Raw genomic sequence first — 142,968 nt, forward strand, 5'->3', positions numbered from 1 at the left:
GTTTTATCGAAAAGCTGAATTATAGAACAAGAATTCGAGTGGCACATTTTTAAATTTCACATAAATCTAATTCCCTGACACAAAATATTAAATTATGTATTTAAATTTCTTTAGATCTGCATGAAACTTCAATTGTTAGTAATTCATTCTGACTGGGACAGACCCATTAAACAATGTATATAACATATATTTCTTGCTGTGTGTAGCTATTTTGGATCAATTAGAAGAGGCTTATTTTAGCTCGTATAATAAAGTAAATAACAGAAATAATTCCCCAAAAGACACCTTGGGTTGATGTAAACAGTTAATATAATGATTTTATCTCACAGTGTAGACTATATTATTATGAAACTAGATCTTTTGATAATTAAAAGGTGATTGTTTGCATTAGTTTATACATCTAATGTTTCAGTTGAAACATACATAATATTTTGAAGAAAAAACACACAAGAGTTAATTTAAGGTAAACTGTATAATTGATTTATATCTGTATGAGTTGATTGTTACAAAATGTTAAATGCGTAGTTAGCTTCACATCGTTCAAACCTGTTATCAAAGCGTTCACTCCTGTTACCAAATCGGTCACTCCTGTTACCAATTTTCCCTCCTGTTAGCTATGATAACATTTAAGAAAAAGAAGGTCAAAGCTATGTATTTGAATTGTTACAACCAGTTGAGTTTTATAGGATATATGCCCTTGTCTAATTTAAGTTTGGAAACATACATCCAGATAATATTTAAAAGTTTATATCAAACATTTTATTGTCAAGTCATTAACTTTTGTAAAAAAAGTGTCTGTTTAAGTGTAACATTTTGAAGAAATTTTGAAAAATTTGAAACAATGATATTCTGAAATGTATTTCAGTACCTTTTATTCAATTTAGTACATGTTAAATGAGTAATACTCATGTAATTTAGTAACACTGCTGCAAAAACAATTGGTAACAGATGTGACAATCTATTTTTGCAAGCTACATGTTTTACTATCGGATTACAAGAATCAAACTATTTAGGTAAAATGATTAACAGTTTTACGATTTTCAATTGTTAGAAGTTATGATTCATTCATTAAAATACGAATTCCAGCACACAACATTAGTCATTTTTCCTAACCTGAAAATCATATTATTTTTTTTAAATGAACCTCAAAGTCCAAGGCCCATAACTTCGCAAAATATCAATGGACCGGAACGAAAGTCAAACTTAATCCGAAAGTCTTGTAGGTAGACTCACACACCAAATATCAGGTCAATATCTTAAAGCGTTTTGAAAAAAGTCTGGATAATAATATGCCGGACAGACGGACGGACAGTCCAACTAATAAATGCCATCCTTCCGGGTGCATAATAATCTTAATATCTGAAAGAGTTGCGAAAAAACCCTCAGGAAAACAGTTATTTTAGTAACTTCGCCAAATATTAATGGGCTGTAACGAATTTCACACTTTATCTTTCGGTCATATAGGTAGACTCGCGTACCAAAAATCTGCTCAATATCTCATATATTTCCATAAAATACCTACGGAAAGCGTTTGTTATAGACAAAGTTTCAAGGTCCAATCTAATGTCACAGTTTTTGAAAAATTTTATGGTTTTTCTGTGTTGATGGTGGTGTAAGTAAAACTGTGTGGTAGATGATAAACATTTTATTAGGAATTTACTTTTAAACTTTAGAGGAGGCTTGAATTCAAAGAGAAAATGGTATTATGGTTATGTGTCAGTCACAATTCTTTATAAAGGTTTTGATTTTCAAAGTTTGCTTTCCTTATTCATCAAATATCATACATTTCTTAAATGTTTACACCAATATTTAAAGCTTTATACTTCAGAAAGGTGCTGATTTACTTGTTATATTCCGTACATTTATATAACAAAATAAATTTTGTTAAGCATTAAAACTCACCTTGAAAAGTGCAAAATTAAAAAAAAATAGGGAAGGAAGACCCCGCCCGCACGGGAAGACCCCTCCCTGGTTGGGCCTCCCAGTCAAAAATTCCTGTGTACGGCCCTGAATAAAATCACTGACGTTCAACCATATTTTCGTTCTGCGATACTATCGTTGATGGCATAGAATTTTGAGAAATCGTGAATACAGACGGGCGCTCAATGGTCACAACTCGTGTCGCTTAACAGTTTCTAACTTAAACTTAACATAATTAGAAATAGCTCTTAAAACCAGTCGTTAACATATGTAATGTGGATATTCTTATTTTTTTAACAAAACGTGAATCGATAAGAAAATAATTGTTTGACTCACGGTGAAGTCGCGCAACATAAGCAGGGAAACAACTGATGTTAGAATCTGTGCATAACTTGTCGGGGTTGTGCAGCTTGTGTCTCTTGAAAAGGTCAGTAAATTGTCATTAAAAATAGATTGTGCACGGCTATGTTAATATTAAAGGGATCTTTTCACGCTTTGGTAAATTGACAAAATTGAAAAAAGTTGTTTCAAATTCGCAAATTTTCGTTTTAGTTATGATAATTGTGAGGAAACAGTAATACTGAACATTTACCATGCTCTAATATAGCCATTATATGCATCTTTTGACGATTTTAAAACCTAAAAATTATAAAGCGTTGCAACGCGAAACGATTGAATAATTTGGAGAGTTCTGTTTTTGTCGTTAAATTTTGTGAAACTACGAAGATTGCTTATATAAGGTATAAAATACGACTAGTACGTGTACTCGGCGGAATAGCTCAGTAGGCTAGAGCGTTTTTACTTCAGGACTCTGGCAGGACTCCAGGGGTCACTGGTTCGAAACCTGTTCCGGGCAATGTTCTTTTCCTTTTTTTAATTTTATTCTTGATTTTTTACTGGAGCTTTTACGATCCAATGTTTACATTTATCGATATAAAGCATTTAATGAACAAGTTAAAAAATGCCAAAATCTGTGAAAAGGCCCCTTTAAGTGGAAACAACATTGTGATGGCAAATAATCGAGAATTACGTAAAAACCCTATGAGGGAAAAGACTTGTTCCGAACACTTCAGCCGGTGTTGGCATCGAAAGCAACTCGTTGCACATTTTAAAGGGGTCGTCCAACAGATTTTGGCATGTATTGAAGCATGTCATTAAATGCTTTATATTGATAAATTTAAACATTGACAATTGACCTAAAATTCTCCAGTAAAAAAAAACAAGAATACAATTTAAAAAAAAGAAAAAGAAGTAACCCTCAACAGGGCTCGAACCACTGTCCCCTGGAGTAAAACGTTTCCCGCCTAGACCACTCGACCATCCATGCTAATGCTTAGATCGGATGTATTTTTTACCCATATAAGCAATCCTATGTTTCCCAAAATATAACTACAACAACAGAACTTTCCAAATTATTCAATCGGTTCGCGTCGCACGACGCTTTATAATTTTCAGGTTTTCAAATCGTTAATAAATGCATATAGTGGATATTTAAGAGCATGGTAAATGGTCAGTATTACTATTTCCTCGAAAAAAATCATAACGAAAACGAAAATTTGCGATTCTGAAACAACTTTTTTTTTATTTTGTCAATTTACCAATCTGTTTGACGGCCCCTTTAAATCTGCAACAAAAAGTCGGTTTCTTGGAAACCTAATAGGACACTCGGTCAGTACGGGAGAGCTCGCGAGACATGTTCTTCGATTGGTTTATAATAAAAACAAAAAAGGTAAAACTAGATTGCGAAGACCTAAGAATAAGGCAGTTGACACGGTCTCCGCGGTATCCGGACATAGTATTTGGATATTTTCTTCAACGCAAAGAATGACTTAGTATGACACAAAGGATATTGATTACATTGCTTTAGAGGTAACCGCGGCACAGTGGCATCTTTAAAATTTCAAACAAAAGAGCAATATGGCGTTTTTAACATGCTGGCTTGCTGAATAGATGTACTAATGGATGGATGGCTTAATAAAGCTTGATTGGTTATTGTCGGCTCGGGTACTACTTAAATGTACCCTGTGTACTCTTAGGTATACTTATATAAGTGTACCTCGAGTAACTTCTAAGGAAAATATATTAGAACGTACCCGGAAATTCTTACGTGTCATTGGGCTTGATTGGTCAATGTCCTCTCGGGTACTACTTAAATGTTCTCCGAGTACTCTTAAATTTACCCCGGCTACGGTAAGGGGATGCATGCATTGATTGAGATGCTATAAGAACTGTAAGAACGTGTGATTACATACTGAATGATCGACTGTATTAATAAAAACGAACGCATGAAAAAATACCCAAGCGAATTTATTGAAATTATAATTGATGAAGTCCCTTAAAAAGGCGCAGTTTTTATCTAATCAAAAAGCATGGTTACTCGATCGTAGATCTGAGAAAAAATTATAACAATAAGAGTGATTTCGCACAGTGAGCCGCATATTGCACCGCTTGTCGGTGCGTTCCCGCTTAGTCATCAACCAATCAAATCGGTAAATTTACTGACGTAGAATCCAAAATGGTGATCGTTTCTTTTCTGTGAGTCGTAAACTCAACAAAAGCAGATCGTTATACATTGATACGAAGCCAGTATTTCAATGAGACTTGGTTTGTTGTTTTCCTGCTGGTAAAGAATTTTTGGTACGTTTATAATGTTTATCATTTCAGAATGATTCCAACATAAAAGTTTATAATAAACAAGATGTGGGGAATTTATAACAACTTGCTTTGTGTAGTGGGTGGGGAAGTGTGTAAAATGTGTGTTTGTCGCGTTAATTGTTGCATTTATGAGTGTCTTTCTGGTGTTGGCATGGAGCTTTTTAACAATCTGAGTACGTTTCTTTAAGTGCATTGGTGGCATTTACCATGTCTTGGACAAAAGTTAAACTAAATATTGGGTTATCAGTCTTATCTAGTCCATGTAAATGTCTTCCAAGCCTTTGATAATTTTTGCTTTGGCGGCTCTGGGAGTCCACAACCCTTCATGAACACAATCGCAGTTCTACGCTAAGATTCCGTGTACATCACTAAACAGTTGTCAATAGTTACCAATAAAGCGAAGAGATGAATAAACTTCAAAAACACATAAAATTTACCGAATGGCAGCATTAGGTCGATATCCTTTGCATTCAACCTAAAAAAACATGAAGATGTTTCAACACCTTTCTCTCTGGTATTTTTATTTTGAAGTTTGGAACAGTATAAATATACTACTCAGTTCAACATCGTTATTGGCTTAGGCTGCATCAAATATCATGAATCACAAAAGATTTGGCCATCCTTAAAAAATTGTTTGTTTGGCATAACCCGACCCAGGTAAATTTGTGTGGGTCGGTAGGTAGGGATTTTATTTTTTTAGTGATTTTTTTCTGACATTGAACTCTGACATATACCAAACTGAAAGGTAATTATCAAATAAAGCTCCAAGTCTTCTGCCTCATGAACGGAAATTGGTAAAGATTTGTCTGCACAGTCCGTATCACCGCAAGTGTATTCTTAAGTCTATTTTTTCTATAAAGAACTTCGAAAATATAATATAATTGACGAAAATTACTTTATCCGAAAACGACAGTCCGAAAAATTGTACGCATTTTGCACATGAAATAAAATGTGCATATCGTTTGACTACAGAAAATGAAAACAAGTAACAGGGCAAATACGTAATTAATATACTATGTGGTTGACATATTACTTTACAATAGCATTGTTTGTGAGTAAAGAACAACACAGTAATTATAACATTTTAATTTCAACCAAGAACATAAAAGGTGCAACATCTTCGACAGGTAACTAATTATTTTATTTAATTATCATCCTTTAATTCAGATCGATAGTCAGTAGACAGTTTGTAAAGTGATCAGCTTACAAATAATTTATTGAGTGTTACGCTTCTTTTCATTTGCTTTTTTTTATACGACTTTTGCCATCAGCCGTTATATTGTAGGCAGATGACAATATCAACTGTCTATTCCATTATCTGCGCATGAATGACCCAATATTACCTGATAGCGAACTCAATGTTGATTGGCCAGCTACCATATGCGCTTCAAATTGTGCATGGAAACAAAGAGAAAAATAGTTTAAAAAACAATTCCGGATTAAAATGGCAGATGTTTTCAATGAAATTAAACAAGATTTAAGCGTATTCGCAAATTATATTTTTCTTGAGCCAAATTCGCTATACTTTCGCAAATGGCGAACGACAGCACGAGCCGTGTAATAGTGAGCATTTATTCCAATAATAACACGTTCACAATGCTTGCGCTGTCGTTCGCCATTTGAGTCATTTGTAAAACTATTGAGAATTTGGCTCAAGAAAAATCTAAATTGTGAAAATGCGAAAATCTAGTAAAGTTTCGTTGAAAACATCCCCCATTTTAATCCGGACTGGATTTCTATATATATCAATGAAAGTGTTCGCAATTCGAACAGTGAATGAAACCCGGTCTGTACCCGATTAGACATTGCTTGACCTTGTTGTTAATGAAGTGCACATGGTAGCTGGCCAATCAGCATTGAGTTCGCTTACACATGACATGACGGTGTCAACTGAAACGAGGATAATATTAGGTCATTCATGGGCAGATGTTGTATAATTTGAATACACATTTAATATCGCCGTCTGCCTCCAAAATAGCGACCAGCAGAAAGTCGTATAAAGAGATAAGCAAATGAAACAAAAACGTGACAATACCCGTCAATAAATGTTTCTAAGCTGACCACTTTTTATCTTAATACCGAATATTAACCGATCTGAATTAAAGAGTGATAATTAAATAATTAGTTATATGGCGATAATATTACACATCTCTGCCGATTGCCGAATTGAATTGGACGGTGATAATTAATTAATTTGTCTCCTTGAAAGAGCATTCAATTAAATGACGCAAATAACCGGATAGGATAAAAAGCGGAAAGGAAAAATTTAGTGGAAAAAAGTTTCGGCGAGCAAAAAAAAAATTTTGGAAAGTAACAAGAAAAATTCAGTCGGGCCGATTTTAGTGGGTCGGTCGGGTTATGCCAAACAAAAGAATTTTTAAGGATGGCCTTGGTGGAATGCGAACTAACCTATACAAACACTTTAAGTCAGCAACATTCTGATGTAGATGTGGCTAAGAGAATAAATAAATTACTAAAATCATCTGTAATGCAATGACTCATTACACAGGGTAAACTTAACATTTTTCACTAGCCCGAACCAAAGTTTACTACTAGCGCGAACTGTTGATCACATGTTTGTAAAAGAAGTTTATATTTTCAATTTTTGGACATTTCTGGATAGTTTTTATTGCAGGTAGGGTGTAATTGTTAAGGATCGTAAATAACAACAGGTCATCCCAATTTATTCAGGTCCCGCTCTGCCCTTTGTTATCGTTTATATCATGTATAATAATGTTGAGAGTCAACATGAACCATAAGCTTGCAATATTTAAAATAATCTTTACCACTTACTTTGTATTAAGTTGACACTTTGCTGTCCGGTGTCAGGGTTTTCCACAGGCCATTTAACGGTCCCTGGCCGGAGCGCTTGAATTTCGAAATCAGAGTCCCGGGGGCGCTTGAAATTTTCCGATCAGTGTATTTTTAAAGTAAAAGAAAAGAGAATGTCAAAAAAATCAAGGTTTCTTTATCAGTGTATCAATATTCTCTGTTTTAAAAGAGCACTTGGTACCTACTTTCGCATGGTATCGCCATAAACACCACATGGGGTCATAGATAATCCTCTGATAGGAGATAGCATGACGCGCGTATCGATTATTCTAGCCACATTACACAGTCATTTATGCTGGCAAGGATGTATCACAGGAAACTCTCAGGTAACTTTCCAGTCGTCAAACTGTGATGTTCATCGTCCAATCGGTTACGCGAATGCTTATGAGGGCGGGGTTAACTATCGACAATTATTTTTGATTGACGTTGGGCACAAAGTAAGAGTTTATCTCAGCTTGATTAGCAAGGAGTTGTACCATTCACGTAATATAAAACCGGTAACTAGAACAGTACATTAAAGACGGTTTCGGGCATCATCATCACACCTTTTTACTGTAAACAAGTGTTACTCATGACACATAATTAATACAAGAAATTAATTGCAAGTGGTAAGCAATTACTTACTTGTAGCGAGTAAGCTGTGTAAATAACCCCCGGTAACAATTATGCAATAACAATTTAATTCCAGTACATGTTTATTTCATCATGTCCATTTATAGAACTGATTAACTTCGTTTTTCTGACATTTATTAGACACGTTATGCGCTTTATCGTTGAATTAATTACGCACAACTGTAAATGTTTTGTTCGATTTTCAAATGAGCATTATCAATTTGTAATCCGAAACACGCTTCGAAATTTTAATGCTAACCCGACATTAACATATTGTAACGTCAAATAACCAGTGTATTATCCTTTGTCTCAATAAAAAGCACGAAAAATATGCAGAGATGTAGAACGTCGCATGGAAAGTGTGGATGTATTTTGTGCTGTATAAAAACATGAACATCATGTCAGGCGATTTACGCGTGTTCTGTGGGAAAAAAAACGCCCTGATTGGATGACATTTCATCACATCTTTAATAGTAACACATGCCAAAATTTATTTGATATTTAAGAAAATATGGTGATTTTTTTTTTAATTCTTGAGCACTTTTATCATAAATATTTACCAGAATTTGCTTTAAAACTGGAATATACGGGATTATCGGGTAATGAGTAGCAACTGGAAAAGTAGTAAGTATGCAGTAATAGATAGAAGGTATGGTTGATACGGATATATTAAGGAATTGATGGAGACACGATTATGCATATCTTTGCGGGAAAGGGTAAAATATAAAGAAAGGATAAAATATAAATAGTCACATAAAATTTATTTGATACAATAGAAAAACGGCAAGGTTTGTGTTAAAGAATTAATTGAGAGCTTTTATATTCAGTATTTACCAGAAAGTGATTTATAAAATCGGAATAAACGGGATTATCGGGTAATAAATAGAAACTTTAAAAGTAGTTAGTATACAGTAATAGTCGGGTTGAAACGGATGTATTGGGGACTCGTTCGAGTCGGGATTTTACTATCTTTGCAGAAAAGTTTTAAAACAATTAAACAATATATTATATATTTTTAAATGACTGGGGGATTTTCTTGAAAAATCATAGCGCACCAAATGGCGTCTTTTTATGCTGTTTTTATTTGAGTTATAACGCACAACAGAACGTCAATTGACATGTTAAATATAAAAAACGTCGGGAGGGGTGTACCCCTATCAACTCCGGGGCGCCTAACAAAAAACCTGTGGAAAGCACTGGGTGAAGAAACTTAATACTTTCTTCTGTCTAGTTGCACTGGCTGAACCACAAGAATTATGTAGTCGTTTCTAAATAATAACGAAACAACTTACATATGTCAGGACTTGAAATAAACACTCGCACACTCGCAAAATGCGAGTGAAAAATACTGATAGCAAGTTAAATTTTAAGATACTAGTACTTTTTTGCGAGTAAAGAAATAGTGGGAAAAAACGAGTAATATTGCTTTGTGTGCTAGACGTCCTAAACGCTCAACCGTAGGTAAATTTATAGAACGTCTGAATACGCGTATACCAAAGCACCCACCTAGTTTGTAGACTGGTATACTTATAGTACTGGTACGCGGATGGTATAAGTGCAAAGAACGCGAAACAGCCAACTATTCACACATGTTCATTATACCCCCACAAACAAAGTTTAGGGGTTGGGGTATATAGGAGTGAATTTGTCTGTTGGTCGGTCTGTCTGTCGGTCGGTGTGTCTGTCGGTCGGTCCGTATTAAGTGTCCGCTCTCTAATTATGCCCCAGAAGGAGGGCATATAGTGATCAAACTGTCTGTCTGTCCGTCTTTCCGTCACACTTTGCGTTAAGGTTTCGAAAAATGCTCATAACTTTTATGTCGCTGCAGATAGCAACTTGGCATGCATGTGTATCTCATGGAGCTGCACATTTTGAGTGGTGAAAGGTCAAGGTCATACTTCAAAGGTAAAAAAAACACAAATCCAATGGAAGAAATAAGCTTTAAAGGGAGATAACTATCTGTACCTGCCAAATGATAAAAAAAAATCAAGGCAGCGCAGTAGGGGACATTGTGTTATTGACAAACACATCTCTTGTTCAAGTTGTTTTCATCCGATCTTCACCAAACTTGGTCAGATGTTGTATCTAGATGATGTCTAGGTCAATTTCCAATATGGGTCATGCCGGGTCAAAAACTAGGTCAAGGGTCACTAATTGCGTTTTAAACATTTAGCATGGTGTCCGCTCTCTAATTCAAGTAGTTTTCATCCGAGCTTCATCAAACTTGGTCAGAAGGTGTATCTTGATGTTGTCTTGGCCAAGTTGGAACACGAGTCATGGCAGGTCAAAACTAGAAACTAGGTCACAGGGTCACTTGGTCAGAAGTTGTATCTAGATGATGTCAAGTTTGAATATGGGTCATGTCGGATCAAAAACTAGGTCAGGGGGTCACTAAGTGCGTTTAAAACATTCAGCATGTTTTCCGCTCTCTAATTCAAGTAGTTTTCATCCAATATATGATCACCAAACTTGGTCAGAAGTTTTATCTAGATGATCTCTACGCCAAGTTCGAACATGAGCCATGCCAGATCAAAAACAAGGTCACGGGGTCACTTAGTACATTTACACATTCAGCATGGTGTCCGCTCTCTAATTCAAGTAGTTTTCATCCGATCTTCATCGAGATGATGTCTAGGTCAAGTCCAAACATGGGCCATGCTGGGTCAAAAACTAGGTCAGGGGTCACTAAGTGCGTTTTAAACATTGAGCATGGTGTCCGCTTTTTTGTGTGAAGACAACATGCAAAATATTCTGTGTCAATGCAGCATGTGGGGGTATTCGTCACGTCTGTGAAACAGCGCTTCCGTTAGTGGACGTCCGGGCGTAAATTACGCCCGAAAACGGCAGTCGTACGTCCATTATGCAAATGGTGGAAGTCCCTTGGACGTCCGATAATCCACATGTACGCTGTTTGCGAATACACAACACGCACAATTTCAACAGTAAATCGGGTTATTTAGACGGTTAACTCCGCCCAAAGACCTATAGGTCTTTGCTCCGCCTAAGAGCTACAGTTTTCAATGAATTTCTCAGCGAGTGGTCAATATTGATTTTTCCAGCTGTCAATCACATGCTTCTTGGTAAGCGTATCAGCCAATCAGCGCTTAGGCAGCAGAATACATGCTGACCCCACGTGAAGCTGTATACAATAATATTAGCGACCTCTGCGCTACGAAGTTTTTATTTAGCAATCAAATTTAATTAAGTCAACGCTTTCCTCGAGGAAGGATGGCGTGACGTTGTACATGAAGTCTAATTTTTGCATGATTTTCATGTGTGCACGAAAAACACGGGAAATGTTTATTTGTTGCTAGAATGTTCTTAACTTTCCGTGAATAATAAAATCTGGAAATGATTTCGGATTACACGTTTGATTTATAAGCATTTGAATACTTAAATTGAATAACGTTAATTGTATACCGATTGTCATAACGCATAATGCAACAAGTAGTTAAATAACGTGTGTTGAAATTGCCAAACTAAGCATATTGGTCTACATGCATGAATGACCTGACAATATATATTACGATTCGGAATTAAGTGTACTCGGTATAATTAAAAGAAAGACACTTTTTTACACTCCAAAATTCGCTTTCACTTACGCAAACTTTTCTGAAAGGAGGTACATGAAACATTTTAGTTAATAGAGCTGCAACGATTCACCAACAGCTCGATTTCGATTTCAGACACTCCGATATCGATTTTTTCGATTCGATTCATCTTCAAACCTTGTTTTATAATAAATTCACTCTTATGCCTCAAAACTAACATTTCTGTTCAAATGTGATTTCAATAAAACACATAAAAAACAAAACAAATTAGGAATTTTAATATAAAAACTCCTGACTAGAAGATTGTGTTGATTACACAATAATATTAAAAAAAAAAAAATAATCATAAGAACATATCTGGAATCAGTTGAATGGTAGTACTATCACTATTATACTTTTACCCAAAACCGCAATAAGCATGTCTACCATTGTGACATGACAGCATCACCTGTTACCTGTAGGACAAATCACATTCTCTAAAAACAACTTAACAAAATTCCAACAGAAATAGAACTACTTTTCCGGCTCGCGACTTCAGTAGTTGCACTTATGCGACCTCTTAGTCTTGCTAAATCTTGACGTTATGTTTGCGTTTGACATGTTGCATTAGATTAGTGGTTGAGCCGGACTTTGCGTACGCCACATCCTTGAAGCACAGTTTACACTTTGCTTAATCGGTAGGGCTACCATCCCGAAACCCAAAATACTGCCACACTTTTGATTTCAGCTTCTTAGGCGCATCTGATAATTTCAATTTGTCGGCAACAACTTGCTCAGCCATTTTGACGCTTTTTCCGAAAGTAGACCGTAACGCGCTTATTGATTGGATGACTAAAGTAATAAGCAACCAATCGCGCGGGTCGTAATTACAGGTAAAGATAAAACCTTCACCTTCCCGTATCAATAGTCAGAATACAGCGTGCTTTACGTATCTATGTATATATATGTTAAAGAATCGAATCGAATTTGGTAGGTTTGGTATCATAATCGAAACGAAGCATTTCGAATCGATTTTCGATGAATCGGATCGAATCGTTGCAGCTCTATTAGTTAAGTCGTTGATTTGTTGTAATCACTAAATATGAACGTGCTCTATGCTCTCAAATCACGTCACGTGATTAACGCATGTTCAATGGGAATTCCCCCATCCCACAATTCAATTTGTATATGCAAAAATGGCGGACGTTGCAGACGTCAATATTGGTCGTATTTTGGTTTTCAAAATATAAATCGTAATAATACTGGATTATCGGGTAATGGATAGAGTTGGAACATGTACGTATATTAAAATTCTGAAATAAAAGTGGGACTTCAAAATTTATGTTTGGGACGTCCAAAATTTTAGGCTTGGAAGTCAGGACTTCCAACTTTTAAAAGCTAACGGAAGCGCTGTGTGAAACGCTCTTGTTAAGGAAAAGCTTGTGAACACTCTTAAGGTCGCAATCTCTTTATTTCACAATCTTAATGAAATTTTGTAAGAACTTTTGCCCTAATGATATATATGGTCATATTGAAACTGGGTCTTTTAGCTTCAAACACTAGGTCATTCTGGTGCTTATCGTCAAAAACTAGATTGCTAGTCAAATTTTATGGAAAAAACTCTGAAGATCACTTTTTCCCATTATTCAAAAAACTTAGTGAAAACAATAATCCTAATGGTATCTCAGATATAGTAAAAGTTAAAAACTAGTGCATGTTGAATCAAGAATTTGGTCATTGAGTCAAGTTTAAGAAAAAAGTTGTGAACACTCGTTATGATTATTTTCACAATCTTCATGAAACTTGACAAATCAGATATGGTGTCTATTGAAAAGCATGACCGCTATGCAGTTGGGCAGTGTTTTTGTTTCCTGTATTGACAATAAAGGTCACAGTTTTCATCCAATCTTTATGAAATTTGATCAGAATGTTTATCTTGATGAAATCTGGGTTGGGATTGTATTTGGGTCATCTGGGGTTAAAAACTTGGTCACTAGGTCAAATAAAAGAAAAACCTTGTGTAGACAATAGAGGTCACAGTTTTCATCGAATCTTTATGAAATTTGGTCAGAATGTTTATCTTGATAAAATCTGGATTGAGATTGTATTTGGGTCATCTGGGGTCAGAAACTAGGTCACTAGGTCAAATCATAGAAAACCCTTGTGTAGACAATAGAGGTCAAAGTTTTCATCAGATCTTAATTAAATATTGTCAGAATGTTTGTCTTGTTAAAATCTGTGTTGGGATTGAATTTGGGTCATCTAGGGTCAAAAACTAGTCACTAGGTAAAATTAAAAAAACAACTTTTGTAGACAGTCAGGTTTTTTTCCACTTTTTGGGAAGATAGCCCATGGCTTTGGAATTGGGAATTTTATCGGCATTTTCATGAAATTGGGAAAATAAATTCATTAGCCTTTTTTTCCACATGAAAAGTCCACTGATTAGGGAAATACTAAATTTGATATTACTCTTTATAATCATTCAAATTAAAAGAAAGAACAAAATCATATAATACCTTGTTAGATGTAATTGAATTGAAATTGAGATAAAATACGCATTAGACTTCTTTAAAAAAAAAAAATAATAATAAAATAAAATTTGAAATTGGGAATTTTTTGTCACATTTTGGGAAAAAGTATACTTTTTGGGATTGGGCGTTACAAAAATAATTGTTTGTTTCCGGTGGCCCGACCCAACCTAATTTTTTGCCGCCGGTCCTAATCTTTTTTGAGCCCAAAATTCGAAAAAATCGGACCGCGTATTTTCGGCGACAGTCAATAAACTTGTCTACGTTATCAGTGTATCATTTTTATTGTTATTGAAGCGCACGTGGTAGCTGGCCAATCAGCAATGAGTTTGCACACACATCATATTGGGTCATTCAGGCGCAGACACTGTACACTTGGAATACACAGTCAGTTGATCTTGCCGTCTGCCAAAAATATAGCGGCTGATGGCAAACTTCGTATTTAAAGATTAGCAAATCCAAAGAAGCGTACCAATAAATAAATTATTTCTAAGCTGATTACTTAACACCTTTCTCCCGACTATCGATCTGAATTAAAGGATGATAATTAAATAATTAGTTCTATTTCGACGATGTTACACCTTTTTGCCGATTATCGTTTGAAATTAAAAGGTGATAATTAAGTTGTTTTTTACCCACAAAAAATGCTATTGTAAAGCAATATGTCAACCAAATTGTATATTTGCTAGGTTTTGCAATGTCTGCAGTCAAACGAAATGCACATTTTATTTAATGTGGCAAACGCGTACAATTTTTCGGACTGTCGTTTTCGGATACATTATTTTTCGTTGATTATAATTTATTTTCGAAGTTCTTTATAGAAGAAATAGAATGACGAATGCGCATGAGGTGATACGTACGGTGAAAGCCTATACAAAAGAACAATTAGTAAAGGCTCTGGATGGGGTGGGGTTTCTGCCCTTTATTCCTGTTGGATTCCTGCGGCTGCGGTTCCAAGACCCCCTGCCTAATTTTCAGGATTTCAAATTTGGAACAATCGACACCCCTATTAAATGTTCATCTATAAAATAACTTATGTTTGTACTTTGACATGTACCATACTAATTATTTCTATATTGAAAAATGTATGTTACATTATGATATGTGATATGCCCTTGTTGTCATTAAAAGAATATAAACAAGTTGATAGTAAATGTATATATAATTATTTCAAAACCACTTTTCGCGCATCGAAAAACAAAAACCTGGTCGGCTCAAAGAAATTTTGGGACAGCACTAGCCCTGGTAGATAGACCCCACGACACCAGTACATAATATAATCTGAAAATGTGGTCCTTTGGAAGCATAAACTGCATCCAAGAAATATAATAGCACACCCAGTTTGATTGGGTCTGTTCATGGTGATAATGTTACATGCAACACCACTCGCGTCCCCCAAGCATGGCTTTTTGGCTATTTAATATATTATAAATTATAAATAATATAGTATATACTCCATGATTCCAAAGGAACGGAAAGTATAACAGCACTGAGGGTCAAGCTTACTGCGACTTTAGTTATGCCTTTTATTGGTAATAAAATGGACTATTAAAGCCGCTGTCAGAAGTCAACATTAAACTTGGAAATAAGGAAAGCAGCTAATGCAAAATTAATGAACAGCAAGTTTTTATTTCATTAAATCATTTAAATAAAGCCATATTGCATTACATACATCATCAAATTTATTGTACATACAGTTGTACACAAAAAAAATGAGAAGAAGATGCACCATGTACGACATTAAAAAAAAAAATAAAAAAAAAATTATTTGCCTACCTACCTACCCTAATTTTTTAGGCCATGTCAGTGGAAACAAACATATTTTTTTGTTAGGCCTTGGGAACATAGCCGAATTTCGGCTATAAAATCGGGCCACAAAAAAAACCTGACAGTAGAGGTCACAGTTTTCATCCAAACTTAATTTAATTTGGCCAGAATGTTAATCTTGATGAAATCTGGGTTGGGATTGTATTTGGGTCTGTGGTTAAAAACTAGGTCACTAGGTAAATAATAGAAAAACCTTGTGTAGACAATAGAGGTCATAGTTTTCATCTGATCTTAATGAAGTATGGTCAGAATGTTTATCTTGATAATTTCTGATTTTTGATCGTATATGGGTCATCTGGGGTCAAAAATTAGGTCACCGGGCCAGTTCTAGTAAAACCTTGTGTAGATGAAAGAGGTCACAGTTTTCATCACGTCTTAATGACATTTTGTCAGAATGTATTAATTAATGAAATCTTTCTTGGGATTGTATATGGGTCTGATAGAATTTAAGTTGATGTAGCAAGGTGTGTAAGGTGAGCGATTCAGGGCCATCATGGCCCTCTTGTTTAAAGAATGCTTCAGCTGATTTTTATGTCCCCCACTATAGTAGTGGGGGACATATTGTTTTTGCCCTGTCTGTTGGTCTGTCTGTCTGTCTGTTTGCGCCAACTTTAACATTTTGCAATAACTTTTGCTATATTGAAGATAGCAACTTCATATTTGGCATGCATGTGTATCTCATGAAGCTGCACATTTTGAGTGGTGAAAGGTCAAGGTCATCCTTCAAGGTCAGAGGTCAAATATATGTGGCCAAAATCGCTCATTTTATGAATACTTTTGCAATATTGAAGATAGCAACTTGATATTTGGCATGCATGTGTATCTCATGGAGCTGCACATTTTGAGTGGTGAAAGGTCAAGGTCATCATTCAAGGTCAGAGGTCAATTATATGTGGCCAAAATCGCTCGTTTTATGAATACTTTTGCAATATTGAAGATAGCAACTTGATATTTGGCATGCATGTGCATCTCATGGAGCTGCTCATTTTGAGTGGTGAAAGGTCAAGGTCATCCTTCAAGGTCAGAGGTCAAATATATGTGGCCCAAATCGCTTATTTTATGAATACTTTTGCAATATTGAAGATAGCAACTTGATATTTGGCATGCATGTGTATCTCATGGAGCTGCACATTTTGAGTGGTGAAAGGTCAAGGTCATCCTTCACAAGGTCAAGGTCATCCTACAATGTCAAACATCATATAGGGGGACATTGTGTTTCACAAACGCATCTTGTTGGTATGTGAGTCTATCTACATGACCTGCAGTACAGCCAACGCGGAACAAACATTATCCTCTGTCACCCCACTGTCAGAAAATAAGTACTAGGCCGCCGCGTCATGTGTTCACGCAGCGTATCACTGAGGCACGCGGTATCGATCGGCACAACGACGCCAAGTCTGTATTAGCCTTGCATACTTTTGCGGCATAAATCCACCACACAGTACGCGGCAGATCGAGTACAAAGATATACACCTACACGTACATTTGTGCAGCGTGGAAGCCTAGACTTAAGCTACTTTCATAGTTATTATTTTCACGTTTTAATAAGCTGATATGATTTTTATATGATGCTTTATAGACTATTTATATAATATCACGTCCTCAAATATATTCGACATGTAATGTGCAGTAACAAATTATCGTTGAATTAATTACTGTAAATGTTTCATTCGATTCTCAAATGAGCATTATTCAATTTGTAATCTGAAACACGCTTCCGAATTTTAATGCTAACGCAACATTAACAATTTAATTCTAGCCTCAAATAGACAGTGCTTTATCCTTTGTCTCAATAAAAAGCGCGCGAAAATTATGCAGACATGTAGACCGTCGCATGGAAAGTGTGGGTGTATTTTGTGTTGTATAAAAACATGAACATCACGTCAGGCGATTTATGCGTGTTCAGTGGGAAAAAAACTGCCCCGATTAGAAGTTATTTCATCACATCTTTAAATAGAAACAAATGCCAAAATGTATTTGACACTTTAGAAAAATGGCGTATGTTTGTATTTCTTGGAATTCATGAGAACTTTTATCGTAAATATTTGCCAGAATTTGCTTTTAAACTGGAATATACGGGACTATCTGGTAATGAGTAGCAATGCCAAAAATATTAAGTATGCAGTAATAGATTAAATTAATTATTATTTTAGATTTTTATGCCCCCCTTGGAAGAAGAGGGGGTATATTGCTTTGCTCATGTCGGTCGGTCGGTCCGTCCACCAGGTGGTTTCCGGATGATAACTCAAGAACGCTCGGGCCTAGGATCATGAAACTTCATAGGTACATTGATCATGACTCGCAGATGACCCCTATTGATTTTGAGGTCACTAGGTCAAAGGTCAAGGTCACAGGTGAAGGTCACAGTTACTGGAAATAGGCATTTCAAGGATTTAGCATGGTTCAAACAAGGGAAACAACTACCGTTTTTGCATGTTCTTTTTGTTACAGCATTTGCATCCCTTGTAATATATTTAAATTTTACCAAATGTAAGAATAACTGCATTTTTGTAATGCATACTACTACTACTGCTGCTGCTGCTGCTGCTGCTACTGCTTCTACTACTATTACTACTACGACTACTACTTCTACTACTACTACTACTACTACTACTACTACTACTACTACTACTACTACTACTACTTCTAGTACTACTACACCGCCGCCACCACCACCGCCACCACCACAGTGACAAAAAACGTATTCTTACAATGGCTGCTACTACAACTTATAGCCCATATAGGGGGGCATGCATGTTTTACAAACAGCCCTTGTTTATTTTATAATTGTTCTTTTAAACTTTATTGACTCACTTATCATTTTTAAAAGATTTTATTTTATAATGCGCATCGACTCAGTGTCATGTCGTGGAGCGCTTCTTGCCTCGGCGGACAGATGCGAAGCATCGCGGTGAAATGTGACGTGCTGCCGCATACTGACGCGGCTTCAACGGCCAACTCGGCATCAACTCGTTGCGCCTTGACAGCGTGGATCGCGAAATATGTTTGTTCCGCATTGGCTGTACTGTACATACAAGAGTGTGGGGGTGTAGTTAATCCGTTGCCCACGAAACCTCTCGACATATACACTGGTAGATTCTGCTTAAGCGTTATATAAACGAGTTCTGTAATTGGCTGTCATTTTCCAATCTTCCAGTTAAAATTGATCTTTTAAAATGTGTGTCATATTTCTTTGTTGATTTGTTTGCAAATAGCGCTTTGTAAAGTAAAAACGAAGATTATTGAACAAACAAACGAATCTCAAAAATCGTGGTAAATTGTCATTAGTTGAATGCTGTAACATTGTTGACCTTTTTCCAAATTGAATGCCATTGAGCTCAAACGAAAGATTGCTGTCATTGTTCACAGGGATCGGTACACACATTGATTTTGATCACAGTTACTACTGGTGACTTTGCATTATATGTTAAATGTGAATTTAAAAAGGTTTCTATAAATAAATATTGTAAATAAGTTTAAGATGGTGTTTATTTGAATGTTTGTTTTAAGGTTTGTCAAAGCGTTATGCACACGATTTGCGTAGTCAAAATCAGTCTACAGAATTTTCCTACCCTCAGACGTCACCTCATTTACACCCCTGTACATATGAAGTGTGATTTTGGTTCCAATCCATTGATATTTAGCGAAGTTATGCGACTTGGACATTTTCTCTAGTACACCTAAAACATTTCAGTAGATTGTATGTTTGTAAAAAGGATCTAAGTTATGGGCCTTATTTTCTGTTAAATAGCTGCTTTGGGACTTCAAAGCCCAGTAAAGGGCATTGTTCTTTACTAACGCAGCTCTTGTTAGTCCCCTACTGGTGAAACCGGAGGGGATTTATGGTTTGCGCTCTGTGCGTCTGTGACTCTGTTTGTCACACTTTTCTGGATCCTGCGATAACTTATAAAGTTCTTCATATTTTTTCATGAAATTTGAAACATGGACAAATGGCAATATGGAGATTATGCACGTCATTTCATTTTGTTCCTACATCAAGAATTCAGGTTGCTATGGCAACAATTAGACTAGAAATATTTCTGGAAATGGTGGATCCTGCGATAACTTAAAAAGTTTTTTTTTCATGAAACTTGAAACATGGATAGATGGCAATGTGGAGATTATGCACGTCATTTCATTTTGTTCCTTTGTCAAGAATTCTGGTTGCTATGGAAACAAATAGACTAGAAATATTGCTGAAAATGGTGAAGTTTCACCGGAAGGGAACTTAATTGCTTGGCAATAGTCTTGGGGGTTTTTACAGCCCATTTTCAGATAAATGGTACATTTGGATAACCACTTTTGCCAGACTTTCAGTAACAGAGAATATTTAAATGTTTCATTCAATCAAAATTTTTAAGTATCTTGTTTATTGTCCAAATGCCTTACCTGTTATAAAATAATCACCCCATCACATGAGTTACAGGATTTACATATTTTTGATGCATTTACGTCTTTATTAGAAAGATATGCTGTTAAACTTTAAGAAGCTTGTGTTTATTGTGCATTACAAAACGAAGTAATATTCAGTTTTTTTCATATTACCATAAGGTCAGTGATTTTTTTGCTCAAATTTACAGCCGAATTTCGGCTGCTTCCCAATCGCAAAAAAACACGTTTTTTCCCAAAAATCTGACACAAATTTCCCAAAAAAAAGCCCAACTTCCAAAAAAAAAAAAAAAAAAAAAAATTTTTTTTTTTATTTTTTTTTTTTAGGAAGAAGTCTCATATAACTTAATTATGATTTCTTAAATCTAGGTCTCAACTTTATTTTTAAAACATCGCACAAAATATATAACTTGAATTTAGTCATTTTTGTCCATAAATCATTCCCAAACTTGCCACTTTTATTGATTAAAAAAAACAACAATTTGACCAGACTCCTTTTCTAGAAAACTCCCTGAACATGCACTTAAAAACAATATCACTTCTGTTACTTATAATCCTATTTATAATGCATAATTTTTCCCAATTTCATGGTTTATCGCGCTATTTTTCCCAATTTCACGGTTTATCGCGCTAATTTTCCCAATTCAAATGGCACGGGCTGTAACAAATTAAAGCAAAAAAAATCACTGAAGGTCAAAGTCCCCACAATTTTCATGAATTCCCCACTTTTTACCTTGACAATTGTGGCATATGCTTGTCTAAGGAGCCTCATTAATTGAAAATATTCAACTTAACCATAGTTTGGTTTCTTTGGGTCTCAGGTGAGCAGCCTTGGGCCTTTTGGTCATCTTGTGACAAATAAGCACAATAACTATATTAAAAATATTATGATGTTAGACCAAGTTCCTGTAGCCGACTATAATTTGGCATTATCCTATGATACGCTGAAGAGCAAGCTTTGTTTTATAGTTATAAGTTGCAGTTTTCTGCTCTAGTTCTGTTTGCATTACATATCCAGTTTTATCATAACAGACTGCTGGTAGCTTCAGACCATCTACATGTGATCATTTGTACCTATGCATAATTGATTTTTCCATATATCTGTCTTGTTGGTTTTTGTTTGTGGATAAGGGAACAAAGTAAATATCACTTTATCGCTTTACTATTTATCAGGCAAGCAAATCATCTTATGGCAAGCTTTATGTACATACGCCACTGATCCACAGTAGTATATCCATTGAACTATAACACTGGTTTAAGCGTATTATTTTGTAAGGTCACAGCGAAGTTGATTTAAATTTGAGTGTGTTTTATTTAAACCATCACATTAGCTTCTGTTTAAGTTTATTGAAGGTCATTCCTTTCAAGATACTGACCAGTCACACCATTTAACTGGTTTTTATTGTCAATAGTATTTTATGGTTGAAGTAAACTGCTGTGAAATCTGTGTTTGCCTTTATATCCTGTGTGGTGCCTCAAAACTATTGGAGCAAGGTTATTTATAGAAAATTATATTATATGTAGTTCAAGATTTAGTTTATGTGGGACAATGGAATTTGGGGACTGCATGAAGGGAAATTTAACAATTGTCAGCATTTAATTCAATGAGTGAGAAATCAGGAGTGGATTAAAAGCTGAGGAATATAATATATAAATGTGTGTTACATTATTTTGTTTTGTTTTTGTATGTAAACTAATAGCAGCAGAACATGGATTTAAAATAAGTATATATTTTTATGTGACCTTATTACAATGCAAAAAGTCTGGAATTGAATCAAATTATCATTTAGAATAATTAAGGATTTTTAGCTCATCTATTTTTTGAAAAAAAATTATGAGCTATTGTCATCACCTTGGCGTCGGCGTTGGCGTTGGCGTTGGCGTTGGCGTTGGCGTTGGCGTCGGCGTCCGGTTAAGTTTTGCGTTTAGGTCCACTTTTCTCAGAAAGTATCAATGCTATTGCATTCAAACTTGGTACACTTACTTACTATCATGAGGGGACTAGGCAGGCAAAGTTAGATAACTCTGGCGTGCATTTTGACAGAATTATGTGCCCTTTTTGTACTTAAAAAATTGCAAATTTTGGTTAAGTTTTGCGTTTAGTTCCACTTTTCTCAGTAAGTATCAATGCTATTGCATTCAAACTTGGTACACTTACTTACTATCATGAGGGGACTGGGCAGGCAAAGTTAGATAACTCTGGCATGCATTTTGACAGAATTATGTGCCCTTTTTATACTTAGAAAATTGACAATTTTGGTTAAGTTTTGTGTTTAGGTCCATTTTATTCCTTAAGCATCAAAGCTATTGCTTTCATACTTGCAACACTTACTAACTATCATAAGGGGACTGTGCAGGCAAAGTAATGTAACTCTGACTGGCATTTTGACAGAATTATGTGCCCTTTTTATACTTAGAAAATTGAAAATTTGATTAAGTTTTGTGTTTAGGTCCACTTTATTCCTACAGTATCAAAGCTATTGCTTTCATACTTGCAAGATTTATGAACTATCATAAGGGGACGGTGCAGGCAAAGTTATGTAACTCTGACTGGCATTTGGACGGAATTATGGGCCCTTTATACTTAGAAAATTGAAAATTTGGTTAAGATTTATGTTTTGGTCACTTTACCCCTAAAGTATCATAGATATTGCTTTCATACTTGGAACACTCACAAACTATCATAAGGGTACAGTAAAAGGACAAGTTGCATAACTCTGGTTGTCATTGTTACGGAATTATGGCCCTTTTTTGACTTAGTAACTTTTAATATATGGTTAAATTTTGTGTTTCGATCCACTCGAAGTATCAAGGCTATTGCTTTCAAACTTCAAATACTTACATGCTATCATGAGGTTACTGTACCTGGCAACTTGAATTTTACTTTGACCTTTGAATGACCTTGACTCTCAAGGTCAAATTATTAAATTTTGCTAAAATTGCCATAACTTCTTTATTTATGATTAGATTTGATTGATACTTTGATGAAACTACTCTTACCTGACATACCACAATAGACTTCACCCAAACCATCCCCCGTGCCCTCCCCCCCCTCCCCCCCCTCCCCCCCCCCCCCCCTAATTTTTTTTTTTTTTTTTTTTTTTTATAAGATCATCTCACAAATGACCACCACACCCTCACACTATACCCCCACCCCACCCCCCCACCCCCCCCCCCAAATTTTTTTTTGATTTTTTTTTTTTTTTTTTTTTTTTTTTTAAGATCATCTCACAAATTATCACCACACCCTCACACTATACCCCCCCCCCCCCCGATTTTTTTTTTTTTTTTTTTTTTTTTCGCTTTTTTGGAAGATAATGTAATAAATGTCCACAACCCCACACTATACACCCCTCTTCACTCCACTCCTCCCTCCTTTGTGATTGAAAATGAGAGTCCCTTCACCTTTAAAAAGAAAATAGATGAGCGGTCTGCACCCGCAAGGCGGTGCTCTTGTTTATTCAGGTTATTAGTTGGTTGAGATTATAATAAAAAGTTGCACAGATTGAAAGCAGAAATTGATTTGTACAGTGAAAAAGATTTTGTACAAACCGATGTGTGTTTAAATTGAAAAGCAGACGAAATTTGTAAAGTGTATATGATTATGTTTGGTACAGTGTTAAATCCAAGTAACTGGTTTGTTATAAGAGCCATTATAAGAGTATTGAAAATTCAGCAGTGTGATCAGTGTGCAGTGTTAAAAGTAAAGCTGATAGGAGTGTGGCCTGGTAAGTCACTGAGTACATGTGCGTTTTATTGTTGGAGATAATAGACTGAAGAGTGTTTTCCCTACAATATAGATGTTTGTGAAGCAGTTCAATCAATGGTCTGTTGGCTGTTATGGTTAAGTGTATTTTTTTTTAGATATCTAGCACTGAATTATCTGCTATAGCTGATAGTAAATAAAGTTCTCTCAGTGAGATAGTTGTATGAACAACACAAGTGTGACATCAGGTATAATTCCCCATATACTGTGAACCATTATTATTAGTCTGGCATTAATTTTCGTCTATTTCTTCAGTGAAACGATTGACAAATTTAAGATCCTAACGAATAATTCTGTCCAAAGTATTGTCGTAGCCAGCTCGTCGTGTCGTCCGCCATCCGCGTCATGCTAAAACCTTAACATTTTGTTAAGGTTTTGAACATTGGCTCTTAAAGCCACACACCTTGAAATGAAATACATGTTAATCAATACATATAGATGCAATTTGAAAGTGTGCAAAATTGTCATTAAATATATGGCCTAGTTAGCGAGAAATTTATTTGTCATGCCCCTGGATCGAAAGATCGGGGGTATATTGTTTTTGGCCTGTCTGTCTGTCATTGTATGTGTGTGTCCCAAAACTTTAACTTGGTTAAAGTTTGATAACTTTTGCATTATTGAAGAAAGCAACTTCATATTTGGCATGCATATGTATCCCACAGAGCTGCACATTTTGAGTGGTGAAAAGTCAAGGTAAAATATCATTGTATTTTTCTTTCCTAAAACTTAAACCTTCGTTAAAGTTTGGTCATAACTTTTTTAATATTGAAGATAGCAACTTGATATGTGGCATGCATCAGTATCTCATGGAGCTGCACGTTTTTAGTGGTGAAAGGTCAAGGTCATCCTTCAAGGTCAAAGGTCAAATTTATGGCTTCAAAGCGGCGCAATAGGAGGCATTGTGTTTTTGACAAACACATCTCTTGTCAGGCCTTGAAGAATCCACTCGACTGCTGGCATATGCGAGTGAAGTTGACGGTCGGGTGAGTAAAGTTTGTTAAATACTTGACCGACCGGGCGAGTGCTGTTTTTCAAGTTGAGAAATATAAATTCAGTTCCAGAACAACCGCCACATCGATACAAATTGCGAACAATTTTTCGAATGAACAAAAAAAAAGGTTTAGTACACAAAGAAACTGCACTTTCGTTTTGACAATGAAAAATGACGTCACGGGCACAGTAAAAATAATTCTCGAAATCGGCTGCGCTCTTTTCGTAGGTGTCAGTGCTCTTAGCTAATCGATTAAAAATGAAAAAAAAAACAGTTCAATATATTGGTCATTCTGTGAGGAATAAAATTTCATTTTAATGTAAATATCAATACAAAAATAAACAGAAAAAATAATTATTTATAAACAGAATAATTCGTGATCAGAAGCCTTAGTCATAATTTACCATATTGTAACCATTTGTCAATCAAGCCTTTCTTTCAGTAAAAGTTCGTATTAATTGTATTTTTTTGCAAAATAAATTCAACTATAGGATTGACTTATAGATGGTTTGTTTAATGCAATGAGACAAAGTCACATGATAGGATAAGTTTACCATAAGGTTCTGGTTGATCATAACTATAAATATAGATATATTTTTTTTTATGCAGGGCGAGTAGATTAAAGTTGAGGGCAAGTGGATTGTCAGGCCTACTTGCCCTGCAGGGCGAGTCGCTCTGGAAAAATGCTTCAAGGCCTGCTTGTTTTCTTTAATTTTAAAACCAAAAGTAGGATTTATATACGGATACGTATATTTTGACAAACGCGATTATGTTTAAGTTTTAAAGTGCAAAATAGATGGATTTCTACCTTGTAACCACCAGCTATATTCTAATTGGCATAGATAAAATTAAATCTATAGCCTAGTTACCAAGTTATTTATTATTTTCCAAAGGGTACCTCTTTTAAAACCAAAAGTAGAATTTCTAGACATATGCGTTCATTTTGAAAAACACGGTTATTTTTAAGTTTAAACGCACAAAAAGACGGATTTCTACCTTGTAGCTACCAGATATATTCTAATTTGCATAGATAAAATATGTTTCTTATTTAAACCTAAATTTACTATGCCAAGTTGTTCATTGCAACAGTGCTCCAGCTAGGATTTTAAAATGTCAGGGGGGGCTTTTTTGTCAAAAAGGCACTTTGGACGCGCAGTTTTTTGTATTTTGTCAAAAGGGCACTTTCGAGCGCGCTGGCGTTTCTAGAATGCTTCCTCTTGCATGTTAATTAATATGTTATTAATAGTTGTTAGAATATATTATTCCCATTATTATTAAACGATTCAAATATAATGTCTACAATGAGGAATAAATCAATTACAATCTATTGTAATAAGAGATTTATTAATCATCATAATTATGTAAAAAAAATATTTAAAAAAATATTTTATATATTATTTTTTTTTAAGGGAAGGGGGGCCCTAGGAAGGGCAGGGCGGAGGTTCGGGAGGGCAGGACAGGGCGCCTTTCAATATAGGCCTAGCTGGAGCACTGATTGCAAGGTGTGTGGCTTTAAATCAAATTGCTTCCACCTACAACTTTGAAACTTCATATGTAGATGCACCTTTATGAGTTCTACACGCCACACCCATTTTTGATTCACTAGGTCAAAGGTCAAGGTCACTGTTACCTTTAAAAAAAAAATCTGACAAACTTTCATTTATTCAAAACTGCACCGGTAGCTGAGCGTGGCACCCGTTATGCGGTGATCTTGTTAAACAAAATTGCAACTGAATTACAGTAGGCACGAGACATCAAAATCCAACGTAATCCACGCATACATACTTCAGCTGTTTCGTACTCAAGATAAATCAGGTTTTGACACCAAGGAATTTACATTTTACAGTGAACTTAAAGGGGCCTTTTCACAGATTTTGAATATTTTGAAGTTTGTCATTAAATGATTTATATTGATAAATGTACACATTGGATCTTAAAAGCTCCAGTCAAAAATCAAGAATAAAATTAAAAAAAGGAAAAAAAAGTTGTCAGAACCAGGGCTCGAACCAGTGACCCCCGGAGTCCTGGAGTAAAAACGCATTAGCCCTCTTGGCTATTCCGCCGGGTATACACAGTTTAATTAGTTTATACCTTATATAAGCAATCTTCGTAGTTTTGTAAATTTAAACGACAACAACAGAACTCTCCAAATTATTCAATCGTTTCGCGTTGCCACGCTTTATAACTTTCAAGTTTTCAAAATGTCAAAAGATACATCTAATGGCTATATTGGACTATGGTTAATGTTCAGTAATAATGTTTCCTCACAAATATCATAACTAAAACGAAAAATTGCGAATCTGAAACAACTTTTTTCAATTTTGTCAATTTACCAAACTGTGAAAAGATCCCTTTAAATGACACATGACATTGGCGTAAAACGCGAATTCAGTAAAGCTGTATCGAATGTGTTGACTTCGTTTAGGTAGAATAGTTATGATTAGCGCTAATTGTTAACAACACAGTGCGTGTATAAACAGTATTGTGTTTTTAGCTAACCTGAGCACAACGTGCTCATGGTGAGCTTTTGTGATCGCCTTTTGTCTGTCGTCTGTTGTTTGTCGTGCGTTGTCCATTGTGCAACGTCAACATTTGCCTTGTTCACTCTCTAGAGGCCACATTTATTGTCCAATCTTCATGAAATTTGGTCAGAAGATTGGTTTCAATGATATCTTGGATGAGTTCGAAAATGGTTACATTTGCTTGAAAAACATGGCTGCCAAGGGGCGGGGCGTTTTTTCGTATATGGCTATATATGGCTATAGTAAAATCTTGTTAACACTCTAGAGGCTACATTTACTGTCCAATCTTCATGAACTTGGTCAGATGATTTATCCCGATAATATCTTGGACGAGTTCAAAAATGATGCCGGTTGGTTTAAAAACATGGCTGCCAGGGGGCGGGGCATTTTTCCTTATATGGCTATAGTAAAACCTTGTTAACACTCTAGTTCAGAGTTGTTGCAGATGATGCAGCCATCACACAGTGGATCCTGATCAAAGACAATAAACGAAATTAAAAGATGACTATTATTTCACATGTATCAATTTAAATTTGTTAAATTCATTGACATGATTGTCTAAACTTGCTGTAGAGATTTGTATGCTAACATAGATGTAACAACAATACCTTTCCTTTTTAATAGCAAACACACATAGAGTTTATAATTTTAAAATTAATGTTTATCAATAAAAGCAGCGTATCATTTTATTTAGAAAAAATGAAACAAACAACAGCATACAGTGTGCTTTTTTTAACGAGTCGTGCTTTTCTAAAGCCAGCAGTGATCAAATCAGCGCAATTGGCAATTGGCTTTGTTTTTTCAAACACTTGTTGACTGTTGTGCGGTCTAACTATTCCGCCAATCATAACAATAATCTTGTCTATGGCAAACAATAATAAGGGCCCATTACTATCACCTGATAACAGAAGACTTGTTTTATTTGCATGCGACAAACAGGCCCCAACTCATGCAAGTGACTCCCAGGTGTGCTCCCCCTTTCACCACCACTATTTGTAGCAACTGTGATTTATCGCATATATGTATAACAAACATATCGGATATTGACTGACGCCATTTAAAACAAAACTCAGAATCAGAAATTGGCGAATTGAAGTGCCAACAAAATAGTCATTTATTTTTTTTATGACGAAATTTCGTGCTGACGAAAATTAATGGTTTTACATTATACTGTTATTGTGTACAACTTATTTTGCGCTGAGGAAAGTGTTATGATCTCTAATGTGACATGATTTGTAAGCCTAGTTTAACATATAAGTTTGCTCATAGTATTTATAAAATCTTAATTAGAATTTGCAGTTTCATTAAACAAAAATATTTGTGTCAGGAAACTTTATAATTGGGCAATAGTTATTTATGCTTTTTAACTTCTTCAGCAAACTCTCTGACTTCATTCATTTTGATGCACCTTTGAGAAATTGTTCTTCTTGTTAACTAAATACTTGGTTCTTGGCAAGAAGGCAGTCAGTACCATTTGATTAAACTAGAACTTGGCTATACATCTGGCCATTTAAGAACAAGTACTGTGTAAGGCTAGTATTCCATCTGTGCATATCCGCATCTGCATATTCGCATCCGCAAAAAAATAGATGAAGTTGAAATGCACTGTGCTTATTCCATTCATCTGCACATCTGCATGCGCAAATGGCGTCTGCAAAAGAACGCTAAAGTGGGCATTCTTATGCGGACAAGATACGGACGGCATTTAGCACGATCAGGGGAAAGCTGTCATCTCAAAAATCAACTGAAAAACTAATAAAATTCAAATCCAATTTGTTGTTTGTTTAGTCTAAAGTAACCTTTTAACTCCTCATCATTAAGTTCAAGTTCTAACTAAATGGTTGTAAGTTCCAAATGTTTGGTGATTTCTTTCTATTGCACGTGCCCACCATCTGTGCTTTCGTCTACGTTTACACTTCTTCGCATGCACAGCAGCAGCACCAATTACCGGTAACAAAAAATGGGAAAATTCTTCTTCTGCATATATGTTTTCAATTTAAAAGTTTTTCAAATAAGAAAGATACGTTTGACATATGCGGATAAATGGAATATAGTGTCCGTAATATGTTTTAACGGACGCGGATACGGATGCAGATACATTTAGATGGAATACTAGCCTAAAGCTCAAACCATGGGCATTGTGCTTTGTCGAATGTTGTCTTATTATTAAGGATATGAAGATAGTTGTCTCTTTTAATAGCCCATTTTTTGTATCGAGCATTGAAGTATTTTGCTCATGGATGAAGTACCAGATGTAGGGCAGTTCCAAATGTGTGCCAATAGTTAGTCAACATTAATTGGCTATCAATTTTTTTTTTTCAATAACTGAATGCCAGTCTTGAAATTAATATTAAAAATTGAGCTCATGCAATGCAGTTGATACAATTTGTTGATTGACCTGACAATATCACAAGCCTTCAGTGTTATGTAGGACAATGAAGCTGATTGGTGCCGAAATGTTGTTTGAACACAGTGTAATTGTGATGCATGACAAGATTTTTAAAGCAGCAATGAACCATAAGATTGGGGTTTGTTTTTGCTTTGTGCCATTCTACTCCTATAACACTGTACAGCTGACTGATTTCTAGCAGATGACTTGTCAACACTTGACATATCAGTAACTGTTCTTGTCTTAGGCCAATAACACCTAAATAGACATTAGACAGGGGCATTCAATAAAGAACATGTTGCTCCATTTTGTTTTCATATATTTTTAATCAAATGAAGCTATATGATTGTTATGTTAGTTTACTTGACAAACATGAAAGCCTTCTAGTGATTCCTTGGATGTAAATCATAAAAGTGTGTTTACCCAAAATCTAGCCCTTACTGAGTATGTCTAGAATACAAATCGTGTAATTCCCTTGGGCGTTGGATATTCTGCATGTACTCTGTTTTTAAATACACGCCAGGTACAAATCTAAAAAAGTAAATCTGATAATTCAACCATTTACTCCGCCTACCAGCTAGTGTATTCCATGAATTTTCAAGTGAGTGGCCAATATTGATTTTTATGCCCACGAAGGCAGGCATATAGTGATCGGACCGTCCGTCCGTCTGTCTGTCTTTCCGTAAGGCCACAATTAAAATATTGTTGGTTTGCCCTTTACCGACCCTAAATTTTACAGGTGGGTAGGTAGGTAGGAAAATTATTTTATTTTATTTGAGAAATTATATTTTTAATACACTAATAGTCTATGAATATTTAAAACACTTTTATTAAAGAACTGTTGCAGTGTACGAAGCCCTATGTAGCTTAACATTATCTTGTTTGCTGTTTCTTGCATATATTAATATCAAATGCATGCTTGTGTGTTATTACATCAAATATTTGTTCATTATATGATTTTAATTGCTCAAATGCATTTGTAATTATTTAACAGCCAGACAGCTTTTATTTTTAACTTAAACCTTTCCCTTAAATTTGGCTTAATTAGCATGCAACAAGCATTGAAGGAGTGTAGAAAGACAGCCCAAAGCCTTTAATGGAAAAATTCAGACGTGGCGAAAGACCATCACATTTTACAGGCCAGACTTGCCTACCAGGAGAAACAATTCACAGGCCTGTTGAAGTTTTTACAGGCCTCAATTTTAAGTGTTTGACCGGTTAGTGCATAGTCTCAGCATGGAAAAGTGAATTCATAAAAGGGCAAACTGAACATTATTATAAAGCATTATTTCTTCTTGAATGCTCTGAGCTTTTATGAGTACATACGTACAGCTCAGAGGGTCAATAGCTGGGAGTTGTATTATTGCAACTAACATAAGCATGAAAACTTGATTTGGGGAAATAAATTAAGGGTGTTAGTTTCAGTTTGTGGATATACTAACGCTTTAAACATATATACTTGAGTGTTGTCGATGTATTTAGCTAAGAGACATTAATAAATTAAATAAGTTTACCTTTACATATCCATTTCACTAACATGCCATTACAGTAAACTATTCAGTGTGGCAAACATAATAAAGCAGAATATGCACATGAATCTGATTAAACACAGATCCACTTGCATATAAATCAAATCATGTTTGTCTTTTATTTTGCATTTTCGACAAAAAAAATCCTGTAACTGTTAGATGTATTTTTCTTTGCGAGTAGACTGCATTCCAATTTTCAAACACTTCATCACTTGTTCTGTGACATTCAGTTCATACATTTGCAAAAAAAAGAGAGTTTTATTTGTATCTAAAACCTATGCTCCATCGTAGAATGACACGCTCTTTTCATTAATCGATACTAATTATATGATGTCCGTCGTAAATTCGATAGTTATTTGTTCTCGCTGAGCATCGTTATTTCTTTTAATTGTCCGCCATCTTGGATCACGTTAACAACATGTGTACAACGAACGTAAAGTCGTATATGTCCAACTACTTTCGCGAACCAATGGTTAAGTATGATGTCGTTCGGCCATTTTCACGGAACACAGCCGATCGCGATGCTGGTTATAGACGCTTGCATTACTGTCTATTCTGGGGCGTATGAAATTCCAACCATCGGAGCGACCTAGATCGGTCAGGGGCGATAATAATAGACAGGGATATAAATACGCGCATGAATAAATATTGCTTTCGGCTCTTTTATCATCGTCGAAAAAAACGAAAATAAAAAAAATACGTTTTCAGAAATCGCAATAAAAATTTTTGGGTCGGGGGGTAAAAAGTGGGTCGGTCGGTAAAGGGCAAACAAACTCAATTTTAATTTAGGCCTAACACTTTGCATTTAGGTTTCGCATTTAGGTTTCGAAAAATGCTCATAACTTCTATGTCGCTTCAGAAAGCAACTTGGTGTTTGGCATGCATATATATGGCTTCAAAACGGCACAGAAGGGGGCATTGTGTTTCGGACAAACACATTTCTTGTTCAAGCTGTCAATCAATTCTTCTTGGTAATGGCATCAGCCAATCAGAGCTCAAGCAGCCAAATACATGCCGTCCTAATGTGTGAATGTGTATACAATAACTTAACATGTCACAGATCAACTCTGACTTATCTCTTAGAATGTAGGGCTGTAGCTACAGTGTAAAAAACTTAATTATAGCTAGAAAAAAGTTTGCACTTTTTAAAAAAGCACTATGACTTGTTTAATCAAAAGTAAAGATCTTAGCATTCTCTGTGCTACACATTTTTTTATTCAGCAATCAATATTTTATTCCAAAGTTTCACTGAGGAAGAACGACGGATGTTGTTCATGAAGTCTAATGTTGGCATGCCTTTAAGCACCACAAAGGATTTTTGTTATACCAATATATATAATATGAAACAACAGCGATATTTTGCCAACAGTACGCGTATCAGCCCAATAGGGGAAAAATTGGATGAAAACCCTGAAATTGGGAAAATTCCTGGCGTGAAGTCTTCACGTTGTAAAATTGGTGTATTTGAAGTTGCCATTTTTACGAGTGAAACAGAAATATCATGCCATGTTTAAATAGAACCAATACATGTAAAATATTTAATAACAAATGTATTTCCTATATTTACACCTATTTTTCTAAAAACAATCGATACCTACCTTTTTGAGTCAATCAAGTTAATGGAAGAATGTTAAGTCTCCATAAGAAAACGTGCACTTGTGAAGTTAAGTTCAAGCAAAACTGTGACCTAAATTGTCTATGGGAATTCATAATGTTTGGTAGTAAACTATTCAATTAAAGTCTTGGAACTTTTGTATTAAAGTTTTTCATGATAACTTTGACTGGTACCATGTCTAAGAGTATTATTTAGGCTCATATAAAAGTATACAGAAACTTTGCGATTATCTGAATTGTTTAAGATATACTTGCAAACTGTGAACACCAGGGCATGTGGAATGCAGGTTCCCTGGTTCTGGGTTTGGCACTGACATTGTAATAATAATGATTAGTTTGGCACACAAAAATGCGCAACCAGTGAATTGTATTTATAAGATGGTGGAATGCTGTGTGACTCCAGCACAGCTGTATAACAGTATATGTGGCACTGTTATTTTATTATGAAAAATCACTAAAGATTGGGTAACTGGTTCATTTAATGCTGATTAATTTAGGTGTTTTAATGTCCCCCACTATAGTAGTGGGGGACATATTGTTTTTGCCCTGTCTGTTGGTTTGTCTGTTGGTTGGTTGGTTGGTTTGCGCCAACTTTAACATTTGCAATAACTTTTGCAATATTGAAGATAGCAACTTGATATTTGGCATGCATATGTATCTCATGGAGCTGCACATTTTGAGTGGTGAAAGGTCAAGGTCATCCTTCAAGGTCAAAGGTCAAATATATGGGTCGAAATCGCTCATTTAATGTACACTTTTGCAGTATTTCAATATTCAAGATAGCAACTTGATATTTGGCATGCATGTGTATCTCATGGAGCTGCACATTTTGAGTGGTGAAAGGTCAAGGTCATCCTTCAAGGTCAGAGGTCAAAATTATGTGGACAAAATCGCTCATTTTATGAGTACTTTTACAATATTGAAGATAGCAACTTGATATTTGGCATTAGTGTTTTTCCCAGGCCATTTTAGCGTGGCAAAAAGCCACGCCGCCCTCCCGGATCGCCACGCTGCCCTTTTCAAAGGCAAATTTCGCCATGCGCCCTTTTTTTCAAAGGCAAATTTCGCCACGCGCCCTTATCGATAACATCTTTATTGCCTTACAATCTAACTTGGTCTGCAAAATCAGCTTCCTTGATTGTCTGTGACGCTCCGACTGTGCTTGATTTACTCGAGAGACGTCACGTCTAATGGACTATATTAATTGAGCAGATTTAATCTATAACAGTGCTCGATTTATAGGTAGGTCTTACTGACTGCTCCAAAGCTGTGAATTAGTCATGCGTGAATAACCCCGTGTCAGTATCAATCGATAATGCCGGAGGGTATGTTATACAAGCGCACTTTTCGCTCGGCAATGTGTACTCCTTTACAATAAAATCATTATTTCGGAGACTTTTGATGAAAAACTCGATGTTATTCTCGTGGCAATTGTGCATTGCATGCTTTATTCAGTTATATCAAAACATATATTTTTACTAGGGATGTCAACGAAAATCCGAATATCCGAATATTCGGTACTGGACCAAATATTCGGATACTGTTTTCCAAATCGAATATTCGGAAGAAAAAATAAAAAATCGAGTAATTTCAAAGACTTTGTATTCGTAAAATTTGCTTCAAACATTGTCAAAAAAGTTGTTCTTTGTGTCATAAAGTGTATTCCGGTAGGCGCGTTAATGCGTCGCTATGGTGATGACAGTATACCGGTCATAAATCCCGCTAACAAAGCCAGACACTTTGTGTCAAAATTATGATAGGTGCAAATCGCGTCGTCAATCAAAACACCGACCTGCACTTGATCCAATGACTCGAATTACATTTAAAATTATCAAAGATTAAATGAGTAAAGGAAAAGCCAACTTTGTGTAAAAACAAATAAGACCTTATGGCAATTAAAATACCGACTCGTATTGATCTAATAACTCGAATTACATTTAAAATGATCAAAGATTAAATGAGTAAAGAAAGAGCCGACTTGGTGTGAAAAACAAAACAGATCGTATGGTTTAAATCACGTTGTCCAATCAAAAAAGCTTTTAGAAAATAATTTACTCAACCTCTAATGAGTATTTGCGTATCGAATGGTCCAAACATTAATTAATTTCTCAATATTCAATCAGGTATTATACTTAAAGACATGTTTTTGGTATTTCACCCTCATTTAATTGAAAATATTATAATTGCTACACGCATAAAGTAAATATCTGTCCAGGAAAAATGCCACCTACGCCTTCCGCTGCTTGGAAGTATTTCACAACATCATCCGATAAAAAGTCGCCGATCCAAGTGTCTTTTAAACGTGGCAACTTTAAAAGACTGACTGTTTAGTCTGTTAAACAGGTTCAAAGTGTGTTGTGGCTATGTACATACTAAGTAATTCGTTTAAGTTCAGCTTTAATTATATGTAGATCTAACTGTTTTGTCATGTAATTATTTTGTCGTCATGTAATATTATGTTTCTCGTTCTATTGTTGATGTACGAAATAATAGTTTAATAACAGTTTTTGTCATTCAATTTTAACAATAAAAAGTAATCAACAACATCAGCTTCGAATTAACGACGGCAACGCTGTGTCAATATTTAAACACTTCCGGTGAACTTCCGGTAAAAACGAAAGTAGAATTCATGAAGTAATGGTACGGTAAACAAAGTTGACTTTTTTCCAACAGATGTTGACCGAATATCCGAATATTCGTTCGGAAGGGTGACCGAATATTCGAATACCGAAATCGGTATTCGTTGCCATCCCTAATTTTTACGCATTATTACATTTAAAATCACAAACAAATTTATTCTTTATCGTTTTCGTCTTTAAGATAATTAAATCTAATTATTGAAATAATTACTGAGACGTATACTAATTTAACAAAATGCGAATCGCGTATACGATTTAACGTTGCTATGCGCACCTGTCGCTTACATCATTTGACATTTTATCAACATGGCGGACTATAGTCTAAACAGAATTAAATTGTGACTCGGCAAAAATGGCAAATAACGTCGTAAACGATCGAATTTACGATGGAGATTATACATTAAGAAGGAATTAATAAAATGTCTGTGATAATCAACGATACATAAAAATGTTTAAGATAGCAACAATATTATTTATTTATTTGTAATCTACTCGGTGGATGTATGTCACAGAAACGAGTGTTTGCATATTGTTAGCGATCAATTTACTCGCAATGTTATTTTAAACATATGTCGAGATTATTGTTAGAAAATGGGATAAGACAAACATGGTTTCATTTATATGTTAGTGGATCTGTTTATTATGTTTGTCGTGCTGTACAGTTTATTGAAACAGCATGAAACTGAAATGTACATTGCAAGGTAAATATATTAATATAAATCATAGTAAGTTAAATACATCTATTACCATTAAATGTGCTTGTTTATATGTTATTTTTTCCACGACTGCTTCAGATGCGATTACATGTTTCCCAGTAATTCAGGCATTCAGGGAAATTTTTTGCCCTTTTTTGCATAAACTGCGCGCTAAAATGCCCTTTTTGAAAATAATGCGCCATGCCCCTTTGCCCTCCTGGGAAACACACTAGGCATGCATGTGTATCTCATAGAGCTGCACATTTTGAGTGGTGAAAGGTCAAGGTCATCCTTCAAGGTCAGAGGTCAAATATATGTGGCCCAAATCGCTTATTTTATGAAAACTTTTGCAATATTGAAGATAGCAACTTGATATTTGGCATGCATGTGTATCTCATGGAGCTGCACATTTTGAGTGGTGAAAGGTCAAGGTCATCGTCATCCTTCAAGGTCAAATATATGGGTCAAAATTGCTAATGTAATGTCACTTCTGCATTATTGAAGCTAGCAATTTTATATTTGAAATGCATGTGTATCTCATGGAGCTGCACATTTTGAGTGGTGAAGGGTCAAGATCAAGGTCATCCTTCAAGGTCAAACGTCATATAGGAAGACATTGTGTTTCTCAAACACATCTTGTTTCACTTGACAAGTAGACACCATTTATGGTTTGAATGTACTAATTCAGAGAGTATTTAAATTGTGAATAATAAACACAGCCAATCAATTTATATTTAAATCCTTTAATAAATGAGCAGCATTGTGCGCAATTGTTCATATGCCATATCTTTGTTGAGCATAGCTACAGACTAACCTTCACATTCGTTCATTCCCCTGTAAAGACAAGTTTCTTAGTTCCATGAGCGGACAGGGTAGCTCCTTACCAGACTACACTTACCTGCAAGCTGGTCTCACACCTGGCAGCATACACACTCCTTTATATGGGTATTTTTTTAGACGTATTGCGGCCAATGGGGTGGGGAGTACTTTCCCTCTCGTACTTCTTTTTTAAACAATTTTAGATGCCAATTACTTCATTTTGGGCACTAAGACAGTCTTCGAAATTAGCTTTGAAAAGTTACATGCCAGTCGGGCCAGTTACTTAAGAATTTTTACATGCCCAACATATTTTTTACATGCCCAAACTTTTTTAACCAAAATTATAACAAATCACAACATTTTAACACTTACATGCTACACATAGTAAAGCAGAACATTTGTTTCAATAGTAGTGAATACAATTACAGCTAATCAATCACAAGAATTAAGACGGTCGATCGTTACACCAGTGCTCTTGAAAAGAGCGTCCTCTGTTGTCATCGTACCATTTCTTGGCTTCCTTTTTCTTTAAATCATTGTCAATTTTCTATTTTGGAAGTGCTTTATCGGGCTTAGCCCCATCAACATATACCTAAGATACTGCCTCTATGTCTACAATGACATTTGTTTACATTGACAAAAACGGAAGCGTATTACTTGATTGAAATGATCGATTCAAAAAGCATCTTCTCGATTAATGTCTAGTTTACTTAAATCATTCTCCTTAATTTGACTTAAGAGTTTAAAACATGTTTCAACATATCGACCACATTTTGATATAACATTCAGGGTTTTTTGGTTTTCTCTACGAATGCCAGTTCTAGACTCATGAAGCTTCAGATGAGGAGGTAACAATACCTTGTCTACCGTCGGTTTCACACAGTCAAATTGTTCCTGAATATTTTTAGGAATAGGACCTTCGGCGGTGGCTGCCGATGAGTCAGGACCGAGGGTAAATGGATTGGCCAAGTGTGGCAGATCAGAAGATTGTCCAATATTGGCCTGGTATGGCAAAAAACTGACTTCCGGTGGCGGAAATCTAATGGACGTTTTTGTTGTCGCAGAGCGACCACGGAAAGAACCTTGATTAAATTCAATTTTGGATAACCTGTCCTCTAAGCGCTGTATAGCCTCGTGGAAGGGATCTTTGTGCGCAGAATAATCACGAGTCAGTTCCAAACATTCATTTATTTCTTCAGAAACACTCATTTCTAAAGTAACATGTGCCTGGGCCCCGCCGTGTGTTTTGCACTTCCGGAACACGACGAAATTATTACGCATTGAGTGTAATAAGTCCACAAAAAATAGTTCGCATTAACTACTAAGAAACCGTCGATAAGAACCGAATGTGACCGAACTGCATCTGTCAAAAACAATATCGATGACGTGTGCAAGCAGGTGCGTGTTGTTAAACCAATCGAATTTCATTGTTTTACAACTTATGGCAAGGTGTTTGTTCGCAAAATTGAAAAATAGATCTGCAAATATCAAGAACCGCTTACGATTTTTTTTTATAAACTGTCAATTGGCTTCAATAATTTACATGCCCGGCGGGCCACAAACGTGAATTTTTTTATGTGCCCGGCAGTAATTTTACTCGCCACAGGCGATCGGGCGTGTGCTAATTTCGAAGACTGCTGTGACTCTTGAAAACAACAACTATAAAGTAGTTGATAAAGATATATCTATAAATGTTTTTTTTTAATGGTTAAAACATTTTCTGTGTCGATAGTATAATTCAGACTCGAACGATTCCCCAAAACATCCATATTAATCCGACTTAGTGCATACTTATTACTTTTCCATTTGATTTTCATTTCCTGATAATCCTGTATATTCAATTTTTTTTGCCCCTGGTAGGGTGGCATATAGCAGTTGAACTGTCCGTCCGTTTGTCTGTCCGTGTGTCCATCCGAAAACTTTAACATTGGCCATAACTTTTTATACGCCCGTATAAAATACGGGACGTATTATGTGAAACCCCTTGGCGGGCGGGCGGGCGGCGGGCGGAAGGCATCACTTTGTCCGGACTCTAATTCAAATTGTATTCATCCGATCTTCACCAAACTTGGTCAGCAGTTGCATCTAGTTGATATCTAGGCCAAGTTCGAATATGGGTCATGCCGGGTCAAAAACTAGGTCAAAGGGTCAATAAGTGCATTTTCAAAGGGGCCACTTTGTCCGGACTCTATTTCAAATTGTATTCATCCGATCTTCACCAAACTTGGTCAGCAGTTGCATCTAGTTGATATATAGGCCAAGTTCGAATATGGGTCATGCCGGGTCAAAAACTAGGTCATAGGGTCAATTAGTGCATTTTCAACGGCGCCACTTTGTCCGGACTCTAATTCAAATTGTATTCATCCGATCTTCACCAAACTTGGTCAGTAGTTGCATCTAGTTGATATCTAGGTCAAGTCCGAATATGGGTCATGCTGGGTCAAAAACTAGGTCAAAGGGTCAATTAGTGCATTTTACTTTGTCCGGACTCTAATTCAAATTGTATAAATCTTATCTTCACCAAACTTGGTCAGTAGTTGCATCTAGTTGATATCTAGGCCAAGTTCGAATATGGGTCATGCCAGGTAAAAAACTAGGTCATAGGGTCAATTAGTCCATTTTCAACAGCGCCACTTTGTCCGGACTCTTATTCAAATTGTATTCATCCGATCTTTACCAAACTTGGTCAGTAGTTGCATCTAGTTGATATCTAGGTCAAGTTCGAATATGGGTCATGTCGGGTCAAGAACTAGGTCATAGGGTCAATTAGTGCATTTTCAACAGCGCCACTTTGTCCGGACTCTAATTCAAATTGTATTCATCCGAAACTTTTAAACAACTTTTTATCCTGCGTCAAAGTGGTATGGGGGTATATTGCTTATTTCCAAAACAAATACATCAATCATCAGTGTATCATCTCCAATGGCACACGAATCGGGCGTATATTGCTCCGTCATGCGGCGCTCTTGTTCAATATTGAATATAGTAACTTGATATTTGGCATGCACGTGTATCTCATGAAGCTGCACATTATTAGTGGTGAAAGGTCAAGGTCATCCTTCAAGGTCAAAAGTAAAAAAATACAATACAAGGGAAGTAATGAGCTTTAAAAGGGAGATAATTTCTAAACCTGCCAAATGATATATTGAAATTTTATTTCAAAGCTGCGCAATAGGGGGCAGTAGGACCTGTAAATAAACTCGGATACACACACAGGCATTGTGTTTCTGACAAACACATCTCTTGTTAAAAGCAATCTCTTTACCAGCGCTTGCCTAAAATTTCTTTGAGCCAACCAGTTTTCGTTTGTCAGCGGGCGAAATGGTTTTAAGCTCGACTATTATATATATAAAATATATATAGTGGAGCTATCCTACTCACCCCCGCGTCTGCGTTAGCGTGCAAATGTTAAAGTTTTCGTACTACCCCAAATATTTTCTTTGTCCCATGACATATTGCTTTCATATTTTGCATACTTGTTAACCAACATGACCCCAACCTATAAACAAGAGCAGACAACTCTATCAAGCATTTTGTCATAATTATGGCCCCTTTTCCACTTAGAAAATGCAGCAAATGTTAAAGTTTGCATACTACCCCAATTATTTTCTTTGTCCCTTGACATATTGCTTTCATATTTATGCCCCCCTTCGATGAAGAGGGGGTATATTGCTTTGCTCATGTCGGTAGGACGGTCGGTCTGTCCGTCCACCAGGTGGTTGTCAGACGATAACTCAAGAACGCTTGGGCCTAGGATCATGAAACTTCATAGGTACATTGATCATGACTTGCAGATGACCCCTATTGATTTTGAGGTCACTAGGTCAAACATCAAGGTCACGGTGACCCGAAATAGTAAAATGGTTTCTGGATGATAACTCAAGAACGCATACGCCTAGGATCATGAAACTTCATGGGTAGATTGATCATGACTTGCAGATGACCCCTATTGATTTTGAGGTCACTAGGTCAAAGGTCAAGGTCACGGTGACCCGAAATAGTAAAAATGGTTTCCGGATGAAAACTCAAGAACGCATACGCCTAGGATCATGAAACTTCATGGGAAGATTGATCATGACTCGCAGATGACCCCTATTGATTTTGAGGTCACTAGGTCAAAGGTCAAGGTCACGGTGACCCGAAATAGTAAAATGATTTTTGGATGATAATTCAAGAACGCATATGCCTAGGATCATGAAACTTTATAGGTAGATTGATCATGACTCGCAGATGACCCCTATTGATTTTCAGGTCACGAGGTCAAAGGTCAAGGTCACGGTGACCCGAAATAGTAAAATGATTTTCGGATGATAACTCAAGAAATTATATGCCTAGGATCATGAAACTTCATAGGTAGATTGATCATGACTCGCAGATGACCCCTTTTGATTTTAAGGTCAAAGGTCAAGGTCACGGTGACCCAAAATAGTAAAATGATTTTCGGATGATAACTCAAGAACGCTTTTGCCTAGGATCATGACACTTCATAGGTAAATTGATCATGACTTGCAGATGACCCCTATTGATTTTCAGGTCACTAGGTCAAAGGTCAAGGTCACAGTGACAAAAGTTGTATTCACACAATGGCTGCCAGTACAACGGACAGCCCATATTGGGGGCATGCATGTTTTACAAACAGCCCTTGTTTGCATACTTGTTTACCAACATCACCCCAACCTATAAACAAGAGCAAACAACTCTATCAAGCATTTTGACATAATTATTTACCCTTTTATAATTAAAATATGCATACTATTGATAAATCTATGCCTCCCTTCGAAGAAGAGGGGGTATATTGCTTTGCTCATGTCGGTCCGTCTGTCGGTCCGTCCGTCCACCAGGTGGTTGTCAGACGATAACTCAAGAACGCTTGGGCCTAGGATCAAGAAACTTCATAGGTACATTGATCATGACTTGCAGATGACCCCTATTGATTTTGAGGTCACTAGGTCAAAGGTCAAATTCACGGTGACCCGAAATAGTAAAATGGTTTCCGGAGGATAACTCAAGAACGCATACGCCTAGGATCATGAAACTTCATGGGTAGATTGATCATGTCTTGCAGATGACCCATTTTGATTTTGAGGTCACTAGGTCAAAGGTCAAGGTCACAGTGACCCGAAATAGTAAAAATGGTTTCCGGATGATAACTCAAGAACGCATACGCCTAGGATCATGAAACTTCATGGGAAGATTGATCATGACTCGCAGATAACCCCTATTGATTTTGAGGTCACTAGGTCAAAGGTCAAGGTCATGGTGACCCGAAATAGTAAAATGATTTTTGGATGATAATTCAAGAACGCATATGCCTAGGATCATGAAACTTTATAGGTAGATTGATCATGACTCGCAGATGACCCCTATTGATTTTCAGGTCACTATGTCAAAGGTCAAGGTCACGGTGATCCGAAATAGTAAAATGATTTTCGGATGATAACTCAAGAAATTATATGCCTAGGATCATGAAACTTTATAGGTAGATTGATCATGATTTGCAGATGACCCCTATTGATTTTGAGGTCACAAGGTCAAAGGTCAAGGTCACGGTGACCCGAAATAGTAAAATGATTTTCGGATGATAACTCAAGAACGCTTTTGCCTAGGATCATGACACTTCATAGGTACATTGATCGTGACTTGCAGATGACCCCTATTGATTTTCAGGTCACTAGGTCAAAGGTCAAGGTCACAGTGACCAAAATCGTATTCACACAATGGCTGCCAGTACAACGGACAACCCATATGGGGGGGCATGCATGTTTTACAAACAGCCCTTGTTTGCATACTTGTTTACCAACATCACCCCAACCTATAAACAAGAGCAAACAACTCTATCAAGCATTTTGACATAATTATTTACCCTTTTATAATTAAAATATGCATACTATTGATAAATCTATGTTAAAGTTTGCGTACTACCCCAAATATTTCCTATATCCTTTGACATATTGCTTTTATATTTTGCATACTTGTTTACCAACATGACCCCAACCTATAACAAGAGCAGACCACTTTATCAAGCATTTTAGCCATTTTTACATAATTATGGCCCCTTTTGCACTTAGATAATTGAACATTTTGCTTAAATTGCCATAACTTCTTTATTTATGATCATATTTTATTATAACTTTTACAAAACAACACTTACCTGAATACCACAATGGATTCCATTTCCAGAATCCCTTCCCCCCCCCCACCAACCCCCTCCCCCCCTAAAATTGTTTTTTTTTATACATCATCTAATAAATTACACCACCCCACATTATACCCCCCTCTCACCCCCCCCCCCCCCCTCCCAACACACACACACACATTTTTTTTTCTCCTTTTTTTATTTTTGAAAGATCGTCTAATAAATGACCAAACCCCACATTATACCCCCTCTCACCCCCCCCCCCCCCCCCAAAAAAAAAATAAAAATAAATATTTGTTTCCTTTTTTTATTTTTGAAACATCGTCTAATATATTATTGAATATGAACAATTTCCCCATGATGGCTTATGTTATAATGTCAAGCACTCGAATAGTCGAGCGCGCCGTCCTCTGACAGCTCTTGTTACATTTCATTTTATGCAGTCAAACAATATGCACATTTTATTTCATAAAACACGTACAATTTTTCAGGTTGTCGTTTTCTGATACATTATTTTTCGTAGATTTATGATTTTTTTTTCGAAGTTCTTTATAGAAGAAATAGAATGAAGAATACTCATGGGTTGAAACGGTGTGTAAATGCAAGCGTTCGGTTACATTGTTGAAAATATCGGCAATTTCAAGTGTTTATCGACCGAAATGCGAACATTCACAAAGAGATATGCGAATGTTTCTTTTTTTTGATGTGACAACTTCGTTCAATAAGTGACAAGGTCATCTCTGATGCCATGAGGATGGAAGGCTGGAAGTAGCACTTTCAAAACATGATGACCTAACTTCTATGTAATATCTTCACTTTCTGAAAAAAATATTATTGTTTGATATCTACAAATTTCATGAACTTGAGCATTGTGATCTGACATAATTTTTGTGAAATCAATCTCCCTTGGCAGTCAAAAAATAGTATTGCAACCATTGAAGAGGAAGAGTTACAGTAAATTATAAGAAGTATTAATCAAATATTGATGTGCCTCCTTTCGAAGAAAAGGGGGTATATAGTTTTCGCACTGTCTGTCAGTCAGTCTGTCTGTCTGTCTGTCTGTCACACTTTTCGTGTCCGCTCTCTAATTCAAATAGTTTTCATCCGATCTTTACGAAACTTGGTCAGAAGTTGTATCTAGACAATATCTAGGTCATGTTCGAATATGGGTCATGCTGGGTCAAAAACTAGGTCACGGGATCGAAAAAACTAATCCAAGGGAAGTAATAAGCTTTAAATGGACATAATTATCTGACCTGCCAAATTGTATATTTTTGTTAAATAAATCAAAGCGGCGCAGTAGGCGGCATTGTGTTTCTGACAAACACATCGTGGTAAAAGGTCAAGGTCATCCTTCAAGTTCTAAGGTCAAAAATACAAATCCAAGGGAAGTAATAAGCTTAAATGGGAGATAATTATTCAATATTGAACATAGCAACTTGATATTTGGCATGCATGTGTATCTCATGGAGCTGCACTTTTTGAGTGGTGAATCTACAGTCACGGTAGTGGCTTTTAATCATTTGCAACTAAAAATAGAGATTTGTAAGAGACAATTATTTTCAAGGGAAGTAATTTTTATTATTATAATTCTCAGATTATATATTTCCTTACCTAGAATTTAAGTCCTTTTCACAGTTACTGTATAGATTTTTTATTTTGATTATTTATTATTCAAATGATTGATTTGTCAAAGGTTTTTTTTTTATTATATAATTATCATTTCTTTCCTGTACTAATTTGTGAATGGTAGGGTTCATTACATACCTGTGGACTGATGTCCATAGATACACGATGAACTCTGTCTATGATCTCTTTGATAAACCACAGGCCTTGGTTGTCAGTGATGTCTGAATTGGTCATTTTTTACTGTCTACAGACCCCCCCCCCCCCACCCATGTTGGATTGGACAAAATCCAAGGGAAGTAATAAGCTTTAGAGGGAGATGATTTCTATACCTGCCAAATGATGAATAGAAATTTTATTTCAAAGCGCCGCAGTAGGGGGCATTGTGTTTCTGACGAACACATCTCTTGTTTTCGAATGGTATTGAATGTATAACATACATTAGAAAAAATACAAATGACAAAGTGATTTTATTAAGTACAAAATATGTGCAAATTTAAAACTATTGTTTTATGGATATGAATAATGAAGACAGAAGTCTTTTAGACAATTTATTGATGCATATTTGTTCACAAAAGTTCAGATGTTTTTAACATTATTAAAGGTCTGCCAGAATTTTTATTTTTCTAAATATTTGTGATTAAATACATGGCAGAAACCAGCTTCACCTGGAAATGAAACAAATGATGAATACAATAAATGTTTGTACTTGAAATGATTTTGAAATAAAGTTATATTAGTATTATAGGTTGTTATGGATGCAAAGAAGTAGGCAGTAGGAACACCGTTGCAATATATGGATTCTTGGGGTTAAAAAACCCCAACTCAATCCCTACCCTACCTAGCTTTTTTTAGACTGTTGCTCTAAACAAAGAATTTATTTTGTTTGGCCTTAGTAAAAAAAACAACGAATTAATTATCACATTTTAAGTTCAATCCATAATTTGCAGAAAGGTGTAACATTGACATTGAACTAATAATTTAATTATCACTCTTTAATTCAGATTGATAGATTGTAGAAAGTTGTAAAATGATCAGCTTTAAAATAATTTATTTATCGTCACCCTTCTTTTTATTTGTTCATCTGTTATCAGCCGCTATTTTCTGGCAGATGAAAATAATAACTGTGTATTCCAAGTATTCATTGTCTGTTTATGAATGACCCAATATTATCCAATAGCTCCACCCATTCTTACATTTTATTCAACAACATCATCTCGTGTGTAAGCAAACTCAATGTTGATTGACCAGGAGAATGTGTGATCCAATAACAATAAGTCAAGCAATGTCACATATTCTGATGCAGACCAGTTTCATTTACTGTTCAAATTGCAAAACTTTCATTAAAACAAAGAGAACAAATTTGAAAACCAGTCCAGGTTAAAATGTTGGATGTTTTCAATGAAATTTGACGAGATTTTAGTATTTTGGCATATCAGATTTTTCTTGAGCCAAATTTTCAATAGTTTCGCAAATGGCCAATGACAGCCCTGCTTCAATACATGCAAATATGGGGGGGGGGGGGCGTACCTTTGATATGCCTCTTCAATTATAACAAAAAAATCTGTTATCCTGAAATACTTTTTCTGTTGTCTGGAAGTCTCATTGTGACTTAAAAGTTTCCTTTTTATCATATTTTGTATTCTGAAAATTCTATAACTTCAGATTGCCCATAAGGAAGAAAGATTCTTCTGTGTGACCGCAAGGCAACGATTGCTGATAAGGTATGTAGGAAAATTTGTATAAAATGTCACTTCAGTAGTTTCTATAGTTTGACTTGAAATATTATGAACACCATTGTGTGCATATTGAGAGCCAGACTTGAGTATGAAATGCATAATGAGCCTAGTCTTTGAAAATGGGGCTTGATCCATGAACGGTAATTGTCAACCCAAAACAGCCTTTGCAATTGCCACAGGCTTATAAGGGACAACACTCTCCGCCTAGACTGGTTTTTTGTTTAGAAGAGTCTTCCTTTAAACCAAGAATTTCATTAAAGTGGGAAGTGTCTTCCCTGATTAGATTTGAGGACTGCAGAGGCTGATCTGGGACAACACTTAGCAAACATGCATCAAGCCAAATGTTTGCAGACGGAGACTCATATTAAACTAAATACGAAACTTAAACAAGTATTTGCCAAATTGTCAATGTAAGGTTTAAGATGCACAAATACAAATAAATGTGCTTATTGTGACACTTGTTCTACCTACATGCAGTTTAAATACATCAGCTAGGCTATGCAATTAGATACATAATATGTATATAATATAACATGTATAGAAGCAATCTGCAAAACTAACTTTCCTCTTCATAACCAATTTGACTATGAAACTTTCAACATTTCTTTCATAGCCAGAGAAAAAATTTCATAGGCTTAAAAATTATTTTTTGTACAGTGAGGTATTAAGCATGAAAGAACGAAAACAGTCGTTTTATATTGCAATTAGGGGTATTAATTGTAAACAAATCAGTACTTCAGACTAAATTCCTTTCTTGAAAATTATATTGCTTATTGATAAGAGTTAACATAGTATTTTGTCATCTCATTTGATTTCAGTCATCATCACTGTAATCCTCTGACAAATTGCCAATCTCAAGTACTACATCATGATCCTACAGAATCCAGATAGTGCCATCTATAATCTCGCCCTTCTTTCATCAAGGGCAACACAAAAAGCGATACACAATATTTTGCGTGACACACGATATTTATGTAATGTACCACGAAATATCGCCTTAGTGTAAGTAGCCCAAAAGGCGATATATTGTGGTAAATATCGCGTGTCATTTCGTGTATTGCTCAAGATATCATGTGTCTCAAATATCCTGCATAGTGCAAAATATCAAGTATCGCTACGTGTGTCGTGTTTCAGTCCGTGATACACAAACACAAGATTCAGATAATATGAGCAATATTTGAATAAAAATAGTGTATGGCACAAAATATAGTGTTTTGCTTCGTGTTTCTTGTGTCACCCTTTGAACGGGAGACACAATATTTTGGGCGATACTCAAAACAACAAACAATATTTTGCGCTATACACGAAGCGACACACAATATTTTGCTCGATACACTAAGCGACATGTGATATTTACCACGATATATTTCCTTTTGGGCTACCAACACAAGGGCGATATTTTGTGTATCACGCAAAATATCGTGTGTAGCTTCGTGTGTCATGTGTCGCCCTTGATGAAAGAAGGGCTAGATTATAGATGGCATGATTCAGATTCCGTATGATCCACCAATACTGCCACATCAATTTTCACATAAACTGCCTGTCAAAAATAGTACGTCCCTTTTAAAATATTGATGTCTAGGTCTGGGTGATGAGGTCTGAAATGCATCTATGACTAGAAAAGATTGAACATTTGTTTGTTTTGCCTTGTGATCACTCTAGAGGCCACATTTATTGTCTGATCTTCCTGAAATTTGGTCAGAACATTTGACCCATTGATACCTCGACTGAGTTCGAAACTTGGTCATGCTGGGTCAAAAACTAGGTCACTAGGTAAAAAAACAAAAAATCTTGTGAACACTGTAAATGTCACATTTGATGCCCAATCTTCATGTAACTTTGTCAAAATGTTTGTCTAAATGATATGTGGTTGAGTTCAAAAATGGTTCCGGTCCGTTGAAAAACATAGCAGCCAGGGGGCGGGGCAGTATTCCTTATATGGCTATAGAGAAAACTTGTGAACACTCTAGAAGTCACAATTTTTGCCCAATCATCATGAAACTTGGTCAAAATATTGGTTTCATTGATATCTCCGATGAGTTCGAAAATGGTCCAGATCAGTGAAAAACATGGCCGCCAGGGGGCGGGGCAGTTTTCCTTATATGGCTATAGTAAAACCTTGTTAACACTCTAGAGGCCACATTTATTGTCCAATCTTCATGAAATTTGGTCAGAAGATTGGTCTGTATGATATCTTGAATGAGTTTGATAATGGTTACGTTTGCTTGAAAAACATGGCTGCCAAGGGGCAGGGCATTTTTCCTTATATGGCTTAAGTGAAACCTTGTGGACACTCTAGAGGCTACATTTATTGTCTAATCTTCATGAAATTTGGTCAGAAGATTGTTCTCGATGATATCTTGGATGAGTTCGAAAATGGTTACGTTTGCTTGAGAAACATTGCTGCCAAGGGGCGGGGCCTTTTTTTTCTTATATGGCTATATATGGCTATAGTTAAATCCTGATGCACTCTAGATGCCACATTTATTGTCTGATCTTCATGAAACTTGGTCAGAAGATTCATTCCAATAATTTCTTGGACGATTTAAAAAAAGATGCCGGTCGGTTGAAAAACATGGCCACCAGCAGTCTTGGCATTAATTTTTTTTAGGCACTAGCCTGGCCGGGCTACCAGCTTGGAAATTTCACTAGCCCGAATCAATTTTAACTAGCCCGAAATGAATGTTGTAATTATTTCACATTTTTAGCTTTATTTGCATTGAAGGAACATAGAAAAATAAAGATTAGACAAATTAACACTCGATTCTGTTTTATTCACAGTTAATATCAGACAAAAAATTATCACAAGGTCTCAAGACATCTCCATTCATGGTCATTGTCCGAGTCACCGACATCCAGGTCTGACATGTCAGGTATGCTCTTAAAGGCGGCCTGAAAATAAAAAAATGTTATAACGTATTAATTTTCCACTCAAACATCTGAATAAGTAAATGGAATGTCAAACTAGCAATAATACCTGTGCATAATAAGTAGAACAAGAAGGTAACTTTCTGCCCTAACTTCTGAGTCAGCTTAATATAAAACAATTTGATTAGCAGTAGTTCCATTGCCTACGCCACATCTGCTTTGTCGTCAATTGTACCAGCATCTAAAATGCAGTATTATAAAACATTTGAATTTAATGTCAGGAATCGTAAATTTACAGATAAATGTTATCTGTTAAAAACTATACTTGTTAGTTAGTGCATGATATTTAATTGCATGTTGCTTACATTATGTATGAATTGCACTTACCAGCTAGTCAGCAATGATAGCCCAGAATCAAAGTCCCCAATAATTGGAGACATCAAAACGAAGCCATGAGATTGACTGATTATTCTTCCATAACAGTTGCAATTTTCGTTTTATTGACTCTTAAAGCGGGTATATACGATTTTTATATGTGCTGAATTGTAAAATATTGATACAAATATGTTATAATAACACACACTATGCAAGAAAAATGATACATTTAAGACAAATTTCATAAAATACAGCAAATACAAATTAGCGCCCCGAGCCGATTGTGGCGAAGATAATTCGTAATTATTTTCCTACAATAACCGACGCATTCGTCTTTTTTGTAAGTGTTCATGTGTCGTATGAATCGATATCGTTGCAGAAATTTTAAATGAACCGTTAAACTAAATTTAGATTCACATCGTACATGCATGATATATATGCTGGCGAATTCGGCTGTACAGCCTTTTTCGATTTCAGAATTAACTATCTGGCTTATTTAGCATTTTTCGACACATGTTCTTCTTAACTTTTATTTTAGTTTATATTGAAATGTATGTATAATAAGTTTTTTACACATTTTATATTTATTACTAAATATTTGACAAGATCGTATATACCCGCTTTAATAATTTTTGTTGCATCCTTCATTCTCATTTTGCAGTTGATATCTGTGCGTTGCGCGCTCAAAATAATGCAGAAAAGAAATTAAAATAAATTTATTGCCGCATGTTCTCCACCCAGTAGTACTAAAAGTTATAGCGTCTCGCGAAATTGACTTACAACACTGTTCCATAAGCGTCTAATCAATGAGTGCTCAAGGGAAATAACAAATGCAGTTTTTAATAAGCTTCTTTGTGAAGCTATTTCGGACTTGTTACTAAGTTTGGACAAGAAAAAATGCACTCGACCGATCGGGCTACCGGCTTGGAATTTTCACTCCACCGACGCAAAAATCACTCGACTCGGTTGACGGTCGAATGGGTTACGTCCAAGACTGGCCAGGGGGCGAGGCATTTTTCCTTATATGGCTATAGTAAAACCTTGTTAACACTCTAGAGGCCACATTTATTTTCCGATCTTTATGAAACGTGGTCAGAAGATTTGTCCTAATTATATCTTGGATGTGTTCAAAAATGGTTTCGGTTGCTAAAAAAATATGGCCACCAGGGGTCGGGGCATTTTTATGTCCCCCACCCACTATAGTGGGGGACATATTGTTTTTGCCCTGTCTGTTGGTCTGTACGTTTGCTCCAACTTTAACATTTGCAATAACTTTTCTAATATTCAAGATAGCAACTTGATATTTGGCATGTATGAGTATCTCATGGAGCTGCACATTTTGAGTGGTGAAAAGTCAAGGTCATCCTTCAAGGTCAGAGGTCAAATATATGTGGCCAAAATTGCTTATTTTATGAATACTTTTGCAATATTGAAGATAGCAACTTGATATTTGGCATGCATGTGTATCTCATGTAGCCGCACATTTTGAGAGGTGAAAGGTCAAGGTCATCTTTCAAGGTCAGAGGTCAAATATATGTGACAAAAATCACTCATTAGCTCATTTTTTTGTTGAAAAAAATTTATGAGCTATTGTCATCACCTTGGCGTCGGCGTCCGGTTAAGTTTTGCGTTTAGGTCCACTTTTCTCAGAAAGTATCAATGCTATTGCATTCAAACTTGGTACACTTACTAACTATCATGAGGGGACTGGGCAGGCAAAGTTAGATAACTCTGGCATGCATTTTGACAGAATTATGTGCCCTTTTTATACTTAGAAAATTAAAAATTTGGTTAAGTTTTGTGTTTAGGTCCATTTTATTCCTACAGTATCAAAGCTATTGCTTTCATACTTGCAAAACTTGTTAACTATTATAAGGGGACTGTGCAGGCAAAGTTATGTAACTCTGACTGGCATTTGGACGGAATTATGGGCCCTTTATACTTAAAAAATTGAAAATTTGGTTAAGTTTTGTGTTTTGGTCTACTTTACCCCTAAAGTATCATAGATATTGCTTTCATACTTGGAACACTAGCAAACTATCATAAGGGGACAGTAAAAGGACAAGTTGCATAACTCTGGTTGTCATTTTTACGGAATTATGGCCCTTTTTTGACTTAGTAACTTTTAATATATGGTTAAATTTTGTGTTTGGATCCAATTTACTTCTAAAGTATCAAGGCTATTGCTTTCAAACTTCAAATACTTTCATGCTATCATGAGGTTACCGTACCTGGCAAGTTGAATTTGACCTTGACCTTTGAATGACCTTGACTCTCAAGGTAAAATTATTAAATTTTGCTTAAATCGCCATAACTTCTTTATTTAAGATCAGATTTGATTCATACTCTGACAAAACAACACTTACCTGGCATACCACAATGGACTCCACCCATACCATCCCCCACGCCCACCCCAGAATCCCCCCCCCCCCAAAAAAAAGATCATCTATTAAATGACCACACACCTGCATTATACCCCCCTCTCCATGATGGCTTACGTTATACTGTCAAGCACTCGAATAGTCGAGCGCGCTGTCCTCTTACAGCTCTTGTTTTATTTTCAATGCAAATTAATAATGTTCCAGTATCTCCTAGTCAACTTTGATTGTGATTGTGTAATTTTATTGCAATATTGAAGATAGCAACTTGATATTTGGCATGCATGTGTATCTCATGGAGCTGCACATTTTGAGTGGTGAAAGTTCAAGGTCATCCTTCAAGGTCTAAAGTCAAATATATGGTGTCTGTCCGTCCGTCAGAAAACTTTAACATTGCCCATAACTTTTGCAATATTGAAGATAGCAACTTGATATTTGGCATGCATGTGTATCTCATGGAGCTGCACATTTTGAGTGGTGAAAGGTCAAGGTCATCCTTCTTCAAGGTCAAAGGTAAAAAAAAAATCCAAGGGAAGTGATAAGCTTCAAAGGGAGATAATGATCTGTACCTGCCAAATGATAAAAAAAAAAATTATAAATCAAAGCGGCGCAGAAGGAAGCATTGTGTTTCTGACGGACACATCTCTTGTTAATCTTTTTAAATCATAATCAAGAGAAAATTTGTTGTCAGTTTCAGGAAGTATAGGAAGTAACCAATAGAACAAATCATTCAGTTGGATGGATCTGAAAATGAGTTTTTCTTGTTAATTTTACACATTAGAATCAAGTTGGTATTTTATAGTTTTAATTAAGAAACAAACAATTGTGAACCCTATCCTATACATTTTTGGAGCCATTGCCCTTTTAAAGTAATAACCAGTATAATGTTGTTGTTTTTAAAGAGACTTAACTCACTTATACACAAGGAAGTCAATAATTTATTACTGCTAGTTTATGTGTCAAATTGCATAGACCAATTATCCTTTGCTTTTTTGCACAAAGCAAGCTTTGTTCTCATGCAACTTGAAACAAATATTTTGATCGATTAATGCAAGCAGGTATTTTCTTCTTATGTATAACATTTGAATAAATAATGGTTAGTAGTTATGTCACATTGTAGTAAAAGGTGACAATCCAAGTCTTCAAATCATCTTTAAATGTTACTCTTTGAGGTCACGATTCATTCCTTGCAATTATTTGTTGGATTGAAAAAATCCAGTGAAAGATTTTGTTTGAACCTTTCTTCCCCATGCGTTGATTGAGCATATCTATTTTACTGCTTAATCTGTGTTATGTAAAAGAATGTTAAATATGCTGAAGAAGTGAGTCACTATTTATTTGTCCTTACATATCTCTCATGTACTGCACTGTATTTCATGTCTGAATCTCTCCCTGTCGAGTATTCCAACAATGCAGGATACAGGATGTACAGTGTGTCACAGTTTAGCAATGATAAGTTGTTGTTGTTTTTAATAGAAATTACTGTAGTGCAATGTGTTGATTCACAATTAACTTTTAATATACAGGGTACTGAATTAAAAGACTGCAGAGATATTATCATTCCTGTTCAAAAACACTTAAAACTTCTTTTGAGTCTTTAGAAACTTTCTCTTATAACCCAGATCCATTTGTAAATTGTAGAATGTAGCTTGCAACATATATATGTGTTTAATGTTAAGGTGTTATGTTCTGTAGTCATGGTTTGTTTGTTATTCTTGTTAGCCTGTTTGTAATATGATCTTTGGGATGTTCTTGATAGATCTAGCTTTGCTTAGTGTTTTAAAATACTGATTTCTAAAAGTTAAATCCTGGCTCATTAAAATGAAGTATGGCTGTAAAGAGCTTAATTGAAAGTTATATAACAGTACCGTACATTTCCAGAAGTTGAACATAGTTAATACCATGGCTTTAAAAGGGACCATCAACCACAAAGGACGAAAAAAGAAAAGTTCTAAATATAGGGTCTGGCACGAGTTGTCATATCATACCATATTTTATTAAACGAGTTCAGGAATTTTGTTAGTAAGCGAGCCTTTGGCGACATTTTGAAAACTAGGGAGTCATATGGCGCAATTGTAAAAAAGCACAGTTATTTTGTGTGTTCATACTAGTTAAATATCTTTAAATGTTTATAAAATAGTATACATTTAAGTCAAAAACAAATGAGATTTAAGAAAATTCGTATTAGATAGGGTATATTAATTATTTGGCTTTCAAGTAACATTTGCATCAAAATTATGCAAGGCAGATGATTTGCATGAGTAAAATGTGAGACAATTGCATCATAAAGCACACTGCTTTAATTGTAATCCCCATTTTGTCTGTGGATACTGCCTCCTGTTTACATGCCTGATAGTGTTTATATGTGGTTTCCTTGTCAAACTTCTTGCAGTCTGCAACACAAAACAGAGAAATGGTGTTGACCTAGCTGTTATATCAAAATATCTTTCTGGCACAGATGTCTGGCATTAAGCGTGGTGAACTGATGCTGTAGTTCACTAGAATTGTAGGTTGCTATTATAAAACAGTGAAAGTTAAAACTGTCTCTATACATTAATTTCAGAGGTTAAGTAAGTGAGTAATTATGTTTTTATGCCCCCAAATGATGGCATATTGTGATCGCACTGTCCGTCTGTCTGTCGTTCGATCACACTTTTGCGTTGAGGTTTGGAAAAATGCTCATAACTTCTATGTCGCTTCAGATGTAACCTTCATATTTGGTAAGCATGTGTCTGTGGACAAGGCTTTTCCGCGCAAAGATTTGACCCCTTTGACCTTGACGTTTAACCAAGGGTTCGTGTTTAGGTTTCGAAAAAAGCGTTCTGGGGGCATATGTCTTCTGATGGAAACAGCTCTTGTTTTAATTACATGTGTGATGAGGATGAGGCTGGACATTGTTGTATTTTTGTTAAAATTTAAGTTTTAGAATTTCTGCAAGGTTGTGACTTTTCCATGGATCGGGTTGTCCGGTGCTCATTTCCGCGATTGTCGTTGTTACAAAAAAACGGGGGAGCTGGTACTACCTATTCCGCGGGCGTATTTCATAAGCCGCCTTCAAAATCTGTGGCATGCAAAACCTCTCTTCATATTGACATCTCGCCTAGACGACCATCACTCCGCCCACTTAGTCAAGTTGCTTAGCGGTTAGAAAACGTAGACAAGCTAACACCAAAGTGGCTACTTCGCCTCTAGATTGCCTTCAGATAATGTGATATTCCTGATGGTTTTTATGTACTTTTTTCACCCCCTATAACACTTTTAAAAGAAGTTTGTGTCATATATTAATTATGCAAATGTATAAGTTTATACAGAACATTAGTTATGTATAACGTGTATTTCGGTACTTTAAACACGCTCCCAATCGCTTGTGCGCTTACCGAAATATAGCCTGTTAACATGTGTTATGGTGGTATTAGTAATAAATTAACACCATTACACTGGTATTTACCCATTTTATTTACGAAAATTCTATCGAAACTTATTGTCCACATGTATTTAACAGGAATGACGCTTTATAAATGGAATTTTGCTTAAGTTTTACACGCTTTCTGACTCCGAGTGGTTACCAAACCCCCCCCCCCACGTTATTACGTAAAAATGTGATATAAATGATATTAAACATTGCTTATGGGACATTTATCAATCATTAAAATTGAAAGTGCAAAACAAAAAAACATATACAAGTGATATAATTCATACTTAATACTGCTTATATGACATTTTCATTTTCTGAAATAAATAAATTTTCTAAAAGGGGGGATTTTGGTAATTTTTGTAATTCTATATATTGAAGCTGCAATTTTCCCGAATACTACACGCACTTACAGCGACAGGGAACCAAAGTAAATAATTTCGGATTCTTTTGGTTTTGTCCATGCGTTCAAGCAGGATGATAAATGGCATATTTTCCAGATGTGCAAAAGTTCGGACATTCTGATCTTGCGAAACGAATAAGGAAATCAAAGGATTCTTGTTTAATTCAAAGATGATTTTAAAGGAGTCTGACTGACTCCCTTGACACAAAATCAAACAGTCCATGTCTCATTTTAAGGAGTCTTGGACTCCCATAAGTGTTGAATGCTGCATTGTATTCGATAGAGCCCAAAATGTTTGTCAGACATTGTATTTGATTGTGTCCAAATGTATGTCAGACAATGTTTTGGGCATTGCATAAATGTTTGTTAGATATGGTATTGGGCCAAAATGTCTGTCTTTCCATCAGGAAAACTTGTCCAGAGTATTAATCTTGAAACTTCTTGGGCCGATTTCATTCAATGATTTAACTCAGTATAAGTGCATTTATTGACAAGAGGATGATGCACCTCAAATTCCCTTGCAACCCATTTACAAATACTGGACTTATAGCCTTTTTTACTTGACAGTAGGCACAATTGTGTGTCCGGAGCCACATTTTGGAATTGCATTTGCAGATTTCATTGAAACTTTAGATAAGTGTATATATGGATAAGAGGATGATGCACCTCAATTTTGTAAGGATTCTACTATAAATGAAGGGATTTGCACCGCTCTATAAACAAACATTGTATGAAATTGTACAATCATTCTGTTATTCCTTTTGTGCAGAAGCCATTTTCTCTTAGCAAGAAAGAATAATCCTTTTTATGCCCCGGGTAGGGTGGCATATAGCAGTTGAACTGTCCGTCAGTCCGTCCGAAAACTTTGACATTGGCCATAACTTTTGCAATATTAAAGATAGCAACTTGATATTTGGCATGCATCTGTATCTCATGGAGCTGCACATTTTGAGTGGTGAAAGTTCAAGGTCATCCTTCAATGTCAAAGGTCAAAAAAACAAATCTAAGGGAAGTAACAAGCTTTAACCCTTTGCATGCTGGGAAATTTGTCATCTGCTAAAATGTCGTCTGCTAAATTTCTAAAATTAGCATTTTCTTCGATTTTTTTCAAATAATACTATCAGAATAGCAAACAGTTTGGATCCTGATGAGACACCACGTTCTGTGGCGTCTCATCTGGATCCAAACTATTTGCACAGGCCTTCAAAATTCGGTTCCCGCACTGAAAGAGTTAAAGGGAGATAATTTATATTTATCATTTGGCAGGTACATATCATTTTTACAAGGGAAGTAATATTTTTTTAAAGGGATATAATCAAAAACAAAAAATATTTAGATCAAAGCTGCACAGAAGGGGCATTGTGTTTCTGACAAACACATCTCTTGTTAAATTAAATTTCGTTAGATTGTTAAACAAGGAAATGGAAAAGAATCAACAGTTTGAAACTATGCTGAAGTAAGTTAAACATGCTAAAATTACTATAAGTAACATTACAAATGACTGAATCAAAATGTATGTGCCCTCAATTTGTGTTAAAAGACATTGATAAATATTTTAACGCTGTATTTTGAATTTTATATCGTTCTATAGACATTTTAAAACTTTTACAAATAAGCAATGCTCAGCTGGAGAAATGGAACTATAATTTTATTATGAAGTATTATCCCATTTCATCTGGGAAATATGCTTTTTACTGCGCAAGATACATATTTTGATGAATTGTATAACATGTTCACTGTGAGGGAAGTATAAGAACACAAGACAGTTATCAAATACTGTTAACAATGTATAGTATAAAGCAAATAATAAATCACTCAGGAAGATATTTGGGGTTAAGTGTACACACGATATATAACTGATGTGACCTAAATTCAACTTAGATGTAACATAATCTGTTAACTTGTGGTACACAGGCAATTTGTACTATTAGTTCTTTTCAGTTGAGATTGTCTGAACACCTTACACAGTCTATATGCTGATAAAGAATTGATCAGATATTTAATGTCAGCAATCAACAGCTGAACTTCATAATTAATACAACAGTTGTACAGTTTTGAAATACTATTGTTTTGGACTTTATTTATGACTTGTGTAAACATGATTGTGAGAATGATTTATTATTTTCTTATTAAGTTACAGACATAATTATGAAGTTTGGGCTTGTGTGATTATTTCAGAATTTAAATGAACATTAATATATTCAGCTCAATGTTATGATGATGATGAGGAGGAGGCTCAGGTGAGAAGGCAAGAAAAATAAACAGCTCTTAAAACATATAAACAGCATTACTTCTCAAATATAGGTATCATGTTATAGATAATGACCTGATAAAGTTTTCATTTTCCTCCCAGCAAAAACAGGGGATAATTAAGTAAGTGAACAGAAAGTTTCACTGTTTATTTTGGTACTTCAAAGTGTATGTAATGTTGTCAAAAATAGCATTCTTCAATGTGAATGTAATGTCAGAAAGAAGCTGACCATTCTTCAATGTGAATGTAATGTTGTCAGAAAGAACATTCTTCAATGTGAATTTAATGTTGTCAGAAAGAACATTCTTCAATGTGAATGTTATGTTGTCAGAAAGAACATTTTTCAATGTGAACGTTATATAGTCAGAAAGAACATTCTTCAATGTGAATGCAATGTTGTCAGAATAAAACATTCTTCAATGTGAATGTAATGTTGTCAGAAAGAACATTCTTCAAAGTAACTTACAAGTCAGCTTATCAATTCTAATAGCTTTAACAAAACATACAATAAAAAAGTTTTGAAAAACTCTTAAATTGCATCATTTGCCATATCTGAGAACCAGCCATGTAATTCATGAGGCAGTGAGTCTTAAATAACAGCATCTGTAAATTGAACCTTTTATCATGTGTACTATGACTATGATTACATTTATGTTGTAAACAGCCCAGCATTATTAGTCAATTTCTTTTATGATCAATCCAAGTGTAAACAGGTCCACTTGCAAGTCTATGAAAATCAAAACTTAAACCTGTATATTAACTGTTGGCAATTCTGATCAATATGAAAGATTCATTGGAGTGGGTTAAAACGGATCGTTAACAATTGAAATGAAAAAACTCTTGTGCTTTGCCTTTATTGCTGAACACAAAGGAACGCATTATGAATTGAGTTGAATTGGTTTCAATTTAGTACTCAACATGCTGAAATAAAGTTATGAAGTTTTTAAAATAAGACAACAATTTCCAACTGCATTTTCTTGTAAATGAATTTATGACCACCATTCATATTATTTGCTTATGTCGATGGTAGTACATGTAAATGGTAGTAACATTGCAACTTCCAAATATCTTTGAAATGATGCAATCTACTTTGACAATGATATTTCTGCAGTAGCCATTGATCTAAGGAGCATTCATTGTGAACTATTAAAAATAAGACTTGAAAACTGGAACTTGTTTGGTGTAAGGGATTTAATATGCAAGCAAACCCTGAAAACTTTAACATTTTTTGGCAAAATGAATGGTTTCTTTTTTAATTAAACATCAGTTCATGGATTGGAAATAAAAGTCATGAACTTTTTTAAGTTTTCATGTGAAATTTCAGCTCGTTATTTGTTTATGAACTCTAAAAATGGTTTATGACCAGATTTTTATAAAGACAGTAGAAAATATCATAATATAGAGAATATAACTAATTACATGCATTAGTGAGTTGGTGATGATTGGATGAAGTATTGGTATGTATGTATGTATGTATGTATTTATTTTGACCTTGCGGTCAAGGATAACCCATGAAAGTGCAAGCACTTATTTCCAATGGGATACCTTGGTTCTTTTACGTGCTCAGTGTATAGCACCGATACACGCGAGAATAACCTGGGTTTCATACCAGTACATCTCTAGTTGGGTGGGAAACACTTGAAGCATTTCTGAAATGTCCAGTGCCCCGGCCGGGATTTAAACCGGGGACCTCTGGAATGGTAGACCAGAGTGTTACCACTCGACCACCGCACCACCCTAGAGATAGATTGTGATTTGATGGGCTGTTGGTTGATGACGGTTAGATGGAGAATATGTTGCTGATACTATAAAGTTGCCGATGATGGAATGGGATTTGATTTATGATGATTTAAGTTATTTTGGGAGCAATAGTTTTTTTAAATGTTTTTGAAAACTATGGCCGCCAGGCCACAAGGCAGTTTTCCTATATCTCTAGAGTGAAACCTTGTTGACACTCCAGAAATCACAATTTTAGTCCAATCTTAATAGAACTTGGTCTAAACATTAATTCAAATTAATTATTGGGTAGTTTGAAACTGTTTCATGTGACCTGGAAAACCAGGTAACTAGGTCAAATTAAAAAAAGCTCCATCAGTTTTCACTCAGTAAGTTATTTCTTTATTTTTTGCCAGAACATGTTTTTTAATGATATATCAAGCAAGTTCAAAAATTAAAATGTACCTAGAAATTAAATCTGCATGTTTCATAAAGTACTTACTACACGTATATTCATCGCCCCTTAGAATAGTTAATTATCCCCCGCCAGAGGCGGAGGGATATTGTTTTGGCGTTGTCCGTCCGTCCGGCTGTCCGTCCGGCCGGCACTTTTGTGTCCGGAGCCATATCTTGGAAGTTCTTTGGCGGATTTCATTGAAACTTGGTATGAGTATATATATGCATAAGAGGATGATGCACGCCAAATGGCATTGTACACCATCTGTTAAAAACAGACTTATGGCCCTTTGTATCTTGAAAAAATGCTTTTTACTATAGGCACTTTTGTGTCCGGAGCCATATCTTGGAAGTGCTTTGGCGGATTTCATTTAAACTTGGTATGAGTATATATATGCATAAGAGGATGATGCACGCCAAATGGCATTGTACACCATCTGTTAAAAACAGACTTATGGCCCTTTGTATCTTGAAAAAATGCTTTTTACTATAGGCATTTTTGTGTCCGGAGCCATATCTTGGAAGCGCTTTGGCATATTTCATTTAAACTTGGTATGAGTATCCCCCGCCAGAGGCGGAGGGATATTGTTTTGGCGCTAATCTAATTAATTACCTCACCCCACATTATACCCACCTCTCACTACCCCCCCCCCCCTACCCCCACCCCCCCCCCCCCAAAAAAAAAAATGATTTTTTTTTTTTAAACATCTAATAAATTACCCCACCCCACATTAACACCCCACTCATCCCCCACCCCCCTACCCCCACCCCCTACCCCCTTAGGACCATTTCCCTCTTGGTTATGGATAGATTAGGGTATTTTATGTACATGTTTATGTTGATTGGATGGAGTTTGCATGATTGAAGAGAGTATTAGTTGTTGATGATGATCAAAATCTAATATTTGATATATGAATGGCCTGTCCTTGACCTTAGTTCTATTTTGTACCATTGGTTCACAGAAACCATTGGTCTGAGAACTTGTTTATCATGACCTTCCATATAACAAAGTTATGTCTGTACTTATGTCATAGAAAAATGTTAATGGCCTAATTTTTCATCCTTTTCACAAGGTTTTAAAATCAATAAGACATACATAAATATGCATGACAAAAGCAGCTACTAATGTAACAACATTTGACCTGTTTTCTTACTTCTTCAGAAGTTCAACACTATTGGTTGATCAAGTTTATAGTATAAATATATAGTTAAGACATTGCTTCCATCAATGTTTTACTTTTTGTAGGTACATGTTTATGTACTCCAATAGATGTTTATGTTCTTTAATCTATTATCCTGTGTTACCTTAAAAGGCTTTACCGTAGGTTTCCACGTATAGCGCGCAGTGTTTTACCTCCAAAATTCCAATTAAAAAGCTGGTGCGCGCTATACATTGATACAACACTATCCTGGCTGCTAAATTGGTAAAAAATATGTTGTGAAATCGTAAATAATAAAATGGCTGCCATGTTTTTTTTCCAGAAAACTACCACCCTATAATCAGGGCTCGCGCTGTCGTTCGCCACTTGAGCCATTTTCGAAAATATTGAGAATTTGGCTCAGGAAAAATCCGATTTGCGAAAATACTAAAATCTCGTAAAATTTCATTGAAAACAGCCGCCATTTTAACCCGAAACTGGTTTTCTATATTTTTTTCTTTGTTTCAATGAAAGTATTCGCAATTTGAACAGTGAACGAAAACCGGTCTGCACCTGTATCGAGACATCGCTTGACCTTATTGTTATTGAAGTGCACATGGTAGCTGGCCAATCAAAACTGAGCTCGCTTACACATGAAATGACGTTGTTGAATGAAACGTAAAAATGGGTGGAGCTATAAATACCCAGTTAATATTGTCGTCTGCAAATTTGGCGTTTAGTTTAAACTTTAAACATACACATAAAAATGGTACTTGACTATGCATGTAAACATATTGTGGCAATGTTCAAGCACTTTGTGATCTGGAAAACCCTCAAATATTATTATTTTGTTACACAAACATATTACACATCTGTGTATTCCTTTTTCTATAATTAATATATTAAAATAGTCCTATTTGGATTCAAATTTTTAAACCACAGATCACAAAGTCTAAAGACTCCAACAAACCCATTGCAGTATATACTGAACAGTGGGTCTGGTAATGATGCTGCCACATACAACAGTATGTGTGTTTTCACCATCTTTACTTATAAAAATTGGGCTATTCTTTCTCTCTCTCCTCCTTAAAAAACAATACAAAGAATAACATACAATAACAACATCATATGAATGATATAAATTAATAATAAGTACAGTAACGTAACAAAAACATAGTAATCTAATACTATAAAACAACTCCAAGTTCTTTTGGATTAACTCATTCTTTTTCTTTCATTTATATTTTTGCATATAAACCATTATTGTTTACTTTTTCTTAAAAGTACAAAGTCAGCCGTGGGAAAATCTATTTTAAAACGGATTGACCTACTGGCAATCCTTAATAAGAAATTTCGGCCAATCAGCGCCATCGTTATATAAGCGCATCAACCAATTAAAACGCCGCTTTTTTAACCGCGTTAGGCCTATTCACTGTATAGCACTGCGTCTTTTTAACGCTTCATATAAAGGTTATATATTTTTAAACCAATAGATTTTTATTAAGGCACCGCACCAACACTGCAAAGTTTTATATTTATACCAATGGTACAGCCCAGTAAAATCGGGCTGTCCATTTTATGGCTGTTTTCGGCTTTTTATGCAGAGTTCTATGTTAAGCAGTGTGCTCGGGCAATGGTTTTTAACCGAAGTCCCGAGGGTAAATAACCCCATTAGTCAGTCGTCTGCAAACAAAATAGCGGCAGGTCACAAATGTCGTATTATAAGATTAAAAATGAAAATAAGCGTGACAATAAATTAATTATGTCCAAGCTGACTTTCGATCTAAATTAAAGAGTGATAATTAAATAATTAGTTATTTGTCGACAATGTTAAAACTTTCTGCCGAATTTCAATTGAAATAAAAAGGTGATCATTAATTTATTTGATCATTTTACTCACACAGTATGCTAACTAACAGCGGTGTATTTTAATCAAAGGAAAAATTAATTAAAGTATAGCATAATCGTACAGACTGAGGAGGCCATTGTCGAAACAACAAGAAGTCGCTACTTGTAGATATGAATGCGGTAGAAGAAGTTTTGGTCGAAAATAAATTTGTTTGAATAAACTTGCGGACATTTCTTTTTATGTCTTTACACTTCTTTATTGATGAATTCCGATGGGGATTGTTGTCGACAGTCCGGAGAGCAGGCAAGGGTAGGTGCGAACGAGGTCTTTTTTGCGGGTAGCAGTAGGTGTGACAGGGGGTCATTTTGCACTTCGTAATTGGCAGATGTTATTGAGTAATATGTGCCACGACGCTAATTGACATTTGAGACTCTAATTGACACTTGAGAACGTGAAGATATGCAATTGCATTTTGTGAGAATAAATATTGAACGTTCAACAGTGGTGTACTTCAACAACTGTATCCCTGTCTCCCATGCAACATTCAAATTAACCGGTAATGCCCATGCTTTTCCCGTGGAAAAATCGCACGATGTACACTAATTCTTATTTTCTCACGTTTTTCACGAAATGCAAGTGGACTGTAAATCTTTTGCTAGAAAATTACAAAATTGTCAGAAAAGTATAGTGCTATGCAACCCATGCTCCTAATCATAATGACCGTAAATGACGCTTCATATTTTGAATGCTTAATAAAGCCCCTCATTATTGGATTGTGCAATAGTAATATGGCGGTCATTTTCGGTCCGATTTGGTGGTTTTATTGTCTTTAAATATTTTTTCCATATTTTTGCATTAAAAAAACAGCCTGCGCGCTATACACGGGAGCCCGCTATACGTGGAAACCTACGGTAAACCTTTTGTGATTTATGTTTGTTAATGCAGTCAAAATGGATAAAAACACCATATTGTTTCTGTGCAAATTATTGGCTCGAAATGTACTGAAAATTTACTGAATTGTACAAGCAGCAACAGCCTAAAAAAAGCTAGGTTTAGGTATTGAGTTTGTTTTGTTATGCCCCCGGATCAAAAGATTGGGGGTATATTGTTTTTGGCCTGTCTGTCATTGTATGTGTCTGTATGTGTCTGTGTGTGTGTGTGTGTGTGTGTGTGTGTGTGTGTGTGTGTGTGTGTGTGCGTGCGTGTGCGTGTGTGTGTGTTTAACCTTCTTCATAACTTTATCGTGAACTGCAATTAATTATAGCTTGGGTGTGGATGCTGGATCTGATACCTGATATTGTTCGAGAGAGAGGGTTTGTTTGTTTTAGATTAAATATGCTCTGCTGTGAGAGAGTTGACATTTTCGGGCTGTTTTATGTTGTGAATGTTGATAAGTGTGTGTCTGCTTTGTGATTATGGACAAAAATTTTAGTTAGAATTTAGGCTTTAAAGAAGTAATCGGAAACCTTTTACTGTGGAATTATAGTTGAATTAAGACCAGCAATATTAAAATGACTTAATATTAAGTGTAAAAGTAAAAACTGCTTATTTTGGAATATAATAAAACTTGTGTTGAAATCAAAATAAAATACGATCTAAAATATTAATAAAGTGTTGTGTTATTAATGAACTCAATGTAGTGATTAAATTGAAATACAGTGCGAACAATTATTCTTCAAAAACAATTAGAAAAAAATCTCGCTACATTGAATTGGTCCCGCGAACCGGAAATATACTTAACCAGTGACAAAATTGTGTTCTATCTTCAATCTGGATTTTTAACTATACCAGTGACAGAATAAAAATATATTAAAGCGCCAGTGCGCAAAATCAAAGGACTAAGAGCGGATTATGCAAAATAAGGCTTAATGGCAGTGTGTGCAAAATCAAAGGACTAAAAGCAGAGTTTGCAAATAAAAGGACTAAAAGGAATTAAAGTAAAATTGGTTGGAATAGATCAAAATTAAATTTAAACGTGGAAAAATAAGAAATGTAAATTACCTACAGCTAGTAATTAACGTGTGGAAAAGACTAAAACGTGGACATTTGAAAGTTGTGTCGGTATCTAAAATTAAAACTACATATACTTGCATTAGCAATGGCAAATTTACAGTATATAAAGGGCTTGAGGACAAGGGCATTAAATGCTTTTAAAAAGGAACTAGACAATGGGTCACAATGTTTGGACACTGATGTATCAAATTGTGATAGAATAAAGGTAGCTGATGATATAAGTAAAAGTATTAAAAAGTTGGAATCATGCAGTGAGAAATTACAATTTCAGTCTGACAAAGTAGCAGAGACACTCGGGGATAAAGAACCCGAGTTGAAGGATGCAATCTTAAATGAAGATGCAACACTGCTTGATAAAGCAATGGACATTATTGCTGATCTTCAGTTTCTGAAGGAGAAACTGAACGCAGCTGAAAATAAAAAAGATGAGGCAATGGATGAAAATTTAGTGCAAAGGCTGTTCGAACACCAAATGAAATTGCAAGAGGAATTCTTTAGAAAACAAAGTGAAAATAGACAGGTGGCAAACAAAACTAACATCAAATTACCATAACTTGAAATAAGGTCGTTTAATGGCGAAAAGATCCCATGGATAGAATTTTGGGACTCTTTCGAAAGTGCTGTCCATACAAATGAGAATTTCAGAGATAGATAGATAGTTTAATTACTTAAAAAGCAAACTTGTTGGAGATGCTGAAAATGCAGTAGCTGGACTAACATTATCAAAAGAAAACTATTCAGTGGCTGTAAAAATTCTTAGGAAAGATTCGGCAACATGCAAGAAGATATTGACTTACATTACAATATGTTGATGGACATACGCCCTCCAAAGAATACAAATGAAGATCTTCGGTTATGTTTGGACACAATTGAAAAAAACATACGTAGTATGGAAGTATTAAATCAAAATGGAAATGGAAAGTGTTTGTTGCCATGATAAAGAAAAAATTACCACCAGAGGTATTACTTCAGTTAGAATTGTTGAAAGGTGCTGATAACAAGTGGTCGGTGCCAAAATTACGTGAATTGTTAAGACAGTACATCACAGTGCGCGAGCATACAGAAGAAAGTCTGAAGGACAATAAGGAAAGTGTTGCTTCTAAAATGTACAGAGAAAATCAAAGGAACGCCATGTATTCCAAGACTTATCTTTACCCTAACAAAATGGAATCCAATCAAACAAGTAATAAACTAGCACAGGCTCTTTAAGCAGCCCCTATATAAGCAAAGAAATGTCGATTCTGTGCTCGAGCTCATTGGAGTGATGAATGTGAGAAGTACAAAACAGTTGAAGAAAGAAAGACCGGCCTCAAGAAAAGTTGTTTCAAGTGTATAAAGGAGGGGCATTTGTCACACGAATGCAGAAATTTTAACAAAACATGTGTGTATTGTGGGGTAATTAATCATCATCACAGAGCTTTATGTCCACAGAAATTCCCCCCAAAGAGATAGAAAAATAAAAGAAAATGTAATGGTTTCAGAAGACATTAATGAATCCGAGACAGATGGTTGTGTAGAAGATGAAAGCGTCTTACTAGTTTCAGGTGAAATGGTTATTATGCAAACAGCGAAATAGACCATTGCAAATCCAAAGACAAAAATGGAAAAGGAAGTGCAAATACTACTAGACTCTGGGTCGCAGCAAACATATATGACCGATAAGAAGGCAAAGGAGCTTGGTCTTCAATATGGAAGGAGAACAAGAGATTAAATTAGTTACGTTTGGTAGTAACAAAAGCAAAGTACTAAAAACAAAGGTAGCAAAAATGAAACTCAAATTGCAGGATGGCAGTGAAATGCTTATAACTGCAAACATTGAGCCTACAATCTAAAATATTTATTTTAAAAAAAGCTTTGTATGATTGCTTTCAGTACATGTATAGATATTTGTCATTTATGTTCGTGTTTATTGTTTAAATCAATAAGTTATATAAGATAAACGGTAACGTGTGGTTGGTACAATATATACTTCTTGAACATATATTACATTTTTGAGTAAATGATTTGGCATAGGTGGAGAAACGAATTGTGAGGTTGGCATGGAACATGTATTGTTGATTTTTAGTAAATGATTGGTTCATGATTGGTTCATGTATGGTTGATTATATGTTCATGTTAAGGTTCATGGGGGGGATGAAATTCATTAAAACTTCGCTTTGGTTTATCTTCGTTCAATGTGGTACAATATGGTCAAACTATATATCATTTTAAAGCTTAAGACGGATAGAATAACATAAACACATTTTTGACATTCAATATTTGTGTGCTTTATTCATATCGTCGCTGTCGTTCTCAAACCTCGTACCTACAAAATGCCAACTTTTCAGGAGAGAGAAAAAACCGTCTCATTTTTTTATAACGATGTTTTAGAAATTGAAATTCTGTAAAAATACCAAACAAATGAAGCTGCAAAATACGGTATAAGCTGTAGACGCGTAAGTCATACTGATAAGTCATACTGACAGTCAGACATGGTAGCTACGATTTTTTGTCACCACAGTTTTGGCATTTTTAAGAGGTTCGACAATTCGTCCTGATAGGAAACCTCGTAGTTGCAAATAAAAAAATATATAAAAACGTTTTTGTCAAATTTGTCCAAACGAAACGACGTACCTATAGGTGAAATGGCGTCGCTACGACTTTTCGCCGGGAAAAAAGCAAACAATCATTCTACAACATTTTGTCACGTGGCTTTTTCAGGGGCTCTGATTGGCGTAGAGCTACGAGATATAGCACAAAACACGCGCCAGACTTAATATATTCGGAAAATACGAAAAAAATATTTTGAACATTTTGGAGCTACGAGGTTTGAGAACGACAGCGACGATATTTTGGTTTAAAACACTAATTTACAAAATCGCAATCTAAAGTTAGGACGGATATGCACTACCTAAAGTTGAATATATACAAAGCTATATACATATACAAGGTCAAGTTAGCAACATTTCACAGAAAATTATTGTCATAAAACAACAAATGAGTTTTTATTCAACTGCCTTTTTTGGATAAATTTCCTAAACAAAGTTCTAAAAATAACTAAAATGTAACTACTTTTTAAAAATCCAGGTATGGTGGATAATAAGAGTCACACTTTTATTTCAAAGACTTAACAATTTTGTTATTTACCTCTTAACCAAATTGCAAATTTTAAACCATCTTAAATTGAAATAGATTGCACTCATTGCAGACGACATATAAAATTGTAAAGGAATATAAAGAAAGTGGCAAACCGATTGATTTTATATTTCGATTCCTTCTACCCATTTTAAAAGCGTGGCCATTGCTGTGCTCCGTAGAAAAACGTGCAAAACAAATCGGTCGAAACCACGTGCAGTGGTGAGAAAACCGGGTATGTGTATACACATACCTGAGAAAACACATTCTTAATTTGACAGTTGGGTGGCAACTAGTAAAACAACTATTAACATTAATCAGCAAGAGATCGCACTAAATAACAGAAATGACCATGTAGAGATATCATCACTTACCCTATTTTAAATATTTTCCAGCTGAAAATTGTCCCCCACACGTCTTTTTTATTTGTATTGTTTTTCTGGAGCCGAAGTGCATCTCACAGAATATCCATCCAACTTCCGTTGTTTTCACTTTCGTTATTAAAAACTCTTTTAAAAGAATTATTTCTACTTTTAGATTGTTAAAGCGATGTATTATTATATATTATCAATAGAACAGTATACCGTGATGAATTGTACGGAGTTACGTATCGATCTTTCTGTCAGTCTGTAAGCGTACTATTTTATGCGCAATAATATAAGAACAGTGATTCGACAACGATTGTAAACATTGGTGAAGTGCTTCTGACAAAGTTATTCTTTTGAGTGTTTATGAGGTCTGATCGTGCAGTTTGCAAACATCAACTTAAAGATTACAATCCAATGTCATCGTCAACCGTTTGGAATGTCAATTAGGCGATGAGTGAGTTTTTAGCATGTTTCTTTCTATTTTATTAATTTAAAAATGGCTGCCCCCATGGTGATGAAATGACATGTGTTCGAGTTTTGATGTTTCTAGATATGTAAACTTTTTTTACTATTTAAGCGTAACTTGCCCTTGTCAATGTCGATATTAATCACTAGTTATATAATTTTCCGCCGAAATACGTGGAATAAACATGATTCCCATTTTTGAAAATAATGTATATTTTATTGTTAAAATCGCTTTGTATTTTGATTGATTTTGTGGATGTTATGATACGTTGATGTACAAAATTGGTAGCAGTTTGAAGGAAAAACATCCTTTAAAGCATATATGTATACATTTTCAATGTGGCACTCTTCCTTTAGTCAAATTTGAGTTCAATGCTAGGGGTCCCACATTTTTCAAAATGAAGCCTCTAGCTACATGAACCTTAAGTTCATGTATTGTTTTATGTATGTGTTGTTAAAGTGTACAGTGTTAGGTATAATGATATAGCTTTCAATCAAAAATTGGTTTTGACAATTTATGCTATGCTATGTAATGTTATGTTATGGTTTGGTTAGTATGAGTGGTATGTTATGTTATGTTGTGTTGATTGCTTATTGATTTTTCATCCTTTTTTTTGGCGGGAGTGTCGCAAACTGCGATTAATTATACTTTGGGTGTGGATGCTGGATCTGATACCTGATATTGTTCGAGAGAGAGGGTTTGTTTGTTTTAGATTAAATATGCTCTGTTGTGAGAGAGTTGACATTTTCGGGCTGTTATATGTTGTGAATGTTGATAAGTGTGTGTCTGCTTTGTGATTATGGACAAAAAATTTAGTTAGAATTTAGGCTTTAAAGAAGTAATCGGAAACCTTTTACTGTGGAATTATAGTTGAATTAAGACCAGCAATATTAAAATAACTAAATATTAAGTGTAAAAGTAAAAACTGCTTATTTTGGAATATAATTAAACTTGTGTTGAAATAAAAATAAAATACGATTTAAAATATTAATTAAGTGTTGTGTTATTAATGAACTCAATGTAGTGATTAAATTGAAATACAGTCAGAACAATTATTCTTCAAGAACAATTAACTAGGAAAATCTCGCTACACATTTATTGTATTCATCATTTGTTTCATTTTCAGGTGAGTCTGGTTTCTGCCATTTATATAATCACGAATATTTATCAAAATAAAAGTTCTGGCAGACCTTTTATATTGCTAACAAGAAATATCTTTAAAAAAGATATACAGCGTTGATTGTGGTTGCAGTTAATGAAAGGTAAAGACTTCAATGAATGAGATCAAAGATAGCGAATGTCTTTTTCTGTGCAGTTCTTAGCTGCAGCAAACGCAGTACGGGATGATTTGCGGAGTTTTCGCGGCTTATTTTACATCATAACATATTGCTGGTCATAAACGTATAGATACAAAACAGAAAACCAAAAGAAGAATGGAAGTGAAATAAAAACATATGAGTCAACCGGCCACACGCGAAGTATCCGTATATATTTTAAATATTTATACGCACGTTCTTCGAACAAACCTGTTTTAGTGGTTTGTCTAGTGTTGCTATTTGATTCGATTTTTAACAGTATCGAGAATCATTGCGCTTATGCTTAATTCATTAGTCAATATGATGGCATAATTCTTGTTAAATTAATTAAAAATAATATTTATCATGGTATTGTTGTAAAACACATTAAGAATACATTATTGACATACCATATGATATCGCTGGATATCTTCATTTAACATCAGTCTGGTCTAAAGAAAATTCCAGTTCACCTAGTTCACGCTATAGCGTCTTTATTATGTAACGCTTATTTTCCTGGCCGCGAACTCCGATCAGCACATAGGGTAGAGACGCAGCGATGACCTGTATGTAAACTCTGACATTCACACACAGTGGCCGCAAATTGACCCGATATTTCTCGCGAGTTGAAATGCAATGCATTAAAGTGAGTCTTCGCTTCCACTGCTCTCTATACTTTAACATGTTAACATGTTGACAGGAATATGGAAGTTAGTAATAAATATGAGAAAATAGCCTTTAAGTGCAAACGTTCTCGCGCTGAAAATCTTCTGAAAAAAAAGGTGGACGCACAAACTGTATTGATGTCGAGGTTGAGTGTAAAACTGTTCTATCTATTAAGCCTGTTCATTCGATATAAAATTGTTTCATGCTGAACACGCAGTAAAACAGTGTTACAAAGACGCGGACATGTTTCCAATGTTCTTGTCGTATTCTCAAATCAGCCAATGCAGTCAATGAAGTGTATTCATCTGTACTTGGCCGCGGGAAGTTTTATTTGAATTCTATTGGACGCAAACAAAGGTCAGGCTAAGGTGAAAAGCTGGCTTAATACAGCTTACGCCGAAAAACATCTGAATTTTTGTGGACGAATACCGTATTTTACCATGCATAGCGCGCAGTTTTTTACCTTCAAATTTCAAAATAAAAATTCAGTGCGCGTAATACATTGACACAACGCTTTCCTGGTTGCTGAATTGCAAAAAATCCATTTCGTGATCGTAAATCTTCACAATTGCCGCCATTTTTTTATTGCAGAAAACTACACCCTATAATGTTATAGACTGAAGGGGCCGTTGTCGAAACAACAAATAGCGGGAAACGGTAGGAATGAACGGGGTAGTAACAGTTTTGACAAAAATTAAAAGATGAACAAAATGTCTTTGTTGGTGTTTTCACACTTCTTCATTGATTGTTCATTTTAAAAAATCGAAGTATATCGATCCCCGCGTCGTCGTGGTATTGTTTGTTAAAGTTTTTGTTGTCATGAAAACTCGTCTTATTTGAAATGACGCTAATTATTTCCATCATATTTCTCAACTTCGCTTTTGCTTTATTTTGATAATTTAATCCAAAGTTTAATGTTAGCAATTCCGAAAATTGACACTCTATGTGAATTGACAGTTTGACGTCATCAAAGGAAAGCCGCTTCCTGTCTGAAGCAATAAAGCGACAAGTTTCTCGCCGACAAAATTGGCTTCCTTTGTCTAGCAATAAACATGCCGAACCAATCCTGTGTTTGTTCCTCAATGGCAATCGTCCAATTAAATAATAGCACATGCAAAGCTCCGCCTTCAAACCTTTTGCAGAGAACGGAGGTGGAGTTTAACTGTTTATTGAGCAAGTGTTTTACGTAAGTTGAATTCCGATTTGCCGAAATTACTCGGCCCTAAGCATTGAAACGACGAATACATTTATCAATGATTTTCTGATCTCTGCATTAATATGCTACCGTGCGAGTATACTACGTAGGTTACAAACCAACAATAGAGATATAGACTCGTTTTATTTTCTTTCAATAGAGACAAACAAATGATATTTGTCTAATTGCTTTACGCTGATAACGCCGATAACGCCAACTGTATGGAATAGAGCGTTCGGGTGTATTGTTTGTCTCACCATAAATTAATTAACTAGACGCAGTGAAGGCGCGAAATACCGGGTCAAAATGGATTTAATGGGAGCATCTCTTAATGGGGAAATATTTTAAGTCGATGAAAAAAATAAAATGGGATCCACGGAAGATTTGCGTAAAATTGGACATTGCGATGTTGCGGGTCTGCAGAAGACTATGTCATACGATTTTGTGAGCGGCATGTAATAAAAATCTTACACTGTTCAAATAAGAGGAATAGGTAATAGTGGTCGAATTTAACGCGCAGGGGTCTTGAAAAAACACGCACAGTGCGCAGCAATAAGGACATGTACGGTGTTCTTGAGAGAATAATCTTAAAAATTGTTGAAAATATAGTGCCCTGCAACCCATGCTCCTGATCGTATAAACGCTCCCTACTTTAAAACAAAATAATAAGCGCCCGAAAAACTTAGATTAAATGATTGCGCAATATAAGAATGGCGGCCATTTTCGGCCCAATTTTCAGGTTTTTGGTCTTGAATTCTTTTTTTTTCTCCATTTTGGCTTTAAAAAATCGCATGCGCGTTATACATGGGAGCGCGCTATACATGGTAAAATACGGTATGCATCAATAAATTTTCTAAAAGACTTCTGTCTTCGTTACTCATATCCATAAAACAATAGTTTTTAATATATGCACTTATTTTGTACTTACTAAAATCGCTTTGTCATTCATATTTTTTTAATGTATGTTATACATTCAATACCATTCGAAAAAAACAATACTGACACCAGGGCTATAGATAACAAGCGTATTTGCGTTATTACGCAATTAAAATGACAAAATCGTAATTAAATAAAAAAATAAATAGTACAAAAACACAAATTCAAATTAAGTAACGTAATTCCCGTAAAAAACCTTGCGTCTGCGTCATGAAACGCAATTCTTACGAACACTGGGCGTATTTTTATGCCCCTGGATCAGGGGTATATTGTTTTTGGCCTGTCTGTCTGTCATGCTGTCATTCTGTCCCAAAACTTTAACCTTGTTCATAATGTTTGCAATATTGAAGATAGCAACTTGATATTTGGCATGCATGTGAATCTTATGAAGCTGCACATTTTAAGTGGTGAAAGGTCAAGGTCATCCTTCAAGGTCAAAGGTCAAATATCTGGCTTCAAAGCGGAGTTGTAGGGGTCATTGAGTTTCTGACAAACACATCTCTTGTTTAGACTGGTTATTTTTTATACAAAAATGTATTGGATAGTTTATATGCCGTCCTATAAGGAAGTCTTTCCAGCGATTATCAATCTTTTGGGTATTATTGTAATTATTCGTAGACCCGTCCGATTTCTACTTTCATTTTCAAGGTATTCAACTCAAAATGACCCGAAAACGGGGTGCATCGCTTTGAACAGCCATTACTTCATTAATTGTGCAGCGATTTTCACGAACTCGGTCTTATTCAACGCAAAAATGCATGAACTTTGATCAGAAATTCAGTTATTGTTTGTTGTTATGTACATTTTTGTATAGGTACCTTTTTGAATTCCATTTGTATAAATAATATAGTAACTTTAGTAGATTTTTATTATATTACATATGTCATTCCCTAAATTACCCAACTGAGTTCAAAAACCGCGGGTGAAAAACCGAATTAAGCTCAAAAGTAGGGGGTGAAAATTTTTGCTAAAACTATTGAATTTACAAAAACCCAATTGTTGTCAAAAACAGGGGGTGAATTACCCAATATACCTCACAAGTTATCTATAGCCCTGTGACATAGTCACAAATATTAAAATAACTTTTAAATATACATATAAATGGAAAGCCCTACAGGTTATTTTATCTATTTATAATACATCAATATTTGATTGATTAAATACTTCTTATAGTTTACTGTAACGCTCCTCTTCAATGGTTGCAATACTATTTTTTGACTGCCAAGGGAGATTGATTTCACAAAAATTATGTCAGATCACAATGCTCAACTTCATGAAATTTGTAGATATCAAACAATATTATTTTTTGAATAAGTGAAGATATTACATAGAAGTAAGGTCATCATGTTTTGAGAGTTCTACTTCCATCATTCCATCCTTGTGGCATCGGAGATGCGGTTGTTACTTATTGAACGAAGTCGTCACATCCAAAACAAGAAACATTCGCATATCTCTTTGTGAATGCTCGCATTTCGGGCGGTAAACATTTAAAATTTCCGACATTTTTGACAATGTTACCGAACGATTGCATTAAAACACTGTATCACCGCATGTGTATTTGTCACTCTATATATTTCTAATATACAATTTGGTTGACATATTACTTTATGCTGGCATATTTTGTGGGTAAAAAACAACTAATTATCACCTTTTAATTTCAAACTATAGTCAGCAGAAAGGTGTAACATCATCAACATAGAACTAATTACTTAATTATCATCCTTTAATTCAGACCGATAGTCGGGAGATAGGTGTAAAGTGATCAGCTTAGAAATAATTTATTTATTGTTACGTTTCTTTTCATTTGTTTATCTTTAAATACGACGTTTGCCATCGGCCATTATATTGTTGGCAGCAATATCAACTTGTATTCCAAGTATACAGTGTCTGCGCATGAATGACCCAATATTATGTGTGAGCAAACTCAATGCTGATTGGCCAGCTACCACGTGGTCTTCAAAAACAATAAGGTCAAGTGATGTCTCATGCTCTAGTGCAGACCGGTTTTCGTTTATTGTTCAAATTGAGATTACTTTCATTGAAACGAAGAGAATATAGAAAACTATTCTGTATTTAAATGGCGGATGTGTTCAATGAAATTTTATGTGATTTTAGCCTTTTCGCAAATTAGATTTTTCTTAAGCCAAATTCTCAATTATATTTTCGCAAATGGTTCAAATGGCCAACAACAGCAGGAGCCCTGCACAGTACATGTGCATATTGACGTAAAGCGCCTATATAACAACACGAAAAATGTTCGTATTTAAAAACTTCAGGGTCGGCGGGGATATGCTAGGTAGGGTTGGGTTGCCCGAAACACAGAATTTATTTTGTTTGGCCTTACATACATAATTAGAGTCATGAGTTCTATGTAGTGAGAACTTACATTGCATGTACCAATGCTGAGGATTCCTTTAATTTTCAGAAATCAGAACACATGGTCCCTGCCCAAGAAAGCCTGAAAACATTCATAGGTAATCCAGTCTGCTGTGACATGGGCTGATATGCCTGCTTCAGAGGTAGGATATTTAACAAACCTCAATTTAATGGTTTTAATCAAATATTGTTAAACATCGATGTTTATTTAGTTCACAAATCAATAGTTAAAACCCTTGAAGTAGGGGAATGTTAAATGTTGTTTGTAGGGATTTGGTTTATAGGTCTCCTGGAAGTCATGTTAAGTATTTGTTCTTGCAAGACATGTTTCACCTGGCATCAATAACCAATCTGCTAATAGACATCCTCTAATTTCAAGTAACTCTGCTGGTATTTTGTAAATTCCTGCAATAAAAAACTTCAGTTTAAAAAAATCAGATTTTATTATCTTGGCTGTTTTTGGAGAAAACCCGAGGTATTGTCATAGCCATCTCTTATGCGGTGCTCTTGTTGAATAGTCTTATTGTCTTATTGAGGGAGTTGATTTTCTTGTAAGCATATCTTGTCATTCTTTTTTTATTTCAATTTGTCCTTGATTTAGATTCACTTTTCAGAACTATTATTCTCATGGCAGTGTTTTTTTTGCTCACCTGAGCACATAGATCTCATGGGGAGTTATTAGGGCACTGTGCTGTCCATCAGTCAGTCCATAAACTTTAAGCTCACCTGAGAAAAATGTGCTCATAGTGAGCTTTTGTGATCACGTTTGTCCATTATCCGTTGTCAACATTTACCTTTCCTTGTTTGTTGTTTTTCGTTCAAAGTGGGGTCTGGTATTGGGCGCCATTCCCAATGAAAAAAGTAAATATTTTCTTCCAAATGGGACCTACAAATTCTTAATGAAAGGTTCCTTGAAAAAGAATTAAATTTTTTTATATTTATTTCTCAACATTAAGTTCATCTTCAAAAATCTCTAAACTCGAAAGGATCAGGGTTTTGATATTTGGTGCGTCACATGGCATATTTTTCCTCTTCTTGGTTTCTTCAAATCACTCCTCTGGGATGAAAACTGAACATACTCCAAGGGTCATGATTTATATTGACTCGTACGGTAAATAACTTCAAAAGTTTTATTCCCTGAAATTGCAATGGTTAAGGGTTCAATATTTGGTTTGCAATATATGTTAAGGTCCCTAGTATCAATTTTGTGTATTTTACTAATTATGTTTTTAACCACATGTTTTCTGAGTCATTAAGATCAGCGCTTCCGTTAGTGGACGTCCGGGCGTAAATGACGCCCGAAAACGGCAGTCATACGTCCATTATGCAAATTGTGGAAGTCCCTCAGACCTCCGATATTTTGCTTGTACGCTATTTTCTAATACACAACACGTACAAATGTCAACAGTAAATTGGGTTATTCAGACTGTTAACTCCGCCTTAGAGCTACTGTTTTCGATGAATTTCACAGCGAGTGGCCAATATTGATTTTTCCAGCTGTCAATCAAAGTCTTCTTGGTAAGCGCATCAGCCAATCAGCGCTCAGGCAGCCGAATACACGCAGACCACACGTGAAGCTGTATACAATAGCATAAGTGACCTCTGCGTTACGATGTGTTTATTCACCAATCAAATATTTGAGTCAACACCTTCCCTGAGGAAGAATGACATAATATTGTACATGAAGTCCAATTTTCGCATGATTTTCATATGTACACGAAATACATAAGAAATGTTTATTTGTTGCTAGAATTTTCGTAACTTTCCGTGAATAATAAAATCTGGAAATGATTTCGGATAGCACATTTGTTTAAACGCATTTGAAAATAAGCAGTCTGCAAAATTAACCCATCACCTGATTGCCAATGCGATGAAATATCGGCTCTGGCGATAGAAAAATTGTCTATCAATCGCCTGATTGGCGATGAAAATAAAATCTGAAGACAGTTTGGAAATAAACCGCCAAATAATAAATTCATGATAATTCGTTCGCGTGCGTGATAATTTGAGAACGAATATAATATTCGGCATTCTGGAAATTTTTGTTAACGATTTTTCCCGGTATTTTATTTATTTGTGATTTGTTAGCAGATGGTACAGACATGAACTGCGACTGACGAAATATCTTCGCTAGTTTCCAAAAATCTTATAAGTCAAGTGTCCACATCATGAAGTATTTTAAGTGTCAATAAGCAAAGTAAAGTAGTGCAATAGCATATATGTTAACCAAATTATAATTAATTATTGGTCTTCATTTTCTGCAGTCAAACAATGTGCACAGATTATTCCATGTGTGCAAAACACATAAAAATTTTCGGACAGTTGTTTTCGGATACAGTATTTGTCGTCAATCATAATTTACATGTTAAATTTTAAATTCAGTTGTTGATTTGTCATAATTACTAAATATGAACAGTGCTCTATTTTCTCAAATCCCGTCACGTGATAAACGCATGTTCAATGGGAATTCTCCCATCCCACAATTTAACTTGCGTAAAATGGCGGACGTTTGTGGACGTCAATATTGCCCATATTTATGTCCCCAAATATAGTAGTGGGGGGCATATTGTTTTTGCCCTGTCTGTTGGTCTGTCTATTGGTCTGTCTGTTTGCGCCAACTTTAACATTTTGCAATAACTTTTGCTATATTGAAGATAGCAACTTCATATTTGGCATGCATGTGTATCTCATGAAGCTGCACATTTTGAGTGGTGAACGGTCAAGGTCAAGGTCATCCTTCAAGGTCAGAGGTCAAATATATATGGCCAAAATCGCTCATTTTATGAATACTTTTGCAATATTGAAGATAGCAACTTGATATTTGGCATGCATGTGTATCTCATGGAGCTGCACATTTTGAGTGGTGAAAGGTCAAGGTCATCCTTCAAGGTCAGAGGTCAAATATATTGGCCCATGTCCCCCACTATAGTAGTGGGGGACATATTGTTTTTGCCCTGTCTGTTTGTTGGTTTGTCTGTTTGCGCCAACTTAAACATTTTGCAATAACTTTTGCTATATTGAAGATAGCAACTTCATATTTGGCATGCATGTGTATCCCATGAAGCTGCACATTTTGAGTGGTGAAAGGTAAAGGTCACCCTTCAAGGTCAGAGGTCAAATATATATGGCCAAAATCGCTCATTTTATGAATACTTTTGCAATATTGAAGATAGCAACCTGATATTTGGCATGCATGTGTATCTCATGGAGCTGCACATTTTGAGTGGTGAAAGGTCAAGGTCATCCTTCAAGGTCAGAGGTCAAATATATGTGGCCCAAATCGCTTATTTTATGAATACTTTTGCAATATTGAAGATAGAAACTTGATATTTGGCATGCATGTGCATCTCATGGAGCTGCACATTTTGAGTGGTGAAAGGTCAAGGTCATCCTTCAAGGTCAGAGGTCAAATATATGTGGCCCAAATCGCTTATTTTATGAATACTTTTGCAATATTGAATATAGCAACTTGATATTTGGCATGCATGTGCATCTCATGGAGCTGCACATTTTGAGTGGTGAAAGGTCAAGGTCATCCTTCACAAGGTCAAGGTCATCCTTCAAAGTCAAACGTCATATAGGAGGACATTGTGTTTCACAAATGCATCTTGTTTGGTTTTGAAAATAGAAATTGTAATGATACTGGATTATCGGGTAATGGATAGAGTTGAAACATGTACCTATATTAAACTTCTGAAATAAAAGTGGGACTTCAAAATGTATGTCTGGGACATCCAAAATTTTAGGCTTGGAAGTCAGGACTTCCAACTTTTAATAGCTAACGGAAGCGCTATTACATTTAGATAAAAACTTGCATTATTACATCTTAAAATATATACATAAATGTATTAACAGGTCAGTTTCTACAGGTCTCAGATGAGGGACATAAGGTTTTTTGGCCTTTGGTATTATGTACATAAATAAAAGATCTGCGCTGTTTTAGTTCAAATGTTGTTAGACACAATGCATATATAAATGTGTCAACATGGAACATGTATTATTGCGAATATCATGTTTACAATCTAGTTACTTGCAACATGATTTTTAGCTCGGCTGTTTTCGGAGAAAACCCAAGGTATTGTCATAGCCAGCTCGTTGTGTTGTCCGCCGTCGGCGTTGTGCTAAAACCTTAACATTTTGTCAAGGTTTTGAACATTGGCTATAAAATTAGAGTGCTTTCAACTACAACTTTGAAACTTCAAATGTAGCTGCACCTTTATGAGTTCTAAATGACTCACCCTTATTTGGATCACTAGGTCAAAGGTCAAAGTCACTGTGACCTCTTTATAAAAAAAATAATCTGACAAGCTTTCATTTATTCAAAAATGCACCCGCAACCGAGTGTTGGCACCCGAGCGTTGGCACTCGTTATGCGGTGCTCTTGTTCAATTTTCTTTTAAATAGATAGCGCTCAACATCTTCCTTTTTATGGATTCTGTGTTATATGGCTGGCCAATGTGCCTTCCTATCTTATGAAATGTCATCAATATCAATTCTAGGTGTTCTGAGAATTTGTCTTCTGTTGCCAGCCACTGTTACAATAGCATACTGCTGCTTCCTGGCATTAAACCAAAGAAGATCAATAATTATCTCCAATCCTTAGCTATTTTTCAGTGACTACCTATATTTAGACAATACTTGTGTATAGATTCTCTGCTGCTACTCTATAGCACCTCTGATGGATGTATTGATTACAAATTATGTCTACATGAGGATTAAGTTTGAAGCTTATTGTTATTTGGTCTGCAGTTTTCTGAGCCTAGATGTATGTTTAGTATAGAGGAGTTAATTTGAAAGACTGGTTGATTCTCCTCTAAAAACAGCTTCATAACATATTCTTGACTTTTGTCATTGACTTATTACCTACTGAATTACATCTAACTGTCATTTATTTAGCCACATAAAATCAATCATTTGAAAATACGGCTGTAATTATTTGAGGAAACTTTTCAGTGCTTTGAATTGTATATTGAAACTTTTTCTCTCTCGGGAGCATTGAGATAAATCCAGTTTGGTCCAGATTATTTGCTGTTATCACATTCACGTTTGTGTACTGAGACAAACAATACCCCACTTGCCCAACATTCAAGGTCATTACGCTTGTCACCTTTCACAACATTGTCTACTGAATTTGCTTAATTTAACTGTCATGAAATGTGATAAATATGTTTAGCATAGTAACACATGATGCAATAAGGTACAGTACAGACACCGTGTTTTTAAACAAAAACGCCTGTCCGCAGTGTTCATTTTTCCCGATGTGTGACGTTTCGCGTGGTCGGACCCCGATGTTTAGCAAACACCCAAAATCGCCGCGATCGCACACTATTGTTAATGGGAACACCCGTGATCACCGCGATGCTGGGCAGCCACTGTAAACACCTATCTGCGAGGGTCATTCATGCGTTTTAAATGTACGTGTACAAAAGAAACTCATATACTACATCAGTGCTTTCCGCAGGATTTTTGTCAGGCGCCCGGGGCTTATAGGGGTGGTTCGGGAGGGGTGGCCCCTCCCGACGTTGATTTTTTTTAAATTTAAAGTGTCAATTCACGTTCTGTGGTGAGTTGTAACTCAAAGAAAAACAGCATCAAAATACATCATTTGGTGCGCTATGACTCTTCAAGAAAATCCCCCAGTCATTAAAAATATAATATTTTTATGCCCCCCTTCGAAGAAGAGGGGGTATATTGCTTTGCTCATGTCGGTCGGTCTGTCGGTCTGTCGGTCGGTCGGTCCGTCCACCAGGTGGTTGTCAGACAATAACTCAAGAACGCTTAGGCCTAGGATCATGAAACTTCATAGGTACATTGATCATGACTCATAGATGACCCCTATTGATTTTGAGGTCACTAGGTCAAAGGTCAAGGTCACTGTGACCCGAAATAGTAAAATGGTTTCCGGATGATAATTCAAGAGTGCTTATGCCTAGGATCATGAAACTTCATAGGTAGATTGATCATGACTAGCAGATGACCCCTATTGATTTTCAGGTCACTAGGTCAAAGGTCAAGGTCACGGTGACCCGAAATATTAAAATGGTTTCCGGATGATAATTCAAGAACCCTTATGCCTAGGATCATGAAACTTGATAGGTAGATTGATCATGACTAGCAGATGACCCCTATTGATTTTCAGGTCACTAGGTCAAAGGTCAAGGTCACGGTGACCCGAAATAGTAAAATGGTTTCCGGATGATAACTCAAGAACGCTTATGCCTAGGATCATGAAACTTGATAGGTACATTGATCATGACTGGCAGATGACCCCTATTGATTTTCAGGTCACTAGGTCAAAGGTCAAGGTCACAGTGACCCGAAATAGTAAAATGGTTTCCTGATGATAACTCAGGAAAGCTTATGCCTAGGATCATGAAACTTCATAGGTACATTGATCATGACTTGCAGATGACCCCTATTGATTTTCAGGTCACTAGATCAAAGGTCAAGGTCACAGTGACAAAAAACATATTTACAAAATGGCTGTCACTACAACTTAGAGCCCATATGGGGGGCATGCATGTTTTACAAACAGCCCTTGTTTTTATATTGTTTAATTGTTTTAAAACTTTCCCGTACAGATAGTAAAATCGCTACTCGAACGATTCCCCAATACATCTGTTTCAACCCGACTCTATTTCTGTATACTTACAAGTACTCAAGTTTCTATTAATTACCTGATAATCCCGTTGTTATAAATCACTTTCTGGTAAATATTTACGATAAAATCTCTCAATTATTTCTTTAACACAAACCTTGCCATTTTTCTATAGTATCAAATCAATTTTTAGTGACTATTTATAGATTTGATGAAATATTGCCTCTGAACATGCGTCAATCCCCTGACGTGTTGTGTGCTTGTTAAAACGATACAAGCGCGCATTTTCTATGCAAATGACGCGACGTTGTACATGCTGCAAATTTTCGCGCTCTTTTTAATTGAGAAAAAGATTCGACACAAAATAAATGTGTTAACGTTGTGGTAACATTTACATTCGGAAGTGTGTTTCGGATTAAAAAACGCGTTTATATCGTCTTACGGGAATGGGTTTCGGATTACAAATTTAATTATTCCCATTTGAGATTTCAACAAATATTAACAGCAATTGTTGCGTTATGAATTCAACGATAATTTGTTTAAACACTTTACAAGTCGAATAAATGTTTTGACGGAATTGTGCATGAAATTCACGTTGTCCATGAGGATTATGACCGGTTGCCATCATCAGTTTTTTAAGTATCGATTATCGGACGAAACATTTACAAGTGTGCGTAATTAATTCAACGAAAATTTGTTTAAGCGCATTACTAGTCCAATAAATGTCAGAAAAACGAAGTGAATCAGTTCTATAAATGGACATGATAAAATATACATGTACTGGAATTAAATTGTTATCCATAATTGTAACTGGGAGTTATTTGCACAACTTACTCGCTATAAGTACAGTAGACTCTGCCAATACCGGACTCTCTGAATACCGGAACTCTCCCGATTCCGGACGGTCGGGCCAGTCCCGTATTTTCTCCTTCTATTTCCTTGTTAAAAAATGTTGAATAAACCGAACTCTCTGAAAACCGGAAACCGGACGGGTATCTCCGTAAATTTGGTCATTTTCAACGTAAAATACATTGAGTATACCGGACGGTCTAAATTCTCAAGATGCCCGAGGCGTGAAAATAACAATACCCAGTCAGCACAGCGAGTGCGGTGTCACACATTTTGCTCGCGCAATTATCGATAATCGGATTAAACATAACATAAAGGTGTCAAGTCGTTACCGCGCTATGGGAGTCCGATTAAGTAATGTAAAACAAACTGTGAATGTCTATAATAGACTCGCGGTAACACCAAAAAGTGATTGACTCGATCGTTTTATAAATTATTTATTATCACCTATGATAAACAATTTAATTTAAAAAAATAATGCATGCCGTTGCGACGATCACTTTCTTGTGATCTTCTCGGTTATTTTAAAAGATCTTATAGCCATGTTTTTTACATAAAGGAGAAATGTGCTTTCAAGCAAAGAGTGATCTTGGACTTTTTCGTGAAATCGTAAACATCAAAAGTTAGTAGGTTTTGAGATTATGAATATCTTAAAAAACATCTTAAAAAATAATTATGACGCTGTTGTTTGCTAGTGTGTATGTTTAATGATAATAAATCGTGTATCTACAACAATCTTATTTGTGTCGTCACTCGCCTATATGACAAATGCCACGTACGTACATGTTTAAATCACCAGGCTCACTTTGGGATTAATCAGAACTAGTCGGTATGGAATATTTTTTGCTTTTAATTGATTAAAAACACATTTTTTAGGAATGCAATTAACATCATCAGTACCTGCGTACAGTTATCACATGGTACATGTAAATGTATATGGTTTGTTATATTTATATGTGATTCTGTACACAATGCATACCATGTATATTTCGGCAATATGCAAACTCTTGGTAAACCGGAACTCTCTGAAAACCGGACGATCAGGCCGGTCCTGAGACCGTCCGGTTTACAGAGAGTCTACTGTAATTAATTGTTTATCACTTGCAATTAATTTCTCTTATTAATTATGAGTCATAGTTAACACTTGTTTACAGTAAAAAGGTGTGATAATGATGCCCGAAACCGTCTTTAATGTACTGTTCTAGATACCGGATTTATATTACGTAAATGTTACAACTTCTTGCTAATCAAGCTGTGACAAACTCTTACTTCGTGCCAACGACAATAAAAAATAATGGTTGATAGTTAACCCCGCCCTCATAAGCATTTGCGTTATCGATTGGACGATGAACATCACAGTTTGACGACTGGAACGAACGACTGGAAGGTTACCTGATACATCCTTGTCAGCATTTAAATGACTGTGTTATGTGGCTAGAATATTCGCAACGCGTGTCAAGTTATTCTCTAATCAGTCGATTATCCATTACCCCATGTGGTGTTTATGGCGATTACATGTGAAAGCCGGTAACGAGAGCTCTTTTAAAACAGGGAATATTGATACACTGATGGAGAAACCTTGATTGTTTTTGACAATATCCAATTTCTTTTACTGAAAAATACACTGATCGGAAAATTTTATGCGCCCCGGGGACTCTGATTTCGAAATTCAAGCGCCCCGGTGAGGGATCATTAAATGGCATGTGAAAAGCCTTGCTACATGTAAATATTACATGTATGTGCACATGTATGCGCACATGTATGCGTAATTAAATTCAGACAGTACGTAAAGTCGTTACAAAGATTGCGACAATCACGGATACATTGCTTTATCCATCCATTTAACCGATTTTAATAGCTTAGAGGTTAAATGACCTTCAACAGCTAATTGGTGTTAATCCTGTTGTGTAATGTCAATAAAGGTGTGAACAACTCGCGAGTCAGTGTTTATTACATGTATTCCCGTGCTCTGTGACAAGGAGTTTAATGCGTGTGATAAAGTCCACAAAGGCTAATCAAGGACAAGACTTTCCGCCTACACTGGATTTTTGCTAAGAAGAGACTTTTAACAAAAAAATCATAAAAGTGGAAAGTGTTGTCACTGATAAGCCTGTGTGGACTGCACAGGCTTATCTGGGAATAAATTTTACGCACATATATTAAGCCCCTTTTTTGCGCAGAGCACAGCCCATACGTTTTAATTTAATCACTTAGTGTAGGAGTATTCTGAAGAAAAAAAAACCATGTTTTTTTAATGAATATTTACAATTGCATTATAAAATTTTCAAATTAACATCTCTGTATGTTGGCACATTGAGGTTGGGGGGGGGGGATTAAAATAAAAATGCACCCATGTGATTTGCATAGGGCTCCACGCTGTTTATTATATATTCAATTAAAAGGGATTTCATCTGATTGGTCAGCAGTAGTATTTGCAGCAGTTTTCAATATCCATCTCTAATACTGTAAGCAAGCATCAGTGAAAAGCTATTTTGAAAAGTTCAATAATATTTTACATTTATTGTCCCCTACCGGTGAAATGGTTTGCGCTCTGTCAGTCTGTCTGTCACACTTTTCTGGATCCTGCGATAACTTAAAAAGTTGTTCATATTTTATCATGAAACTTGAGACATATATAGATGGCAATACGTAGATTATGCATGTCATTTCATTTTGTTCCTACATCAAGACTTCTGGTTGCTATGGCAACAAATACAAAAAAAAATACTGACCATGTTGGATTTTCACCGTTAGGGGACAATATTGCTTGTCAATCTCTTGTTAATTTTAAGTTATATGAAATAGCTTTTGTATTAAACTTGTTTCACATTTTGCATGTATAAACAATGCAAAGTACTTGTTTAACTTCTAATGATACAAATTGTTGAGGAAATAAACCTTATTAGTAATTTTGATTTATTTTCCTAAGGTGTCATTATATTTTCTGTTTCAGACACCTTGAAAGATAGAGAACCTACAGGTGCTTTGTTCACTGAAAAAAATCCTATCCAGATTTGGAATTTAAACCACAAATGAGACATAAAGGTAAGTTCTGATGGCTTTGTCAATTGAACATTTAGAATGTGTAGTTTGTGAATAGACAGTTGATTGATATGGAAATACAGAGCATCCTATCTAAAGACAACTTCTAAATTTTGTAATGAATGGTGCAAACTCTTAAACTGTATATGCCTCTGGTATGGTGGCATCGATCAGTCGCACTGTCTGGCAGTCTGCCTGTCTGGCATTCTGTTTTACAATTTTACAATTTAAAATTTTTGCCAAGGGAAGTAATAAGCTTTCAGGGAGATAATTATGCCCCCCTTCGAAGAAGAGGGGGTATATTGTTTTGCACATGTCGGTTGGTTGGTCGGTCCGTCCACCAGATGGTTTCCGGATGATAACTCAAGAGCGCTTAGGCCTAGGATCATGAAACTTCATAGGTTCAATGATCATGACAAGCAGATGACCTCTATTGATTTTCAGGTCACTGGGTCAAAGGTCAAGGTCACTGTGACCTGAAATAGTAAAATGGTTTCTGGATGATAACTCAAGCACGCTTATGCCTAGGTTCATGAAACTTCATAGGTATATTGATCATGACTCGCAGATCACCCCTATTGATTATCAGGTCACTAGGTCAAAGGTCAAGGTCACAGTGCCAAAGAACGTATTCACACAATGGCTGTCAAGGTAACCGTGACTCAACTTAGAAAAATGGTTTCCAGATGATAACTCAAGAATGCTTACGCCTAGGATCATGAAACTTCATAGGTATATTGATCATGACTCGCAGATGAAATAATGATGAAACTTGACCAGAATGTTTGTCTGGACAATATCTAGGTTAAGTTTGACATTTTGTAAAGATTGAATGAACCGACTCCTCTCAGGTGAGCGAACTAGGGCCATCTTGGCCGTCTTGTGTTTCTCCTTACCAGAAGGAGAGATAGCTGAGTGGGCTATTTATATGATGGGCGCATATGGAATAAGACCCATTTTCGCATGACGAGGGTCATTACAAATCTCATTGCGAATTGAAAATGCCACATTTAAGAACAATGCTTTTTGATACAAAATTGAATTCAAAATAGCAAACTTGTTAATTATGGCAGCCTATCCACACAGTAAGCAATGATTTCCAGACATGCTGACCAAGTACGGCAAACATTGTGGTATGATAATTAAAAGATTTTCTCTTATCGTGACACTATACTATTTTGCTAATGATTGTTTTCTTATCTTGGAGGCGATAGTGAAATTCTGCGAGATGGATTGTAACGCCTAATTGTAACTTTGTCGTTTGAGCATACAGAGAGTAGTCCGGAATTCCTTACACTGAACAGTGCTACATCCTTTGACTTGAGTACATACGCAGTGATGTAGCAAACATTCAGAGGTTGTATCTCGAATCAGCTTATTAAATATTCAAAAATATTCATGTGTGTCTGTCTGCGTTATGTAAAAGTCACTAAGATGAAAACTAAGTCAAACAGCTACGCCTAAAAGCGCATTAGTGCTTTATACCTATGTTTATGTCAGCGTTGTTGACACCGTGTGAACTGCTCAGGTAACAAGTAAAGCATAAACAGCAAGAAAGTTGGTCAAAACATTGGTTTTATTGATATATCGGACGAGTTCGAAAATGGTCCAGATCGGTGAAAAAACATGGCCGCCAGTGGGCGGGGCATTTTTCTCTATATGTACATAGTGAAAACATGTGAACACTCTAGAAGTCCCATTTTGGCCCAATTTTCATGAAATTTGGTCAGGAAATTTGTTTCTTTGATATGAGAGTTGAGTTTGAAAATGGTTCTTGTCAGTTGAATAACATGGATAATTCATGCCATAATTATGCCCTTAGATTGTCAAAATTTTCATTATATTTTACAAAATCCTTGTGAACACTCTAGAGGTCACAATTTTGTTTCATATTTTATGAATCTTGGTTATAATATTTATTTTTGTAAGCAAAGTTTGATGTTTGGTAAGGGGGGTCAACTCAAAATATAGGCCACCAGGTCAAATCTTACAAAAACAAAATCACTCCATATGCCAGAGTTTTGGTTCAATAATGATAAAACTTGACCAGGATGTTTGTCTGGCCGATATCTTGGTCAAGTTTGACGTATGGTAAAGATTGAATGAACTGAATCCTCTCAGGTGAGCGAACTAGGGCCATCTTGGCCCTCTTGTCTACTATAATATCGGGTTTGTTTAATATAATTTAACATGTTAAACAATATAGTTGCGTCACAGACTCGGAAATAAATTTTGATGGGGTCGACATTTTACTGACGCTGATTTACCTATTGTCTGTAATTTTTACCCGAAATAAATTTTGAGAAGTGCCCATTTAAAGACTTGTACATAATATGTCACATTGAAAAATATCCCGATCACTGCAATATAATTATGTGAACCAATTGTTGATTGTACTTACTTGATTTTATTCGCAACCGTACTCAAACCGGATCTTTTTTTTTTTCTCGTTTTGCTCGTTTTTCAGTGCGGTCGGGAATATAATATATTAAAAAAAGCCAATTTTCCGATTTTTTTTCCCATTTTCCAAAAATTAGGGTCAGCGGTTTTGTAAACCAAGAAATATAAAAGTCGTGGCCTAATGCACACTTTAGAATAGTGTGTTCTTCAGACAGAAATCTAGACCATTTCTTAGTTTCCCTGATAAACAATAATTGAAATCAATGTTGTATTTCATTGGCTTTTGTCTAATGCTTGGTGCGGCTCATACTTTGCTTTATGTGTGTTTGGAAAAAGACTACATAGATATTGGACTTTGCTTCTCTTCCTTCACATTGCCTTATCAGGATTAGCCTCCCCTGCACGAATTTATAATTGTGCCCTTTTCACCCATTGATAAGCTAATGAATATTGAATGATGGACAGCATTATCTGTGCTCACAGCTAATGTATTGATTTTTCTATTAGAGGAGAGTCACACTATAATATGACAGTGTCCAGTTGTCAGAATCCCGATACATCAGTGATTCCTTTACGCCTTGATCTTCCCTGCGGCTTACTGAGGCAGCTAAACACTTATTTAATTGTTTATCTGACTGATTAGTGAATGAGGGCTTGTTTGTATTGGCTCCCGATGCTGTGTTGACATTAATGTTATCAATTATGAGTAGTATTGTTAAACAATCGGAGACAGCATTATCATGACAAGTAAATCACTCTTATTATCTTATTTCAAGGAGTTTTAAATTAGATTCCAGTGATCCAGCTAGGCATTAATGGAAGGGTGCTGTACCCTGCCTTTCGGAATCCCCGCCCCGCCATTTCATAACATATGGGCATGTTTGATACCAAAAAGCAACTTACTAATGTAACTGATCCTGTTCCAGTTGGTCTAAATGCCCTCCTTAGACCAAAAGTGGCCTCTTAATAAAACGGTCTTTAAAAAAGACAAATCTGGACTAAAGTAAATTCATTGTCAGTTTCAAGTTCATAGACCAATTTCTGTGACACAGCTGTCTTGTTTAATTAACATTTAAATTCTATAAAATAATCCAGATATTAGTGTAGTTAAACATATGATTATCTTGCATTTTTAGCTCACCTGAGCACAACGTACTGATGGTGAGCTTTTGTGATCGCCTTTTGTCTGTTGTGCGTCGTGCGCGGTCAACATTTGCCTTGTAAACTCTCTAGAGGCCGCATTTATTGTCCAATCTTCATGAAATTTGGTCAGAAGATTGGTCTCAATGATATCTTGGATGAGTTTAAAAATGGTTACGTTTGCTTGAAAATCATGGCTGCCAAGGGGCGGGGCATTTTTCCTTATATCATATGGCAATTATAGCTATAGTAAAATCTTGTTAACACTCTAGAGACCACATTTATTGTCAAATCTTTATGAAACTTGGTCAAAAGATTCATCCCAATAATATCTTGGACGAGTTCGAAAATGATGCCGTTCGGTTGAAAAACATGGCCGCTAGGGGGCGGGGCATTTTTCCTTATATGGCTATAGTGAAACCTTGTTAACACTCAAGAGGCCACATTTATTTTCCGATCTTCATGAAACTTGCTCATATGATTTGTCCCAATGATATCTTGGATGAGTTCAAAAATGGTAATCTTTGCTTGAAAAACATGGCTGCCAAGGGGCAGGGCATTTTTCCTTATATGGCTAAAGTAAAATCTTGTTAACACTCTAGAGGCCACATTTATTGTCCGATCTTCATGAAACTTGGTCAGAACATTCATCCCAATGATATCATGGACAAGTTCAAAAATGATGCCGGTTGGTTGAAAAACATGGCCACCATGGGGGCAGGGCATTTTTCCTTATATGGCTATAGTAAAACCTTGTTAACACTCTAGAGGTCACATTTATTTTCCGATCATCATGAAAGTTGGTGAGAAGATTTTTCCCAATGATATCTTGGATGAGTTCGAAAATTGTTTTGGTTGCTTTAAAAACATGGCCACCAGGGGCGGGGCATTTTTCCTTATATGGGGTTAGTAAAACCTTGTTAACACTCTAGAGGCCACATTTATTGTCCAATCTTCATGAATCTTGGTCAGAAGATTTGTCCCAATGATATCTTGTTATCTCAGGTAGGCGACTTTGGGCCTTTCAGGCTCTCTTGTTATAACTAGTAAAAATCCACCAAAACGCTGTCACCGTTTTTGACGATTAATGTGTTTTGCATATTTCGTAAAGACAAACTCTCGCCATTTTTTGGAAATGTGCAGGAAGTTGGTATATAGGAACTACTCGGCCTTTTGTGGAAAGCCCAGACAAATGTATTCATTGTTTCAAAGCTTATGCAGAATAATAACGGTTGCAAATAATTGGTACTGAACATGCGTGAAGCACGTGTTCAATATCTGGTTGTGCACTCTACCGTTAACTCCACCTTAGTTCTCAGTAAATCATTTAAAAGGGGGAGCTATGCACATGCTCTTACCCAATTGGTTTAGCATGTTGAGTTAGACAAAAGAAGCTAATTTTATCGTCGAGAAAGTGACATTTTATGGCTTCTTGACAGGAAGCGGCTTTTCTTTCGTTTAGTCAAACTTACAAAAATCGGCGATCAAGTTTGCTCTAAAGGATCAACAGATTCTCAAATTTTACCAACTGTTGGTCACTTAATCCAATATTTGGACATCAAAATACTTAGAAATCAGCGGTTGCTGGTCAAGTAAGACAAAAGTCACTTAATACAATATCAAAATAGAGTGAAAACGCTGTGGTGGAATTCAAAGTGGTCTTATAAGACAAAGGTTGCTTAATTCAAGTTGTTGCATTCACAAGATTGACTGATTGGGTAGCATCCATCAGTTTTACTGATATCCTTGTTTTAATGGGAGAGGGGGGTAGGGACAAATTTGTTTGAGTGCACAATCATTTGAGAACGAATACTGTTATAGCTTCCTCGGCATATCGGAAATTCGGTTAAGATTTTGCCCGTTTTTTTATTTTTAAAAAGAATATTCAGAAGATTTCCATAAAAATAATGTTTTCAAAGATAACCTATCCACAGATTAGGTGATATTAACGGATACATGTATTTGTAATATGGCCATAATTTGAGTTTACCATAAGAAACCAATATGATATCATTCCTCATGCACAAACATCACTCATATCTGATTAAAAATAACTGAATTTGAAAACTGTTTTCATAATGATACATTTTACTTAATATGAACTCTGTAAAACTGATTGTGTGTTATTTTATAAATTGATACTTACTTAATAATTTATTGGTTGTAATTTGATTTTGCTGAGTTGAAACAGGTTTAACTGTTAAATTTTGCGATTGTAAGCTAGATAACTGGCTTGAGTGCTGAATTGATGTTTACGCTTGCCTGATTTTCTACTAAAAGTCATGTAAAATGAATATGAAAACAGTTAAGTTAGTGCTTTGGTTTAGTAATATTTAAATAATGTTAACATGTACAGTTTTGTCACGCCTCCACTTTATAAGAGGTGGGGTGCAGGGGGCATATATATTGTGATCCTTTATTGTTCTCTTAAATGTTGACATGCCGGTGATTAACATCTATATTTAATGTGCAATCTGTATTAATGTTTATCCAACCACAATTTTATGTTTAGAATGCAAGAATTTTTCTGGTGATCTATATGCTAGCTGTTTTTTATGCTCATTTATGCCCACATGTTATTTGTGGGTTCTAATTAGATGATTTATTTAGAGAGTTATGGCCCTTTGAAATTTTAAAGTTGCTAAACCATCCATTATATTATTTTGTCCAAAGTTATGCCCCTCAAGACGTTTCCTTTTATCTGAATATATAAAGCAATATTGTAACAATTGGGGAGCATCACCCGTCTCCAACGGTTTCTTGTTTACTGATATCTGTAGACTTGTTCTTTAAACAGTTAAAGGTTAATAAGCTTTTTAATTAAAAAATTTGGTCACACAGGTTGGTAATTTTGCTTGCCTGCAGTTTGCCCTTTGAAAGAAAGAAAACAATCTAATGTACTTTGAAAATAAATGCAGGGCTTTTTTTCAGCTTTTTGGGAAGACAGCCCATGGCTTTGAAATTGGGAATTTTATCAGCATTTTCAAGAAATTGGGGAAATAAATTGGGATTTAAAACTACATGAATGAGTTCAGCATCTAATCTTTAATCACAAACACCACCATGATCAACAGTTTTCGACATAATAAGCTCACACAAAGTCTTCAGTCACACCAGGCATCATTTTATTAGGAGGCACTTCATCTTCTTCTGAAGAACTGCTGCTTTCTTCTTCTTCTTCTTTGCTGCTTTCAACATGTTGAATATGAGTCAGCACTTTGCTTCCCGAAATCAACGATGACAATGCAAAAGAGTCACTTGTTATTAAATTACTATCATTAACAATGGAAGGAGTTTCAATGGGAAGACTTGTACTTCTGACAATGTTTGTTTATTTAATGACGCTTGCTTAAAAAAATCAACAGTTTGTTTTGCCGCAAGGGTTTTGCTTAAGAATCTTTTTCACGTTATATTTCGAATTGCGCGACATCTTTGTTTTTCATTCAGCCGAATCACAAAACACTTGAATTTCATCACAAATATAATAAGCCCCTCAACAACGCGGAGCATATCGTGCACACGAATAATGCCGACATTATCCAAATCGAGGTATAGTCTAAAACCCGTATGAGACCGGATCGGACTACGCTTTTATAAAAAGCAAAAGAGCCGATGTCATTAGCGTTTTTTCCCAAATTGGGAATTTTTTGGGGGAAAAGTATACTTTTGCAATTGGGAATATAGCCAAATTTCGGCTATAAAATCGGGCCAAAAAAAGCCCTGAAATGATATTGAATAACAAGCCTTTACAGTTTCAAATATTATCAATCATCTTTCATGACCAAATTCTAAAAAAATATGTAAAGAAGATGAAGGTAGGCATGGAAAAAAGAGTAAAAATTAAAAAAAAAACTTCTTTGATCGTCAGTGGGCTTACATGATGTAATACATCTTTAAATCATTAACAAATAAGTATTTACTGGTAAATGAAGTTTGTTACTTTTATCGTGCAATACCATTTATTGTGGGAGCCACTTGTCAAAATGTTTTTCACATCAAAACGTGAATTGGGTTTCAGTGAAATTGGAAGGGGAGTTTTACATCCTTTAATTTGACTGTTAATTAACTATTATCCTTTTTCGTGGGTTAGGTAGCTCAAAGTTTAAATGATAGCCAATCTAATATTTAGATCTTTTAACAGATTTTGCATATGTTTTAGAATAAGGTGATGAGTGAGTTATTATTCATTTTTGTTTTTTGCAGAGATTGATGTCAGTTCTCGGCCACAATGCATACATCCTCTCCAGCTATAATGGTATGTGAAAAAGCTGTTGCATTCAAAAATGAATTAAAACTTTATTTTACTGATGCAAGCATCAACATGTTACCAAAATGTAAATGTTGCGGGAAGATGAAAGATTTGAAGAGTCATATAGTCTTCAGTTCTTTGTTAGCTCACCAGCACAACCTGTTCATGGTGAGCTTTTGTGTTCGCCCTTTTTCCGTCATTCGTTGTTCTTTAAACAAAAATTAATGATTTTTAACTACCATATATTTAACCATTTTTAAAGGACTTTATTTATTAACAGGAAACAGCAAAATCCTTGTATTTCATATGAACCTAAAAGTAAGTTTGCTGACATATTTTGCTTTTACTTACACTTTCTGAAATTACTTGTCTGTCAGAAATTTTCATAAAAATGTTACCTTAAATATAAAAATATAACAGTTTATTCGGATGACGATCATTTCCATACTCTTTCATTGAGCTTGCAGTTTAAGTAGACTGTTGGAAGCATTCTCAGAATCTACTGATGTTGCTATTTAATATACTGATGTAAGATATGAATGTTATTGAAAGGACCTGATGATGTCTGGAATATCAGTAACCGCGGTACCAAGCAAAATAATGTTGAGAAAACTGTAAGAGGGTAACAATCTTCGGGAAAAAAATTCAGACATGAATCCTGCGAACTTGCATCTTCATTGTTGGCCTTTTGCAAATGTCCACAGTCCGGATTGTCTTCCCTTGTGTCTGCCAATTGATGTCAATAGCATTAACGCTTTAAATATTAACATTCTTTCAAAAAATGGTTAATATTTGTGTTTATGAAAATGTTGATTTTATTTATTGCTGAATTTTTAGGTCTTGTGAATCTATGGGATAATCAGGTAGAAGAAGGCCAAATCTAGTATAGACCATATTATATATATTAAGTGTACTTAAGTTCCTGCCTGACATTGTCATGGTCATGGTAGATAAATAGAGTTGATAATCAAATGTTATTTTGATACTGTTAATGTGTGTGTTGATTTGTAATCCATGAGTTTGTGCTGTTATCTTGGAAAGGTTTGTTGGAAAACAATTTAGAAATGCAAATGTTGACCAGGGATGAAACAAGTAAAGTTTCAGAGACAAGGCAACAATGCCTTGACTTGCGATTAAGTCCTTGCAAAAGTAATAAACATAACTATTGGGCCAAGATGGTAATGCAATAATGTATTGGATTTGATTCCTCTAAAATATATTTATGATCAAACAATTAATACACTATTAGCCCAAATGAGCAGTGTGTGTGTATGTTGATATGGTGCCTGGTTTGTTTCAATCTCTAGATGGCAATAAGAATCAGTGTGTGCCTGTATGTTAACATGTGACCTGCTTTGTTTTAGTCCCTAGACGGCAGTAAGAACCACATGGGTGAGGTGGAGGAGAGTGATGGAGACGTGCTTAAGCAGGAGACTCAAGACCTTGTGGGCCTGCTCTCCTCCCCGGACCCCAAGCAGCGCCATGATACAGCCCCAAATATCAAGCTGGAGGCCCATGATCTCAAGGATGAGGTCAAGGAAGAGAACTCTGTCAAGATAGAGCCCAATAACCCTGCTAGTGTTGGCAAACTGCCTAACGGGGATGCTAACTCAGGTATGTTTGGCAAAACTGCCAAAAAGGCATGCTAACTAGGGTTTGTGTGGACCAACTGCTAAATAGGCATGCCCTGTAAGGTATGTGTTGGCAAACTGTCTTTACAGGCATATAGGTAGAATGATGTGTCAAACTGTTCTGTTTGCACAGCATTCTTGAAGTTTGAAACTGGATCTGTCATGTGATATAACAAAGATTTAGCTAGGTCTGCGTCCTACGTCTCTTACAAATTAAAATCAGATAAAATGTTTCATATAAAAGTATACCCATGCTGGAGGACACAAACATAATCCTGTTGCGTTTTACAGTATTCCATGTTTTGCTGGATTCTCAAACCAGAATTATTAAATGTGTAATCCAATACACAGTTGCAAATTTTAATGTTGATGTGATGTTTACAAATTCTAGCTTCAAAGAGACCGTGCTAATTTGTTGAGAACATTTAGATCTTTTGAAATCAAAAGTTGTGTAGTTATATTTAAAAAAAATCATTTCATAAATGCTTTAGCAATTAAAATTTCCTCAAAATTAATTTAAAATCGAAAACTATATCTTTATTGTTAGGGTCTTTTAATGCTCCCGAAGGAGGGCATATAGTGATCGGACCGTCCGTCTGTCTTTCCGTCACACTTCGCGTTTAGGTTTCAAAAAATGCTCATAACTTCTATGTCCCTTCAGATGTAACCTTCATATTTGGTTTGCATGTGTATATTGACAAGGCATTTCCTTACCCTTACACATTTTGACCCCTTTGATCTTGACCTTGAACTTAAGGTTCGCGTTTAGGTTTCAAAATCTGCATTTAGGTTTCAAAAAATGCTTATAACTTCTATGTCGCTTCAGATGTAACCTTCATATTTGGTATGCATGTGTATATGGACAAGGCCTTTCCATACGCATACAAATTTTGACCCCCTTGACCTTGAACTTAGAGTCCGCGTTAAGGTTTCGAAATCTGCGTTTAGGTTTTGAAAAATGCTCATAACTGCTATGTCACTTCAGATGTAACCTTCATATTTGGTTTGCATGTGTATATGGACAAGGCCTTTCCATACGCACACAAATTTTGATCCCTTAGACCTTGACCTTGAATTTAGGGTCAGCGTTTAGGTTTCGAAATATGAGTTTAGGTTTTCGAAAAAATGCTCATAACTTCTATGTAGCGTCAGATGTAACGTTCATATTTGGTATGTATGTGTTTATGGACAAGGCCTTTCCATACGCACACAAATGTTGACCCCTTTGACCTTGATTTTGAACTTAGGGTCAACATTTATTTTTCAAAATCTGCGTTGAGGTTTCGAAAAATGCTCATAACTTCTATGTCGCTTCAGATGTAACCTTCATATTTGGTATGCATATGTATATGGACAAGGCCTTTCCATACGCACACAATTTTTGACCCCTTTAACTTGACCTTGAACTTAGGGTTGGCCTTTAGGTTTCGAAATCTGCGTTTAGGTTTCGAAAAATGCTCATAACTTCTATGTCGCTTCAGATGTAACCTTCATATTTGGTATGCATGTGTATATGGACAAGGCCTTTCCACAAGCACACAAACTTTGATCCCTTGACCTTGAATTTAGGGTTCGCATTTAGGTTTCGAAATCTGCATTTAGGTTTCGAAAAATGCTCATAACTTCTGTCGCTTCAGATGTAACCTTCTTATTTGGTATGTATGTGTATATGGACAAGGCCTTTCCATACGCACACAAACTTTGACCTCTTTGACTTTGACCTTGAACCTTGGGTTCGCGTTTAGGTTTCGAAAAATGCTCATAACTTCTCTCAAAGTGTTTTTCGGTGGCATATGTCATCCAATGGAGACAGCTCTTGTTAAAAAGTCATTATTGAAACAGTAATTTTACTGTATACTGATCTATCAGAAAATCCGTAATATGCTGGATTTATTATTGGTGTCATTAAAACTTGCTTTGCACGTCTACTGATCTATTGTGAAGAGTGCGATATATTCTATGATTTTTAGATTTTCCCTTTGACTCATTGTTTTCAAATATGTGCGCCCTGGCACTAATTGGATCAAAATTCTAGATTAATCTCTGGTTGAAAGACTTGGTCACTAAGTCAACATGACTTGCTAACAAATGCTTTAAAATTGAGAATACAAGACAGTGTTTTCAATATTAAATTTAAGTTCAACTTACAGAGCTGGATTGGAACTTAATGTTGAAATCTAAAAATAAATTAAAAAATTGGAAACCTTTAACATACACACCATATATCCTGGATTGTCCCGGAAATGAAGAACGTTTTCCACAGTCCCGGAAATCTGTCAAATGTCCCCGATTTTACAAAATCCATATATACATGTACCTTATCTTTTGCTTAACTGCACCTCAAATCTGTGTTCCCACTAATCCGCAGCGTCTCTATGGCAATGCCTACCCGAATAGATGACTACGCTATGTGTCAAAATAGATCAATTAACAGGGGTCCAGTTATCATACTGATTGTCTCATGTTCGCAGTCAAAGCGAAAAGGTAGTTTTGTTTTATGTGGTTGTTAATTGGCTTTAATATACTACGTTATAATTTCCCACTGCGTAAGGGCAAAGGAGTTGTTCACACATCTAAAGTCCAACATCGCTGAGTAAAGAAATAAAAGCAGGTTATGTTCGAACGTTTAACCGACAAAGAAGTTGAGTAAAAAAATTAAGCATATCAAATCGTAATCCTCACTAGGTTTATTTCTGTCTTGTTCTTAACCCCCAGTAATTATAACAATAGAATTAATAAGTGAATTTGAATTGCGTTCACCATGTAAAAACGTCTAGCAGATTTATCCACACGTTTCCTGCAGATGAAGTGACATGTACACAAAAGCAATTTGGTGCTCTTTTCTAACACGAAAAACACGTGGCTTGTATCTAGTAACCAAAGTAGTAATGTTTAATTTGACGTTTAAAAGATCTAGTGTATTTTGGATAGGCTTTCAAACTTACGATGTGAAAAAAAATGCTTACCAAAAATGCATATATGTCTAGGCATATTGCTATACATGACCCGGAAAATCGGTGAAAGTCCCGAAATTGAGCTCAATGTCCCGGAATCGGTCTGAAAATTTATGGCGTGTATGCTTTAATTGGGAATGTTTAGGTCCAATTTGGGCAAAATATATACCCTTTCACACTGAGAGTTTGGTAGAATACTGGCCCGAATTTGAACGAAAAACAATCAGTGCGAAAATGATAACTTTGGTAAAAATAATGTTTGAATTATATCTTGAATGATCGGGTTTTACTTACACATTAGTTAAAAATAAGTATTTTTGCAACTGTATTTATTTTTCTTCAGAACTTGACAAAGGTGTGCCCACGCCTGGTGATATTAAACCACAAGATAAGGGTAAGTCACAAAACAATTTTTATGTCCCCCACTATAGTAGTGGGGGACATATTGTTTTTGCCCTGTCTGTTGGTCTGTCTGTCTGTCTGTCTGTTTGCGCCAACTTTAACATTTTGCAATAACTTTTGCTATATTGAAGATAGCAACTTCATATTTTGCATGCATGTGTATCTCATGAAGCTGCACATTTTGAGTGGTGAAAGGTCAAGGTCATCCTTCAAGGTCAGAGGTCAAATATAGGTGGCCAAAATCGCTCATTTTATGAATACTTTTGCAATATTGAAGATAGCAACTTGATATTTGGCACATGGAGCTGCACATTTTGAGTGGTGAAAGGTCAAGGTCATCCTTCAAGGTCAGATGTCAAATATATGTGGCCCAAATCGCTTATTTTATGAATACTTTTGCAATATTGAAGATAGCAACTTGATATTTGGCATGCATGTGTATCTCATGGAGCTGCACATTTTGAGTGGTGAAAGGTGAAGGTCAAGGTCATCCTTCAAGGTCAGAGGTCAAATATATGTGGCCCAAATCGCTTATTTTATGAATACTTTTGCAATATTGAAGATAGCAACTTGATATTTGGCATGCATGTGTATCTCATGGAGCTGCACATTTTGAGTGGTGAAAGGTCAAGGTCATCCTTCAAGGTCAAGTAAATGGGTCAAAATTGCGCATGTAATGTCACATCTGCAATATTGAAGCTAGCAATCTTATATTTGAAATGCGTGTGTATCTCAAGGAGCTGCACATTTTGAGTGGTGAAGGGTCAAGGTCAAGGTCATCCTACAAGGTCAACATCATATAGGGGGACATTGTGTTTCTCAAACACATCTTGTTTGTATTTAGCAAAATCACAAAGTTTTTAAAATATATCTCATATACATAAAACAAATAATATGTAAAGTAAACAAATGTCATCGCCTTTATTTATTAATAATATTAAAAATATGTATTAGCAGAAAATGTTTATAATTGAAAACAGTTATAAAAATATAAAGTTGTCTCATAAACTTAACAGAACATTTTTTAGCTCATCTATTTTTTGAAAAAAAAATATGAGCTATTGTCATCACCTTTGCGTCGGCGTCCGGTTAAGTTTTGCGTTAAGGTCCACTTTTCTCATAAAGTATCAATGCTATTGCTTTCATACTTGCAACACTTACTAACTATCATAAGGGGACTGTGCAGGCAAAGTTATGTAACTCTGACTGGCATTTTGACAAAATTATGTGCCCTTTTTATACTTAGATATTGAAAATTTGGTTAAGTTTTGTGTTTAGGTCCACTTTTATCCTAAATTATCAGAGCTATTGCTTTCATACTTGCAACACTTACTAACTATTTTAAGGAGACTGTGCAGGCAAAGTTATGTAACTCTGACTGGCATTTGGACGGAATTATGGGCCCTTTATACATGAAAATTTGGTTAAGTTTTGTGTTTTGGTCCACTTTTCCCCTAAAGTATCATAGATATTGCTTTCATACATGGAACACTCACAAACTATCATAAGGGGACAGTAAAGGACAAGTTGCATAACTCTGGTTGTCATTTTTACTGAATTATGGCCCTTTTTTGACTTAGTAACTTTGAATATATGGTTACATTTTGTGTTTAGATCCACTTTACTTCTGAAGTATCAAGGCTATTGCTTTTTAACTTCAAATACTTTCATGCTGTCATGAGGGTACTGTACCTGGCAAGTTGAATTTTACCTTGACCTTTGAATGACCTTGACTCTCAAGGTCAAATTATTATATTTTGCTAAAATTGCTATAACTTTTTTATTTATGATTGGATTTGATTGATACTTTGACAAAACAACTCTTACCTGACATACCACAATAGACTCCACCCAAACCATCCCCCACGTCCCCCCAAATCCCCCCTCAATCCCCCCCCCCCCCATTATTTTTTTTTAAATTAAAGATCCTCTAATAAATGACCACCACACCCTCACACTATACCCCCCACCCCCACCCCAAAAAAATAATTTTATGCCCCCGGGAGGGTGGCATATAGCAGTTGAACTGTCCGTCAGTATGTCAGTCAGTCTTTCCGTCAGTCTGAAAAATCTTTAACATTGGCCATAACTTTTTATGTCCCCCACTATAGTAGTGGGGGACATATTGTTTTTGCCCTGTCTGTTGGTCTGTCTGTTGGTCTGTTTGCGCCAACTTTAACATTTTGCAATAACTTTTGCTATATTGAAGATAGAAACTTCATATTTGGCATGCATGTGTATCTCATGAAGCTGCACATTTTGAGTGGTGAAAGGTCAAGGTCAGAGGTCAAATATATGTGGCCAAAATCGCTCATTTTATGAATACTTTTGCAAAATTGAAGATTGCAACTTGATATTTGGCATGCATGTGTATCTCATGGAGCTGCACATTTTGAGTGGTGAAAGGTCAAGGTCATCCTTCAAGGTCAGAGGTCAAATATATGTGGCCCAAATCGCTTATTTTATAAATACTTTTGCAATATTGAAGATAGCAATTTGATATTTGGCATGCATGTGCATCTCATGGAGCTGCACATTTTGAGTGGTGAAAGGTCAAGGTCAAGGTCATCCTTCAAGGTCAGAGGTCAAATATGTATGGCCCAAATCGCTTATTTTATTAATACTTTTGCAATATTGAAGATAGCAACTTGATATTTGGCATGCATGTGTATCTCATGGAGCTGCACATTTTGAGTGGTGAAAGGTCAAGGTCAAAGTCATCCTTCACAAGGTCAAGGTCATCCTTCAAGGTCAAACGTCATATAGATGGACATTGTGTTTCACAAACGCATCTTGTTCACTTTTGAAGATAGCAACTTGATATTTGGCATGCATGTGTATCTCATGGAGCTGCACATTTTTAGTGGTGAAAGGTCAAGGTCATCCTTCAAGGTCAAATGTCAAATTTATGGTGTCTGTCCGTCCGAAAACTTTAACATTGGCCTTAACTTTTTCAATATTGAAGATAGCAACTTGATTTTTGCCATGCATGTGTTTCTCACGGAACTGAACATTTTGAGTGGTGAAAGGTGAAGGTCAAGGTCATCCTTCAAGGTAAGGTCAAATGTCAAATATATGGCGTCTGTCCGTCTGAAAACTTTACCATTGGCCATAAGTTTTTTAATATTGAAGAATGCAACTTGATATTTGGCATGCATGTGTATCTCATGAAGCTGCACATTTTGAGTGGTGGAAGTTCAAGGTAAAGGTCATCCTTCAAGGGAATAAAAATATATATAAAAAATTCAAAGCGGCGTTCTCATGAAGCTGCACATTTTGAGTGGTGGAAGTTCAAGGTCAAGGTCATCTTTTAAGGTCATGGTCATCCTTCAACGTCAAAGGTAAAAAAAATAAAATCAAAGCGGCTTTATCATGAAGCTGCACATTTTGAGTGGTGGAAGTTCAAGGTCAAGGTCATCCTTCAAGGTCAAGGTCATCCTTCAAGGTCAAAGGTAAAAAAAAATTATATGAAAATTCAAAGCGGCATTATCATGAAGCTGCACATTTTGAGTGGTGGAAATTCAAGGTCAAGGTCATCCTTCAAGGTAAAAAAAACAACATTCAAAGCGGCGTTCTAATGAAGCTGCACATTTTGAGTGGTGGAAGGTCAAGGTCATCATTCAAGGTCAAAGGTCAAAAAACGATAATTTCAAAGCGGCGTTCTCATGAAGCTGCACATTTTGAGTGGTGGAAGTTCATGGTCAAGGTTATTCTTCAAGGTCAAGGTCATCCTTCAAGGTCAAAGGTAAAAAAAATATAGTTCAAAGCGGCGTTATTATGAAGCTGCTTATTTTGAGTGGTGGAAGTTCAAGGTCTAGGTCATCCTTCAAGGTCAAGGTCATCCTTCAAGGAGAAAGGTCAACAAATATTTCAAAGCGGCGTTCTCATTAAGCTGCACATTTTGAGTGGTGGAAATTCAAGGTCATCCTTCAAGGTCAAAGGTAAAAAAAATAAATCCAAAGCGCCGCAATTAGGGGCATTGTGTTTCTGACAAACACATTTCTTGTTTTTTTCAAACATGGTTAAAAACACAAATATTTATTTTTATTATTTTATTTTTGAAATACCGTCCAATCATCCCACCCAAGAATCCCCTCCCCCCCAAAAAACAATTATTTTATTTTCTTTTGCGTGTTTGATAGATAATGTAATAAATGACCACACACCCCACACTATACACCCCTCTCCACTCCACCCCTCCCACCTTTGTGATTGAAATTGAGATAGGTCCCTACACCTTTAAAAAGAAAAATAGATAAGCGGTCTTCACCCGCAAGGCGGTGCTCTTGTTTGTGAAAAGTTGTCCATATATGTTTTAAGCTTACCTGAGCATGAAGTGCTCACAATGAGTAATTGTAGTCCCCCTATATCTTTCATATATTGATGTTTGGTGTGCAATGTGTGGTGTCAATTTTTAGCTCCTCTTTAGGCCACTTGTCATCCTTATAAAACTTGCTCAGAATGTTTATTTGTTAACAAGCTGGCCAACTTCATATCTAGGTCAAGTGAGACCTAAAACAAAGACAATAAGTCGAATCTTAGAAAACTCCAGAGGCTACAATTATAACTCAATCTAGTTTAATCTTAGTCCACATGTTTGTTTGGACTATATTTAGGCCAAGTTCTATGATGGTTTGTGTGCATATGAAAATTGGTCACCAGGTAAGAAAAAGCGTTATACCACTCTAGATTCCACATATGTTACAAAAACTGAATGAAACTTTGTCGGAATGGTCATCTTGATATTTTATTGGCTTAGTTCCAATCTGGGTTTAGTGGTCTGAAAAGTAAGCCACCAGATCAAATCTTAGAAAGACTTTCATTTCTTTAGTGGCCACAATTATGAAACAGTCTGTATAAAATATGGTCTGAATGTTTATCTTGATAATATGTAGGTTGAGTACAAACCTGGGTAAAAAACAAGGTAGCCGGGAAAAATCTTGTTTCCACTTTTGTTTTAATTAAGCATAGGTTACAGGTGAATGTAGGATTGACACAGTTACTCCCCTTTAACTGCCATGTATTTAAAATAGTTCAGTGTGTGTATTATTTGTGCGTTACTGTTATTTTAGGAGCAATTGTTCATGTCCCGTTTAGAAGAATGCTGTATATGTCTGTGGTGTGTATCTATCACCCGTCTCATTACCTCTAAGGTCAAGGTCACATTAAGAGGTCAAAAGTTAAACAGCTTAGCGTTTTATGTAAACATATAAACATATAGTTTTGAGACAAAAGTGAAATTTGGGGGAATATGTTCCCTATGGGCACATGTCTTGTTCATACAGCTTTATCCTAATGTTCTCTTTCTAAGTTTCATATCCATAAGGTCAAGAATTTTACAATTGGTGTCTGTAAACACAGGTGAGCAATTTAGGGCCATCACGGCCAACTTTTATCGTAAGATTGGCAGAATTTTTTTATAAGGGAGGACAATTATCATCTTTTGTCTTTTATTCACTTCCTAACAATTTCATATATATGCCAAAAAAGGTTGCTATAGTCAAAGCAACTATATTACATCAATGCAGAAGAATGGAATTGACAAATAGAATTGCTGTTTATGCTATAAACTAGAATAGTTTAAAGTAGAATTTTGCTATGGGCTAGATAATGAACATGTTTGTTTCAGGCAAACAGGAGCAGAATGGTGGCCCACATACCCCTGGCATGTGTGACGGACAAGGTCAACCCAACATGTCCAACATGCATCGAAACAATATGGTCAGTGGCATGTGTATGAGTCCTGGCACTGCGGGTGGAATGCTGCCCCACATGGGCCCACAGATGTCCCAGGGTCAGCCGCTGGGCCCGGGAATGTTGGGCATGCCCAGTCATCCCAGCCAGGGAGGAATGATGTCCTCCATGGGACCAATGAACAGTGGTATGGGGCCAGGTCATATGGGTCCCAATGGTGGAGGGCTCATGCCCCATTCACAGCACCAGCAGGTAGCTAGCGATGGGCAGCTCATGCAACAGCAAAGTGAAGTGTTTGTCTTCACCACGCAGCTGGCCAACGAAGCTGCTCAGGCGGTACAATCGGGCCAGTACAAGAACATTCTGTCCTATCATATGGACCAACCAAACACCAAGGCATTATTACAGGTACCCCCGCCTTAACTCTTGTGTCCAGCAGTAATTTAGGTTCTGTCTGAAATATTATTTGATTAATTTGTTGTTTTTTTTAATGATTACCGTAATTACTCTATGTTTTCGGCCATAATTTATGTCTCTAAGTTTTCGGACAGTATATTTTACAGCGCTATTTTACCAAATTTCGGTCATGTTTTCGATATCTAATGACACTTTGATCATGGGGGTTTACAACCAGATTAACATCATAAAACATGACAGGTGCATGCCTGAGGGTAACAGATCATTACATTTGCGTTATTGGGTAAATAACCTTGTAAACCGGTATTAGACAATGGTTTCGCCCGATAGCATAAGCGTTATGAAAATTACCAGGGGTAGTTCCAATTAACAGTTCAATTATCTCCCGCAATGGTACTACCCCTTCTCAGTTAAATAACTGTGACAAATGCTAAACGCTTCAAAGTGTGATGCACCCTATTGCAAGTTTTACGAACAATGGAAGGTGTTAGACAACAACTATCTGAAATGAACAAACAAAGAATTCATAGTTTGCTTTTTTATTGCGTTAATTACAGGTTCATACTAGCGGGTATCGGTACATCACATGCTCATCTTTGAACTGGTTGGTCAAAGTACAACCTTGTAGTAACTTTCTGTCAAATAAATTAAGCATTTAAAATTATTTAAAATGCAGTGCAAACATATATAATTGTAATTTATACTGAATGGCATGGTATTTTACAAGTGTGCGTGCTATTACCGGTAGTCGTTAATACAATTGACTCTATTTTCTGACACTTCAATTTTCGACTCGAAGTTTTCGGACACCTGTATTTTGTGAATATTTTTCTTATCTAAGTTTTCGGACACGAAAATTTTTTATTTATTTTTAAGTGTCCGAAAACATAGAGTAATTACGGTAGCCATATTTAACAATCCACATATTTCCTGCTCTTTCAAATTACCAGGATTTGCCAATTATCACCATAATTAAATATTTCAAGGGTAGGTGAAAGCTTTATTGTTCACCTTTGCATTATTGTACATATTTGTAGGCTTTCCATTGAAGAAGACAACAAATAGAAATCACACCACCTGTCTGTATATCCATCCGTCTGTCCAAGTGTCCTCTTCAAATGTCTGTCTCATCCATTTCTGTGCCATATAGTGATGAATTTTAAAGTCTGGAAAAAAGTAAACCAGTGGCAGCCTGCACAGGCTATTCAGGGACGACCTTTTCGCCTAAATTGGCTTTTTGCTAAGAAGAGACTTCTTTTTAACAAAAAAGGTCATAAAAACGGAAAGTGTCGTCCCTGATAAGCCTGTGCAGACTGTATAAGCATCATTTGCCCTTGTGTTCTTTTCATACAGAAGTACTGTTTAAGGGACAGATCGTATAAGTTACTGCTTGGACTAGAATAATAATTCAAGTCACCTTCACTTGTCAATTAAAACATGAAATTAAAGTTGTTTTCAAAAATGTTATTGGCAGCAATACATTAGTTGCTTGTTAATTGTGACTGTGTAATTGTCCAAATCAAGTGAAGAAGGCTTGTACATATTTTTAAGTTATGTTCTAAGGCGGGGGAAAGGTCTAAAGCTTTCCAAATCTCATTGAATACTTTTTCATTCAAATAAAATAGTTGTATTTTATTTCCTTATTCATAAAAAAACTAAGAAAAACTTAAAGCAAAACACTTCATTTCTCAGCTGTTACAATGTATGCAGCAATGTGCATGTTCCTTGTAACTTGTCTGACAATGTATCTCCCCATGGCAACATCACCTTCAATGTATAAAGCTAATATAATTAACCACCATTTACTAGACCTTGAAAAATGAGCTAATGTCATGTGAAAATAGTTGTTTTGTAATTTGCAGACAGCGTAGCTAAAGTCTAGTCTGAGCAGTGTGGTCTTGAGCTCTCCTGTCAGTTTTAGAGTCAGGCAAGCTTTCATAAACAGGCATGGTTGCTAATAACCATACTGAGCCGACGCACAGACTGGGCTGGAGCTATGCTGGCTGCACATGACATAAGACTCAGTTTATCATAACGCATCTCAAATATAGTTCTTGTAACTGTGTGTGCTGCTTATCTTTTCAGTGTTGCATTCAGATATTTACAAATATTTGGAAACTTTAACCTTTCTCCCATTGTTCTGGTATATATTCAGTGTGTATGTCTTGTTTGTTGTTAAAATAGCATAAGCTTTTTATGCCCCCCGGTAGGGTGGCATATAGCAGGTGAACTGTCTGTCAGTCAGTATGTTAGTCTGTCCGTCCGTCCGAAAACTTTAATGTTCATAACTTTTTCAATATTTAACATAGCAACTATATATTTGGCATGCATGTGCATCTCATGGAGCTGCACATTTTGAGTGGTGAAAGGTCAAGGTCATCCTTCAAGGTCAAATGTCTAATATATGGCGTCTGTCTGTCCGTCCGAAAACTTTAATATTGGCCATAACTTTTTCACTATTAAAGATAGTAACTTGATATTTGGCATGCCTGTGTATCTCTTGGAGCTGAACATTTTGAGTGGTGAAAGGTCAAAGTCATCCTTCAAGGTCAAATGTCAAATATTCTGTCCGAAAATATAACATTGGCCATAACTTTTTCACTATTGAAGATAGCAACTTGATATTTGGCATTCATGTGTATCTCCTGGAGCTGAACATTTTGAGTGGTGAAAGGTCAAGGTCATCCTTCAAGGTCAAAGGTAAATAAAAAAAAATCATTTCTCCATTCAATCTCTTACTTCTTCTTGTGCACATTTTGAGTGGTGAAAGGTCAAAGGTCAAATATATTGCTTCAAAGCGGCGCAATATGGGGGCATTGTGTTTTTGACTAACACATCTCTTGTTATTCTGTAGTATTCTAAGGAAACTTATTTTTATGGATTGAGCAAAGGTGTGCTCTGGCAGAAATTTCATGTGTGACATGTTGTGATCCACTTAAATGCCATATTACTTGTATTTATGCCCCCACAGGTTGGGCAGTAATAGGCATTGTACCTGTCTGTCCGTTCTTCCCAACTACTGGATGGATATAGCTCAATTTTTCACTGTTTATGATCTTGATGTGAAGATGAAAGGATTTTGTATGCAATAACTTTTGGCAGAATTAAGGCCATTTATATGTTTATCAAGCATGGAATGTTTAGTCCCTAAATTGTGTGTTCTCAACTCCCCTCTTTAAATGCTTTGCAGAGTTTGCTAAAACTTTCACAGCAAACTGACCCTAATGTTTAGATGATAAAGAAAGAGTTTTGGCTAAATTATGGACATTTGTCTTTTGTCCACATTAGAATATATCTGTTTCAATTAAGTGTGTGTGTACACCAGTGTCTGTGAAACATGTCTGTATGTCATGGATCAACTTAGTACTAGGTTTCATTTAACTTATTACTAGGTTTCATTTTCCATTCACATCTCACAAATACTGAACCATGTTCACATAAAGTTCATAATATACAGACAGCACATTTTACATTATTGAGTAGATCTTTGTCCAAGAAGTTTATTCTTCATATAAGACACAATTTTCCCACAAAATGCACTAAAAGTATCATGTTACTTTATCAAATCATGCAATGGATTTTGGTTATAAAGAGAACAAAAAATCATGTCCTAAAAATTAAAAACCTTTGAATCTTAAATGCCAACAAAAATGCAATTGCCTGAACTCTGCGTGAGATATGTGTTGTTACATAAATAGATTCATATTATTTCATAGACTTTGGTTAAGGTAAATGTTATGATAAAAAAATTATAAATAAAACGATAAGTTTTAGATTGAAACATGTTTTCACTTAATGTATTGATTTTGCTGTGTATAGCCCTTTTCACTGAGTAGTCATGAATATTTACTACTTCAGCCGATAAGATTCCGAACAGGTAACTGGCTGACCAATGAAATGCTGGGGTAAACGTGTACAATTAATCTATTTATAGTAGCAATATTTGTAAATTCATGGCGGATATTTAAATGATAAATAAAGAATACACCGAAGAAAATGCAGCAGGTGTACCATGTGAAAAGTTGTAAGAATATGGGCGGTGGTAGAAACAATGTTTAATTTCATCGACTTCCATTAAAAAATACTAATTTCCTAAAGCAATGGCTTATAAGAGCTGGAATGACGGAAAACAAGGTTTACCTAATTTCCAGGTAAAAAAAATATACATACTTTGACATGTCAGTTTGTAAACAACTAGTATGAAACTTCTCTGATTGAATGAAAGTCCGAATGTATGTTGAAGTAACTTATTATTGATGTAATATTAGAAATTTTAAGTGATTGCTGAAAACTACCGCTAGAAAAGGCATCTTTTATTTCAACAAAGAAAACTGGTGAAGCAGACAGCCATGCTGACTTAACGTAAACATAATACCCCAGAATTTGATTGGTTAGCGTAAAAAGCTGATAACGCTCCATGTGACATAGAATAACTAGAGTTTCTGCAAATATTGCCGATCTCCTGGTCAAATGGGCTATTGTGCTGAAGTTTGATGTTAAGCTAGCAGTACATGCAGACTTAGCTTTGGATTGCATTTATGGATAGTCACCATGAGGTGAAGGTCACAGTAACAAAAAAATAGGGAAAAAAAACAGTTTCCACTCAGAAGCTTGAGTTTTGATGGAGCTGTTGTGAAATGTGTGTGAAGGTAATAAATAAGCACATCTTGCTTTGGATTTCACTCAAATGATGCCTGATGGATAGTTTGCTGATTCTATTGACATTAGAACTCTTAAAGATACAGGGTTCTTATAATTAAGGTATTAAGTCACCACCTAATTACTGACAATTTAATATTTTCAATAATATATTGAAAATTACGACATAATTCACATTTTTTTGTTGACCAACGTAGAGCATAGAGGTGAGGAGGGTGGGGGGACAAAAAGGAGCAGGTTGTATCATCTTGCCTTTCGCTCTACATCTTTCCGTATAAATGTTAAAACCTGAATTGATAACAAGGCTTTTTAGCTCATCTATTTTTTGAAAAAAAATTATGAGCTATTGTCATCATCTTGGCGTCGGCGTTGGCGTCCGGTTAAGTTTTGCATTTAGGTCCACTTTTCTCAGAAAGTATCAGTGCTATTGCATTCAAACTTGGTACACTTACTTACTATCATGAGAGGACTGGGCAGGCAAAGTTAGATAACTCTGGCATGCAATTTGACAGAATTATGTGCCCTTTTTATACTTAGAAAATTTAAAATTTTGGTTAAGTTTTGTGTTTTGGTCCATTTTATTCCGTTAGTATCAAAGCTATTGCTTTCATACTTGCAACACTTACTAACTATCATAAGCGGACTGTGCAGGCAAAGTAATGTAACTCTGACTGGCATTTTGACAGAATTATGTGCCCTTTTTATACTTAGAGAATTGAAAATTTGGTTAAGTTTTGTGTTTAGGTCCACTTTATTCCTACAGTATCAAAGCTATTGCTTTCATACTTGCAACACTTATTAACTATCATAAGGGGACTGTGCAGGCAAAGTTATGTAACTCTGACTGGCATTTGGACGGAATTATGGGCCCTTTATACTTAGAAAATTTGGTTAAGCTTTGTGTTTTGGTCCACTTTACCCCTAAAGTATCATAGATATTGCTTTCATACTTGGAACACTCGCAAATTATCATAAGGGTACAGTAAAATGACAAGTTGCATAACTATGGTTGTCATTTTTACGGAATTACGGCCCTTTTTTGACTTAGTAACTTTGAATATATGGTTAAATTTTGTGTTTAGATCCACTTTACTTATTAACTATTAAGGCTATTGCTTTCAAACTTCAAATACTTTCATGCTATCATGAGGTTCCTGTACCTGGCAAGTTGAATTTTACCTTGACCTTTGAATGACCTTGACTCTCGAGGTCAAATTATTAAATATTGCTAAAATTGCCATAACTTCTTTATTTATGATTAGATTTGATTGATACTTTGACAAAACTACTCTTACCTGACATACCACAATAGACTCCACCCAAACCATCCCCGGTGCCCTCCCCCCCCCCCCCCCCCCCTCTATTTTTTTTTTATTTTTTTTTAAGATCATCTCACAAATGACCACCAAACCCTCACACTATACCCCCCACCCTACCCCCCCCCCCCAAATTATTTTTTTTGAAACTGTTAAAAACAAATATTTATTTTTATTATTTTATGTTTGAAATACTGTCCATCCATCGCACCGTAGATCATCTCACAAATGACCACCACAACCTCACACTATACACCCCCACCCCACCCTCCCATTTTTTATTTTTTTTTAACGGTTAAAAAAACACAAATTTTTATTTTTATTATTTTATGTTTGAAATACTGTCCAACCATCGCACCCAAGAATCCCCACCAACCCCCCCCCCCCCCATCGGTTTTTTTTTCCGCACTTTGTAAAATAATGTAATAAATGTCCACATCCCCACACTATACACCCCTCTTCACTCCACCCCTCCCTCCTTTGTGATTGAAAATGAGAGTCCCTTCACCTTTAAAAAGAAAATAGATGAGCGGTCTGCACCCGCAAGGGGATGCTCTTGTTTCCTTCTTTAGCACTTAGGCCACTCCCCCCCCCCCCCCCCCCCCACCCCCCCAAAAAAAAAAAAAAAAAAAAAACCTGAAGAAATATTCCGCAAATCAAGAAAATAATAGCCCTAGATAGCATAATGAATTTACTTTTTTGGCATTGCCACTTTTCGTTTTGTCATCTTAATTTTCATTATGTATATTTTTATGCCCCCAAAAGAGGGCATATAGAGATCGGACCGTCTTGATTTTTGGCATGCATGTGTATCTCATGGAGCTGCACATTTTGAGTGATGAAAGGTCAAGGTCATCCTTCAAGGTCAAAGGTCAAATATATGGCTTCAAAGCGGCGCAGAAGGGGGCATTGTGTTTCTGACAAACACGTCTCCTGTTTTATTTTTATGCCCCCTTCGAAGAAGTGGGGGTATATTGTTTTGCACATGTCGGTCGGTCCGTCCACCAGATGGTTTCCGGATGATAACTCAAGAACGCTTGAGTCTAGGATCATGAAACTTCATAGGAACATTGATCATTACTGGCAGATGACCCCTATTGATTGTCAGGTCACTAGGTCAAAGGTCAAGGTCACAGTGACAACAAAGGTATTCACACAATGGCTGCCACTACAACTGACAGCCCATATGGGGGGCATGCATGTTTTACAAACAGCCCTTGTTTTTTCATTACATTTTATTTCGTGATGGCATCTACATACAATATGAATAATAACAATATTGTTTTGCAATCAACATAAGAAAATGGCAACAAAAATAAGAAAATGGGATTAATGTATGTAAATTTGCATAAAAATAAGAAACTACTGGTCACATGGCCGGAGAGTCTTTCTCTTTTGAGCTGATTTCTGCGTTCTTCATTGAATATTTTCAGGTGAAAAGTTTATGAACTTAGTATGGTCTGTGTCAAAAGACAGTTTTTAAGAAGGGTTGGGGTCTCGGCTCATTTTCAAATTTTTGATTATCATGTCAATAATACAAGTAAAATGGGGCTTCAGCTCATTTTCAAATTTTCCATTATCATGTTTATATTACAGATATACACCAACAAGATTTATTCAAAGTCATTATATTACATGACTGACAGAAAAAGTACATTGCACTATCAAATTGGAAGGCTATTTATCCATGCTGTCTTTGTACAGCTCTTGTTGTTTAACGTCATCTAAAATTACAGCTATGTAAGTTGCAGGTTTTCCAACATATGAAAGTTTTAAGGATAAACAATGCATTTTAAAATGTTAAATGATTTTCTAAAAACATGATTCTCTGAATGGATTGTCAGATGAGCAGTGATTTATTATGTGCTAAACTTAACCAAACTTAACCAAATCTTAATTGATATGTTGAGGATGTGTGTCTTGCATGTTTCAAACATTACTTTAAATTGTTCTTGCAGAAACTCTTAACATGAATCTGATTGTTATTTGCAACATTATTGGTAACCATGACATCTTCCTAGCAATAAGCGTGGCCTCAAAGTTCGTAAGAGAAAATCTTGAAACTTCACAATGTGATTGTAGCCTCACTTTGGTTCAGTTTTAATTCATGTTCTTCTTGAAACATTATATTGCATTGATTTTTCCTGCTTTAGTTAGAAAAACACAATTGTGTAGGCAATATTGATGTCCATTAATCAAAAAGTTAAGCCAGAAATGTGAGGGATTTTTTTTGTATAGTCATCTGTTTTCAATATTAGTTATAGTTTTATAATTACTTGTTATTCTAAAACGTTAAACACTGCAGTCTGTAAGTGCTAGATCAATAATAGCCAAAATGGTATCATAGGCTGTCATCTTGTAGAATTGCTCTGAAAGTAACACATTTTGTTCTACTTTTCAGAAGAACCCCAAGATGCGTGCTAGTGCAGCCATGTACAACATGCACAACATGCGTGGCAAGATGATGGGGGGTCAGATGTCAGGCATGGGAGGCCCCATGGGACCCTATGGACCAGGGTCAGGGGGGCCTAACAACTCCAGTAGTGTGGCCCAGTGGGTTCAACAACAGAATCTAAACCTACAGGAGCAGGGTCTGGCTGGAATGAATGACAGGGACCCACGCATGATGATGGGACCCAATAGTAACTTTTCACAGATGATGATGGACGATGGAATGTTTGACCCAGACTTTGGAGGTCCAATGAACAATGTGAACATAATGCAAAACAAAGTCCCTAATGAGAATTTGACTCCTGAACAATTACAACGGAGACAGGAACAGTTGTCAAATTTACGGAAAATCCAGCAGATGTTGTTCCCAGAGCAGCGTGGTCATCAGGGTTATCCCCCCTTGGGTCCAGGCCAGGGGCCGGGTGGTCCAGGGCCTGGAGGGCAGGGCATGATGCCTGGTGACATGGAAATGTTCCACCCCAGCATGATGGGGAAACGTGGCGGCATGATGTCCCAGCCTGGAATGATGACCTCACCGCATGGCATGATGGATTCGCGATCGGACATGATGTCACAGGAGCAGTTCATGATGTCACAGGGTATGTCCCAGTTTGGTCCAGGGCCTCATCCTCAGAGCATGCAGAACATGTCGCCTGCTCAGCGGGAGTGGATAAGACTGCAGCAGGAACACATGGCAGAGAAGCGGGCCCAGCAGCAGTCACGGGGGCCCATGGGTTCCAACGGCCCTAGCCCGCAGATGGGGCCAGGGCCACCACCACCGTCATACTACAGTTCAATTGCTCAAAAACAACGGCACGGCTCTGTTGGTATGGGATCTCCTACCTCACCTAATATGAATGGACCTATGGGATCTCCGTCAATGCCACCAGGTACTGTTCTTCATTTACATTGCCAGATTGAACAGTTTATTGTTTGGTGGTGTATAATTCCCTTTTTATGTCTAGAAAACAAGTAGTTGCATGTAAGATCTTCATCTGAAATAATCAAAGTTCATTACTTTACAATGTATAGTTTTCAGATTTATTATGTTTTAGTCTACATCATTAGATAATAATTACCTCTCTTGTTTATGGATAAGCTCTTCTAGTATAATCCTTTTTATTAAGCTTTTATAAGCTCAAAAGGATTACTGCACATTATATTTATGCCCCCCTTCAAAGAAGAGGGGGTATATTGTTTTGCACATGTCGGTTGGTTGGTCCACCAGACGGTTTCCGGATGATTACTCAAGAATGCTTTGGCCTAGGATCATGAAACTTCATAGGTACATTGATCATGACTGGCAGATGACCCCTATTGATTTTAAGGTCACTAGGTCAAAGGTCAAGGTCACAGTGACTCGAAATAGAAAAATGGTTTCCTGATGATAAATCAAAAATGCTTAGGCCTGGGATCATGAAACTTCATAAGTAGATTGATCATGACTGGCAGATGACCCCTATTGATTTTCAGGTCACTAGGTCAAAGGTCAAGGTCACAGTGACTCGAAATAGTAAAATGGTTTCCGGATGATAACTCAAGAATGCTTACGCCTAGGATCATGAAACTTCATAGGTACATTGATCATGACTGGCAGATGACCCCTATTGATTTTCAGGTCACTAGGTCAAAGGTCAAGGTCACAGTGACAAAAAATGTATTCACACAATGGCTGCCACTACAACTGACAGCCCATATGGGGGACATGCATGTTTTACAAACAGCCCTTGTTAAACATTTACATTAATACATCAGTTTTCACTTTATTTCCTCTCATAACCAATTCACTTTAAAGTTTGTCAGTTTGTTCAAAAAGCATATTCCTGTAAGCAGTTTGTTGTCCCTATTACCAAAGACCTATAAAGACACAAAGATTAAAAACATCCATAGGGACTAATAGAAAGTATAGGAAATTCTCACCGCTAAGATATACATCACGTGACATCAATTGGGCAGTCGCTGATCTCCTTCTGTTATCTGGTAATATCATTCATTATGGCAGTGTGTCTGCACGCTTGATTCCAATAAACAATATTTCATGACTATGCACAATAAAACTGAAAATAAGAAGATAAGCCCCAATATTCAAATGTAAGAACTTTTGTAATGTCCAAAAAAAGTCATTTTCCTTTTTTCGTCACAAAAATCATTATTGCAGGTATCTACAATTCATCTTTTAAGAAGTGGGATAAATATCATCAATAAACAAAATTAATTTGGCAAGGGATATCAATTCAATGAATTGCTTTGTTTTAAGTCATATAAATTGCTAACTCATTCTGTAAACATAAGTGCTGTAACTGTTATAATTACTGGAAGTACTTACAAATGTCATGTTCATATGACTCAATAACATTACAAGCTTTTTCCTGTTGTTTCAGACCCTAATGACCCTATGATGTACGGCATTGGTCAAAGAAAGAACTCTTTCTCTGGAATGGATCATTTGGGACCCATGGGGCCAGTCATGGGACCTGTAATGGACCCAATCATGCAACAAGGATCTCCAATGAATCACAGTATGCCTGGGCACATGAGTAACATGCCAAGTTCGCACCCTGGCCCCATGAAAGGCCCTCAGGTGTCGATACAGCGGGCAGGCAACCCAGAACAATTTATACCTGAAATGCCTGCCGCTGTCCCAAATAGTTCTGCAAGCAAACCACCTCCAAGCTATGCACAGTCCACAAAGAGAAAACGGGACGATATGGAAGAATTGTGTAAAAACTTACAACCAACACCATCACCTCAGCATATAAGTTATCTCAATCAGTTTGATGGTCAGGAACTGACAATAACTAAGCAAATCAACACAGCATATCGTGATACGAACACTAGTGAGTCCCAATCAAATCATTATACTCAGAACAATCAAATGGTGAACTCCCCATTGCATGCTCCGGGATCTAATAAAGGCCCCATGTCCAACTCCAGCCAAACATCTAGTGGCCAGTTGGCCAGTCCGGGTCCAGTTAGTGTAACACAAAATTCAGGACAAGGCCCTGGCCCGGGTCAAATATCGGGAGCAAGCATGCGTCTATCTCACTACGATCCTCAACAACAAGCACCTCAAAATAGCGGTAGTATCTCAAACTCGCCAACAACGCCCACCGGAAAATCATCGCTCTCTAATAACATTACTTCTGCAAGTCTGGCCAACTTGGCTAAAGGCGTGGAGAACCTATCCCATCAGATGCAGCAGCATATGATGCAGGGCGGTCCTTTCCACAGCATACAGATGCAGGGTCAACAGCAGCAGCAGCAGCAACAACAGCAGCAGCAGCAGTTATCTCAAGGTGGCCAGGGGCAGGTAACCACACAGACATCCCAGCAAGGCAATCAATCATCACAATCCACACCAAACCCCTCACAGGCCTCTCATAGTGCGCCCAATGTCAATAACACATTTGTGAACAATAATGTAAACATTAACCAGTTAAACATTCAAAGTGTGAATCACCAAGGCGGAGGAGCTGGAAATAACTATAACCCGAACAGCAGTTGTGCTTCTATGCAAGTGCAGCAAACAAATATGGAACAAAGTATGAATGTTCCAAGTGGTGGCATGGCCAGTATGACACAAGCTGGGAGCATGTCCCAGACCAGTATGACACAAAGTTCAATGAACGCTAGTAACCCTGGTATGATGATGAATGGTAACAAGATGATCCAGACTGGATCTTTGAATATGAAAGATGTCAACTATGGTGGGATGGGTCCACCCTCCGGAATGCATAAACAAATGTCCCCTTTTGCTCAGTCTCAGAACCCTCAACAAGTGCCTACATCGGGACGCCCAATGTCTCCTGGTTACCCTGCTAGCTCAATGGGCAATGCTAATGTTACAGTACAACAGAAAGCTCCAAACACAATACAGTATCTGCCTGCTATCCAATCAAATATGCTTCCAGAAACCAAATCTATGGGCAAGCCAGACTTGGACTTCATGAGTCAGTTTACAAATTCAGTTGGAAATATGGATAACAAAGTGCCATCATCGAAAATGCAGTATTTCCCAGGTGGAGGTGGACCAAATAGTCAGGGAGGGTCTATGTATGGGGGGCCACCTGGGAGTATGGGGCCTATGGATGGAAGAATGAGTACTTCTATGGGAATGGGGCCTGGTGGTCCACAAGACCCAAGGTTTGGTGGTCCTTCCATGTCTGATCCACGCATGGATCCTCGTATGGGGCCATCAATGGGTGGGGATCCTAGGATGGGACCTTCAGGGGATCCCAGAATGGTAGGAAGACCCGATGGTAGAATGGGTATGGATATGGGTATGGGCATGGGTTGTGATCCAAGAATGGGACCTGGTGGGATGGGGCCAATGTCAGATCTCAGAATGGGTCCTGGGTCAGGGCCCATGATGGGTATGGGTCCAGGGTCCGGTCCAATGGGTCCCATGAGACCAGGCTCCAGGGGAAGTCCTTTCAGCGGGCCTATTGGGCCAGCTGTCCAACAGTCCATGATGATGAGGCGTGCTAGTCCTGATCTGCCCATGGGCAATAATAATAGTCACGAACAAATGCATGCTATGAATATGAACTCAAGTCTTGGTGGTCCAATGTCAGCACTAAGTTCTATGACTGGTAACCCCATGACATCAATGAGCAATATGTCAAATAGTCTCATGAATGACTCCATGTCTATGGGTCCCATGGTTAGTGGTCCTCCAAGTATGGGTTCTTCAATGCCTTATAATAGTCCCCCATACAGTGGAGGTCCAATGGGTAGTCCTATGATGCCTTCAGGTCACTCTGGTTTGCAAGGGCCTCGAATGCATGGACCGAGTATGGGTCAGATGCCTCAGATGTCACGGTCGGGTCCTTTCCCACGACAGCCAAGCCCAGGCATGCGAATGTCTGGCCCAGGAATGGGCCCTGGGGGTCCATTAAGTCCAGGAGCGCCTGGCTATAACAACCAGCAGTACCAGCAATTCCAACAGCAGTTATATGCCCAGGGCAGGCAAAGGCAGATATCCCCAATGGATGGTATGATGGGTCAGCCAGGCGGATATGGGCCCATGGGGCCTGGGATGATGCCCAACATGCATGGAATGTGAACTTGTTGAACTGCATCATACTGTGTCGAGTTCACTACTGTGATTTAGGGGCATCCAAATGTGGAGTAATGTCACAGCTGGCCACAAGTTGTGGAGGATGTTGACAGTGAAAGGTTAATGAATTGTGCACTTCATGAACAGACATACTCAAGGGAAGCTTAAAACATTTTAAGAAGAAAACATTGAAAAGAAAAACATGTTTTAAGAAGAGAAGACGAACAGTACAATTATGGTTGTGAATATATTTTATGTGTACGTATTGCACAATCGATTTAGATGACTAGATGAGATGGCTGCCAAAAAAGTTGACATCGCTCAGTGTTTGTGTACATAAAAAGACAGGTGTAGCAAGGGTTACTTCAGAACTGACGCTCAATGTGATTAAAAATTACATACAAATCCATAGACCATGTATTGGGGATAACATATGAGTTGCCATAGTTACCATTTCCTAATTGAATAGGTGATCGCAGTGTGTGTGAATATGCTGTTTACTTTCTAGTGTGTATGTATCCAAAACTAATGAGAACATTATTAATTTAGGAAATATGTTGAAAATGTTTGGGTAGTTTAGATATATGAGTTGATACACAGTGAATTTAAAATGAACATTTAATGCCAGGTCTTGGAAAGTGAACTTACATTAAATTAAATACATGTATGTCGCAAATGTAAGTGATTATGTTTAGATTTCTATAATTCTATTAAAGATGTAATATGATAGTACACTGCTCAATTTGTTAATCAAGTTATTCATTATGACAACAGTGTTTTATTTAGATTCATATTGTAAAAAAAATCTTACCAGTAATTATTTATATTTCGTATTTTAATTTTTTTATTTAAACAATTTAATAAGAGAATCATCAACGGTACCCATCTGATATTAATCAAACATTTTGGCATTTTACCTAAAAATAATATGCAAAATAAGGTTAATGATTGCGTTCAATAATATTAAGCCCAAAATGTAACTAAGAACTTGATAGGCTTATATATGCTTATCCAACAGTTGACACATTGTTAATCCTCTGCCCCTCTGGTTGGTTAATGTCAGCTTCTGCCCAATATTCTAGGTACAGAACAGGTGATTGACACTTGAGTTCCGCATATACTGGAAGGATTGTTCACAGCTGGTAAAAACATGCAAATTTCAGTATTATTTCTCTTAAGTTGAGTTAAGGTTTTCACTCATGTTTCTGCTGCCTGCTTAATTCTATTATTTCAAGCTTTAAAGTATTGTAGGAAATACATGTAGTTTATTATTATAACCCTGGAAGATTAAATGCTAAAAAGTGTGACTGAAACATTATGTAATTTTAGTGGATATACTTTTTATATTGTACTAGTTTATGTACATATGTATTTTTATCATAATATTTGTAAATATTTATAGCATGAATTTACATGTACAGTAATTCATTATTCATGTATTTGTTTGACCATCACAATCACATTTTAATTTCCACTGTTCTTTCAATATTTATGGTCGGTTGTAATAGTAATTTTTATGTGATTTTTATCCATGTTGACTTCTTTTATAGGAAACATTTGCTCTTATATGAATTATTACATTGACCTTAGGTTTCATCATAACCATACAGGAGCCATTCTCTTGAAAGTGCAATAGGCAAAGAAAAATGTGTAGATGTACAATTTATTGATCTTCATCATGATTGTGATTACTTCACTTCTACTGGACGCATGCACTCTTTAGGAAGTGTGTACATTTCTGATGTGAGCCACATCATGTTATTTCTTCTCATTTTTGCCAATGGTCAATGTACAGAACAATATGGTTAGCAGAATACATGAACAAGATTTCAAAAGTTGGTTTCAGCTTGAATGATAGTTTATTTTTGATACGTTTTATATGAATATACATGTATCTCTTTGCAGAGCAAGTGGGTGTTATTGTGTGCTCTTGCACAGTAATTGACTATTATTTATCATCATTTTTCATGTCAACATTTCTCATACAATAAACAAGTTAGAAGTAATTCATGAAAGAATTAAAAGCATTGTTTGTTGTTTGTCCTCATTTCAGTACTAATGGTTGTCTTGTTAAGTGAAAATTTCAGAAACAGATAAGATCCTAGCTAGATAGAACCAAGGTGTCGTGCTGTAAGAAGATTGTTAATACATGTATTCAAACACTATATGACCCTATATTGGTATAACATCTGCGTCTGGATGAAGTTCATCATCATGAACTAGAAATTGCAATCACAGAAATATTTTTTACATAATTGATCAACCTTCGATCTTTGAAACTATACCACTTGGTGTCTAAATTGGAATTCAAATAAGCTCATATATTTTGCCTGTCAATATTAAAACTTGTACAGACATGGCTAGTACGTGCATATACAGCTGTATACGTTTGAGGGCACCTGCATACTGCTATTAGTGCTGAATATCAAATGTTCAGGAACATTTAAACTTCTATGTTTCCATCTAAAAAGGTTAAAAACACATACAAATAATAGATTTTTCTTCAATATCACATTTATTGACAACAAGACATGAAATTGTCTTTGTTCTACATTTTGGTTAAACCATGCTGGAAATAGCAAAAACACGCCAATTCTTTATTATAACAGAGAACCTATCATGTTCCCAACTGGTCTTGGCTTTCAGTTTCGGTCTCTTTTTGTGAAAAAGTACAATAGGACTACTTCAATAAGTAGAGAAACTCCTTTAAACTCTTCTTGAAAGTAACATAAAGTTTCAACTGTGTTTATTGCATGTAGTTACAAAAGTAAAAAAGAAAACGTATTTATCATTATGGCAGTAAAACAACTCATTTACATGTACCTCGTTTTTCATACTTTCAATGTATTGCCTTTTAACATTGGTTGCTAAAAACATAATCCCATGCAGTTGTCGCCATGCATGATAGTGTCAGTTTACACAAAAATCGTTGAACCAACCAAAGATCCATCGAATATATGTATTTATAGATTTTTGAACTAATAGGTACATACACATGTCTGTGTATCAATTACAGCGTTTTGCAAATATGATAATGACGCCTTGTAAAAAGTAGACTTAAGTGTTAACAAAATACGTAAATAGATTGATGTGCTGCACTGGAATGGTTTTATGTTAAAAATATTAAAAACTGTGTGTAGGTGCAATATATTAAATGACAATAGCGACTGGAAAGCATAACATTGCGACATCTCAAGAAACACTTTAGCTTTCCTTTAAAAGACCTTGTATAAAGAGAAGGCCATTTTGGTTTGAATCATGGAGTATTTTAAAGCCCCGCTGATAGTCGCACAATGAATAGATGGTAACGTCACTGTGTTATTAATCAAAGCGCTGAAGGAACTGAAATTGTTCGCTATTTCATAATTTAAGACGCAACTCATTTTTCAAAATTAATCGCAAGTTTGAAATGAACACACGCCATTCCAATTTATAAAGAGTGTCATAACGCAAAATAAATACGGGTCGAGATTTGTGTGCACTTTCTATCATCCTATTTATTTTATAGAGATAACTTAGACAAAATAACAACACCATGGCCCATTTTGGACGTTCTGAAAGCATGAAAATGGTAACGGGAACTGAATATAAAGGCAATTTGCAATCACCATCATATTAAATGAATATTGTTGGAATATCGAATACCTATTTCACTAAGAATATAATTTCATGACGAAAATTCCCTATACAAAACTTTTGATTTTTGACACCATATACAAATTCAAAATATACAATAAGATAAATGATGAAAATAAATACAAAATAAATCTGCGAGCAATACTTCAACTCACGAATTAGGTAGTCATAAAGACAGCCCTGTTGACACGTTCTTCGCTGTTAATGCATTACTTGTTACCCTAGCAGTTCACACGATGTCAACAACTCTGACCTTAACATAGGTATAGAGCACTAATGCGTTTTTTCGGCGTAGCTGTTTTACCCAGCTTTTCGCCTTAAATGACTTTTACATAACGCCAGCAGACACGGGTGAATATTTTCGAATATTTCATAGGCTGATTCGATATAAAACATCAGAACTTTGGCTACATCACTGTGTCTGTGCTCAGCGCAAAGGATGTAGCACTGTTCAGTGTAAGGAATTCCGGACTACTCTCTGTATGTTCAAACGACACAAATTGTGGCCCAGTTACAATTACGCGTTTAAACCCATCTCGCAGAATTTTAGGGTCAGTACTCGTTCACTACATTGTCCGGGGAATATATAATTGAATATCGATAAACACAGTTTTGCTTTCAAGATGAGTAAACAAACATTACCGAAGTAGATTAGTGTCACGATAAGAGGAAAATCGTTTAATTATCAAAACACAATGTTTGCCGTACTCGGTCAGCACGTCTGGAAATCGTTCCTTAACGCCTTGATAGGCTGCCCTTGTTTACGAGTTTGCTATTTTGAATTCAATTTTGTATCGAAACGCATGGTTCTAAAATGTGCCATTTACAATTCGCCATGAGATTTTTAATGACCCTCGTCATGCGAAAATGTGTCTTATTCCATATGCGCCCATCATATATATAGCCCATTCAGCCTGCGCATCTCCCAGTCTGGTCAGGAGATACATAATGAGACCATAACACATTGAGTGATTTTATAGCGAGCAGTATCGCCTCTGACCAGACTGCGCTAATGCACATGTTGGGTTTAAGATACGCCGGCCGAAACGCATACGACCCATTTTCGCATGACGCGGCTATGAAAGTGTGATTTAAATGTGTCGAAAGAAAACTACGTTTAAATCAAATATTAACTTACGATATATTCGATAGTGAAGAAATGTACTCGTAATAAGGCATGTTAGGACACGTGATGTGCACTCCCGTAGTATAATTTTTATCTACTTACACTAATTTGTGGTTTGACAATAATAACACACAGCTCATGAGGTGAATATGCGACTTACAAGTGAAAAAAACACAGTAGTGAAACTTTTGTTTTCAGTTTATTTATTTGGAAACGTAAATTGCAAACTTTATTTCAAAGTCAGCATTTACGCCGACTACCTTTTTTAAAAGATATTTCTTGTTATATTTAGTAGTTTTTTAATATTCGGTTTTAGCGATTATAAAGCATTTTTGAGGTTGTCTCTAGTATACCTGTAGTAATTGGTGAACTCATGCTCAACGTTTTATAAATTGAAAACTGTGAATATAAACAAGCTTAACCTTCTACTATTGCGTTGTTAGCACCCGTACATACAAAAGATCGCCGCTATCTGTTGAGAACAAAAGAACGTTCCACAGAAATACCAAATTTAACCTCGCTGTAGAAGCATGAAAGAGATTACAAAACAGATAATTATTGTTATATTTACTTGTTTTTTTATATTCGGTTTAAGCGATTATGAAGCATTTTTGTTGTTGTCTATCGTATCCCTGAAGTTACTGTTGAACTCATGATCAACGTTTTATAAATTGAGAATATAAACAAGCGTAACCTTTACATGTACTATTGCTGCAACGTATAATACAAACATTGTTTATTGATACTTTTCTATATACCGGTAAGCTCCGTTGAAAAATATTCCATTTAACACGATATTAACATAATGTTTCCATTTGTGAATAAATATAGTTGGAGAACTCAAACCTCTTGCATAAATTATACAACTCTTTCTCGCACGGATACGGCAGGTGTGGCAGTAACAACATTAGCTGTTCGCTACGCGAACAACTAAAAACTGATGGTAGTCACCATACGGGCAGGTTGGTTTCCTCCGGGTTCTCGAGCTCTCATCATACACACACACACACACGCACGCACGCGCACGCACGCACACACACACACACACACACACACAACAAGACCATATTAAAATTGAAATTCTTTCAATAATAGCTAGAAATTAGCGTCTAGTAAGTTAATTATATGTGAGTGATGGGACACACTGGGAGAGAAAATAGTGCAACTAAATGTTCTGTAATTCTATGTCGACTGTTCAAATGCTTATAATATATATATATATATATATATATATATATATATATATACCAAGAGAAGACGTGCCATGTACAAGAACAATTACCCTACATTTTCTTAAACAAGAGTGATTGTCCTTTGCTTTTTGTATGATGTAACTTTTCAGGGCCATATCTCAGATACCATACACGTTTTCAACATGAAACTTCATGGGTGTATATATATCAATAAGAAGAATGGCTTTGCACAAAAACCATAACCATACACTTTCTTAAACAAGAGTTATTGCCCTTTGGTTTTTTTTCTATGATGCAACTTTTCAACGTTTGATTTCAGATTTTAACAAGATTTCAACATGAAACTTCATGGGTGTATAGATATAAATGAGGAAAATGCCAATGCATAATACAATTACCCTACACTTATTTTTTTAGGATGACCGGATATGCCAGCCTAAGACCAGACAATCAGACAAAGATGAAACAAATTTGTGCAGAATAATCTTTTGCCTTTTGTTTTCTAGAATCGTCAATCAAAACATTGTGCTTTCGGTTTAAAAAGGTTTTATCAAGTTTTTGCTTTGAGCATTTTTCCTCAACATAGACACAATTTGCACAGTGTTTTTTGCGAGGTACTCGATTGTATGTGCATACGTGAGACATATTTCCCTACATGTTTTTTGCCTTTAACAGGAAAAACTTTGAGCAAAACGTATGTACCGGTGATGATAAAAGCTCAAAGCATGCAATAAGAACTAGTGGAATAAGACCGAAAATCGCCTTCCGTCATTCCTGACATCTGGACGTCCGGAATTACACACTTCGATTTTGGGGTCATATTTGTGAAACTTTTAGCTGTTTTGGACATAATTGGTGGATTTTCATTAAATAAAAGGTGTTTTATCATAGATGGACGCTTCCTGCTGGCAACAACAATGACATATGTGTGCATTGTTTGATCTTTCATGCTGTTGCATTGCGTTATTCAATACACATGTGAAATCATCGTTGGATACCTTTTCTATTATATATATTATATAATATATATATATATACATATATATATATATATATATATATATATATATATATCAGGGTTCGCCAAAACTTGAAAAATCTGTCAGTCATATGGACTGACAGACTTGACATTTTTGTCAGTCCGAATCAGTTTCTGTCAGTCCCACTGTCCGACTAAACTATAACAGCAAAACACAACAAAAGAGAGTACCTTTTAGGTGTTAATTGGTTTTGATCAAATTAAAATACAATAAAAACGTGTCCAAAGTCGATATAATGAAACAATTATTATATTAATAATAAGCCACATATAAACCAAAGGCATGTCAAACTGTTTTTAGCCTCCACAGCTCTACAAATCCGTGTTCTTGAAAAGTTAGGATGACATCCAATCAAGCTTGACATAATTGCACACACCCATTCACACTACTTTGGATTACTTCAATTTCTGTTTATTAGCCAATTTCCCAAGTTCTAAAACAACACCTATTGTTAAAATATTTTCTCTTAGCTGAGGTGGTTAATTGCCAGGTTCAATTAAATTAAAGTCTTTCACACCTATTACTTGATAGAAAGGCCCATGATAATTACCACCATCCATTATTGTTGTCTGAACACAAAACATAATGCTACAATCTATCAACAACAAATTAACACATGTCCGAATTTTAAATTATCAGAAATTTAGTACATTGGGTGGAAAAACTTCGTTTGATTTCAGAAATTGTTGGTATGTCAATTAAAAAAAATATCCTTCTCAGAACAATGTAATAATGAAACTATTTAACAGAAATGCTCACAAATGCCTGTTGAAACAAGTTTTCATGCGTTTTTTGTTGTGGAGAAATTAAATGGAACAAACAAAATGGCGGACGCACCCGGTTGCTTTTTAAACAAAGACCGTTGATTTTGAACTCGCATGTGATAGTCAATTCTAATCCAACTTGTAACATCAAAACATCAAAATGAAGGAAACAAAAAAAGGATTTTGACAGAAGTTGAACAAAACGCATTTCCCTTCCCTTCTATTAATCCAATAGCACATAATACACTTTGAGTGATCTTTTTGAAACCATTTTTCATCCGCTTGTGTCGGTCAGTCGGACCGATTATCTTAAATGACTTGTCGGTCCTGAGAAAAATTTGCCCGTTTTGGTGAACCCTGATATATAATATATATATATATATATATATATATATATATATATATATATATATATATATATATATATATATATATATATATATATTAGGACCAAAGAATTTTTTTCAAGTACCTGTATATAAGGTCAAAAAAATTTTTTTCAAGTACCTGTGATCTCCACCACCAACATAGATTGCGTCTGCGACTAATAACTCAATAAATGAGCGGAAATTTTCAAAACAGCTAAGGCCATATGTTTTGGTTTAAAACATAAGCTATGGCCTGTGTTTGTGTTCTGTTTAAATGTTGGAGTAATCAGTGCGTTCAAAATCCTATTGTAATTGTATGTCAACGAGATATTTGGGTCAAATATACTTAATAGTTTCCCTATGTAATTCAATGTAAAAGCGACATCTTTAATCGAAACTAAATTCGCATCATTGTGCACATAGAGACCCCCATAACCATACCTTTTCTTAAAGGCCATTCTAAGAGGAGTCGATTTGGGCAACAAAAAAGATATGTCATGAATGAACAACCGTTTTCTAGTGGAATGTAACCTTTTTCAATGCAATGTTTTACTCACGCTGGATCAGCAGACGATTTATTGCTTAAATCTGCCTATCTTACGGATCAATCGTAACACTTCTTCGATCTCCGGAGTCTCCGTTAAGAGCTACTTTATGTAATAAAAAGCTGGTTGGGTCCAGAGTGTCTTACGGATGTGTCTGGAGATAGCTGATGTAGCATGATTGTATTTTACTATAGTGTCTAATTTTATCATATTTCAGGGATTTAGTAGTGAGCACCTATTCATGCCCTACTACTTTCTCCAAAAGAGGTCAGAACAATAGTTTAAAGTGTACGACATGCCTTCGAATCAACTATGATATTTTTTTAAGAGAGTACTACATGAAACGGTTATTTAGTATACTGTAACCTATTCAGTCATAATTTGTGGTACGGTCGATTATTATTATCTCAATCAGGTATGCATAATTTCATTGTTTTTTTTACATACGGTTTGAAATAACGACACGTATTCTTCAAGAATACTCAATATACTTGTATATTTATTTCAGCACTTCTGCACATGAACAATAATGTTTGAAGTATTTATTCTTAATATATTAAATCGCGTTTACCTCCCCTGAATCATATCGGTTGCAATACACTAAATGATCGCTTCATGTAGGGCTGTACTCTCTAAAAAAATATCATAGTTGACAGGAAGGCATGTTTTACACTTTTTACCATTATTCGGGTGTTATCTTGCGGTGATAATGGTAGGGCATGAATAGGTGTTCACTACTGAATCCCTGAAATATGATACACGTGAAGACTATCGTAAACCATTGCACTAGAAAAGGTTACATTCCACTAAGAAACGGCCGAAAAAAAAAGTTGCAAAAACAGTCGATTTTGATTTGTGTCAAGTTCTTTTTTGCATTGTACATGACATATCTTTTTTATTGCATAAATCGATTCCGCTTAGAATGGCCTTTAAGAAAAGGTATGGTTATGGGGGTCTCTATGTGCAAAATGTTGCATTTATTTTCGCTCAAAGTTGCCGCATTTACATTGAATTATATAGGGAAATTATTTAGTGTATTATGACCTAAACGCAAAACCAGGCCTAGTCACAAAGGAGCTGTATTTACAGAAAATCATCATTTTTTTAGTGGGATATGACGCGTTTTGGCAAATTTCACGGAATAAATGCGTTTGTTTCACGAATTTAAGGAGCACCGTGAGTTTCTAAGAAGAAAATACGTTTTCAGAGGAAAATAAGAAAAAAAAACGTACAAAAACTCGTCTTGAGCATCCCAAATCGCAACAATTTGTACTGAAAGAGCTCATGAACACGTTTTAATAGTTGTTTACTTCTTTTTCTACATAGCTTGTAACAATATTCCAGTATTTTGACCGATTGTAATTATTTAGGGTAATCGTTTTACGCCTGAACGCCCGTTATAAATCAAAGCTCCGAACGCGAAAGCCACATGGCTTATCAGACGTTATAATAAAATGCATTTTCAAGCATTTCTACGTGAAAGATCGGTCTGAAAATTGGCATGCACATAGAAAATAGGTTTATAATTATCGAGAAGTGCTTATTTTTCGCGATGTTAACAGTAAACGTTGTCTTATAGGTTGCAATACACTAAATGATCGCTTCATGTAGGGCTGTACTCTCTAAAAAAATATCATAGTTGACAGGAAGGCATGTTTTACACTTTTTACCATTATTCGGGTGTTATCTTGCGGTGATAATGGTAGGGCATGAATAGGTGTTCACTACTGAATCCCTGAAATATGATACACGTGAAGACTATCGTAAACCATTGCACTAGAAAAGGTTACATTCCACTAAGAAACGGCCGAAAAAAAAAGTTGCAAAAACAGTCGATTTTGATTTGTGTCAAGTTCTTTTTTGCATTGTACATGACATATCTTTTTTATTGCATAAATCGATTCCGCTTAGAATGGCCTTTAAGAAAAGGTATGGTTATGGGGGTCTCTATGTGCAAAATGTTGCATTTATTTTCGCTCAAAGTTGCCGCATTTACATTGAATTATATAGGGAAATTATTTAGTGTATTATGACCTAAACGCAAAACCAGGCCTAGTCACAAAGGAGCTGTATTTACAGAAAATCATCATTTTTTTAGTGGGATATGACGCGTTTTGGCAAATTTCACGGAATAAATGCGTTTGTTTCACGAATTTAAGGAGCACCGTGAGTTTCTAAGAAGAAAATACGTTTTCAGAGGAAAATAAGAAAAAAAACGTACAAAAACTCGTCTTGAGCATCCCAAATCGCAACAATTTGTACTGAAAGAGCTCATGAACACGTTTTAATAGTTGTTTACTTCTTTTTCTACATAGCTTGTAACAATATTCCAGTATTTTGACCGATTGTAATTATTTAGGGTAATCGTTTTACGCCTGAACGCCCGTTATAAATCAAAGCTCCGAACGCGAAAGCCACATGGCTTATCAGACGTTATAATAAAATGCATTTTCAAGCATTTCTACGTGAAAGATCGGTCTGAAAATTGGCATGCACATAGAAAATAGGTTTATAATTATCGAGAAGTGCTTATTTTTCGCGATGTTAACAGTAAACGTTGTCTTATAGGTTGCAATACACTAAATGATCGCTTCATGTAGGGCTGTACTCTCTAAAAAAATATCATAGTTGACAGGAAGGCATGTTTTACACTTTTTACCATTATTCGGGTGTTATCTTGCGGTGATAATGGTAGGGCATGAATAGGTGTTCACTACTGAATCCCTGAAATATGATACACGTGAAGACTATCGTAAACCATTGCACTAGAAAAGGTTACATTCCACTAAGAAACGGCCGAAAAAAAAAGTTGCAAAAACAGTCGATTTTGATTTGTGTCAAGTTCTTTTTTGCATTGTACATGACATATCTTTTTTATTGCATAAATCGATTCCGCTTAGAATGGCCTTTAAGAAAAGGTATGGTTATGGGGGTCTCTATGTGCAAAATGTTGCATTTATTTTCGCTCAAAGTTGCCGCATTTACATTGAATTATATAGGGAAATTATTTAGTGTATTATGACCTAAACGCAAAACCAGGCCTAGTCACAAAGGAGCTGTATTTACAGAAAATCATCATTTTTTTAGTGGGATATGACGCGTTTTGGCAAATTTCACGGAATAAATGCGTTTGTTTCACGAATTTAAGGAGCACCGTGAGTTTCTAAGAAGAAAATACGTTTTCAGAGGAAAATAAGAAAAAAAACGTACAAAAACTCGTCTTGAGCATCCCAAATCGCAACAATTTGTACTGAAAGAGCTCATGAACACGTTTTAATAGTTGTTTACTTCTTTTTCTACATAGCTTGTAACAATATTCCAGTATTTTGACCGATTGTAATTATTTAGGGTAATCGTTTTACGCCTGAACGCCCGTTATAAATCAAAGCTCCGAACGCGAAAGCCACATGGCTTATCAGACGTTATAATAAAATGCATTTTCAAGCATTTCTACGTGAAAGATCGGTCTGAAAATTGGCATGCACATAGAAAATAGGTTTATAATTATCGAGAAGTGCTTATTTTTCGCGATGTTAACAGTAAACGTTGTCTTATAGGTTGCAATACACTAAATGATCGCTTCATGTAGGGCTGTACTCTCTAAAAAAATATCATAGTTGACAGGAAGGCATGTTTTACACTTTTTACCATTATTCGGGTGTTATCTTGCGGTGATAATGGTAGGGCATGAATAGGTGTTCACTACTGAATCCCTGAAATATGATACACGTGAAGACTATCGTAAACCATTGCACTAGAAAAGGTTACATTCCACTAAGAAACGGCCGAAAAAAAAAGTTGCAAAAACAGTCGATTTTGATTTGTGTCAAGTTCTTTTTTGCATTGTACATGACATATCTTTTTTATTGCATAAATCGATTCCGCTTAGAATGGCCTTTAAGAAAAGGTATGGTTATGGGGGTCTCTATGTGCAAAATGTTGCATTTATTTTCGCTCAAAGTTGCCGCATTTACATTGAATTATATAGGGAAATTATTTAGTGTATTATGACCTAAACGCAAAACCAGGCCTAGTCACAAAGGAGCTGTATTTACAGAAAATCATCATTTTTTTAGTGGGATATGACGCGTTTTGGCAAATTTCACGGAATAAATGCGTTTGTTTCACGAATTTAAGGAGCACCGTGAGTTTCTAAGAAGAAAATACGTTTTCAGAGGAAAATAAGAAAAAAAACGTACAAAAACTCGTCTTGAGCATCCCAAATCGCAACAATTTGTACTGAAAGAGCTCATGAACACGTTTTAATAGTTGTTTACTTCTTTTTCTACATAGCTTGTAACAATATTCCAGTATTTTGACCGATTGTAATTATTTAGGGTAATCGTTTTACGCCTGAACGCCCGTTATAAATCAAAGCTCCGAACGCGAAAGCCACATGGCTTATCAGACGTTATAATAAAATGCATTTTCAAGCATTTCTACGTGAAAGATCGGTCTGAAAATTGGCATGCACATAGAAAATAGGTTTATAATTATCGAGAAGTGCTTATTTTTCGCGATGTTAACAGTAAACGTTGTCTTATAGGTTGCAATACACTAAATGATCGCTTCATGTAGGGCTGTACTCTCTAAAAAAATATCATAGTTGACAGGAAGGCATGTTTTACACTTTTTACCATTATTCGGGTGTTATCTTGCGGTGATAATGGTAGGGCATGAATAGGTGTTCACTACTGAATCCCTGAAATATGATACACGTGAAGACTATCGTAAACCATTGCACTAGAAAAGGTTACATTCCACTAAGAAACGGCCGAAAAAAAAAGTTGCAAAAACAGTCGATTTTGATTTGTGTCAAGTTCTTTTTTGCATTGTACATGACATATCTTTTTTATTGCATAAATCGATTCCGCTTAGAATGGCCTTTAAGAAAAGGTATGGTTATGGGGGTCTCTATGTGCAAAATGTTGCATTTATTTTCGCTCAAAGTTGCCGCATTTACATTGAATTATATAGGGAAATTATTTAGTGTATTATGACCTAAACGCAAAACCAGGCCTAGTCACAAAGGAGCTGTATTTACAGAAAATCATCATTTTTTTAGTGGGATATGACGCGTTTTGGCAAATTTCACGGAATAAATGCGTTTGTTTCACGAATTTAAGGAGCACCGTGAGTTTCTAAGAAGAAAATACGTTTTCAGAGGAAAATAAGAAAAAAAACGTACAAAAACTCGTCTTGAGCATCCCAAATCGCAACAATTTGTACTGAAAGAGCTCATGAACACGTTTTAATAGTTGTTTACTTCTTTTTCTACATAGCTTGTAACAATATTCCAGTATTTTGACCGATTGTAATTATTTAGGGTAATCGTTTTACGCCTGAACGCCCGTTATAAATCAAAGCTCCGAACGCGAAAGCCACATGGCTTATCAGACGTTATAATAAAATGCATTTTCAAGCATTTCTACGTGAAAGATCGGTCTGAAAATTGGCATGCACATAGAAAATAGGTTTATAATTATCGAGAAGTGCTTATTTTTCGCGATGTTAACAGTAAACGTTGTCTTATAGGTTGCAATACACTAAATGATCGCTTCATGTAGGGCTGTACTCTCTAAAAAAATATCATAGTTGACAGGAAGGCATGTTTTACACTTTTTACCATTATTCGGGTGTTATCTTGCGGTGATAATGGTAGGGCATGAATAGGTGTTCACTACTGAATCCCTGAAATATGATACACGTGAAGACTATCGTAAACCATTGCACTAGAAAAGGTTACATTCCACTAAGAAACGGCCGAAAAAAAAAGTTGCAAAAACAGTCGATTTTGATTTGTGTCAAGTTCTTTTTTGCATTGTACATGACATATCTTTTTTATTGCATAAATCGATTCCGCTTAGAATGGCCTTTAAGAAAAGGTATGGTTATGGGGGTCTCTATGTGCAAAATGTTGCATTTATTTTCGCTCAAAGTTGCCGCATTTACATTGAATTATATAGGGAAATTATTTAGTGTATTATGACCTAAACGCAAAACCAGGCCTAGTCACAAAGGAGCTGTATTTACAGAAAATCATCATTTTTTTAGTGGGATATGACGCGTTTTGGCAAATTTCACGGAATAAATGCGTTTGTTTCACGAATTTAAGGAGCACCGTGAGTTTCTAAGAAGAAAATACGTTTTCAGAGGAAAATAAGAAAAAAAACGTACAAAAACTCGTCTTGAGCATCCCAAATCGCAACAATTTGTACTGAAAGAGCTCATGAACACGTTTTAATAGTTGTTTACTTCTTTTTCTACATAGCTTGTAACAATATTCCAGTATTTTGACCGATTGTAATTATTTAGGGTAATCGTTTTACGCCTGAACGCCCGTTATAAATCAAAGCTCCGAACGCGAAAGCCACATGGCTTATCAGACGTTATAATAAAATGCATTTTCAAGCATTTCTACGTGAAAGATCGGTCTGAAAATTGGCATGCACATAGAAAATAGGTTTATAATTATCGAGAAGTGCTTATTTTTCGCGATGTTAACAGTAAACGTTGTCTTATAGGTTGCAATACACTAAATGATCGCTTCATGTAGGGCTGTACTCTCTAAAAAAATATCATAGTTGACAGGAAGGCATGTTTTACACTTTTTACCATTATTCGGGTGTTATCTTGCGGTGATAATGGTAGGGCATGAATAGGTGTTCACTACTGAATCCCTGAAATATGATACACGTGAAGACTATCGTAAACCATTGCACTAGAAAAGGTTACATTCCACTAAGAAACGGCCGAAAAAAAAAGTTGCAAAAACAGTCGATTTTGATTTGTGTCAAGTTCTTTTTTGCATTGTACATGACATATCTTTTTTATTGCATAAATCGATTCCGCTTAGAATGGCCTTTAAGAAAAGGTATGGTTATGGGGGTCTCTATGTGCAAAATGTTGCATTTATTTTCGCTCAAAGTTGCCGCATTTACATTGAATTATATAGGGAAATTATTTAGTGTATTATGACCTAAACGCAAAACCAGGCCTAGTCACAAAGGAGCTGTATTTACAGAAAATCATCATTTTTTTAGTGGGATATGACGCGTTTTGGCAAATTTCACGGAATAAATGCGTTTGTTTCACGAATTTAAGGAGCACCGTGAGTTTCTAAGAAGAAAATACGTTTTCAGAGGAAAATAAGAAAAAAAACGTACAAAAACTCGTCTTGAGCATCCCAAATCGCAACAATTTGTACTGAAAGAGCTCATGAACACGTTTTAATAGTTGTTTACTTCTTTTTCTACATAGCTTGTAACAATATTCCAGTATTTTGACCGATTGTAATTATTTAGGGTAATCGTTTTACGCCTGAACGCCCGTTATAAATCAAAGCTCCGAACGCGAAAGCCACATGGCTTATCAGACGTTATAATAAAATGCATTTTCAAGCATTTCTACGTGAAAGATCGGTCTGAAAATTGGCATGCACATAGAAAATAGGTTTATAATTATCGAGAAGTGCTTATTTTTCGCGATGTTAACAGTAAACGTTGTCTTATAGGTTGCAATACACTAAATGATCGCTTCATGTAGGGCTGTACTCTCTAAAAAAATATCATAGTTGACAGGAAGGCATGTTTTACACTTTTTACCATTATTCGGGTGTTATCTTGCGGTGATAATGGTAGGGCATGAATAGGTGTTCACTACTGAATCCCTGAAATATGATACACGTGAAGACTATCGTAAACCATTGCACTAGAAAAGGTTACATTCCACTAAGAAACGGCCGAAAAAAAAAGTTGCAAAAACAGTCGATTTTGATTTGTGTCAAGTTCTTTTTTGCATTGTACATGACATATCTTTTTTATTGCATAAATCGATTCCGCTTAGAATGGCCTTTAAGAAAAGGTATGGTTATGGGGGTCTCTATGTGCAAAATGTTGCATTTATTTTCGCTCAAAGTTGCCGCATTTACATTGAATTATATAGGGAAATTATTTAGTGTATTATGACCTAAACGCAAAACCAGGCCTAGTCACAAAGGAGCTGTATTTACAGAAAATCATCATTTTTTTAGTGGGATATGACGCGTTTTGGCAAATTTCACGGAATAAATGCGTTTGTTTCACGAATTTAAGGAGCACCGTGAGTTTCTAAGAAGAAAATACGTTTTCAGAGGAAAATAAGAAAAAAAACGTACAAAAACTCGTCTTGAGCATCCCAAATCGCAACAATTTGTACTGAAAGAGCTCATGAACACGTTTTAATAGTTGTTTACTTCTTTTTCTACATAGCTTGTAACAATATTCCAGTATTTTGACCGATTGTAATTATTTAGGGTAATCGTTTTACGCCTGAACGCCCGTTATAAATCAAAGCTCCGAACGCGAAAGCCACATGGCTTATCAGACGTTATAATAAAATGCATTTTCAAGCATTTCTACGTGAAAGATCGGTCTGAAAATTGGCATGCACATAGAAAATAGGTTTATAATTATCGAGAAGTGCTTATTTTTCGCGATGTTAACAGTAAACGTTGTCTTATAGGTTGCAATACACTAAATGATCGCTTCATGTAGGGCTGTACTCTCTAAAAAAATATCATAGTTGACAGGAAGGCATGTTTTACACTTTTTACCATTATTCGGGTGTTATCTTGCGGTGATAATGGTAGGGCATGAATAGGTGTTCACTACTGAATCCCTGAAATATGATACACGTGAAGACTATCGTAAACCATTGCACTAGAAAAGGTTACATTCCACTAAGAAACGGCCGAAAAAAAAAGTTGCAAAAACAGTCGATTTTGATTTGTGTCAAGTTCTTTTTTGCATTGTACATGACATATCTTTTTTATTGCATAAATCGATTCCGCTTAGAATGGCCTTTAAGAAAAGGTATGGTTATGGGGGTCTCTATGTGCAAAATGTTGCATTTATTTTCGCTCAAAGTTGCCGCATTTACATTGAATTATATAGGGAAATTATTTAGTGTATTATGACCTAAACGCAAAACCAGGCCTAGTCACAAAGGAGCTGTATTTACAGAAAATCATCATTTTTTTAGTGGGATATGACGCGTTTTGGCAAATTTCACGGAATAAATGCGTTTGTTTCACGAATTTAAGGAGCACCGTGAGTTTCTAAGAAGAAAATACGTTTTCAGAGGAAAATAAGAAAAAAAACGTACAAAAACTCGTCTTGAGCATCCCAAATCGCAACAATTTGTACTGAAAGAGCTCATGAACACGTTTTAATAGTTGTTTACTTCTTTTTCTACATAGCTTGTAACAATATTCCAGTATTTTGACCGATTGTAATTATTTAGGGTAATCGTTTTACGCCTGAACGCCCGTTATAAATCAAAGCTCCGAACGCGAAAGCCACATGGCTTATCAGACGTTATAATAAAATGCATTTTCAAGCATTTCTACGTGAAAGATCGGTCTGAAAATTGGCATGCACATAGAAAATAGGTTTATAATTATCGAGAAGTGCTTATTTTTCGCGATGTTAACAGTAAACGTTGTCTTATAGGTTGCAATACACTAAATGATCGCTTCATGTAGGGCTGTACTCTCTAAAAAAATATCATAGTTGACAGGAAGGCATGTTTTACACTTTTTACCATTATTCGGGTGTTATCTTGCGGTGATAATGGTAGGGCATGAATAGGTGTTCACTACTGAATCCCTGAAATATGATACACGTGAAGACTATCGTAAACCATTGCACTAGAAAAGGTTACATTCCACTAAGAAACGGCCGAAAAAAAAAGTTGCAAAAACAGTCGATTTTGATTTGTGTCAAGTTCTTTTTTGCATTGTACATGACATATCTTTTTTATTGCATAAATCGATTCCGCTTAGAATGGCCTTTAAGAAAAGGTATGGTTATGGGGGTCTCTATGTGCAAAATGTTGCATTTATTTTCGCTCAAAGTTGCCGCATTTACATTGAATTATATAGGGAAATTATTTAGTGTATTATGACCTAAACGCAAAACCAGGCCTAGTCACAAAGGAGCTGTATTTACAGAAAATCATCATTTTTTTAGTGGGATATGACGCGTTTTGGCAAATTTCACGGAATAAATGCGTTTGTTTCACGAATTTAAGGAGCACCGTGAGTTTCTAAGAAGAAAATACGTTTTCAGAGGAAAATAAGAAAAAAAACGTACAAAAACTCGTCTTGAGCATCCCAAATCGCAACAATTTGTACTGAAAGAGCTCATGAACACGTTTTAATAGTTGTTTACTTCTTTTTCTACATAGCTTGTAACAATATTCCAGTATTTTGACCGATTGTAATTATTTAGGGTAATCGTTTTACGCCTGAACGCCCGTTATAAATCAAAGCTCCGAACGCGAAAGCCACATGGCTTATCAGACGTTATAATAAAATGCATTTTCAAGCATTTCTACGTGAAAGATCGGTCTGAAAATTGGCATGCACATAGAAAATAGGTTTATAATTATCGAGAAGTGCTTATTTTTCGCGATGTTAACAGTAAACGTTGTCTTATAGGTTGCAATACACTAAATGATCGCTTCATGTAGGGCTGTACTCTCTAAAAAAATATCATAGTTGACAGGAAGGCATGTTTTACACTTTTTACCATTATTCGGGTGTTATCTTGCGGTGATAATGGTAGGGCATGAATAGGTGTTCACTACTGAATCCCTGAAATATGATACACGTGAAGACTATCGTAAACCATTGCACTAGAAAAGGTTACATTCCACTAAGAAACGGCCGAAAAAAAAAGTTGCAAAAACAGTCGATTTTGATTTGTGTCAAGTTCTTTTTTGCATTGTACATGACATATCTTTTTTATTGCATAAATCGATTCCGCTTAGAATGGCCTTTAAGAAAAGGTATGGTTATGGGGGTCTCTATGTGCAAAATGTTGCATTTATTTTCGCTCAAAGTTGCCGCATTTACATTGAATTATATAGGGAAATTATTTAGTGTATTATGACCTAAACGCAAAACCAGGCCTAGTCACAAAGGAGCTGTATTTACAGAAAATCATCATTTTTTTAGTGGGATATGACGCGTTTTGGCAAATTTCACGGAATAAATGCGTTTGTTTCACGAATTTAAGGAGCACCGTGAGTTTCTAAGAAGAAAATACGTTTTCAGAGGAAAATAAGAAAAAAAACGTACAAAAACTCGTCTTGAGCATCCCAAATCGCAACAATTTGTACTGAAAGAGCTCATGAACACGTTTTAATAGTTGTTTACTTCTTTTTCTACATAGCTTGTAACAATATTCCAGTATTTTGACCGATTGTAATTATTTAGGGTAATCGTTTTACGCCTGAACGCCCGTTATAAATCAAAGCTCCGAACGCGAAAGCCACATGGCTTATCAGACGTTATAATAAAATGCATTTTCAAGCATTTCTACGTGAAAGATCGGTCTGAAAATTGGCATGCACATAGAAAATAGGTTTATAATTATCGAGAAGTGCTTATTTTTCGCGATGTTAACAGTAAACGTTGTCTTATAGGTTGCAATACACTAAATGATCGCTTCATGTAGGGCTGTACTCTCTAAAAAAATATCATAGTTGACAGGAAGGCATGTTTTACACTTTTTACCATTATTCGGGTGTTATCTTGCGGTGATAATGGTAGGGCATGAATAGGTGTTCACTACTGAATCCCTGAAATATGATACACGTGAAGACTATCGTAAACCATTGCACTAGAAAAGGTTACATTCCACTAAGAAACGGCCGAAAAAAAAAGTTGCAAAAACAGTCGATTTTGATTTGTGTCAAGTTCTTTTTTGCATTGTACATGACATATCTTTTTTATTGCATAAATCGATTCCGCTTAGAATGGCCTTTAAGAAAAGGTATGGTTATGGGGGTCTCTATGTGCAAAATGTTGCATTTATTTTCGCTCAAAGTTGCCGCATTTACATTGAATTATATAGGGAAATTATTTAGTGTATTATGACCTAAACGCAAAACCAGGCCTAGTCACAAAGGAGCTGTATTTACAGAAAATCATCATTTTTTTAGTGGGATATGACGCGTTTTGGCAAATTTCACGGAATAAATGCGTTTGTTTCACGAATTTAAGGAGCACCGTGAGTTTCTAAGAAGAAAATACGTTTTCAGAGGAAAATAAGAAAAAAAACGTACAAAAACTCGTCTTGAGCATCCCAAATCGCAACAATTTGTACTGAAAGAGCTCATGAACACGTTTTAATAGTTGTTTACTTCTTTTTCTACATAGCTTGTAACAATATTCCAGTATTTTGACCGATTGTAATTATTTAGGGTAATCGTTTTACGCCTGAACGCCCGTTATAAATCAAAGCTCCGAACGCGAAAGCCACATGGCTTATCAGACGTTATAATAAAATGCATTTTCAAGCATTTCTACGTGAAAGATCGGTCTGAAAATTGGCATGCACATAGAAAATAGGTTTATAATTATCGAGAAGTGCTTATTTTTCGCGATGTTAACAGTAAACGTTGTCTTATAGGTTGCAATACACTAAATGATCGCTTCATGTAGGGCTGTACTCTCTAAAAAAATATCATAGTTGACAGGAAGGCATGTTTTACACTTTTTACCATTATTCGGGTGTTATCTTGCGGTGATAATGGTAGGGCATGAATAGGTGTTCACTACTGAATCCCTGAAATATGATACACGTGAAGACTATCGTAAACCATTGCACTAGAAAAGGTTACATTCCACTAAGAAACGGCCGAAAAAAAAAGTTGCAAAAACAGTCGATTTTGATTTGTGTCAAGTTCTTTTTTGCATTGTACATGACATATCTTTTTTATTGCATAAATCGATTCCGCTTAGAATGGCCTTTAAGAAAAGGTATGGTTATGGGGGTCTCTATGTGCAAAATGTTGCATTTATTTTCGCTCAAAGTTGCCGCATTTACATTGAATTATATAGGGAAATTATTTAGTGTATTATGACCTAAACGCAAAACCAGGCCTAGTCACAAAGGAGCTGTATTTACAGAAAATCATCATTTTTTTAGTGGGATATGACGCGTTTTGGCAAATTTCACGGAATAAATGCGTTTGTTTCACGAATTTAAGGAGCACCGTGAGTTTCTAAGAAGAAAATACGTTTTCAGAGGAAAATAAGAAAAAAAACGTACAAAAACTCGTCTTGAGCATCCCAAATCGCAACAATTTGTACTGAAAGAGCTCATGAACACGTTTTAATAGTTGTTTACTTCTTTTTCTACATAGCTTGTAACAATATTCCAGTATTTTGACCGATTGTAATTATTTAGGGTAATCGTTTTACGCCTGAACGCCCGTTATAAATCAAAGCTCCGAACGCGAAAGCCACATGGCTTATCAGACGTTATAATAAAATGCATTTTCAAGCATTTCTACGTGAAAGATCGGTCTGAAAATTGGCATGCACATAGAAAATAGGTTTATAATTATCGAGAAGTGCTTATTTTTCGCGATGTTAACAGTAAACGTTGTCTTATAGGTTGCAATACACTAAATGATCGCTTCATGTAGGGCTGTACTCTCTAAAAAAATATCATAGTTGACAGGAAGGCATGTTTTACACTTTTTACCATTATTCGGGTGTTATCTTGCGGTGATAATGGTAGGGCATGAATAGGTGTTCACTACTGAATCCCTGAAATATGATACACGTGAAGACTATCGTAAACCATTGCACTAGAAAAGGTTACATTCCACTAAGAAACGGCCGAAAAAAAAAGTTGCAAAAACAGTCGATTTTGATTTGTGTCAAGTTCTTTTTTGCATTGTACATGACATATCTTTTTTATTGCATAAATCGATTCCGCTTAGAATGGCCTTTAAGAAAAGGTATGGTTATGGGGGTCTCTATGTGCAAAATGTTGCATTATTTTCGCTCAAAGTTGCCGCATTTACATTGAATTATATAGGGAAATTATTTAGTGTATTATGACCTAAACGCAAAACCAGGCCTAGTCACAAAGGAGCTGTATTTACAGAAAATCATCATTTTTTTAGTGGGATATGACGCGTTTTGGCAAATTTCACGGAATAAATGCGTTTGTTTCACGAATTTAAGGAGCACCGTGAGTTTCTAAGAAGAAAATACGTTTTCAGAGGAAAATAAGAAAAAAAAACGTACAAAAACTCGTCTTGAGCATCCCAAATCGCAACAATTTGTACTGAAAGAGCTCATGAACACGTTTTAATAGTTGTTTACTTCTTTTTCTACATAGCTTGTAACAATATTCCAGTATTTTGACCGATTGTAATTATTTAGGGTAATCGTTTTACGCCTGAACGCCCGTTATAAATCAAAGCTCCGAACGCGAAAGCCACATGGCTTATCAGACGTTATAATAAATGCATTTTCAAGCATTTCTACGTGAAAGATCGGTCTGAAAATTGGCATGCACATAGAAAATAGGTTTATAATTATCGAGAAGTGCTTATTTTTCGCGATGTTAACAGTAAACGTTGTCTTATAGGTTGCAATACACTAAATGATCGCTTCATGTAGGGCTGTACTCTCTAAAAAAATATCATAGTTGACAGGAAGGCATGTTTTACACTTTTTACCATTATTCGGGTGTTATCTTGCGGTGATAATGGTAGGGCATGAATAGGTGTTCACTACTGAATCCCTGAAATATGATACACGTGAAGACTATCGTAAACCATTGCACTAGAAAAGGTTACATTCCACTAAGAAACGGCCGAAAAAAAAAGTTGCAAAAACAGTCGATTTTGATTTGTGTCAAGTTCTTTTTGCATTGTACATGACATATCTTTTTTATTGCATAAATCGATTCCGCTTAGAATGGCCTTTAAGAAAAGGTATGGTTATGGGGGTCTCTATGTGCAAAATGTTGCATTTATTTTCGCTCAAAGTTGCCGCATTTACATTGAATTATATAGGGAAATTATTTAGTGTATTATGACCTAAACGCAAAACCAGGCCTAGTCACAAAGGAGCTGTATTTACAGAAAATCATCATTTTTTTAGTGGGATATGACGCGTTTTGGCAAATTTCACGGAATAAATGCGTTTTGTTTCACGAATTTAAGGAGCACCGTGAGTTTCTAAGAAGAAAATACGTTTTCAGAGGAAAATAAGAAAAAAAACGTACAAAAACTCGTCTTGAGCATCCCAAATCGCAACAATTTGTACTGAAAGAGCTCATGAACACGTTTTAATAGTTGTTTACTTCTTTTTCTACATAGCTTGTAACAATATTCCAGTATTTTGACCGATTGTAATTATTTAGGGTAATCGTTTTACGCCTGAACGCCCGTTATAAATCAAAGCTCCGAACGCGAAAGCCACATGGCTTATCAGGACGTTATAATAAAATGCATTTTCAAGCATTTCTACGTGAAAGATCGGTCTGAAAATTGGCATGCACATAGAAAAGAGGTTTATAATTCTCGAGAAGTGCTTATTTTTCGCGATG

The 142,968-nt window shown here is 35.9% G+C and overlaps 1 protein-coding gene across 5 annotated transcripts; it reads left to right on the forward strand.

Moving 5' to 3' along the window:
• Positions 1–4,408: 4,408 nt before the first annotated feature.
• Positions 4,409–120,924, forward strand: LOC127871507 (trithorax group protein osa-like). Of its 5 annotated transcripts, none has more exons than XM_052414496.1 (10): positions 4,409–4,557; positions 46,685–46,743; positions 76,084–76,177; positions 86,435–86,526; positions 94,267–94,318; positions 95,677–95,926; positions 99,241–99,291; positions 104,929–105,401; positions 113,787–114,726; positions 116,218–120,924. In XM_052414496.1, exons 5-10 carry the CDS (start codon positions 94,292–94,294, stop codon positions 118,899–118,901), a joined length of 4,425 nt encoding a protein of 1,474 aa, XP_052270456.1. In that variant the 5' UTR covers positions 4,409–4,557; positions 46,685–46,743; positions 76,084–76,177; positions 86,435–86,526; positions 94,267–94,291; the 3' UTR covers positions 118,902–120,924. The 5 variants fall into 5 exon arrangements, with proteins under 5 accessions (XP_052270456.1, XP_052270460.1, XP_052270457.1 ...); XM_052414500.1 differs by having other exon boundaries at positions 113,790–114,726; XM_052414497.1 differs by lacking the exon at positions 4,409–4,557 and adding an exon at positions 23,768–24,021.
• The last annotated feature ends 22,044 nt before the right edge of the window (positions 120,925–142,968 follow it).

The sequence above is a fragment of the Dreissena polymorpha genome, chromosome 3 (genome assembly GCF_020536995.1).
Source record: "Dreissena polymorpha isolate Duluth1 chromosome 3, UMN_Dpol_1.0, whole genome shotgun sequence".
NCBI classification, from domain to species: Eukaryota; Metazoa; Mollusca; class Bivalvia; order Myida; family Dreissenidae; genus Dreissena; species Dreissena polymorpha.

Bases quoted from the DNA above. Each gene is read 5' to 3' on its own strand.
- LOC127871507 (XM_052414496.1), top strand. From the start codon at position 94,292: ATGCATACATCCTCTCCAGCTATAATG. The intron at 105,402-113,786 runs GTACCCCCGCCT...TCTACTTTTCAG, and splicing joins ACACCAAGGCATTATTACAG to AAGAACCCCAAGATGCGTGC. The intron at 114,727-116,217 runs GTACTGTTCTTC...CTGTTGTTTCAG, and splicing joins ATCTCCGTCAATGCCACCAG to ACCCTAATGACCCTATGATG.